The following is a 144,179-nucleotide window of genomic DNA, read 5'->3' as shown; positions in this document are numbered from 1 at the left end:
ATTCAAACTGAATTTCGGTCAATAGAAGAGCGCAAAAACAATTATCACTTCTCAGAAGTCAAAAATTCACGTCAACAGCAATAAAATCGTGTAGTCGTTGTTGTAGTGGGAACACTTGGTAACGACCACTGACTTGCCAACATTTGCCCCTCCCCACCCATAGAAAAAACTGAAATGATGTCCCTGGTTGTATCCGTATTTGTATTCTAGTGTTTTTTTTCTAGGAGCTTTGTGATAGCATTTTTATCGTAGCGTCTACTTAATGAAGCACTTCTTAAAGTTGTTAAGGAATGGTGTCAATAACTTGTGGCAATGCTCAGTGACTTTTAGCTGCGAGCTTTAGAGTGTCTTCTTGCATGAGCAATCCAGCTTCTCAACGAGCTTGCTTTGGCACACGGATGATTTTGGGGATACCTATGAGGAGCTGGAATAATGTATGTGGGATGGTACTATTTTAGATGTGCACAATTGCTTATTATTTTTTGTATATTGGCCATCATGGAGCATTGAGTAAAAAAATTCAAACCTTTATAAATCTATCACTATGATATATAGGCGATGACATCTCTCAAAAGTATCAATGGGTAGTGGGAATCGCTAGCCTAAGATTTACCAAATAACATTAAAGTAATTATTTATTCTTTATTATATTTTAATGAATACTTATAAAGAAAATTTATCACAGCAATTCGTAATTTGCATAAACAGTTATTTAATTTTTATAATAAAAAATACTGACGTGCTAAAATTATTGCAAATGGTTCATACAAATGTTATAAACCCGGATACAGATGTTATTACCAATTATGGTTCAGTCTACTGATCGAGAATTGGTCATTAACGTATAATAAATGTTTTTTTATATAAAAAAATATAATAAAGCTATTACGCACCTAAAAGTTGTTATTTATATATTTTTATATGGCATGGCTGTACATATTTTATATACACATACATACAATATGTGCATATGTATATAAAATATAATACAATGTATCATATTAATAGTCAATCTAAACGATGAATTTTAGGTCACGACCCACGGGCTAACAATTACTCGTATTATGTAATTAAGCGCATATTTAAACATTGCATTGTTGTAGGAAACATTTCAAGTATCATACATCGAGTCTATTGTTGTGTGTTGCGATGTAGCCTGTGGCAGAGAAAACGTATAACGAGATTACTGAAAGACTGAAAGACGTTTAAAACATGAAGAAATTATATATAATTATTTTTGAGCAGTTTAGAAATTGTAGTTTGAAGCAGTTGTATGTACTTATATATTGAAGTAACAATATAATCAATTTAAATTAGGTTTTTATAATAAACCAAAGATATTTTTTTCTCTGATTAGTGTCCATTTAGAATCACAGTTTTTATTATTCTTATATTTTTATACTGCTTTATTGTTCCATTTTTCTTCCTATTAAACTAACTTAGTTAGATTTATTTGATAACATGCTTAAAGCTGCCATCTATCGGATAAATCTTAAACTGAATAAAAAACACACATACATATATTTATTTTAATTTGCAATATATTATTATTAAAAAATCTAGATTAACTCGTTATTGTCTTATCATATTTTTTACCGATTTTGGATATCAAAATGTTTAATAAAATTGCCATAAGAGTAATTGTTTATTTTTATGTCTATTTATTACATAAAATAAATTTCAAACGTATCACATTTGTATATTTAGGTTTTTCAATATTTTTTTAATGGCTTATTTTAATATAAATCTATTTATTTATTTATTTTATTAATTTATTTAGTTAATACAGCTAATTTTTACACTAAACAAATTTAACTATAATACATAATATAAACAAAAAAATGCTTTTTATAGCGGGTTTCCTAAATGGAATGAAAACACACCTTCGTGCATTAAGAAATAAATTATAATAATAATTTATTTCTTAATGCTCAAAGGTGTTTCTTTATTCCATTTAGGAAACCCGCTAAATTTTTATTTTTGCTGATTATCCTAGGAATATTATTATACAAATTCACACCTCCGTACATTATTCCCCTGGCCGTACTCGTTTTCTTATACCTAACTATTCTTAACTTGTCTCTATTTCTAGTATTAAATCTATATACATCTTAATTTATTATTAAATCCTACTTATATTATATAAATACTAAAACATTTATCTTCTATATACAACTAATAAATATATTTTTATTTAAACTACTCTCATTGCCCTATTATTTAATTTTTGCAACATCATTTTATCTAATTTACTAAAAATATCTAATATTGTTGCACAATAATTAAAATGGGGCAATATAATACTATTGTAGATTATTTTTTTTGTGTTTATACTTAACATATTTTTCATTCTGGATAATATACCTATTTTTTATTATTATTTTTTAATATGTAATTACAATGTTCCTTAATATTTACCTTTTTATCTACAATTACACCTAATATTTTTATATTATCAGCTACTTCTATTAGTTATAACTATTTAAAAATAAAAAGCACTTATATTTAGATTATTTTTTATCCATATTTCTATTATATTTAATTCATTATTTAAATTATCTACAACTTCTTTAAGATTATTACCTATGTAATACATTAAAGTGTCGTCTGCAAACAAACGTATTTTATATTTTCTTATATTATTTACTTTATCATTAACATATAACATAAACAGCAATGGTCCCAATTTAAGCCCCTGTGGTACACCGTGAGATTTTTTTCGGGATACGTATTATTTATTTTACCTTTTTGCTTTTTTTATATAAGTAGTAAACGATCTTAAAATTATTTCACTTACAACGATTTTTTCTAATTTCTTCTGTCTTTTGTTTAGGAAGCTTTCTCCAAAATCCAATAACATACATGTTATATATATCTTAAAATATATCTTTATATATATATATATATACATATATATTATTAGCACAAAAATCTATAATTTAAAATAATACATATATAGTAACTACTGACGTCGTGAAAACAACCAAAATGTTTATAGACTTAAATGTAACATTTTTTTACCTTTTAAAGATCACTTGTTTCATATTTCTTGATAACATATATTTTTGTCGAAAATGAGTTATAATCTTTTAGTGTAGATAATTAGATAATTTAAACACTTATATCCCGCAAATCATTAACAATAAAAAAATACAGTATCCGTTTATAAAAAAATATTGAACTTTTACGATACTTAATTTACGGTTAGATACATAGAAGGTTGTTGTCATAAATGTATTTTGACATTTTAAAAGTGTTTGGGAGAATTTCAATAACAAATTTAGAGATCACGGAAACAATAAATAACTTTTAACAATGAAATAGAAATCTTAAAGACGACAATAGCGTCGTCCATGATAAGTGTTTCTCATTTTTCTTTAAGGATTCTTTCGATGCAAAATGACGACTTCTAATTTAATCTAGAAATTCTAAGCTTCCTTGCAAGCTATCATAAATGTTTTTTTGCTTAAAATATAATTTATACAAATATTTTTAAATTGTTTACAACCACTGCAATTTTAGAGACGAATAGTTGTTTTAAAAAATACAAATATTTCCTATTACTACTTGGGGAAGATTTCCTATTTCTAGGAATTACGATTAATAAATATTTCGTTACGACTTCCTTGATCATTTGCTGGATAACAAAAAATGACAATTCACGCAGTAATGACTAAAGGGTATAAAAACAATTATGCGCAGAGTATAATATATTATCTCGCGCGCGTCCTTTCCAAACAAAGAGTAATTTTTTGGCGGCACTTATGGGTGATGAACTTTTCAGAACGGATGTTCTTTCAGGTGGTTCGTGCAATATTTATAATTATTAACGCATTTTCCCCACTATTCTGTTTCCCCACTAATACTGTGTGTAACCTCACTTTTGCTCATTAGAATGCCTTCTAAAGTGTAACAAATTGTGCAAGGGTTGAAATCCCTACACTGTTATACTATATATACATACATATATTTTTTTAATATGTCTAAATTTCTCGAGAATTCTTGAGAAATTTGGATCAATTTCTCATTTCTTAATAAATAAGAAACATTATGAATATAATAAGTGAATTTTAACAAAAAGTGTTACATGCAACAAATCTGTAACATAGCAATTTATATATAAATACATTGTGTAGAGCGCCCAGAGTTGCACAATAACCACAAACAAAGTTAATAATAATTAACCAATCCAGCAGCCATAAAAAATTCAACCCTTTGTATAAGAAAAGACATGGTTGAAACAATATGTTCGACCTTGCATCAGTTCCCATGGTTGTTCGGACCTAGTGATGATCGTTATAAGTGTGTGCTTTCAATAAAACGCGATTGATTTTCAATTATCCTTTTTAGCGATTCGTCAAATCATTCTTAAACGATAAGATAAGCAGATAGAGCATCACAATAAAAACATCATTAAAATTGTTATGCATGTATTGATTCTAAAAATCACATGTATGCATTTATTTAACGTATGTCTAGAATGAAATCGAATATTAAAAGTCATTCTGTAGATTCGATCCAGTTGCTTAATTGATTTATTAGCCAAAATTACACATTGCAATGCATCGTAGAGTGCAGGCGAAGGGCGGGCAGCAAATTATTCGGGATAAGAAATCTATACAATTGACCCAAAGGTCATCAGAAGAAAAGGGCACAAGTGTATACTCGTATGTGTCGATTATTGAACTTTTCGAACTTGTTTCTCATAAATGATAAACTTCATTATTTACACACTTGAATATCATTGCAAACGATGCGGTAAACGGTTGCATAATTTTAAAGTGCGAAATCTCATTTTCGAACCTTGTGGGTCGAACGCACTTGTCAATTGAGTGGAGAATGGATAAGTATATTATTAACATCGATGTACGAAAGTAATACAGAGTGAGCAAAAAATATAACTTTTATGTATTTTTTCATATTCACTTATCTAACTTTACCTTCGTTAACATATATGTAAGCACATTTGACTAAAGTCAATGTTGAAAGAATATGGGTTTAGTTGATTTGCTAACAGTCAGTAGAAGCATCCGAAGAAACGTCTTTTAATTCGACGGTTACATTTGTCTTATTACACCGTGACGCAAAAGTTATTTCTCTATTTGTTTTCCTAATAGGTTATATTATTCATAAATGAATTAGGAGTGTATAAAATTACATCGCTTAAATGTATGCCTTTTTTCTTGATTTTGACATATTGTACTGTTATTTTTTTAAGCCAGACCCTCAAAAAAGTAAACAAATTAAGGACATTATAATCCACGGTTTTCAAAGTTAATTACATATGGAATGCGTTCAGTTTAAAGTTATACTGTGACTCTAGATAAATAAGAAGATAGCTCCATCTTGTTAATATCACTTTTAACGTAGTTGTGACACCAAAAAATATGGGCCAACATAAAAAATCTTTGATGAAGTTTAGATTTTCAACAACCCATAATCTTACTTATTAACGAAACCATTTGAATGAAAATTTATCTCAGTACTAGAAATTGTAAGGCTAGGAATGCAAATCAGTATGTAAAATTAGCTATATCGTGTGTCAATAGAGTGATAATTGAGTAGCTTCTGGTATGCCTGAGTGTTCTTAATCACTGATCTTTGAATTGTAGATGTAGTAATTGTTGCTACGTTTAAAATTCGTCTGTATTATATTTTATTTTAAATTATTAATTTATTTCTTTAAAGGTAAATTGTGAGAATTATCACACGTTTTATTATTGTGTATCGTTTCATAATAATCCTGGAATAAGTTTTCGTGAGAAATAATTTCACAATCAATGCAGAATAATCAGTCATGCAACAAGAAGCAATTACCCTTTTCTTAAAGCCATTTTTTTTCCATATCTTAATGCAAAAATTGTCGAAATGTCCACTTTCCTGCAGTCAGTTACCGCAGATATAACTATCTAACTCGGAAAATAAGATAAAATTGAAATCTTTAGTCACTAAAGATTTCAACTCATTATTACCACTAAAGTTTAGTGGTAATAATGAGTTAATATACAAGTTTTTCGAACAAAAAAAAAAACAGAATATTGGATAAGGTAATTCTTGAAGTTCTTTGAAATGGAAAGCAAAATTTTAGAACAAAGCAGATATGCTAATTAAATATGTTTGATATTATTAAAAACCTTGCGCCGTATTGTTATTCTTCACGTCTTATTTACATAATTTCTTTATGTTAAAATGGTTATAATGATGCTAATTGAAGACCTTATATGAAGAACAACCATTGCCATAAGAATACAAACTAACGTTCTACTTTGAATATATGTAAATACTTTATTAAATACGTTTGAAATATAAACAATAAATATTAAAAATCAATGGTGATTTTACAATATTTTTTCTTAACTTCAACTTTGTTTAAGAAAATGAGTTTGTTATAGTAAATAGCAGAAAAGTTTTAGATTATTTCAATCACAATGAACAAGCAAATAGATTTTGTCCTACAATACATGTGCTTTATAAAGTCTTTATGTAATTCATGAGAAAAAATACTAGTTCAAAAAACGTTTAAAAATTAAGATAACGCTATTATTGTGTTATAAGTTTTTTCTACATTTATTTACTTGTGTTTTTCTGGATATTTGAGATTAATTTTTATCTATCAGTATATTCTATCTTTACTTTTCAATTGTAATTAATTAATTGTCACGAAGACCACGTAACGGGGAAATTAAATGAGCTCAGCAGAAAACCATCTAGAATATGCCACGTCAAACACTTGATTTCGAGTCGAGTACTGATCGAATGCACAATATAGCACCTCATAAATGGCCGAGAGAGCAGATTTTACATCAACGCATTCGCCAACTTGTCTCCAGTTCATACCTACAAAATTTGCATAGATTCCGAGCAATATATTATATACAAATATTATGTTTTTGCTTTCATTTTGCGTAATACAATTGTTTTTGTCAATATAGGCAAAATACTCTTTGGTCTGCAGAATTGTAGAAACTGTGGAACCTTTCTTAGTTTTTGTGAATCTATGTATTTTCTACGTATGTATATATACATACGTAGAAAATCTTGCTGCTTCTGTAATACAAGTATGTATGTATTACAGACGCAGCAGCTTCACACTTTAGCCATAAACTTGCATTTATATTAATTTCTACTCCTCAAACCATTAAGGGTTATGGTATTATTAAGTTACTATTCAAATCGTATTTTATTCAGAGTCTCTTCTTAAAATATATATTTTGTATTTCATACATACATTTCAATATATTGATGTTTTTTTGGTTTAATTGACATACTGTGTCTGTTTACGTTGATGCTATAATTTAAAATTGAGCACATGGACCCTCAGTAAAGGACATTTTAAAGATAAATCCATTATTAGACCTTGCGTAATTTTGAAGTAGCAATACTCGGCGACAAACACAGATATTTGTCAACAGTTCAAACATTTTTTTACGTCATGACCGTGAACTTTTGTACCTTCCTCCCTGCGCGAATCATCGTTTTGGCATACCGCGAATTCGATTACGTATCTTATATAGCTGATGATTTAAAGATCAATGCCGTGTTTATCAAAAGTGCAAACAAAACCCAGAAGATGTTTGCACGGTGAGCAAAGTCAAACACACCTGGGCACGCATAGTGTTGAAAAGCCTTGGCGAAATTTGTCATCGATCATTTTGGCACCACTACATAGTCGGTGGAATGTATTGTAACATTGCGCTTGTAATAGCGAGCTTTGATGTATAATATTTATAAATAAGAATAAAAAACATACGTTTTATAAACAATTTAACATGTTTTTAATTTCATCAACTCTGTGTATAATATTAATCATTCATTCAGTATAAAAATGCTAAACCTAAATGAGTGCCGTCACTAGCTTTTAAATTATGCCACGTGTAACATTTTTTAGGAATAATAATACAAATAAAACGAAACAATAATTGTTTATAAATTTGTTTTGTATATATGTATGTATGCATATGTGAAATTGCACTTGTCTAGCCTAGTTTTTAAGAAGAATATGGATTATATCATCTAAATTAATAAAATCTTTAAAAATCTTGTCCTAATTATTTTACCTTGCTTATACTTATCTCATACGAAATAATTAAAAATATTTTAAGAACAACGTTAACTCAATTAATTTAATGTCATGTGTATGTAATATTTAATATATTATATAAAGCGGAATTGCAGTTTTAATGTTAAATTTACAAGCTTTGAATTTCACAGTTGTACTTGTACATCCTTAAATCTTTACTATACATAAGCATAGACATTTGCAGCCGATTTTTGTAAATATGCTCATTGATTATTAGTATGAGTCTTGCAAAATTATTAAAGTTCACGCTAATATATTTAAAACATATTCAGTAGTTATGCTACTTCCTTTTCCATTGATTTTTCCATGGATATATGATGCTAGCTGTTTATATTCTTGATACAAAAACACTGGGTCAGTTTTTGCTACACTATTACAAAAAACGGGGTCAAATGGACAAAACCGAGTGGTTAGTTTAAAAGCTTGTAACACACAGAGACTTCAGGCATTCATATGTAAATAAACAAGCAATCATTAGCGATACATACAAATTTATATAATATTAATCAAATGGCTTACTAGTGTGGTAACCCCTGTTTCTAGTGTTTATCTTACATATGCCGAAGATGTTCCACGATGACGCAAACTAGGATATTCTCTATTTAGTCATCGGTAATTTCAAGCTAATTAATTTTGAAAGGCAGTCGAACCATATACGACCCACATCACGGATAGGGATAATTTTTCATATTTCATGTTAGCGAACCTTTATTGGTCATCCGAGACCGGTATCATGTTACCTGGGCAAGAAATCTAAATTTGAACGACACAAACGACTTATATGGACAAGACCAGATTTCACGAAGGACGTAGTTTTTTTAGTTCGAAGATGTTCATTTCACAGTTTTAAAGGTATGCAGTTGTGAAACGCTCGTTTATTCAGTATCGATTTAAATAACAAGGTCTAATTCAGTTTTGCTAAAATTTAGTTTATTAGACACCACGGGATGTCTGATCGACTGCCACCCGCTGGGTTATAAGCTTTTATTTGACACATCATTTAACTTACGGTCGAATCGATTTGCAATATTGATCTGTTCAACATAATACTTCTCACACATTGTTGAACAATATTGAAATATTCTTTGAAACTCAGCTAAGTATATATTTTGTTGAAATATTTGTCTTTTAAGATGGGCGAAAGTAAGCCAGAAGTCGTTCTAGATTTAAAATATTGCGTTATAGTACTTTTATGTATTCATTAAATGCTGCAAACGTTGGCAAAGGAACGGACCATTTCTGGCTGAATTTTACAATCCTGTTTCTGCATCAATCAACAAACGAAATGATCGGGTTGATCCTAGCCAAAATTTAGTTACAAATTTGTGAAGTTCACAAGTTCACGAAACACTCGATTGTGTCTATACGTGTTTTGTCAAGCGCCACTTCATAATATGAGATGTGAAATAAATTAATGAATATGTTAATAGATAATAAACTCATTAACACATTACGTTATTTGATTAATGTTTTTTACGACAAATGTAAAGTGCCACTCAACAACAAAATTAATAAGCTCCATTAGTTTTTAGATATAAAAGATCAGATCCGTTATGTTAATTCTCATCATAAAACTTTCAAAAATTTCCCATTAAAAATATCAATCCGCTACCGGCTTTCTTCGTTTTTCGTAAGTCAACGTCTGATTTAGGTATTCCAATATGTCGGTTTACGACTTGGTTAACGGTGAAACGACGCCCATTGTTCGTAATCTGCTAACAAATCTCACTTACATCAGGACTGGTAATATAATTTGAATAAGTCGGTGCTTCCAATCATACGAGGATGACGGTGGCCAATTAAAGTCGATGGAAAATGACGAAACGGCGCTATCTAACCAGCTTGTAAACGTCCAAATGATGGTAAATAAATCCCTACTAATGGGGAAGTCAATAAAAAAACTTTCAAAATTGAAGACTAATTATGAATAAAATTAAACGTTTGCATTTTATTATGTCGCTTTACGAAACGACCGAGATAAATCATATGTCGTTGAATCGTTGGACAATATAAAGTGCGTTGTGTTTGTATCTAAAAGATATTGCAAAATCGTTTTTATATAAATAAATGTGTGATTAAATTACTCTATTATCAACATTCTTAAGAAGTGAAAAATATTAGTTTTTAAATAGTGTTTAAAATAGGAGTAGAAAGCTCAAGATTAATAATAAGAAGTTCGTTTTATAATGCTGGAAGGATGACCCAGACATCAGAGGTAGATTATATTTTCAGCTTTAATAGTAAATTAATAATCATTTTAAAGACCTTAAGTATACGATGAACAATCAAGATAAAAAACGAAGCTTCGAAGATGCTAACTTATGATAACTTTAAATATATTAATTTCAGGTAACTTGTTATTTGTAGGTCAAAGAATGCTTGAAAATAAGATTTTTCTCCAAATTCAATTTGCATTTCTATTAAATATTCAACAACAAATCGGTCTTATCTTAAACATCTTCATTTGAAAATCATATAATAATATAAATGTGTATGTGACATCTAAAATCAATATAAGACATATTCTTTATCATATTGTTTTTCACAGTTGTCATACACAATACACAGGATAAAGAATAAATATATCAAATCCAGACAAATAAAAGCAACCAATAAATAGTGTTAGATATACGTTTAGTGAAAATACTTTTTTAGAAGACTTTTCATCCTTCGTCACTGTGAAAAAATACAGATGAATGACATATTTTATTACCAAACCCATACATTAAATATAAAATTAACATTCCGTTAGTGGCGCTGTATCTGAGAGATCCACGCTCACATTTTGTTTGGTGGAGTCCTCCCCTCTTCTATCTTTCTACTTGAAAGAGTGCTACATGCCACTGTATTAGTTACCTCTGCGTGGTGCATGGTAACTTTGTTTAAGGCCGGTGGATCCTTGCCATCAAATAACTAATTTTTTTTTAATTATTTCGATTTTTTAATTTTCACATATATTTTTGTATTACGTAACCGCATTTATTTAGTGAAGTCATTTTGAATGTTGTACATTATTTTGGTACCGTATGTTAGTCTGGAGCCCACAAATCCTGTAAGAAATGAGTGAGATCAATCCGAGATTGGTAGTAGCGACGAAACCTCACGCAGGTTCTCCAACATATGAAAGCACTGCCGCCCTTGTTTAGAATTGAAAACAAGAAGACTGACTAAATATAATTGTAAATTATTTGGCCAATATTTGTGCTTGCAACATTGTTCTTTTGTTTGCTCTAATGACTGATTTGAGTTATTATTTTTTAATAAAAGTTTTATATTAATACATCTGATTTATTCTTTAACCTTTTCCCAAATGAAAGTGTACGTATTTGTCGGTCGTGGATCTCACAGATCCGTGCCACCATTGATAGAGGCGCCACTAACGGAGTGTTAATTTACAAAAAAAAACAAGAATACATGATAAAAGCAGATCTACTTGGTATGGTAATAACAATATTATTCTAACCAAACTAAGAACTACCTACTACTACACTCAAATACCCACCTCTTGAGATGTTCTTAATAGTACATATTTCCAGTTTTAATGGATAGAATCTATATATAGTCATTGTCAGTTTCAAACAAGCTATAATAATTTACTTATATTAAATGACACAATATTTAAAAAATGTATTGATCAGTCAAAAGAATCGCTATTCTCAAACATGCACCATTTAAGAAAGACGAATCAATAAAAGCATATAACGGGCTTATTCGGCGAAATCAGACCTATGAAATGCTTTTATCGAGTTCTGTCTACTGATTGTGATTTCTGAACAGTGTGTACTAAGTTTTGTGTGCTCTTTCATATATAATAGCTAAAATATGTAGAACCATCAGCAATTTAAAAGGATGTAATATGTTTTATTATTAAAAAAAAGTTCTCTTTCATTAATATGTTAAAGAATTAAACATTGATTTATTTACATTATGTCTTATTTTAGCAAAATATATGATGAAATATTTGGGTACGTTCCTGTTATTGGGAGTCAATTTTTTAATATTCTTTTTGATTTAGATTAGTTTTTTTACAAAATAAATGTAAAATTCTCTAAAAACACCAAATCAATCTCAATCAAATATAATATTATTGACATTTGTTTCCCATAACAGGAAAGTAGCAATATTTGAGGTTATGCTACGCATGTCCTTTATGCAAATATCGTTACTTATTTGTTATGAAATGTTTTTTTTAATTACAGAAATAATTAAAAATTCTATAAATATTCATTCACCTACCATTTAACAAAAGACAGTGATTCAGCAGTAGTTTTAAAAATAACTTATTTTCTTGCCAAAAACTTTAAAAAAAATGTGTAATAATTACATATTTTTTTTTAAATCCATTATCCTTACGATATTATAATAAAAAAACAGATTAAAACTATTTTGTCAGTTAATTTAAAGCTTTTAAATTTTACATACGTAATATCAAAAAATATTTAATAAATCATATGCTCAAAAGAAAAGTAAGTATCTGGTACTTATTTTAAATATTACAAGTGTAAAAATAAAACGAAATGTAAAAATATACAAAATTTACGTTTATTACGGCATAATTGTAATACAGAAACATAATACCATAAATAGAAATAAAAATAAGTAGTTAAAATAAAGTATCGTAGGTATAATATAAATAATACAGAAACAATTAAAATCAATACAGATTTTCATGAATGGAAAAATGGCATTTTACATATGGCATTCTATGAACATATGTAACTAACACAAATAAAAGAAATAAATTCGATTAAAAACATGTTTAATATCATATTATTAAGTATATCTAAACGAATAACAGTTAATTACTAAAATTACAGGCATCGAACGATCACAGAATAAATATGTTTATAATAAAAATTATGCTGCTTTACTTTTTATCATTTGAGATTTCGTTGAATCTTTTATTGCACGAAAATAAATTAACAATTTTCTAATTAAAGCAATATCAGATCATGCTTAAGTTTAAAAACAATAATAATAATAATGCAACAATATTATAACGAATGCAATTTTAATAAAATAGTCTACACTACATTAAACTTCAGTCTATATTGTCACGTTTAACAAATTTGTTGCTTACGAAAATGACAATTATTTTTAATTAAAATAAAGGTGGAATTATTACTTTGAAATTAAAAATACAATAATTTTTAAGGCATTCGTTTTAAAAACAAGAAATACAAGCTATTTAATATTATGTTATCATATTTATTTATACTTCTTCAGTCAACAATTTCAAGTAGTTTCATTAAAGAATATGTATCACAAGAGAGCAGTAAAAATTTATGAGTAAAAAAAGTATTAATGAATGAGGTTGTTAAACTTTTCTTTCCAAACTTTGATCTTCTTATTCATTATCCCTTTATAGTTATTCCTGTTGATGGCGTTATCGCTTTTATTATGTTTTTTACAATATTCTATATAAGTTACTTTATCGTCAAAAACTTCATAGAAGTCAGGATAAGGTAAATTGTCCATTACTGAACTATCATTTAAAGTAGGCGGCATTGTTAAAAGCACTGTCTGGTGTCTAACAAAATTTAAAAACATGGATGTCTCGGTGAACCATTCTAAAAAGTATTGTACGTGTTTTAAAGGATTATTTTTGATGAACTTCTCTTTCTGTAAGATAAAAATAAAATATAAACAAAACATTCATCAGCAATATATGTATATAAAATAAAATTTAAATACTTACATCCAAATTGATTTGATTAGTAGCAGAATTTATTGCTAAATATGTTTTATAATCTCCTAGGAATGTAGTGAAAAATCTCAAAAAAGACTCGGCCACTAAAATATTACTGGTTTTTTTGGAACGAACATTAGAATGAAGATCGGTTGTAGAAATCTGAGAGCCTATAAAAATAAAAATTATTAACATTTGCATAACAATTATTTTTGTAATTATTATTATTATAAAATATACCTAATTGTAAAGTAGTGCGAAGTGTTTTACTTAAATTTGGAGGGAGAATAGTTGCTTCATCGCCTTGCGACCGTATAATTTGTTCTTTAGCTGATTTCTTATTAAAAGATATATCAATAATCATACCCTGCAATTTTAAAATAATTTGAAGTATTTTCGGAAAAATAAATCTATAATATTAATAATATAAAATGCTACCTCATCAAAATTTGACTCTTCCAAATCGTCATATAAATCTTTAAGATGAGTGGTTTTACTTTTTGGATCGTTGTTTTTCTTATGCGGATTATTCGAAGTAGCTACTTGAGGACAAAACACTCCAGCTAATATCGGTATAGGAATATCGAAAATCATTTTTCTTAAGTTAGGTGGAATCGCCGTTACTAATGCGTGTTGCCAAAAAAATGGATATAATATCGACTGTAAGCCTTCAATGCACGCAGATAATTTACTGAAAATATACATTTGATTCATAAATAAATATAATACAACACATTTATAAACATATATAATTATGATATACCTTAGTTTATCTCCAACCAGGATAACTTTCCTTTCCAGTAGGAGAGTAGCAAAAACTTTCAACAGAACCTCTTCATGGAGTGTGTCAAAAAGTATTGATAAATTTTCATCTTCGAGACATGGCTCCATTGCTCTTTTTAATGTAATAATACCATTGCTCTCGATACTTTTTAAAGATTTTGGACTCGATTTTTTTTTAATTTTAAAATCAATATGATTATCGGACTGATATGAAGTAGAAGCGCCTGCGTTACTTCCATTCGGGCTTCTCTTTATTCCACTATCTTTTTTAGACACACTTTGACTGCTGTAAATCTTTTCTAAAGATTTCATCATCGATACGCCATTCTCACCCGATATTGTTCTAGGAAATTTCGACGATGAATCTGTACTTTTCCGCCTTTCCCTATAATTATTCTTTAATAAATCTTCTAAGCTCTCCGAAAGAGAGATCGAATCACTGCCACTTTTATCATCTTTATTCGAAAATTTCATCACATCGCCTAGGTTCAAAGAACTTCTATAAAACGATTTCTTGTCAAAGCCTTCAGAACGTTCGTCTTTGTCATTCCACTGTTTAAAAGATATACCGTAGCCAGGTTTTGGAAAACTTGTATTATACAATTGGTTCAGTATTGATTTTATGATGACGTCTGACGTACCGTGGTGAGATTCAATTTCTGTGAGTATCTAAAATTTTTACAGTAGCATATAAGAAAAATAATATGGATAAACGAAATTATATTGATTAAATAATTACTTTAAAATAAAACGCTGGCGCTTTATAGTTTGCTATTACGCAATAAGCAAGCGGCAAGCAAAATGGTGCACCGTCAGGTACAACTCGGCAACAATACGCATAGCTGCGCCTTCCTTCTTCGTTTGTCAATACAAACGAATAAAACTGAGCGTCTTCTGCTAATGTTTCACATCGAGACTTTCTATATACGCTATTATTTTGTATTCCGGATGAATTTTCATCGCATGATTCTGGAAAAACCAAAGTTTCAAATTGCGGTGGTAGAGTAGCCTGCAAAATATAATACATTAGAATAATACGAATATATTTAATATGAATGCAAGTGCTTATAAAACTTACAGTTTCAGGAAATACATTTTTAATGTAAGCTTTGCCAGTGCAAAAGTTCCATCCGACAACAGTGCAAATATCAAATAGTCGATTCTCCACACTTGCTACGTTTTGGTCAGTGCGTGGTATTTCAATTTTTTTCTTAACAACACCAGATTGCGCAGTATAGGGTCCTCTTTCGAAGAGCATTTTCATGTTTTGAACCTTTTCATTAGGAGGAAATATCCCATAGATTCTGCTCTCGTGATCTTGTACACCGTGTCTGTTTGGTAAATGACACGTTTTACGGGACACTCTCTTGACATATTCTTTACGTTTTTCAGTGAGACTGCGAGATAATTTTAAACTGGCTGTAACATATAATTAATTAATTTATATATTGTAAAAATGTAATCGATTACCCGTTTGCATACCTTCAGCCATCTCATGATTATCTTTGTTGGGCGACTTTAGTGAGACGTTTTCATAATTTTTGTACTCTTTCTCAAAATCCCTCTCGATCTTGTTAGTACTTTGCGCTGGACCATTTTCCACCGGAGATTGCGAATTGCATGCAGACACCGTCTCGTATATTTCGCCGAACAGACTAGCCAACTGAAAATAAATATTTAGATATAAATAAACATAATAACCTGAGTAAAATTTTATATTCATTGCATGCGGAAATGCAAATCGATCAAATGATTCACGCAAGAGAAGACAATGGGAAAAAATTATCACTTTTTAATTCTAAGATAAAACCATAAAAGTATTTTTCTATTTTGTGACAGGAAATAAATTATAATTATTATATAAAGACACCTTAGACAAAGTGGGAGACGCCGTACAAAATATATAGAATAAGACCTAAGAAAATGTGACATGACAATCTCAAGATTAAAAATGGCCTTAATAAAATTCCTAAGCGCCGTAATGTAATAATAAACAGAATATTTTAACACAAAGGAAAATATTTTTAGTATCTACTTAATATTGTACATTTTTTATTGCACCTATTATTCTATTATAAAACAACCTTTTCCCACGCGCCTTATATCCAAGCACCAGTTACTGTAAATAAATAGTTCGTTAAAAAAAATCGGAAAAGATTCACATATTTTTCCGATTTAATACATACAGCACAATACTAACAGCTCACCCAATACTAACACACTATAAAATAATGATTCCTTAGCACGGTGTAGTAGTTAGTACATTGCGGCATCGACAGGAAACACGACCACAAATTGTACACACACATATGTCAAAACTACGATTATAAATTCCATATTTCAGAACTCATTTACAATCGCAATTATTGCAACTCAAACGTCGAATTCGCCCGGCCAGATAAGTGGAAATCTGTTTATGTTCTACGCTTTGGCCGATAACGGTCGTTAAAAAAGCTTAGCCAGTTCAAATTGCGTGTACGACCTTAATTTTTTGACCTAGACCGTTCGCAAAGTGCGCCTTGTGTATTTCCGACACGCAAAACTCTAAAATCGGGTCGAGTGCAACCATTCGAATGTATGGCGATTCTTCTTTCGACTGCGATATAAAATTTTACGATTATCAAACGGAACGGATGACACGTCGCTTCCTAGGATAGACAAACACTGGCGAATTTGTAAATGCGATAAACGTATTGCACATAAGATAATCTAATAAAGGCGCAGTAGACAGGCAAATGGAACCATTAAAATTAGAACAAAAACTTTAAAAGTTTAATAAATAAAGAGCAATCAAAATGAAGTGAAACATTGTAATAAGTATGATATATGTCAATGTAATAAATCTGTTTTATTGATGTGCATATGTTACAATTAAGCATTAATTCCCGTCAATGCGTACATTGACTGGAAGTTTCAGTTAAAGCTTACAATACTTATAAAACTGTATTAGCACCATGTATATTTTTGATTTATTTTTTTAAACTTTCAATTTTTCAGATATCAACTTAATTATCTAATCATCAATATTTACTGTTTAATTTATTGATGCGAGCATTTCGACTCACAGACAGTAAACATCACTGTAGCATACTTCAAACTATCATTTGATTCGATTTTGACTAATTTCAGTATGAAAAACTACATATTTGTATATTTTAAAAATACTGTAATAAACATGATGAGATTTACCTATTATGCATAAATACAATAAAAAAAAACACCATCCATGTATGTTTATTTTCTAAATTTATTAATGAATTACTTTTGTTCATAGATATCTACGATTATAAAAAAAAGACATGAAATAATTTAATTTTAATTATCTGGGGTCCTTTCCCTATACGCATTGGACATCTGTTTTTTACTGGCAGCTCGTACGTCCATAAGGTCTGGACATTTTTTCTTAAGTTATTAAAATTATTAATATTATAAACAATAAAACGTATTTTAAACATTTTATTTATTGTGTAAATATCTCTATATATTATAATAAAAACAGAAATTAATAAAACTAGTCTAAAATAATAAACTAAAAAATATAAAAAAAATAAAAATATTATAGTAATAAATATATACTATTAATATTATAATTACATTTAACTTCTGATATTAATTTTGGCAAAATATTTCATATAATATAGAGGATAGTTTATTTTTAATTATATTTAATGATCATTAAATCATATGATTAAATATATTCATTCAGGATGGCTTGGGTTTCGGGCAACGCTAATTAGAAAAACTTTGGACTACAAAGGGTTAACTGATACTAGTTTTCTCTGGAACGTTTGGAACTTAAAGCACTGTTTGCTAATGATTCCGTGCAGTTGACACTGGCTATTATTTATTATTGTTACGCAATTTTAAGCATATGTTGTACTTGCAGTGTTTTAAATGGCCGTGTCAATTCCTAATCGAGTGGGAGGTTCGATTAATGATCCGTCTTTTCAGGGCGAAAGCAAAAACTGCTGCTTTCTATCAATGGCAACACGTTATTAACACAAAAATGTGTCATTAATTTAAAGAAAAAAATAAATGTAAAGCCATCATTTGTTACTGATGAACTAATTGTAAATATAAAAAAAATCGTTAGGATAAGTGTTAAAAAAGTTTTTAAAGCTTTCCAATTTGTCCGTGTGTGGGTATTACACACTACTTTGAACTAAGGACTGTAATACCAATAGAAACGATATCGGTAATACCGGTATTCGATCTTTGCTAATACCGGTATTACAGAAAAAAAAATTCTCAAATGAGTAATTTTATTTAACGAAAACGATATTTTCACAGTTGAGAACAACAAAAACAATTTCCATATTGTTGTTCCAAAAGAAGAAAGATTTGTAAATGAACGAAAGTGAAGAAATAAATGAGATATGAAAGGTTTTTGTACACAGTCGTCTTATTGATTTTTAATAGTACTCGTATACAACACAATATAGGATCAGCGTATGAAGTATTTTTAGAAGTACCTGAATATAAGGAAGGTTATTTAAAAGTTTTTTATTGTTTGAAACACGGAATATGCATAAACAGACTATGTTTGGTCATACATGTCTGCAACCTAATTCGAAATTATATTTTAAAAAAACACAAAGACGTCAATAGTTACATCTTTATTTAAAATGTTCTTTATTTAAAACTCTAAATTAATAATATTTGCTTTAGCTTACAAATATTATTAGCTAAATTTTAAATGATAGCTAAATTAATTTGTTATTTTTAAACTAGATCATTATATTATTTGTGATAATAAATAAAGTTTAATACGCCCTATAATAAGCGAACATGTGAACGAAAATGACCTCTATAGTCAACTTTCACATGCAATTATAAATGGTTATCGTTTAAATTACGCGCCGGTAAGAGATAAGCATTCGTCGTGAAGATAAGCTGCTCCTTAAGTACCTGTTGATTAAATATGATAAATTTCCGAGAATTTTGAAAGCCTTGGAACGAACAAATCCGCGGTTCAAATATTTAAAAATAATAAATATAGAGGTGTTTTAAATAGCATTGTTAATCAATTCCAAAGTAAATTACTTGAACATTATTTATCATTAGTTTTCAAATATCGTAGTCAATAAATACATTACTAATTAATGATTATAGAAGTTAAAAGGCAGAAATCTAATAGTCTAACAACTACAATTTCCATGACTGAACTAATCAATTTAATCGACCAGTCGAAAAGATGAATAATCGCTAAATTACTCATTCATAGTAATGTAGGGCGAGAAAAATCGATATCTGAGCAATGCTATAATAGCTTGTTTTTAAAATACTTTATCGCTTCACCCGCAACTGCATTCATTGTTTTAGCATCTAGCATCACACCGTTATTGCCACAACACACGAGCGCGATAAGCGATAGCTAACAGCGCATAATCACAATTTCTCTTTCGAAACCGCTATTCTATTTATGCATTTGTCGAAACTTTTGCGGATGGACGCAATTGCCGAAACTTGGTGTTAGCACACGCACAAAAGCAGCCAATTATTCGAGGACAATCGTTTGGACGCGTGGCCGACAAGTGCGACGAACCTCCGCGTGCAATAAAAGACTAAGATGTGCGCAGGAAAAGTAGCCTTCGTGAATGCTTTCTAACAACGGATCGCCGCCGGCTAGTTGTCGAGTCCGAGTTTGTGTACGTTAAAAGAATATAAAACGACCTGAACGACGCGTTGTAAATAAAGAAAAGTGCTAGGAACTTTCGTAATGGTAAACAATAACATCGAGTTGAAGAAAATGCGAAGTTCAGATAAAATTAGCACTAGTTTCGGCCACTTGAACTCGACTGAGAAACGAGCCGGCTGACATTTCGAATATCTTGGCACCAGTTCAAAATAAAATACTATTATACAATATGTATATAATGAGAACGCACACTATAACCATATGATGTATATATTGTAATTTTAAGGCATTCTGTCTACCTGTTAAAAACTTGCGAATGGAACATTATAGATATTAAATAAATAAAAAATCATTCTTCTGCGAATTTCTTGGTCGATATGTTTCGTCTTTGTGATAAAAATGGACGTAAAACGTGCAATAGTCGATAAAATATTTTTTTGAATTTAAGATGCTGCAGCGCGTACCTATAAATTATTATGTCAATTCAATGAAATTACAGAATTGATAAGACAATGAACGTAAAAAGGCTAACTGTTATCCAGTTGCATTTTTAAACTCATTATTAAAAAAACTAATCTTTAATGTTGTAGTTATTTTATGATCACATAACATACACAGAACATCGTTGGATGTGAAGTAGGGTTCTCAATTATTCGTATACTTCGTTTCATTTAATAGAGTCACTTTGAGACTTATCTCGTATTTCATAACGGTATTTCATTGGTGCGCTTGCGCCAAAAAAAGAAAATAATGATTCTAGGTCCCATAAGAAAAAAAGCATTTTATATATTTTTTACAGTCGTAATATAATTTTTTTAATGAATCTTAATAAGTTAAAATTTAAAAGGATGTGTGGTCATTTTTTAATATTTCATGCATTTTTCTCGCCAAATTCAAGAGGGTAACCCACGTCAAAAGCAATAAATCGTGCCGTCGCCGTCGCAATTCGCGGAATTCACGTCAAAAGCAATAAAATTGTGCCATCGCAGTGGAAACGCTCATTTATCTAAAGTGCATGTAACAATATTAACACTTACAATAATTGAGTATCTAAATAAGCACATCTAAACCGAATTTTGTCCAATAGGAAAGCGCAAAAAACAATTATCCCTTTTCAGAAGTCAAAAACAATAAAATCGTGCCGTTGCAGTGGGAACGCTTGTTACCAAGCGTTCCTATTGACTAAAATTCTGTTTGAATTTACTTTGATTAGTCCTTTTACATTAGAAGCCCATATTAATATCGGTAAGGATAGTTATCATATTTTTAAAACATAGTGTAATATCGAAGTGCAGACAAACTATGGAGCAATATCTGAGATGCGACGTCTGTCTGTACTTCTTCCGCTTATTTTTCTCTGAGAGATGAATTGGCTAAGTTTGTTTGTTGGACTTGAACTAATGAAAGTTCTAAAACTATAATAATTTTTAGAACTTTCACTGTGTTAGATTTGGGTGTGAACAGCAAATGTACGTTTCGCAACTGTCAGAAAAATTCAAAAACGTAATACGAACTTTACACAAATTTGCGACGCACACCTGTTTTTGAGATAAGCGTTGAACGACAATAAACGGTAGGCATTTGCAACATATTTTTCAAATTTCATTCGAGATAGATGAAACAAAATTATGGAAAGGCCCACATTTTATTATCGTTTAACGCTTATCTCAAAAACAGGTGTGCGTCGCAAATTTTTGTGAAGTTCATGTTATGTTTAATTATTTGTTGTTTCAAGATTTTATCAGTTCATTAATTCAATGGTGGTTTATTTATTTGATTTATATGCAAAACGTTGATACGGATCCGATCTTTATGTATAGCAAATTCGTTTCAAGAAATAGCTATTGTATATATAATAAATAAAGCATATTTCTTTTGACATTCACACTGATCAGTAATTCATACAACATTGTGCTATGCATATTTTATAAAATTGAAAAAGTAAAAAATGACTAATTAAAATAATTTTTATTAACCAATAATTATTTTTTAATTAAATAATATTTTTCAGGCAAATAATTAAATTTTTTATTAAATAAATTATTATCGGGAAAAACCGAGAACAAAATACGAATAATTGAGAGCCCTAGCCACGAGCTACCTATACACATGATAAAAAAACACAACAAACATTTATATGGTAACATAAAATTACACTAGTGAAATCAAGATTAATTTAGGGCCAGAATAATATCTGTGTTGTTATAGGAATTCAATCTTATCATTTTAAGCCAATAAGATATATATTTTTATCTGAATAGTATAAATAAGTAAAATTAAAGAATACTCTAATGTTAAAAAATAATATCTATACATACACTATCTAACAGATTATATTGAATCTTGTCATTAGATACAATTATTGTTTATGATTATACAAGACAAAACATTGAATCTCCTACAAAAAAAACGAATTTCAAATTTAAGATGCTTATTACGTGTTTCTATATACTATATATACAATTGGAAAAATCAATATTTGTATGATTAATTCATATTATATGCAATTTTTTTGTTATAAGAGCATCTATTGTATAAGACTAGAATTATAAAATATGATAAATTTAACAAAAATTCACACAGCAGTTCAAATGCAGACTTGTCCCAAGAAAAATATAAGAACTAGTTATCAAATGTAGATTTTTTATCTCGTGATCGTTTTGTTTGTCACTTAATAGTTTTCTTGTTTCTATGACGCCACTGGTTGTTATATCGATTGCAGTTATACTCCTTTAAGGTGGGTGCATTCTCACATACATACATACATAGTATATTATTCAAACGAATATATATGCATAAATTCAAACAAAATCATGATTATTTCACCCTTATATACATCTATGTTTTGATTGTATGGATCATTAATTTACGAAATATAAAAGATGGGCGAGGCGTATTATGAACACGTTTTGCATTATAACTCGCAGCAACTCTTGCATTACATATAAATAAACAACAGGCATATACATATTATAGAAAATACTCAAAACCTGTTTTCCGTGGCTATACGCCATTTTAAACCATAATATGAAGGTCGAGCGAAATTAACCTGAATCCTACAACAAAAAACACACAAACTACCTTATCGGCCCCCTCGTTTTTCGCTTCCATAATCACAGATGTATCCATTGTTATTAAATTCCACGGCGACAGAAGATAAGTGATTCGCGAAATCGCTTTGATATAAAATCCTGACTTAAACCGCCATGAGACGAGTGACACAGACTTGTCCGCGTGCAATCGCGCGAGGCTCCGGCGAAACACTGAGTCAAAGGTCCGTCAAAAAGCAGCTGCCTTTGAATTGAAAACCAAATTCAATGGCAAGCGGAACGACGATAACGACCAGCGAAATCCGATTGATTCGGTTAGATAATCGCGATCACGAGGCGAGCAATAAGAAGCGTATCGTGTAAGCCAAAACTAACCTGACAAAATAACAAACAAACGTTACAACATGTTTCTAAATTGTCGTCCATTGATCGTTGAAGGCAGACACACGTTAGCACTCGAAAAGTTTTCAAGAGTCACTGTCAGAACGAATTTGTCCGAAAAATTGTGCGAGGTCCAACGTGTGTATGTATGTAATGTAGGTTATTAACAAGCTTCTGATCTCTTGGAAATCCCAGCGGGAAAATTTATAAATACTTTGCAATACAACGATCAAGATTTTTTTATGTATCAATTTAATAATTAAATAATTAATGTTATAATTTAAAAAAATACATATTTTATCTCAGGCAATTAATTTAAGTGTACGTTTTTTTTGTATACAATAATAATGACTTATTCCTAGGTCCTACTATCCTCAATAAAATATTTTTAAAACAGTCATAAAAAAACATGATAAGACTGAGCCAAAATTAAATTATTTTTAGTCTGATTATTTAGCTGATTAACATTTTTGTTACATATCCAATAATGAGTACTCTTACACACACGTGACAATTTAAAAATATAAAAACCTATGTAAAATTATGATTTAGCTTGGAATTCAACAAGCGATACATAAACTAATCTTACATGATCAAATTATTTCAAAATGTAAATTTTGGTAATGATCTAATTATGATAAATCACCCGAGGTGAGTAACGAGCAAAATCGAATCTCGTGAGAAAAATCTTAGATAACAATACAATGGACGAGAGTGCTTTATCTGATATACTATTTTCAATTTAAATGTCGTTAACCCTTCACTAAATAAAATGATCAGCATCACCAGTCATACCCTTCTCCTCAAATCTGTATTATATTTTATTTACTCTTCCTTGTAACCTTGTTGTAAATTTACATTCGTAAGCCCAATGCGTTACAACGGGGAAGAACTGTACAAGTATTAACTACTAGACTGAAAGTTTGGGAATCAGTGACATCTACATATATTATTAATTATAAATTATTATGTGCGATATAATTTATAATCAATTTTAGTCACTGTAGCTAAGGCCGGTTTTATAATAAGGATGTGGCTATTTGCAACTATATATATTCGGTATAAGAATTGTCCATTTTGTGTGAAATACTCACATACACTAATTAATCATTGGTTGATTGACGATGTGGCAAGTCTAAAAAAAATATATATTTTTTAAATCAAGACGTATTTTAAGAGGTTTAAATAATATGCTGTGCTAAAATGTTTATGATACTCAATTTGACAGTTGCGAAACGTCCATTTGCCATTCAAACCCAGACCTAACCTAAACGATTATTCTAATGGAAGTTCAAAAAATATAATTAGTTGTATAACTTTTATTAGGTTCGGTTTGGGTTTAAACAGCATACAGACGTTTCGCAACTGTTACAGTGAAGTTACATTTTCAATAGTATTAACATAATTTTACTAAATAGGCCAGTTAAAATGTATCAAACAGTTGATTTATAATTCACTGCGCGGATGATCAAGTACACGTACGCTCGGAACAGTTTGGCCTTAACAGTTGATGTTTCGCACTACAATATTTTTTAAAACAAAATTCGCTAGTGGCGTACAGGATTTAACAAGGTGTGTTCATAACTATCAGTTAAAAATCACCACTTACGTGTAGGTTCAAATAGCCAACAATTCGTACTTACAATAAGTGCAAATAGACAATAATTCGTACCTACAAAAAGTGCAAATAACCACATATTTTTAATATTAGCGCAATTTTTTTAATAATAAAAAATTCGAGTGCCGCTGCCGGGGCTCGAACCCGCAACCTCATATTACTAGTCTGATACGTTACGGACTGCGCTATTCCGTCCCTGCATTTATGACATCCATTTTAAAATAGTTTCAGTTAAACTCAAAAACCCTGAAGAAATCCCTGGTCTTTTTGAACCAAATTTTACCTAAACGTATTTTTTTAGTTTCAAGCAAACTTTTTTTTTGTCAATTTCTGTATCGTTTCTTTTTGTTTATACTTATTGTACGCTTTCTTTCAAAATTAATAGTTGAAAAACTAGATTTTATTCGATTTAGCGTTAAGTGATATTTTATTTATATGGATAATCCGTTTTAAAATACCATAACATATGTTTAATACGGTCTATTATTTTACCTATTATCTATGTGTAATGAATGGTGTTATGTATTATTTAATATCCAATATTATAAAATTTTACAATGATTTTGGAATATTTAAATTAACGTAGATTTGTGATACTTACGTTGAACGGATTATTGCTAATATGTTACAGGAAGATTGCTCACATGAACATTGATTATAAATCGATCGCTCACAAGGCGATTGGATAGGAATATTCACACGGAAGAGGATAACATACACACGGATTAAGGAAAAGCGAGTTTTTTAGGGAAAGTTATTTCATTTTAATACACGTTCATTGCGTAAAAATTACTGATACATTCATGAGATGCTTATGAATTTTGCAAATTTTAAACACATAAAAAACTATGTATTTAATATTTTGTATCAATTTGTCTATGTTTACAAATAATTATAGCCTTCAATTGAATGTGTATTAGTTTCATTTTGTAGTGTACATATTTATTTTTTAAATATATGTATATTATTGAGGAAATAATAAAATTATTGAATATTTATTAATTTCTTATTTTTTTCACTTTGTGTCCTGTTAATATTGAAATAAATAACTTTCATTAAAAAAATTACCTTTCCTTAAACTGTGTGAGTGATGTTCCGTGAGATAAATATGTGTATGATATATATAATTTTTGTGTGTGCAATCTTTCTGTGACCAGTTGCTTTGTATACAAATATGGAATAAATGGAAATTCTTATAACTAATACTATAATTTTACACTAAAAATAAAAATAAAGAATTACACGCACGCGTGTTTTGTACTTCTACCATTTACGGTATAATCAAGAGTAAATATAATATATTTTACGTACAAAATAACAAAAAAATATAATTTTTATAGGAGCAAATGAACGTCTAAAAAATATTCTTTAAATCAGGGGGAATTTTAACCCTTTGAGGTGTATCGCCGTACATGTACGGCGGTCGATCTTTCGCTGTTTTGCGGTACTCCAGATAGTTATATATTTACATATAAGTATAACTAAATAAATAAAAAACATTATAATTATATAATATTTTTTTAAATATACTAACACCAATAAATAAAGAGTACGAAATAAATTAACATTACAAAAAATATTTTATACAAAAATATTAAAAGCCTTTGATATAAAAAAATCGAATAATATATAATAAATATGTAAAATAAATTTAAAAAAAATAATAACAGAAAAGTGTTAAAATAAATTATTAAAACATACTTATACAAAAAAGTATTAAAATAAATCAAAGCAAAAAACTAATAGATTTTTTTTATAATTTAGATAAATAAATAACAACAGAAATAATTAGGGAAATATACGTAAAATTGCCTAGGTGTTAATGTTTATAAATTAACTCACTAATCAAAGCGTTAAGTGATTAAAAAAATATTTAAAAGTTCTACGATTCTGCCAATATTTAACTTTTTCAATTTATCAAACGACAGATTTTCGCCATTGGTTGTTATCTCGATTGTACTTTAAAAATTAAAATATTAATAATTCTATGTTTCATTAGTTTTAATTCCATTTAATATATATGTATATGTAATAATATTTGTCTATATTATGTTTTTATTTGCATTCTGGCTGTATCAAAATTGGTGGTTGCAGTTTGATAAAACAAAAAACGAGATTATCCTTATAAAACAAATATCAATGAAAGAGTGTACTATATACATATGTATATAGGGATACGAAATTCAAATATAAAAATAAAATATACACCGATGATAACATTAATAACGGGGGGTTATACAATATGTTATTACAATACCAGAATATGTAACAGTAAAAATCATATGAGCAACACGAATTATTAAAAATGATCTTGGTGCATATTTTACTTGTGACGAATAAAATACAAATGTTTATTACGGTGATATTTATATGATAAGGTCCTAGTTACGACTAAGTCAATATTTAGCAGTTCCCGGTTAGTAATCAATGTATATATATATACACATTAACTAAAAGAAAAACCACATAACCATAATGACATTATTTATTAAACAATGTAAAGAACCATCAGGATATCTCAATGGAAAAACCAGCGTTATCAAAAGACAGCAGGAAGACGTGCAAACGATTGACCCATATGGGACTTTCTTATAAATAATTGGAATTGATGATACTACATGTGTTTTATAAAAAAACAAGTTCAATGACAACACCGGTTTCGATTGCAAGTGACCATATTGCGGGAAATCACCGTTGATTCCATTCATGTGTTGATGTGGTATTTTTTTCATCAATATATTAAAACCGCTATAAAATATGGTTCCATTGATTCAATATTCCATCAAAATAGCAGTACTTACACAAATACCAATATCAACTATATTATAGACATTTTCAATTGATAGATCGTTTAAACAGTTCACTCGGCTTACAAAAATATTTGTATGCAATAATGCCATTTTTTTCTTATAATAATAATAATGACGATAATAATCGACTTGCATCATACATCCTTCCATCAAGAAAGACACGCATTTTCGTCATTATGCCATTCGAATATCAAATCATTAGCCGCTTTTTTGCATCCTTGAAATAAGCGCGAGTTTTTGTATGATCCAAGATTGAAAAATGCATACATATCAGTTATTATATCACATTATTAAACGCGTCAATTAACGCTATTAGTCACAGCATATGTAAGTTCCGGTCGTTTAATAGCTATACTTTCTATGCGCACGTTAACACGTTGAAAGCCTTCCGTTAGAATCCATTTTCATATTACATAAAAAAAGTGTACTTACGTTCTGTTTGTCGATGTCAACCGGTGAGCCGCGTACCGCTTTGTTGGCCTGAGATCTATTGGAAGAGTTCAGATCGAGATGCTGCGGCCGCTTCATTCTCATTATGATGGCCGAAGATGGACTGAGCTTCTTCGCGTTATCTCGCAGCAATGGAGGTTTCTTAAACACAGCCGGACTCTCACCCTTTTCTTCCGCCTCATCTGCACTATCTTGGCAAAAATCGTAAATTTCGGCCATGTCAGAACTGGGGCTCGACCCCAGCAATTGTTCTTCGCTGCGTTTGCCATCTTGCCAGCCGGATATTACCTCCGAGGGCGTATCGTAAATGTAGCGATCCTAGACACGATTTAAAATAATACGTTAATTGGTTGAAAAAATATAGCTGACTGGTGTATTGTTCATTATAAACGAGTTTAGATTACAAGGTTAACAATCGGTTATGCAAAGATAATTTAATACGGGTATATTTTATACAAATCTTTGTTTCAAGCCTTTTGAAAGTTGATATTAACTAGGATAGAGAGCAATTAACTAATTAGAAACAGTTTGCAAACACGTATAAATATGAGTCATAAATTTGAAATCAATCAACTAAATCTACCATCGAGACATAGTCTGCAGAAGAGGACAATATAAGTTCAACAAAAACCAAAATGATCATTTTTTTCTTAAGCAAAGATTTTATTGCAAAAGGTCACGAGAAACGCATCACTTATTTGTTGAGATATTTGTAGCAATATACGTGAGGCTCGTCATCATTATCATGAATCATGAGTAGTTAATTAGCGCCAATGCACTTACACAAAAGTGAAGTGTTTTTTTTTACGGAAGAACACATTTCCAGTCTGATTTTTTTAGCTTTTGGCTATTTCCTAAATATAAAAAGCGACTCTGATTGACTTAAGAGCCCAAATTTAACGAACGCTTTTAATATCTGATTCTGAGCAAAATATTAAAAATACTGGACAAACATACATGCGTTCAGATTATTACTCATACACATTTTTGTATTACAATTCACTGAAAATTGCCATATAAACATTTTTAAATTGTAATTATGTACCCTGGTAGTTATTGTTTAACGCCATGCCATTGACAAGTCACTCGCTTTGGTTATATGGTTTTATTATATTATTAATGATATAAAATATATTTATTATTTAATAATTCTTCTATAAGAAAATAGGTCCAAATACAACATATCCAAAAATGAACTATGAAATAAATATATAAAATATTTAGTGATTTATAATGGAAGTTATACTCTAGGCGAATTCAATTTTTATAATTATTGTCACTTGCGTAAAACTAACTATCCTAAACCTTCAAGAATCAGAATGACTATATGAAGCGAGAATGATTAACATTGCTCCAAATTTAGTTAGGAGAACGCTAATAAAATAAGGGCCAATGGCAAGACATCCACAAAAAAGGCAAAAATAAAATAGCACAATCAAGAACTTCATGTACATATCTACAACTGACGGGAAAAGTCAAATTTCTAAATATTCGAATATATTCGTAAAATTATAAAAAATCATTAAATATAAAAAAGACGACCATTTATTTTAATTAAAATATTTTATTTTTAATAAAATGACAGAAAATGCGCAATCAAATAGAACTTAAAAATATTAGTTTAAACTTTTTAATATTTAAATTTTTTCACTGCTCGAACTAACACATTCTTAAAATAAAAAATACGTTCCCCGGCAAATTAAAATAAATATACAACGTTATCAATAAAGATAAATCCCCTATCCAACGCTAATTATAATAATTAACGCATCGTGCATGCGAATATGTATCAATTATCGTACAGCATACATACATTTTTGCTATTGGCCCAGATAAATTCTAAAACGCAACTAACAATAAATAGTTTATTCGCAACGAGTGCAAAAAACGCTAGAAATTAACCTTCCGCCAAAAAGAGGCTAAGTGCATGGTTCATTGAATGAAATTAATACATAGATAGATATAATACAATTAACCAATCAACACCGCTAGAGCCAGCAGCGTTCGCAGAGCATAACGGTCTCGGACAAGCGAACGCAATCTGACACTCATGGGAAATCGTTTCTAGTTTTTTAAGCTAAATAGCTGCTACGATCAGTGGCGTAGCTACCTCAATGCAGATTCATGCAAAGCATGAGGGTCCAGCTTGACAGAGGGCATATCAATATAAAAATACTAAAAGTTAAAATAGAACATTCACAATATAAATGAATGAAGGCATTGGGAATGCTCGGTAACGAGCGTTCCCAATGCGACGGCGATGGCTATTGCTTTTGTCGTGGATTTTGGACTTCTGAGAAAGGATACTTGTTTTTTGCGCCCTTCTATTAGACAAAATTCGGTTTTATATGTGCTTACTTAGATACCCAATTAATTTAAGTGGTAATATTGTTATATGCACGCTAGATAACTGAGCACTTCCACTGCGACGGCACAATTTTATTGCTTTTGACGCGAATTCCAAGTCTGCGAGCCCGCAGACGAAAAACCCGCAGAAATTGTGAGGAAAATATATTTTAATTTTATTAAAAAAAATATAAGTTATTCTAAATAAATTTACTAAATAAAATAATTTGTAAAGAAAATTTATATTTTTGCTCTAAAAATTATTCCATTAATATCGGGTGTAAATTGTTTATATACTTTTGTCTTTAGTGCTAATTTTAAATGATTATTTGCTTTATTATGTGAATATGTACAAACATGTAGTAAAAATCATTTCATCACATATTAAGAAAATCATGTAACTTTGCAATGGGACCCATAAATTTAAGCTACATCACTGGCTAAAACCATTGTTTAGTCTCACGGAGCCTCAGATATATTCCTGAGGTTTTTTAATTAAAAGTTAAATTAAAAAAACGATACTTACAGTCGTCGTAGATACTGCTTCCATTGACTTTTGTAATCTTCCAGGGCGACCGTCGAACAGATCGACGTTTTTGCTCTCCTCCCATCTTTTCAGAATGTCCTTGACTTTGAAGGCGTCTTTTTCGGTGCTCCTCATCCGGCCGACGGTCTTCGATCTGAAGTCGTTCCTCACGAACGGGCCGGAACGCTCGCGAAACTCGGTTTCGAATATGGCGCTCTTGGCGCAGTCGTTAGAAGATCTGCGCTTTCTGAACACATCTTCCAATTGTGTGCGCGAACGTGTCAGGACTCCCATTTCTCTCACGTCCGACGCGCGATCGTCATTATCTCGTCGCAATAACACGGGTTCATCATATATGTGCTCTTGTGATTTGCTTCGTTTCAACGAGCCGTATTGCCCCGTATCGTTGGGAATAAAAAACTGCGAATTGCTCACTTTAGACAACACCAAAATATCATCAGCCTTATTTTTGCACGTGCAATCCAAGTAGCATTTGAAGCTGTGGATATCCTTATTCTCGTTTAAGCCGCAAATTTTGCACTTGTTATCTTCTTGTTGGTCGAAATCGTTTAGATTAGTGGGCGCAAACGTCGAGAGTCTAACGCCGGAGTTTAAATTTTCATTGCTAGTCTTTCGCTTTTGCTCTTTGGATTCGTTGCAAGAGCAGCATATGTCCGCAAAGGACGGATCGTTCGGATTTGGACTTCCGAATTTCGAATACGAAAATCCAGCGCTCTTTCTGTTGTTCGAGCAGTTCAGCGAAGTGAGGCATTTGACGAAGGAGTTGGAAGGTTGGACTTCTTCGGAGGACGCCAGGCTACCGTCATTGGAGTTGAACACATGACTCTTATCTTTCAGATGCAGGTCTAAAATCTCGGTACACATGTAGTGAACCTCTTTCTTTTCATTGTTGTCTGGTTTCTTAGGCGGCGGCTGTTTCAAATGCGCCGTCGACGGATGCGTGTCGAACTTACCGAACGAATCGTCCGTCGATTGATCGTCGGCTATAGAAAATTTATCAATTCTAGGTGCGAGTATCTTCCCGCCGCTCTGGTGTTTCAACAGAGCGTTTTCGATTTTGTCCAATAATAGCTTAGACTCTTCCTTACTGCGGGGCGGTTTAGTCTTGTTCGACTTGTACCTGATGTCGTTGAGCGACTTTTTGGGAGATTCTGGTCTAGCCGCAGCGAAAGTTCTCGGCGGTTTTTTAGGAGGCGGTCCGACCGGTAAAGGCTGTTTTAGTACCTTTTTTAGCGTGTCTACGGAAACCACACCGGGCATTACTAAATCCTTATCTTTTAAAAATTCGTTAATTTCGTTATCGTTCGTCGGAGTGTTGTCGTCGCTCGAATCGAAAGATGCGTCGGGTGTTTTTTCTTCTACTGTGCTTTTCCTCGAAACGTCCACGATTTTAGGTGGCTCTGTATTAATCGACACTGATTTATTAACGTTTTCAACTTCTTCTAGTTCGTCGGATATTAGATTTTCACTCTCGGAGCTAACTCCGCTGTCGGAAAACAAAACGTCAGATTTGAAAAGCAAATCAGACTTTCCGAAATATCCACTCTTACCTTTGGGTTTGAGAACTTTTGCGTACATGTCGAGTATGTGCTGCGGTATCTGATCATTCTTCTTTATGTCGATGACCGCGGTGTTTTCTGAGATGTAATTAGATTTTGTTTCTGAGACGTCGCCCGAGGCGTAACTTTCATTGCCACCTTTCGACGGAGGAGTTTCGCGTCCAGATCTAGAAATACTGGTCGCGGCGGATTGAGTCGCGGAAAACGCCAGATCGTCCTCTTTCAACCTCTCTTCGATCATAGACCCCAGCCGCTTCAGTTTTTCTTTCGTCGTGTCGGTGCGGTCCGGCGGTTTGGACAGCTCCGGGCTTTTGGTGAGGCCGCTCTTGTGAGCATCTCGCATTTTTTCGCTCCTGTCGCACCTGAACGCCGGCGTTCTGTGCAATTTCTTCACCGGATCGCTGTGCTGCCGAGAAAGGCATCTCGCCGCTCGATTGGCGCAACTTTCATTTTCTTTCGTATTATCCGAGACACTCGATCGATCTGCGGAATTCGACGCTTCGTCGTCGGATTTGAACGACTTGTTCGACGTTTCCGCGACTTCCCCCGCGTTCTCTTTCAAGCGCTTCCTGTTGCCGAAATTGCAAGACGGTCCGAACTTTTCTTTGGCGCTAGCGTACTGATTGACGACGTTTCTGCTCCTGAGCTTGTCTAACTCTCGAGACTCGCCGTTGAATTTACACAACGGTGTTTTTAGCAATTTTTTAACGTTCGACTTTTCGGGGTTGAGCTGCCCCGCCGACTGCTCGTTCAGAACCTCGAACTGACTCCTGATGGCTTTGACTCTATTTTGATTCGCTTGCGTGGAAGACATCACATTTCGTCGGTTTTCGTCCATCAATCGAATACATTAGAAGCGAGCGCGTTTCGTATCTTCATTTTACCTGAAATTATACAAACGAAAATCGTTAATTAGCGATTTGTATACTTACAACCGCAGCGCGTAAACGTTCACATTTTCGCCGGCGAAATGTGCATAATTTATTTTGTTTCTAATTATTCTAATCGTAGAATCGTGATTCTGTAATACCGCACCGCTTACACTCCAATCATTATCCGCCATAACTGCTTTCGTATAGAAAATATGCGTATCGAACGTATCGAATTCGATAAGTTAAGTAACAATGCAATTACGAGCGATTTCAAATTTAACGCGCTATTATTTTCTTACGATGCCGGTCGGCTGTTAAGACTCATCGTGGATTTCGCGGTGATTACTCTCGAATCGATTTATCAATCGCACTTTGCTCACCGAGGGTCATCGCGAAGAGGTCCTTTCGTATTCCTGTCGCATCTCGGCGAGCACATACGACACTTTTCACGAGCGATAAGATCGCAACAGATAGACGTGCACATAGACGATTAAGAAACGAGCGTTTCGAAGCGGTCACGGTGAACGAGCGCAACGTCCTTGGACGTTTCCTCCGAGGGCCTGAGCGGAGAGCCACGGGGTCTCTCCTCTCGACGCAAACGACGGGAGCAGACTGTTTACTCGCGGTACAAGCGAGCGCGGATAACGGAATCGCAGCAGAGCGAGGGGCCAAGACCGCGCTCGAATCACTTTCCCAGTAAATGACGAATGACTGACTTATCAATAAAAAATTGAGGCATTTTAACAGTGAATGATAAACACATGTAAAGTATCAGTTATTAATTATTTATTTGTACTATAAATGCTGAACGAATTTTGATATGGCATGCAGAGCCGGCGAGAGCGAATCCGAGCCCTGGGAAAACAATGATTCCGGGCCTCATGGCAAAAATTAAATTCTATATATTTTTAACATCGTAATATAATTTGTTGCTTAAATAATAATAGGTACAAGTTAACCCTTGCTATGCTACAAATAAATATTAAAATTGCCACCGTTGCGACATATTTTCTGAAATCAAATTTCATGCGAAATATTTTAATTAGGCATTAAAAATATTAAATAATCTATTCATAGACTACATATAATTAGTCATGTTTTCTTCGCCATATAGTAAATTTCAAGTCCAGGTCAAAAGCAATAAAGGCGTTCATATTAAGACTTTTTATAACAATATTACGAGTGGCAATCGAATGAAGCCAATCTAAACCGAATTTTGCCCAATAGGAGAGCGCAAAAAACAATTATTCCTTCTCAAGTCAAACATCCACGTCAAAAGCAATAAAATCGTTCCGTCACCGTCGCAGTGGGAACGTTCGGTAACAAACGTTCCCACTGCGACGGCACGTTTTTATTGCTTTTGACGTGAATTTTTGACTTCTGAGAAGTGATAATTCTTTTTGCGCTCTCCTCTTGACCAAAATTCGGTTTGAAAATACTTTTATCAGTCCTCTTATATTAGAAGTCTATAATATCGGTAAAGATACCTATAATATTTTTAAAACACGAAGATAAGATTTTTTTCAAATTTTATTTGAGATAGTATAAACGAATATTTTACGATTAAAAACCCTATGTGGTACGTTGGATGCTTTGCGTGAAAGTTTCCAGGTCGCATTATATCACGTTTTAATAACATCAACTGTCCGACAAGAACATGCGATATAACGCCGTTGAATTTTTTTGTGGAGTTAGGCAAAGAATCGTGTCTACGTCGACAAACCCGAAACATTGTTTTGCCTAAAAACCAACATCTCCCTTTATAGTTCAATGATCTAGGCTCTTTTTCTTATTGAATCTTCAGTGGATTTAATTTGAAAAAAGTTTTTGTCCGGTAAAGGTTAAACCCAATGTGATTACATACCACCTACGTAAAAAAATGTAGGCGGAAAAACGTCACTATACCATATTTTAAAATTAGGCATAAAAAAAGATTAAGAGCCGCTGGGGAATATGTGTAAGGGCGATAAAATAATATAATAATTGCGTCAAGAATAATTTGACACTAGTTTGAAGGTTTCTTGATTTCCCAAAAAACATGCAGATATGTGCTGTATAGAGTTTTAAAATATTCGTTACTTTCAATATAAAACGATAAAATATTCGGATATTTGAAAGTTATGAAGAACCGAAAAATACACTTTAAATAATGAATGCAAATTCATACACACATAATTCTATGTTACATCAAAAATAAGCATTAAGACTATTTATTTTTAATTTAAAAATAAAGTGTTTCAAACATTAGTATGAATTTTAGTTACACATGTTGCCAAAAATAATTGAGCACGGTATGCTCAAAAAAATATGAGCATCATAAATTAATTTAGATAGAAATATAATTCAACCATATTCCTATTGATTTAAAATATACAAAAAAAAAATTTAGGCCTTTGAGGCCAATGCTGCACAATATTAACCGGGAAATATGAGTAATTTCTAGAATTTCAGCAATTACAAAGTGTTTTTCTTCATTATCAAGTTTATAGCCATGACATGCATTGACTAAGCGTAGACTTTGACTGTAACATATATCATACCTATTCTGAAAAAATGCAATTTAATTTCCAGAAGATATAAGAAAATGGCCTCACGATTGTTTGTTTACAGAAGAAAATAACAAGGTTAAAATGTTTAATCTTGTGCATTATAAAAAATAATGGCATTTAACTACAATAAATTATACAAATTATTAGACTTTATTATTATAAATTATTACAGTTATAGTTAGCACACGAGGCATTTAAAATATATATACATAAAGAACATACATTTAAAAAATATTATATCCACTAAATAAATAAACAATTTTGAATTTATATAATGTAAAATTTTATGCTGTAAGTTTTGTAAATCTCCATTAAATTTGTCCTCTGAAAATAATTTCACAACATCAATAACGTGGCAAGAGTTACTACTATTCGTGCAAAAAAATATTATAAATTATTTATTTTATCACGGGGGATCAATACAAGTGGGAAGAAATATGACGCAATTTCTATTCAAAGGCTGATTTATGAATTTATTTATTCCAGAAGTGAAAACATATTGCTATCAGAAAGAAATTCTATGGAGGAAAATTTAAATGAGCAATTTATAAAATAATCTATTTATAAATTAAACATTATTTCAAAACTATTCCAGAAATTTTGTAAGCGGTCACCTATCCAAATACTGACGATGCCCAATGCTGCTTAACTTCTGTCGTTCGCTACACTAACGAAACGCTAATGCGCAGTTTATATATTTTAATGCACACTACAAATAAAATGCTGCTCAATTTATGCATTTATTTATGCTCATTTCTTATTATTGTAATGCATAAACAATTACTGTTATGGAGAATAGTACTTATTTAAATACTAAATCTTTTAAAATAATTCCCTGTTAAATAACACCCAATTCCTATTACCATACCTTTAATCCTTAACACTAAGCACAAAATATTGACACCCTATCGTTTAGGTTGTGTATTTACTACATTATACTACCAGCACTTCCCATAGACCAAAGAGCTATAAAAAACATTTTCCTAATAATAGAGGTAGAAGGGGAAAAGAGCGTAGAACATTTTTAATATTTTCAGAAAATTTTATATTCGACATTTATAAATGAAAATTATGCTCAAGAGAACATAAATGGCATCATAAATGAGAACATAGTTTGACCAACCATTAGATTTGAAAAATATTACAAATAAAGATTTAACGGACTTTATAAACTGAAAACAATAATTCGACGAACAAGTAGAATTTTCAAAAAATAGTATTAAAAGTACCAAGCAATTAAACTAAAATTAGATACATTTTTAAAAATTCTACCAAAAAGATAATAAGTACGGATGGATGATGACATACTTTAATTGTTTGTTTAAGATGGAAGTTAAATTTTATTTGTATTATTAAATTAAAAATTAAAATTTGTATCATAAGATAAATTTAAAAAAATTAATTAAATTTATTAAACAAATAATTTTACATTTTGTATTTAGTTCAAATTACAGACTTAGAAAATTACCTATAAAGTTATAAAATCTTAGACATATTCAAGAAACCGTCCCCAATTCAAGCAGGTGTTCCACAATTATTTCCAGTATGTGAATGCAATTTTCCTTTCAGATTATACAAAAAAATAAAAAAGCAAATACAATACAAAAAAAACTAAGCTGCTCCATATAAATAAATTATTTGACCAGCTTAGGAGAAGTATTTGGCGCACAGTACTGTTTTTTTGAATATTTTATTCATTAATTTAATAATATTTTTATCCTTAACCATGTCATGAAAAAGAAAATGGTCATAAAATAAGATGACAAATAATTAAGATAGCTTTTATTAATAATATCTATTTACCGTCTTTAATTTAGTAATAGAAACATTGATTTAACATTAATGTTTAAAGAAAGTAGATTTTGAATAATACTAAGAGTAATGACTGTTGATTTTTAACACTCAATTAAAATACATTATACCTCTCTTTATTATGTAATAAAATTAAATTTATATGAAAATTATTCCACAATTATTATACATATGCTATGAAAATCTGATATCTCAAAAATAAAAATAAATAATCATAAAAAGCACAACTGAAAGCAATACTGTGAAACGTATAAAATAACTACATTTTGTTCGCGAAGCTGTCAGATTAAAATTTGCCTATAGAAGAGAATATAAAAATCTAGAAGATCTTTTATTTATTATTATTTTAGAATAAGTCATGCAGTGTTTGTCCTTCCGTTGAAGTTGATGATTATGGAATATTAGCCAATTTATACTTATAACCATCGATATTATAAAATAAGTGTATTATTTTATTATGAAAAATAAAATAATTTATCTACATCTGTATGTAATAATGGTAATTAAGGCATGCAAATGAAGTATTGGATTTACTAGAAAATTAAAGTGCTAGCGCACATGATTACACAAAAAAGGAAGTAATGCAACCACCGCGACTAAAAATATCTGTGATGATTTTGTAAGAACGCAAACTATGCACCAAAAAATATTCGCGTTAGAGACTTATTTATAAGTCCATCGTGACACATTGGTGAAACATGTAAAATCGTGACATCACAATAGTTGTGTATTTGTTTCGGATGTTTTCAGAAATTTTGGCAGTTTGCTTAGCATTTGGAAAAATTGTGGACAAATAATTGAAATTAGTTAATTAAATTTGTCTGTAAATGGAAAGACAAAACGAAACTTAGCTTTAAAATAGGTTTAAAAATTTAAATAAAGAAGTTCAGCAGCATTGTTTTGTTTTGAAAAAAATATATAAACTTGTGATCATTTTATCTGATATATGACAATACAAAATAAAATATTGCAAGTATGTTATCATTAGATAGTTTAAATAACATTTTTAAAGATTTTTTTATACATATAAAAAAATGTTTGGGAAATAATTTTCGTAGCCAATTAATTTCACAATTGTTCTTATTGAGAACGGAATATATCGTATAAACTAGGGAAAACCCTAACCAGATTTTGTGGTTTAGAATTAATGAAAATAAACTCACTGCAATGAGTAAGGGCATAAACGCGAACGAAACGGAAACGTCGTATAATAAAACATGAAAAATTCGAAAACGCAACAGGTGGTACGATAACAACGCGAATCCGGATATTTGTGTATTAAAAATGGCGATTCGGTAATTGGGCATTATATAGTGCGGCCATTTAGTAGCAGTTACCGTGAGAAACTTACCAAGCGACGTAAATAAACCAACGCAACTAACAAAACTAGAGTGACTGACAGCGAGTGCGGTTGACTGGAGTTGGCCGTAAGCAGTCAGACTGTTGAGCATATTTAAAGTACTGGCAATACTATAAAATAAAAAATAAATGAATTCATATATATTTAATTATAACATCATTATCAAAAAATATTATATGACGTAATAAAATATAAATTAAAATCAATAAATAACTATTTTAAAATATATTAATTTTATAAAATAGATATGTTCATATACTATGGTAATAATAATCATAGAAGATAGAAACAATTATATTATCACTGAATAATAAATTTAAAAAATAATCGTGGTAGTTTAATTACCATTTTAATAACTTTATAATATATTAGCCATTATGATGCATTGGGGACTCCATTCAAGTTACGATGTTCAGATTTATAATAAAAAAATAAAATATATACTAGAACATTTTTTTACGATATTATCTTAAGTTAAATAAATTGTTTTTCATCTGTACAAATAAATAACTATTTCAAGATAGGCACTTGTATCAACAAATTCTATCAAAATATCTTGATAACAATTATACAAAATAAAATGTATATTATTAGTGTTAAGAATATATTTGAGTATTTGTTCGTTCCTCCACTAAACATTTTGAAATGGATTTTATTTAATATATTTAATGGAGGCACATTTTGATTATGTTGGAATTATAAAAACTGCAAAAAATATGGTCACTTATTTCACTATTATTGGCCCTACCCTCATCGGCATTTAAAAATACTTTTATTGTAGTAAACGACCAGTTTTATTTTGAAATTTGGTTAGTATTAATAACATGGCCATTGTTATAATCCAGAGGCGTAGCTAAGGGGAAGGGGTATATAGATATCTCCAACCGTCAGACCAGAGGGCGCCAAAACGTTGTTGCGGAACTTTATTATTGACTTTTTAGACTATGATTCTCACAATCTTTAGAAAATTACAGAAGGCTAAAACAAAGTATTTTAGGATTTTTTGTTCAAGAAAGACAAGGAAGGACAAAATGGGTATAAAATAGGACAACATTTTTGAGGAAGATAATCCTCCTCAAAATGCCTGGATGCCTGGTTACCTTAGTTACAGCAAAACACGATATTAAAACTCTACCTAACCTAACTTTTTGAATGGGCGCTATTACGAGAAATCCCTCTGTGGACGAAGAACATTTTAAAAATCGTTGAATTTTCCCTGTCTCTCTGGATCTAATGACTCTATTGAACGAATATTTTCATAAGTAAAAAATATGTAGACTAGTGAAAAAACACAAGTAAATATAAACACATTAGAAGCATACATTTATACCAAATGCGACTTTTAAACGAGCTGTTTACAATTTTATGATTTTTTAAAACACGAACTGCATTAATAAAAAAAGTTAATTCTTGTGAAAAATATCAAAATGAATGTCATTTTAATTTCAATAATACATAATAAATATGATTGATTAAAATTCTATATGCTGTACGCCTAATATTTTATAATAAATGTTATAAAACATTTTTTTGATTATGAATCTTTATATGTCTTTTATTTTCCCATAAAAAAATGGGCACCATAAGTATGGTATGTATAGAAATAGTATAGACCGATCAGTTACAAGTACATTCGCTGATTATTGATTACGATAACAAAGACAATACATAATTTCATATAAAATATCTTATTCGGTGTATCAGGTTGAACCATTAGTCTCTGCGTTTTTTTCTTAAATTTTCAAAAAATTTATAACTTTTTATAAGTTACTGATAATTTCACTATTCTTTCGGTATTTTTAACAGTAATCTTATCAATGAACCAATTAAGTAACGGTATATTTTTTGTTTCGATATTTTCAACTCTAAGTCAACAGTGGCACTAGAAATCACATAATCTCAATTAGTCTATACTATTCTTTATGAGTTTAAACTCGGTAATATTGCAACAATAGCAGTTAAAACAGCTGTAGTGCAATACACAAGGATGCCATTAAATGTATAAAGTGTCGAATGCGGTTCTAAAAATTATTGACATTAAATATGTAAGTAAGGGCTTATGAGTTGTTAGTGAGGATGTTTGGGCTGTTATCAAAGCAGATCCGAATTTAAGGATACAGAAGCTAGCACAAAAACTCAACGAATCGCCTTTATCAGTTCACAGACATTTCACAGATCAGAAAGATTTATTTTTGATTCGGGTTGTTACTGAAGATGAAAAGTGGATTTTTTTCTTTAACAAGCGATGTAAAAGGAAGTGATTGGATGCCAATCAACCCTCAATTCTAAATGACCTAATGAACGTTCTAAAATTTTAATTAGATTTACAACTTTCATTAGGGCAACTTGGGTTTGGTTAATTCGTGTAGGTTAGGTTTGGGTTTGAACATCAAATGGACGTTTCGCAACTGGCAAATTGAGTTTCATAGACATTTTAGAGCACCATATAATTTCACTAGCGCCTATCAGTTAAATTATATTTTCGCTAGTAGAAATGTGTATTTATATATATGGTAAAAATGTATTTAGACTTAACTAGTGAAAATATAACTTCACTGAAAAATACAGAAACATACGACCATTTAATACATATTATTATTTAAATAATGAAATACATCAAATGTTAGATTATTAAAAAATCTAAAGACATCTTTAAATTTGTGTTTTTTTTAAATGTTCAGAAACTGAATATGGATCAACCATATAGGATGTTTTTGTAGAAGCATAGAACTTTTGTAGGTCATCGTTACAATATAACTTCAATGTAACATGCATACATCGCATGTAAATAAATAACGATAAGTATGTAAAAGTATATATTACTGCGTATGAAAAAGTTGAAATTATTTGTATAAATTTTATTGAAATGACATATTTTAAAAATAAAAAAAATATTTTTGGTATAGATTCGAGATTGTTTTCTCCAGATTTTCTTTGAGGGATAACCCGAGATTTTCTGGTTTAAAATCGGGGATGTCATTTCAGCTTTTATGAGGGGAGGGAGGGGAGGGCAAAAGTCGGCCAGCTTGTGATCGTTTTTTAAATATTTTAGTTTCATTGAAATTCATATTACTTCATTATATGACATGCATTTTTCTGGCCAAATTTAAGGGGGTAGAAATTCTCCCTCTTGAATTTGACCAGCTCCCTCCCACCTGCTCTTTTTCAAATTACATCCTTGCATTTTATTCGCACTTTAATAAACGTAAAGACTTATGGAACAACCTGATATTGGGTCTGTTTATTGTACACATGTATGGTTAACAGACGTCTGGATTATCTCCGACGCATTATCGCGTTTTGTTATCGATACTGACGTCCACGGTGTAAATTTGCACACAAAAAAAATTATAATTATAAATTTTAACAATCATTTCATTTGATATCATTGCTTACGTTCGCTTTTCATACGCTGCGAATATTGTAATCTGAGTTGAAAAGCACTTCAATTTTCCTTAATTTGGTGTCAGTTGCTTAGTAAACATGTAGAATAAGAGCGTTAACAGTGAAAAATCATGGAATTCATTATGATATTGAACAGTAATTAAAACTATATAAATTATATTCCTTTCACACAGTAAAAACTTAATAACTCATTCAATTTTGTGATTTTGATGGAATTTAACTTATTTACCATTGCTAAATGAGATGGCTTACTCCCAGTTTCCAGCTATACAGACTTTTTTCTTAAGTCTAGAAAATCTCATGTAATTTTCGCTATGCTTTTTGAAGATCGATTTAAAAAAAATAATTGTGCCTAAATATTCTAGTATAATAGATTTTTATATAATCAAAAAAGCTATAAAAAAAACAAAAATCAGAAAGGTTTTGATATCGATAAATACTTTTTTTTACAAAGATGTAACTTAAATACGTTTATAGAGAATTACGAATTATATGAAGATAGAATATGAAAAATTGGCTCATTATAAAAAATGACAATGTATATTTTCAATAAGGAAAGAACCAGATTAAATGTTGGCTCAATCAAATACATTTCTCTTAGCTTTCAGGTATTTACAGAGTTTAATCTATGCTAAATTTTAGATATCAATTCGTCATAGATCGTTTCTTATAAGAAACGTTTTATTCTGGAATCGATTTTTTACTATGGTAACCATTGGTGAATAAAACTATAAAATAAATGGTTATTCTTCACGCTTTATATCAAATAGCCTATTTCTTTATTGCGTATGTTTAGAATACAAGTGTAATTAGAATATTAAATGACAATTGCATCGTATGCGACAAAACGTTATCAGCTTCTTATCGCAAACTTGTTTGATTATACCATATTTTCTGTTTGAATCGTTTCGTCAAACAGTGAGACAGTCATGCAGTTCGCAATAAATATATTTTTTACTATTGTTAAAAAGCGCTTTTATTTTAAAATATAAATACACAAATATTATTTTTTCCCCTGAACAAAAACGAATAATAAAATATTAAAGCAAAACTTTTTAAGGCTTAAATATTGGTAATATAATATATACACGGAATGTATCTGAGAATCAGTTTTTGTTAATGAATAATGCTATCACTATTCGAGGAGTCAGCTATATAATTATTCTAAATTTCTAGTGAAATTTTACTAGAAGGCCCATTTTCGCTTGCGTGTTTATTTATTATCAGGGCTGCTGAACGAATAAATAATACAATAATTAAATTGAATGTATTATATTAACATCAAATTAGATAAAATTATATTATATATAAATTTACTTTTAAGTAAACAAATTATAGTTAAAATTATTTTAAAAAATTAATAAAAATATATAAATTTTCAAAACCGGTATTATTGCAATCCCATTTATGAATATTTCGTGTTTCAAACAAGTGTTTAAAAAATCTTTCTTGCATTCAGGTACTTTTAAAAATACTTCATACGTCGATCCTTTTTTCAAAAAATATTTTATTCATGCATTACATTGTCGAAATTAATATTTTTTAAAATGCGGGCGGTATCTCTTTCTTTTTTGGGAAAAATCTAGGAAGACATCTTTTATTGACGCTTCTAGGTTTCTCCTAAGTTTTAATACCAGGGGCCAGAGCACCACTAGCCAATTTATTCCAATAAAATATATTTCTATATTACTCATCACTTTTTGTTAGTTACGATTATCTGAAAGAACCTCAAAAAGCAACATATTTTTTTCTAAAAACAGATTTATGTGATTCATGATTGTGATATTTATATTTTTATTATTGCTTATTTAATATTTATTTTAAAATATCGCAATAATAATCATTTTCTAAAGATTTATATCTCGTATATTTATTTATTTTTATCCATGTTAAACGTTAATTATTTTTTTTAAATACGTAAATATATCTTGAAAAATCGTTAAAATATAAATAAAAAACCGATTGAGGTTGTTTAAAGTGATTACTTTAAGCTTATTTTTAATATTTAGTTGTCCCACCCATAGCTTTAATTACAGCGGCAGCCCTTTTTGGAATTCTGTCAACTAATGACTTGCAGGTGGACGGAGACAATTTTCTCCATTCCTAAAATCCTCCATACATAAAATATTTCTGTCAAATTATGCACTTGTAAAGAGTTACACATCATTTTAAGGGGTGCCTCATTATTATGGCCAGGGCTGTATATTGTTATTCTACTTTGATATCCTACATCGATAAAATTATCTCTTATAATAAGCATGATTTTATTCTTTGCTTCTGCTTTCAAGCAATATGAATATCGTCGTTTTTAACAAATAAAATGTATGGATTTGAAAAAATGATTTTTTTCCCGGTACTGTCGATATTTTATTTTGAAATACCGGTAGAATCGAAGGTCGGCTTTTGGCCCAGTACCGTTATTATCGGTATTGCAAACCTTAGTTTCGACCAGTGATGGACAACACAAAAAGGCTTGTGTTTTTGTTACTTTTCATTTTTCAATTCTGGGCGGAATGATTCTAAATTTGCAAGTGTTATCTGTGGGTAGTTTTTTGTGTTATTACATTTTGTAGTGTATTATCTTATCGTTATAACATATAAACATGTATGTCATCAAGTAATTTATGCATTGTAAATTTTTGAATAAACAAATTTATATTATACAATTTTATTTAAAAAATGAACACTGCTACTTTACTCATGTGATATCTTATTTAAGAGAGTAAAACAATGCATATTAAAAACCTAAAATAATTACAATGGCTGGACCAATACCTAACAATCTACATATACTTATGTATATTTTTTGGTGTTAGTTCTCAATAGAAAAATTAAATTTGCAGAAATTTCGTATCCACCAGCGTTTATGTCTGGTATTTTTTTCCAAATTTTCGGGTCCGCAGTTTTCGTTTCCGCGAATATCCGATCTCCTAAATTAAGAATCGTGTCTTTAAAAACCATTAAAATTATTTTAGTTTTTAATATAAAACGTTTTATAATTTAACAAAGCTACAATTTTTTATTTTTTGAATTATCGCCATTTTGAAACAATGTGGCTGATTAATATACTTGGCCAGATGTTTATTAAATCTATTTTTATACATAATTTCATATTTTCATGTCGATATGATTAAAACTACGCCATTTATTGTATCCTCAAAAATAGTTATATCTCATATTTTATTAATAATGATTTCATAAAACCAATATCAATTACAATTTATACAGTAGCTAAAAACTGTACTTTTTTAACTTTTAAAAAAGATAATTTGTATGTTAACAAAACACAATTTTATACTAATTGTTTGTTGTAAATAATAAAAAAGCAATTTCAACTATTTTTGATTATTTTATAAAGCATTATTTCTGAAATATCCAACTATATCATAGAAATTAAGCTTGTTATAGAAAAAACTAATGTTTTAGTTTTTTTACCTTTAGTAGAAATAAAGTCCTTTTTTTAATTGCTCCTCCATCTTATATGTGTATTTTCTCAAATAACGACCCTTTAATTTATAGTAGGGAGCATAATATGTTGTTTGAAAATTATCCATTTGTGCTCATTATAACTATAATTAAAATTGTGTATGTACCCTGTTTATTTGTATACATCTCCTATTTTTAAAAATAGATTTCGGTTTCGTGAAAATGTCGTTTTCGAAATAAAAAAATAATGTCGAGTAGTGGGGGTTAAAGCGATGAGCAAAATTCAAACAATGGCGTCCTTCTTTATTTTTAAACGCCGTTCGTCGAAAGGATTTGGCCGACGGTCGCAAGTTTGGCGTCCATGAACTTGAAAATCGGTTAATTTATTTTTGACGTAACTTTTATTGAAAGAGAACTTTTTAAAAGAAGTCTTTTAATGTGCTTTGTGTAAAATGATCGTTTCGAAGATAAGCCTCTCGCGACCGGCGCTTCGTTCGCGGCCGTCGTTGTCAGTGTCAGCCTGACAGCGGCCGCACGTGCACAGCTGGGTGGATGAGACTCGTCTGTTGGCGCCGATGTAAGTTGAAGTGGAGCCTCGCCGGTGGCAGTAGAGCCATGCCCGTTCACCAGAGAGATCTGCCATTGGGCATAATAGTCCTACAGAAGACCACCGACAAATGCTGCCCAAGAAGACGGGTCAACCGACAGCTCTGGTCAGTGCCCGCTTTGTCTACTTCGCCTACGATCGCATGACTCATCTCACACGCAAAACGACAAAACATTAAAGTCTACAGTCTCCACGTGTCATAGTCGCTTCGTTTTCATATTTACAAATTTGGCCATAATGCCATGAAGTGCGACTTGCTCGTTCGTCGCGCCCGCGCCATATAAAATTGCTTATGTTTCAAGGTCAAACTTCACTTCGTGACTAATAATCTTTATTCGTTGTTTTTGCATTTAGTTTCGTTGCAAAAATTTTCTTCATATTCATATTATACATAATATAACATAACGAATTTAAATGACATGTGGCGTTGTTTACATTCTGAAATTGGTGTTATTGTACTAAATTGATATTTGATACGTTTAATAATAATGTTTTAAACCAATGTTCTAGAATCAACGCTTTTTATAACATTTAATAAAATGAGTAATTAATTAATGCTATACATTGGTGACAGCTGATTAAACAAAACATCATTTGCTTTGGATTTGCACAATTTATAATAAGTAGTGTTTTATATTCGTACGAAAATTAATAAACTATTACAAGTATATTCTTACTTGTAATATGAAAGTAGCTAGCAAAATCACGTTTAAAGTGTTATTTTATAACCATTTGAAAATTTATTCAGGAATAAACTTGTTGAGTTCGCTCATATAAAGTAACAACATTTTAACATAACATTTAGCCATAAAAGTACAATATATAAGTCATTTAAACTCTTGGAAATCTTTACCAATCAATTGCAATAAAAAAATGAATTCCATGAAACGTATAATATTTTGACATAAAAAAGTGGACTCCGATTTTAACAATTTTATTAAGAGTATTTTTGCCAACATATAATTGATAACAGGGACGTCATTTCAGCTTTTACCAGGAGGGTAAAAGTTTCCCAGTCAGTGGTCGTTTTCTTAATATTTCCATTTCATGAAGATTTATAACGTTTCATTAAATGACATCCATTTTTAGAATTTAGAATCCACATCAAAGGCAATAAAATCATGCCGTAGCCGTCGCAATGGAAACGTTCAGCTATCAAGCGTTCATATTAAGAGTTTTTATAACAATATTACGACTTAAAGAAAGTGAGAATCGAATGAAGGACATCTAAACCGAATTTTGACCAATAGGAGAGCGCAAAAAACAGTTATTCCTGCTCAGAAGTCAAAAATCCGCGTCAAAAGCAATAAAATCGTGTTGTCGCCGTAGCAGTGGGAACGCTCGACAACTTTCGATATGCTTTGATCAATTCTCTCATATCATAAGTATATATCGAAGTGCAGACAAACTATGGAGCAGTATGTGAGATGCAACGTCTGTCTGTCTGTCTATTTTTCCCTGAGAGATGAGTTGGCTTAATTTATATTTTTAACTTGCCCTAATGAAATTTCATTAGGTTAGGTATGGGTTTGAACGGAAAGTGTACGTTTCGCAACTATCAAATATAGTTTCATAGACATTTGAGAGCAGCATATAATTTTACTAGCGCCCATCAGTAAAATGATATTTTCGCTAGTAGAAATATATATCTGCCGGTGAAAATGTATTTGCACTTCACTAGCAAAAATATAACTTTACTGAAAATGCACATTAACTGTAACATTTATACACCACATTTAAACAAATAATGTTAAATATGTAAATGTATATACATTATTACATATAGAACAGTTTTAATCATAATTTTACTAGCACCTGCCAGATAAATTTTCTACTGGTGAAAATGTATTTCGATATGATTTCACTGAAATGACGTATTTAAAAAAATATTTTCGCTTGCTTTAAAAATATTTTGAACTGCCCCCTCCTCTCCCCAAATGGCGTCCCTGATTGATAGCAATAAAAATAATGTCACCGATTTTCAAATTACAAAAAAAAGGATTTAAAATAATTATTATGTAAAAATGGCAAAAAATCATTAAGTAAAAATATATATAATATATCTTCAGTAAAATAATATATTTAAAATATATAACAATACATTAAAATAAATAAAAATAACAAATTTAATAATTATACTCGCAATAGAAAAAGCTTGTTTCATTAGTTTTATTTTGCCAGGTTATCTTAATTAATTATATGTACTAAATCTAAATTCATTCTTTTCCATTCTTGATTTAAGCTACATTAAATCTTAAAAAAGAATTGCTTTAGTTAGTCAGCGTTTATGGAAGCTTTTAAATCAGATTTGATTATTTTAAGCATCAAAAATTAACGCTCTTCAGCGCACATGAGTTCAGGAAAATTTTAAAAAGGGGTCGGAATCGGTCGATTTTTTACGACTCCAACTCCACAGCCCTGGTGAAAACCATTATTTTAGCAAAATATTTTTGATATTAAAACAATCGCTAGTTGATCGATTCTATTTATAAAGTGATCTGTAAGAATATTAGGAAATTTATAACAATCATTATGCTTATAAAAAAGTACATGTTATGATACAAAACTTGGCATTAGTCATATTTGATTAGACTATCGTATGAGTATAATATGAGACTAGACTTTGAAACTGTTAAATTCTATTTATTTGCAAACTAATGTGTAACTAATATATTTTATGTATATAATATATTCCTTATCATTTTTACACAACAAATCACCTAAAATATTGCAATATTTTCAGTTATCAAACGAGCATACTAGTTTTGACTTACTTCTCTTATATGTGCTATCATCTAACGAGGAAACCCATTTCTGTTGTGAAAAACGTACTTCATCAAAACTGTAGTTCTTTGACTCCGCCGGCTAACATTCACGTAGATCCTGGAAACAATGCTACTTGGTGTGATTGGGCACCTTTTGGTAAAACATTTTAAATACTATTATTTGTAATATAAATCAATAATATATAATTTGATATATTGAATAATCTCAGACGGCTCAGATGGCGATGCCACCACTCTCCTCGGCACTCTCGACTCTGCATTTCTTTTTTCGTACGCAATCGCTATGTTCATCTCGGGTAATATTAATTGTAATTTATCCATTATTATTGTTATAATAATATATTCATTTTACAGGTTTGATAGCTGAACGCGTGAATTTAAGATATTTCCTCTCGTTAGGAATGATAACCTCCGGTATATTTAGTTATATGTTCGGAATAGCCAGGAATTATGAAATACACACAATTGGCTATTTTATAATTGTTCAGGTATAAGTTTGTTCATGTAAATTTTAGTATTTGCATTAGGATTGTATTTTATATTAATTTTAATCAATTCTAGGCCGCTGCGGGAATCTGTCAAACTACTGGCTGGCCAGGAGTAGTGACCGTTGTGGGGAAGTGGTTCGGAAAAGGAAAACGTGGTCTGATATTCGGCGTTTGGAATTCACATACGTCGATAGGGAATATTTTAGGTAAATAAATAAGTACATATTGTTGGTTTTGAAAAAGCTCACAATTCAAAAATAGTAATTTTTAAGTTTTTCATATAAATTGCGAATTGTATATTATATTTATTTATTTTTATAGCCATTTCACACTGATATTCTGAGTAAGAGTGTTACATGTTATTTGTGACTCAAATGTTGTCATGGATCTTTGCTTCTAAGTTATAATGTAACTCAATACTTACATTTTTAGCCCAAAAATTAATTTTATTGTGAGTAGTATGATTATTATTATTTAGACAATATAATAATCATCATAGAATTTATATTGAACATTTATATTGTTGTCATGTTCAACAGGGAATGCATCTTCTTAATGATATATAAAAACCCGTGTTTTAATTTAACTATATACTAGCTGGAATGTAACGAGATTGAAGAGAATCCTTGTTCTTCAACCTCTTCAAAAAGAAGGATTAAAATCTGTTTTTTTGCTAATGTTTTTTTAATTAATTGAAAGGATAAGACAAGTGTGGTCAAGTTTTAATGGTGCAAAAGGCCAGATGGGGAATATCTTTTATTAATATATTGCGAGCAAAAGCCATTATTTACTTTTAATTTAAGATTATAATTCACTGAAACTTAATAGTGGTCTTTAAACGCCAGCTACTAATTAGTGAATCACCTGTTATTTCTCTTCACACGTAAGTATTTCTTTCTAAAAATAAATATAAGATACTCGGTTTACTAATAAATGAAGCTATACTCTATTTGCTTTAACACAGTCAGTTCGGGAGCTATAAAAAAAAATCAACAAGTGAATCACATTTAAGTGGTTAAATAAGTGGTAAAAAAGAGGGATGCAGTACACAACTATATGTTCCCAATAAAATTTAAATGCCTGCCAATTCCCCATAGAGTTGCTCATACATATTATTTATTCTAGTCAAGATTTTGATGTTATTTTATTATGTAAATTTTGAAATGTTTCTGAAAATTGTAATAGATTTTCTCCAAGCCGACAGATGTAAATGTGTTTCAGTTGCCATGTAGTATGGCAATGTTATAAATTTTCATGTATTAATACTATATTGAATACTCTGCAATGTTATAATAAAATATACTTTCAGGTACATTAATAGCAGCTCGATTCGTAGAGACTGACTGGTCATTGTCGTTCATCATACCTGGAGTAGTAATGGCATTTGTGGGATTCATCGTCTTTTTATTCATGGTTGAAGACCCAGCCGATGTTGGATTGGTTCCCCCTGATCATCCAACCGGAAGTGTCAACACAAATAGAGTAATTTTTATTCGTTTCAGTTACAATCGATATTAATTATTGTGATAAGCATGAATGTGGCTATATTATGTATTTAACCAAAATCATTAGAGCCTAACATCAAAAATATGTTATAAAGTATTGTTGGACTTATATATGTGCTTTTCTGCTTTTTTGTGTCTATACATTATTGACTTACTAATCATCTAATATTTGTTATCAAAACATTTAGAAAGATCTGTATCGAAGACTGGAATCTGGATGTGAACATTTATCAGACGATAATGAACAATCGGAGGCGGATGACAATACACAAGTATTGATCGGTGATCAGGTATGGATACATCTTAATTATCCATAATATAGAAATAAAAGTATCGAATCTAAGGAGCAAATATCGAGGGAGGGTTTGTCGTATTGCATTATTTCAATATTTGTCTGTGTAATGTTAAATGTATTTTCGACAAACGCATATAGATTATACTAACAAAAATGCACAAGCATAACACTAATAATACTAATATTCATACTATATTATTCATGTTTATTAATATATTACATAATATAACAAATCAAATAAATTTTTGTAGGAACACAGTGCATGCTATAGAAGCCATCGAATTTCTTCAGAATATGTAAGTAATTGCATGATAATATCTGCCACTGATTTCAACTTATAATATTAAATAGCTAATCTAGTCATAAAATTAAATCTGCCTTTATATATTTTCAAGATTTTATAAACGTTGTACTTGTACAGAAAGTATATTAAGTCTTAGTTTGATTTTATGTGATGTATTTGGGTATTAAATATGTCGTTTAAAAGGTTCAGTTAATATATGTAGTGTTAAGAGTATACATTACTATAATAATTTAGATTAAATTATCGAGAAGGTAAGAAATCAAAGCCATGAACTTGTTACATCTCTCAGTTAGTCTATATCAGACTTTCACTCTTTATGGTTTATATAATATGAAAAGAATGATAAAACTATTTTTTTGTGTTTGTTTTTAAAGTAAAATGGTTGCCTTTTCTGCGTAGATTTAAGGTATGGCTATTAAATACCCAGAATTCATATGTATGTGTAAGGTAATTGACAAAAGTTGAAATAAGATAGGAAGAAGAAGATTGTTCAAGAGATTGTATTCATCGAGATATAACAATAAAAATGTTTGAAAACAGATACATTAAAGTTTAGTGTCCATCAACGAATTTGGTGTCAATTGGTGGTGTAGTGCTAAATAAAACGTATCAGATTGCTGAATATTCTGCGGTTCGGTTACGGGCGAACGCAATTGCGTAACGCTAGCGATTTTTTACGCATATGAGAATTTTAAGTGTTTTACTAAAATAATTGTAGCAACTTCAGTTTATACCGGATTTAGATATTTTTATTTTTATTCACCCTCTACTGGAGAATCTGCAAATGTAAAGATCTGCTCCGAAAATCACAAGTTCCTTATTAACACTTTACCGACCGCTCACGCCATATGGAGTGCGAGCCTGCCGAACGTTAAATACCGCGCACGCCATATGGAGTGAGCGGTAGCTATGATTTCGTTATCAAATTAAAAATATATGCTTAGAGATTTTTTAAGATTTTTTTTTGAAAAAAATTAAATATAAGTATGAAGTTTCATTTGATATTGAAAAAAAATATTTAATTACTGTGCCTGGCCTTATTATTAGACACGTTTGTCTATATATTATAATTTGTTTATATATTATAATTTTTAAAGCAGAAATTCGTTTTTTTGCTATTTTAATATTTTTTATAGCATTAGTTATTGAAAAAGAACTAATTTAGTTGTGAGAAGTCATAAATTCTATGTTTTTAATTCAAAACAAAAATAAAAATATTTTTCACTATGCAATTCGGGACTATATTTAAAATATTTTGTATGTCCTTCTTTAGATTAAATAAGTGCCTGAATTTAATTTATAAACGTTGTTTAATTTTTGAAGGTTCAAAGTATGATTCTATTCCCGAATCACCTTCTCGATTAGCTCTCTTTTAGTGGTTATTTCGATTTTATCAATCTCTTCTTCAAATGCTCCCAAATATTCTCGACGGTATTTTTGTTTTGCAAGTATGCAAAATATCTTCCCAGTGTTATCAGTAAAAATGAACAACAAAATCATATATAATAAAGATATAGTTCAAATATAATTGAGCTGCCTTTGTATTTCTTTACTTATGTCTTATAATATAATCAGGTACTGTTTATCTATACAAATTCGAAAATCCATTTAAAAAATATATATTTATATCAAATATATTTTGTAAATTCTTTCTACTTTGCATTTTTTTAAGTACACTAACATTTTTTGTGAGTTAATCTATTAGATAGTACCGGTTTCCCGAATTTCTAAATTGACAGATTAGCGAGATTATATCGTATTTTTTCTGTCCTGTAATTTGGAAATTTCGACCGTTTATTTTATTGAGTGAATTTTATCTATCACGAGATAACACAGATTTACTGGAAGTGATTCTAAGAAGTGACTCTTTTTTTGAAATTGGGAATTTCTTTTGAGATAAGAAATAATATGATGCACTTAAAAAAATATGAATAATAATTCAGTTTAGCTAACGCTGTCGTGTAAATCGCATCTTGTTTTCGTGTGCTCGAGTGAATATTCTAAAAATAATAAAAAAATAAAATAAATAAAAGGAACTTTGTGCTGCAGTGATTCTTTAAAAATATTACGCTTACGCCTCTTTATAAAATATAGTGTCTATAAAAATATAAATACAGTGTATTTTATATAACAAAGTGTTAAAAATATAGTTTTTATTTAAATATAATTATAACCCAAATAAATAAATGGCAGAAGATAGTTTTGTAGAGGAAAATTACGCGGACAATGATTCAAATATTCCCAGTGATAACGAAAACTTTAGTGATAGTGATACAAGTTCGATTGTTCATGAAAGAAATCGTCCTCGAGTAATGATGCCTATTAGCGATGGAGAAGATACTGAGGATGATGATATTCCATTAGATTGGTGTGAAACTGATACACCTAGGCATAACCAGCCATTTGAAGGATTGTCGGGAGCAACTTTTGATGTTGATATCACGCGCCCTGAAGAAATCGCCGAAAAATTTATCGGTGATGACCTGTTCCGCATTATTGCAGAAGAAACAAATAGATACCGTGCTCAAACTTGGAATAAGTACAAACAAGAAGTTAAAAATATTATAAAAGAAAAAAATAAGAATATGTGGGGCTTACCGGATATTCTAAAAAAGGCTAAACTACGAATATTTGAAAGTAAATATAAGCGAAACGGGGAAATTTTATTACAATTGTGGAAAACAGTAAAGAGTAGAGATATTCGAATGATATCAACAATCCATAATACAAATATTGTAAACACTGAAAAAACTGACAGAAGAACTGGGCTGCGTATAAAAAAACCAATTTGTATAATTGATTACAATAAATACATGAAGGGAGTAGATCGGGCTGATCAATACCTTTCGTACTATCCAATATATCGTAAAACTAAAAAATGGACGAAAAAAGTGGCCATGTATTTATTTAACTGTGCATTATTCAATGCATTTACAGTTTATAGAAGTGTAAATTCAAACAGCAATATAAAGTTTTATGATTATTTAATGAAAATAGCAAAATATTGGATAGAGGAAAAAACACCAGAAACAGAAACACCAACAATTTCAGAAATGTCTGAAAATTCACAACCGACATCCACATTCGCCACTGCTCCCTCATTTCAAAGGCTTTCAGACAGTTTAAAACAACACCAATTAGTCAGGATATCATCTACTAATGAGCGTAAAAGAAGAAGATGCATAGTTTGTATCGCACATAAAATAAGAAAAGATTCTCTTTACATGTGCAAAGAATGTAAAGTAGCTTTACATGTTGGTGAATGTTTCTCCTCGTATCATTTGAAGAAACATTACTAGGTAAATAATAAAAATAACGTTTGTGAATTTTGAATTTTATTTTTTTGATAATTCGTATTGGTATTATTTTAGAATTAAATATTGTGAAAAGTGAATTACAAGGGAAAGACATTGAATAATAATAAAGTGTGTACCTGAAATATTCCGTATTAGTGTGAAGAAATTTATAATGGTGAGTGCACTTTAAACTTGCATTATATAAATAGTTATTGTGAAAAGTGATTTACACGTGAAAGATAATGTACAATATCTGTGTATGTGCCTGGAAGATTTCGCATTACGATGGAGCGAATTACAATGGTGAGTGAATATTTTATTGCAATTGAATTATATATCAGTAAACTCATATTAGTAAAAATGTCATTTCTCATTTTTGTAGATAATCATTTGCACAAAATATCACAATACGAAAAAAAAGTGTGCTTGAAAAAAGTTTTTTTAAATTTGAAAAAGTTTGAGAACCGCTGGATGACTCAATTTAAATTATTTTTATTTAAATTTTTAGGTTATTCATTTTTATAATTTTAAAATCAAGATAATCATTTTAAAAATCTAATAATAAGGAAATGTAATAATTAATTTTTATTTCCGGCGATCCACATGTTGAGAACCACCTAATAATGACTTAAATTGATGCATTGATACATTTTTAACATGTTTAGAAAAATTCAACTAAATATTCGGACCGTATCAAAAAATACATAAATTTAAATAAAAAAGGTAAAATTCGCGAAGATTTGTGAAAAGGTGCCGGTATTTAGCGTAAGTCTGGTAGTGAAACTGCCGGTCGGTAAAGTGTTAAAGTAAACTTAAAATTTAATTATTATTATTTATATACTTCATTAAAAAAAAAAAGAAAAGCTTATGTTAAAAAATAGGAATTATGCCATCAAATAGAATTAATTCCCAAGTCGAAATTTTAGGCAAAAATATATTTTTACGCATAAATACACGTATCAAGTTAGATAGCGACCCATTTATAAAAAAGTTTAGTATATATTCTCGAGAGATGTCACTAATGTAAATTTGTTTTCGAAGCACAGAATGGACTTTTAAAAACTTAAAATTCCATTGCCCGCCGATAACGCATAATCCAGAAAAACTGGAATATTTCGTGAACTGGCGATTAAGTGTTAATAGTCTTTGTATCCGCTTACCCAAGTTTTATAGTTTTATCACTGAAAAAATATTTTTATTTTTGGACACAATTCTTTTATATCCATTTTTTGAATCATTGATTGTGCAACGACATTCATTATTTTTAGTTTGAATATTTTCTGCCTATGTGACATCAACAGAATACAACTGTAACATAAAGTAACTGCTGACCTAGTCTAACTGACAAAAATATATTTATATTTTCGAATGTAAAGAGTGACACTATCACGAAAATTAAATCATAACATCTGTTTACATGGCCGCTAGTATAAAAACAATGCACTGGTTGATAAATGATACAGTATATACAGAAAAATATTCTTACACATATATGTAAATTTATAAATAATACTTATTGGATTATTTAATAGCCATAACTCATTTCCTCAGTTTATTGATGTGTCTAATGTTCCTTTTATTAATTAAAAAAAAAAAAACAGTTTTAACGTATCTATATTACTATTATTACAGAATGAACAGTCATCTAGCATAGATCCGGTTGTTACAGAGAAAACAACTCTTCTGCAAAATAATTCGCCAAATAAAAAAGCCGTTGGATTCATAGACGCTCTGAAGATTCCTGGCGTTATTGAGTTTTCGCTCTCATTATTTTTCGCCAAATTGGTGTCGTACACATTCCTATATTGGCTGCCGTTGTATATAAAAAATTCAAGTGAGTTAGATGCAAAAACGCCTCTCCAAAAATGCATTTTTGAGATATATGAATCATTTAAAGAGCCTGAAAAGCTTTACATTATGTTTATATAGTTAAATACAAAATTGATTGAGAGGTGCTTTTGCTTTCAATCTATATATAATCATGAAGTTATTTTTAAATTTACAATGAAATTTTAGCGGCATATGGTCCAAAAACATCTGCGGATCTTTCGACTCTCTTTGATGTTGGCGGCATTATCGGGGCGATTTTAGCTGGCGTTTTGTGCGATTGGAGCAGAATGCCCGCAACAACATGCTCGGTGATGTTGCTCTTGGCCGCTCCCATGGTAAGCTATTTTATTAAGGCGAAATATAATTGTATTATATATTATAATGTAACATAAATATTTTAGATGATGGTCTATGAGTGGTTCGGAACAATGAGCTTATCAATGAACGTATTCTTATTGATAGTAGTAGGATTATTAGTAAATGGACCTTATGCTTTAATAACAACAGCTATTAGCGCCGACTTAGGTATTTAGTTATTTTAATCTACCATTGATTATATATTATGTTATAATAATACTTTCATATTTTTATTTTATAGGTACTCATAGTTCTTTAGAAGGAAACTCGAAAGCTCTGGCTACAGTTACAGCCATTATCGACGGCACTGGGAGTATTGGTAAATTTTTATATAGATATACTTACATAGATAAGTGATTAATTTTATTAATATTTCTTTATATCATAGGTGCCGCAATTGGGCCAATGTTAGCTGCGTTAGTATCTTCAAAGGGTTGGGCCCAAGTATTTTATATGTTAATATTTTGTGATATATTAGCTCTCATTCTATTACTAAGGTATGATTTTATTGTTTATGATATTATTATTTTTAATTAAAAAAATATTACTTAATTATATTTCATTACAGATTGGTCGTGCAGGAATTATTAAGACATAGGTATTTACGTGATGGTCCTATAGAATAAAAACATATTATTTATATACATGTACATTTTGACCACAATTAAAATTAACAAAAAAAATAATGTAAATTTTGTATTTCAATAAAACTTCGAAACAGGTTTTTATATGTATAAAAGAAAATTAACAAAAATAGTTTTTGATAACCTGCAAGTGATATGTTGACGTTTTTTAATACATATTGACAAAATTGATGAAAAACGTGATAAGTATATTAAATATTTGGTTATGAGACATTGACTGATTTAATTTAAATTTGAAATATTAGATATTTTTTAAATATAGATGGAATACATATTATTTAACGTTTGCTTAAATAAAACCTGCTGATGCTTGTGTAATTTCATTTATAATAAATAACCAGTATTTTTACTTAAACTAAATGTAATACCATACATACTAAAAATTATTTTCGCTATTCAAAAAAATTATTAAACAAATACAATATTAAACCAAATTACGTATTATATAAATAATTATGTTTATTATAGCAATATAGATGTTACCGATTTAATGATCTTATCTTTGTTTTGCACGTTTTCTTTTTTATTTAATAGTTACGTTTTTTAGAATCAATATCAATAAAAAGATTGGTTATTATTTTTATTTGTTTCTGTTTCATATAATTTTTTTGGGACATGTCCGCATTTAAAGCAATGACAATATTAAAATGATTTAAAATATATTGTCACTCTGCATGTGTGCAATAGTAAAGAAGCTATTACAATTGTACATGTTTGATATTGATTCTATAGGATACGGAAACTGGATGTAAATATTCAATATGAATGTCTCAAAAATCGAGTAATATTGATATTATAGTTTCACTAAGAATTGTTATAGTTTAAATTGTATAATGTGACATGTTAGTGAAATCTGATTATATGTACATAATAATTATATATAAAATGTTTCAAAGTGCATTTAATTTCAATAAAAATATATATTATATTTGATCTCATCTTGTTATGTAATATTTATTGTTGATCCAAACTCGTGAGGTCTATATTCTATTATTTTCCTGCGTAATCATATGATAGTAGACCAATTAGTCTGCTCCCAATCATATCAAAAGTATTCGAAAAACTAATTCTTCAAAGATTGATACCAATACTGAAGCAAGAAAACCTCGGAGAGTATATTTAAAAAAATAATTAAGAATAAGCGTTTGACAAATAACATTATATTGTAGCATATACGTTAATGCGCTCGTCGATATGTAGTATTCGCAGAAACTTATTTGCATAGCGCACTTTATGCAATCAGAGAATAAATTACATCGTAATGAAGTTTAAATCATCACTCAAGAGAAATTCAGTTGAAACACAATCAAGTCCAATTGGTTAGCTATTTTTAAAATAAAAGAACAGGAAGATCAATTGGGAATTAGATTAGGCGATTTGGGCTTGACAGTCAATCACCACTTTAGCTTCGATCTTTGGATCTTAACCAGAGTTTAGTACTCCATGGACCAGCCAGGAGCTAGCTGAAGACTTGATACGACCAGAACTTTTACGACATGCGACAAAAAACATTATTTTTATTTAATTTACTTCAGTTTCAAGTTCCTTAAAAATACTATTATCTTTTATGTTTATTTCAAGTATCATGATAAAAAACAAAGCTGCTTTAGCAAATGTCTAAAGTGGTTTACTTATTTTACATCAGTGATTACATTATATAGAGATAACTGAAAATGATATGAGGCAGACAATGCCAAATACAAAGAACTGTAATTTTATTATTTATAATTGCTGAGAAAACAGTTTTTTCCTTAATATTAAAATTAAAATTTGATGTAAATATATTACAGGCTACTATTACAGGATCACTACTGCGATCGCAATTTAAATACTTTTTTTCTTATTTTATAAAAAACTAATTTCAGAAATAATATTTGCAAATAATTTGGGAAGGTATGATAAAATAATGTTGAGTTATATTTGTAGTTCAATTAAGAGACAAGTCGTGAATACCAGTCGAGAATATATCTTTGTTGAGAGTGCTTGTGATCAACGTCGCGCTCAAGGTGATCAACATTGTGAATATGATAATATTACATACTTAATTAAATAATATAATAAACAATAACATTCAATTTTTATGTAACGCAAAATATTTTAATTGATAAAACACGAGTAAAATATATAAAAGTTATTTGTCTTACCTAATCAGATATATTTTGTATAGATATTTTTTATAGATTATGTTATTTTTATAGACAGTTTTTCAGATCATGCTGATCTATCTAGGTCTTATTGCAATAGTTTTACTATTTTTATACTTCAAATGGGAAGCTGGCTATTTCGAAAAGAGGGGTGTAAAATGTCTTCCAAACAGTTACCCTGTAGTGGGCAACATGTTTAAGGTGTTGGTGCAGAAGGAACATTTCAAGGATATCGCAATCAAAGCATATAACTCTCATGCAGATCGAAAGTAAGTTTAATATAAAATTAAATATCTATATAATAATATTAATATAAATAAATATTCAATTTCTAGATATATCGGAGTGATGAATTTTAATAAACCATTGTTTATGATAAGAGATTTAGAACTTATCAAGAAGATTACAGTTAAAGATTTTGATCATTTTTTGAATCACCAACCCAGTATAGACGAAGAAGCAGATCCTTTATTTGGAAAAAATCTTTTTGCTTTAAGAGGTTTTTAATCAATCAATTATTTTATATGAAAATGGATTTTGGTATATTCATGTTTTTTTTGCAGATCAAAAATGGCGCGATATGAGACCTACGATGAGTCCTGCTTTTACGAGCTCGAAGATGAGAAGCATGTTTCAGTTTGTAGTAGAAATTAGTAAGCAAATGACCGACTTCTACGCGAGTAGCATGTCCGAGTCGGAAAACAAAGGTGAGAATTTATAAAAAAATATGTATGTGCTACTGTGTATTACATTTTATACTTACTATTATGTAGAACGAGGGCTTGTTGAAGTGGAAATGAAAGATGCTTTCACTAGATATACAAATGATGTGATTGCTACATGTGCTTTTGGTTTAAAAGTTAATTCTTTCCAAGATAAAGACAACGAGTTCTATAAGATGGGCAAAAAGTCTTCAACTTTTGCAGGACTTATTCTTTTAAAATTCTTTATGTTTATCGTTTGCCCGAAGATCATGAAAGTATGTCTAATCCACTGATAAAATAAATATATGCATTTGAAAGATCTTTATATTGCTACATTCGATTAACAGTTTTTTAAGATCACATTATTTCAAGAAGAATCCAGAAATTTTTTTCGACATATTGTTCTCAATACCATGAAAGAACGAGAAGAAAACAAGATTTTAAGACATGACATGATCCAGCTTCTCATGGAAGCTAGAAAAGGATCACTGAAATTCGAAACTAACGTCAAAGAGAACGAAGCTGGATTTGCGACAGTTACAGAATCTCAAGTTGGAAAGCAAACAGTGACACGAAGTACTGATATAAATTTAAGTAAAATTGTAGGTATATCATATAACCCATATTAAATTTCGAATTTATTAGAATGGGATGATGACGACATAGTAGCACAAGCTGTAGTTTTCTTCATTGCTGGATTTGAAACATCTTCTATTTTGCTGTGCTTCATTGCACACGAGCTTGCAATCAATCCTGAAATTCAAAAAAGGCTTCAAGAAGAAATAGACGAAGCCATTACCATTAACGGTGGTAATCTAAAGTATGATGATTTGGCCAACTTGAAGTACTTAGACATGGTTGTATCTGGTAAATCATATTTATATTTTAGTATTTAGTATGAGCTTAGTTTTATAATCATCACACTTCAATTTCATAGAAACATTAAGACTTTGGCCACCTGCAGTAGCTACTGATAGACAATGTGCAAAGCCTTATAAACTACCATCAGACGGTGTTAACGATGGATATACGGTAAAATAAATCTTCAATATATGCTTTTATATGTTTTTCAATATAAATTATTTTAGATTCAAACTGGAGAATTGATATGGATACCCATATTTCCTCTTCATCACGATCCACAATATTTTGAAAATCCCAAAGTGTTCGACCCAGAAAGATTCTCCGATGAAAACAAACATAAAATTAATCCAGCTGCTTATATGCCATTTGGAGTCGGACCTAGGAATTGCATAGGTGTGTAAATAAAAGTAATTTAGTTGTTATTACAATTATTTATAAATCATGTGATATTATTTTAGGTTCACGGTTTGCTTTGATGGAAGCTAAAGCTATTACATTTTACCTATTGTCAAAGTTTAACTTTGTTGAAACTGCGAAAACACAAAATCCTATCAAGCTGGCAACCAACACTTTTAATTTGCATTCTGAGAGAGGATTTTGGATTGGTTTACAACCCAGGAATTTATAAACACACCTACTTTTATTATACTTTTTATGTAAAAAAAAATTAATTCATACTACATATATTATTACGTCTTAAATAAACATTGTTAACATAACAGTTTGTTTTAAAAATATTGTAACTATTTAATAAAAGACCAAAATATTTTTTTTATTTTCCATAAAAAAATACAAACTTAATACTATGACATCGAATATTATTTAAAATTATTATAATCAAACTCGATTTGTAACAAAAGGACGTGCAATCAAAAATATTATACTTTTCGCCCCAAAAATTAGAGCCGCCGAGTCCTACCAACCCGCACATAGCATTTAAAGTCCTCCCCTAGCGTGTCATACGCTCACACAATTATTAAAATTCTTGCTTATTACGTAGCTTGCTTGATACGTAGGCGTTATCTACTATGGCGGTATTTACTATGACCGAAATTCAAAGATTTCGTTCGTTGAACGAAACCAAATGTTGGAAGGGCCGACTCTTTATTATCGTTTAACGCTTATCTCAAAAATAGGTATGCGTCGAAAATTTTGTAATGTTTGAGTTGCGTTTTTGTATTTGTCGTTTCAAGGTGCAAATATTTGATTTCCATCAGTTCAATAATTCGATCGCGGTAATTTATTTCCAGTTATTTAATTTATATACTTATTCAATCGCAGCTGATCTTAATTTTGGCGATTTGAAAAATTTATGGTTTTGATTTTTCGGCAATTGGTGAGGGAAACTCGGTGTCAATAGATCTATAAATATTTTCATTTTTAATATAATAATATATTATAACTAACGGATTAAAATTAACCGATACATAAAGCTTTTATGTATGCATACATATTACCGTCTATCATATCATATTATCTCTGTGATGAATTAAAATGATTTTTTTACTTAAAGTCAAAGAATAGACATATTAAACAAGTCGTGAATATATCTTTGCCGAGAGTGCTTGTGATCAACATTGCGTGCAAGGTTATCAATTTTGTGATTGTTGATAATATTACATACTCGCTTATATAATATTACATAATAACCAATAATACTCTCAGTTATTATATAATCTGAAATGTTGAAAATAAATAATAAAAATATAATAATTTTTGTATTTTTACATTATCTTGAAAAATATTATAAAGTTATTTGTACTATCTTTATATATTTTTAATTATATTTTATATATGTATATGCAATAAATATTGTTGGTTACCAATATATTTTTTATAGATCATGCTGATCTATCTTGGTTTATTTGCGGTAGTTTTACTATATTATTACCTTAAATGGAAAGCTGCCTATTTCGAAAGAAGGGGCATAAAAAGTCTTTCAAAAAGTTATCCTGTAGTGGGCAATATGATTAAGGTGTTGATGCAAAAAGAAAATTTCAAGGATATCGTTACCAGAGCCTACAATTCTTATGAAGATCGAAAGTACATTTAATATCAAATTATGTATTCATAGCAATATTATTTAAATGTACATAAATATATATTAAATAGATATATTGGAGTGATGAATTTCAATCGACCACTTTTAATGATACGAGATTTAGAAATTATCAAGAAGATCACCGTTAAAGATTTCGATCATTTTGTGAACCATCAACCCAGAATAGACGAAGATGTAGATCCTCTATTTGGAAAAAATCTTGCTGCTTTAAGAGGTATTTTGGTTATTAAATTATTTTATGATTCTTGGTGCAATTTTGTCACTGTTGCAGATCAAAAATGGCGAGATATGAGATCTACGCTCAGTCCGGCATTTACCAGCTCGAAGATGAAAAAAATGTTTCAGTTTGTGGTAGAAATCAGTAAGCAAATGACGGATTTTTACGCAAGCAGCATGTCTGAGCCGGAAAACAAAGGTGAGTATTTATAATAAAATATTTATGTGAGAAAGTGTACTAAATTTTATCCTTATTATTGTGCAGAACGAGGACTTGTTGAACTGGAAATGAAAGATGCTTTCACCAGATATACAAACGATGTTATTGCGACATGTGCTTTTGGACTAAATGTTAATTCTTTCCAAGAGAAAGATAACGAGTTCTATAAGATGGGGAAAAAATCTTCATCTTTCGCAGGACTTATTCTTTTAAAATTATTGATGTTTATCTTTTTTCCAAAGATGATGAAAGTATGTTTAATTCATTGATAAATTGAAAATATGCATTTAAGAGTTTCATTTTGCTACATTTGATTCACAGTTTTTTAAGTTCACATTATTTCAAGAGGAATCTAGGAATTTCTTTCGATATATAGTCCTCGATACGATGAAATTACGAGAAGAAAACAAAATTTTAAGACACGACATGATTCAGCTGCTAATGGAAGCTAGAAAAGGATCACTGAAATTTGAAACTAATGTCAAAGAGAACGAAGCTGGATTCGCAACAGTAGTAGAATCTCAAGTTGGAATGCAAACAGTGACAAGAAGTACTGATATAAATTTAAAAAAATTCTATATCATATTATAACCAATATTGAATTTCGAATTAATTAGAATGGGATGATGACGACATAATAGCACAAGCTATGGTATTCTTTCTTGCTGGGTTTGAATCATCTTCAATTTTGCTTTGCTTCATTGCACACGAACTGACAGTCAATCCTGAGATTCAAAAGAGGCTTCAAGAAGAAATAGACGAAGCTATTACGAATAATGGTGATAATCTAAAGTATGATGATTTGGCCAACTTGAAATACTTAGACATGGTTGTATCTGGTAAATCATATTTCTAATTTAGTATTTAGTATGAGTATAGTTTTATGGACACCACTCTTCAATTTTATAGAAACATTAAGGTTTTGGCCCCCTGCAGTAGTTACTGATAGACAATGTTCAAAGCCTTACAAGCTAGCATCAGATGGTTTTAACGATGGATATACGGTAAAATAAAATATCGCAGTGTTTTTATGTGTTTTTAAATACAAATCATTTTAGATTCAAACTGGAGAATTAATATGGATACCAATATTTCCTATTCATCACGATCCGCAATATTTTGAAAACCCTGAAGTGTTCGATCCAGAAAGATTCTCCGATGATAGCAAACATAAAATTAATCCAGCTGCTTATATGCCATTTGGAGTCGGACCTAGGAATTGCATAGGTGTGTAGCAGGTGCGTGCGGTGAGATACTTTCCATTTCGCTCGCTCGCGTGCTAAGTGACGAGAGTGAGTGAGAGATAAGAGCATGCGGTCCGCATGCTCTCATCTCTCATTCACTCTCGTCACTCAACACGTGAGCGAGCGAAAGGGAAAATATCTCACCGCACGTGCCTGGTGTGTAGATACAATGAATTTAGTTGATGATACTAGCGAACGTTATAAACTTAATTTAACAATAATGTGATACTGTTTTAGGTTCACGGTTTGCGTTGATGGAAGCTAAAGCTATTATATTTTACTTATTATCAAAGTTTAACTTTGTCGAAACAACTAAAACGCAAAATCCTATCAAGCTGGCTACCAACACTTTAAATTTGCATTCAGAAAAAGGATTTTGGGTTGGTTTACAACCCAGGAATTTATGAACAACTTCTTTGTATTTTTTTATTATTTTCATACAAAAAATAAAATTCTTATTATATTATAAAGTTTTAAATAAACATTGATGACACTACATATTGATTATGTAATTTTATTTATTTATATAAGAGCCTAAAATATTTATTCCAAAATATCCGATAAAAACACTAATGGGTTTTGATTGCAACATGAAAATATTTCTGTGCACGCTTAGGAGTTTCGATTCGTAAGCAACTACGACACATGTCGTTTGAGACTATGTCCGACCTCCTACCTGGGCTCTCGCGAGTGACAATTCAGTCAGTAACACCAGCGCGAAACTATTGATGTTATAAAATTATTAAGCTATTTAAATAGACAACAGTGGTGCTATATACATATTGGAGAATAGCCGACAGGTGGCGTACGAATCAGGCGTACAACATGAAAGTAACGCATAGACTTAATATCGTCAGCAAAATTAAAAGTGTGTTTAGCAGTAGCACAATACTTTCTCAGCAAAACTAAAAAAATCCACACAAATTCAACTGCAGTGACCTTCGTATTAGTCTATGTATATATCAACATACTGTAGTATATATACACATAAAAATGCAAATGTCCACATCCTACGTGAATTACGCCAACTTGAAATGTTTATGTCAGGCGAACCATATAATCTATTGTGCGTTCGATTAGCACTTCTTAAGTGCCCTCGAGTGCTGGACGTGATATATCCTAGGTAGATGATTTTATCCTGAGATCTTTTCATTGCTAAGAAAAAGCACGCCTTCTTTATGTTATGGAAGAGATCGGAACATCTGTCTGCTCTCGTTGAATTTCGTTAATTGTTTGATGATGTTAACGCAATTATAACAAAAGTTGCCAAAGTCAAGCAATTAATAATCCCAAAGCGTTCTGATAATTCATTAGCACTAAACGCGCTGCTTCACTGTTCACAAAATATTGCTGACGGTTTTGCGCAATATTATCGTTTTGTTTCTTTTCAGTCGCTTCCTTCTTCTTGTTCTTGGTATTCAGTACTGACAAAGAAACTGAGCTCTCAGGTACTCCTTTAAGAAATTTAAGACGGGCGTTCTTCTGGGCCTGATTTGATTTTCGATTTCATTTTGAAGGGTTGCGACTGCTCCTCTAAAACGTATTTTTAATCTAATTCTCAAGACGTAATCATTTCCTGATCTTTGTAAATGCACAAAAGTCAACCCTATTCATAAAAAGTGTGACAGATTGTGTTTAAATAATTTTAGACCTTCTCGAAATATATATATATATATATATATATATATATATATATATATATATATATATATATATATATATATTTCTTTGTTACAAAACTTTTTACTTTGGAAGACAAAAAGCACCGTATTCCCGTTGCACAATTCGACCTCAAAGATATCCATCAAGCAAATGTCACTTTCTAAAGGCGTATACTTATTTCAATGTTCTTAAAAGTAAGTGCCACGATTGGCTGGATGAACGCTGAATGATTGTGGTTATTCAGCAATCTTTGCAGCCCTGAATACATAACCGCTGGTCGTCAAGCAGAAAAACATCTCGTCCATGATAATCTGTCGCAATATGTAATATAATCTAATAAAATTCTCACTAGTTTCCACCTGCGTCTTACTGGCTGCGAAATTACATCTCAAAGGGATAGAATCCCGAAAAAATAATATAGCGTATTGTTTTCAAGCATTGTGACGCATTGGGGTAATCTGTTAGGTTACGATCGTTTTAATTTAATTTTTAATAAATAAATAAATATGATATCTAGAATATGGTTATTAGTTGCAGCAGTGTCAAAGTTTATAACGTAATCAAATTACGAATTTAACTAGCCTTAGCCTTAACTTTGCAGAGAGTGTTTGTTTTGTGAATCGTTCCAGGCTATCGTCATCTTCATTGTATATATTTTAATACATTGGGGTCCATTCACTCGTTTTTGCGTGATAGTAAAACATCTCGGTCAGTCTATTGAAGCGTTTAAGAGGGTTACAAATAATGTTACTTAAGCTTATAATAATATAGTGCAAACGTAAACAAGATTCAAATTTTTATAAAGCTATGGCAATTATTCATGTAGCGTGAAAACATGTCACCTTCCGTCAAAACATTCATGTAAATTCTGCAAAAATAGTGGACCGTAATATGTTAATATAATTTTTTTTACCTTTTATGTTACTATGTAACTGTAGCACACAAATTTTATCAGTTTTATATTAATTTTAACTGATAATTAATTTACCTATCATATATTTATTATTTGATTCGATAAATTACTTATAAATATAACATATGAAAATGTATATTGATAATATAAAAATATTCGTTATATAACTAAAGGTGATAAAAAAATATGAATTAATAATAATAAATAAATGAATGAAGAAGCTTTAAACCATAATAAATCGGAATTAAATTACAGGTCCGCAAATCGACTAGTCTTCGACGTAACTTAGCGAGCAGTGGTCGTTGTGAATCGTTCAAGGTTACCAACTCTTTGGGTGTATGTATTAGTTTAGTATTTATAAATAAAATCCTGTTCCATGTTTACACAATTAGCAAAATGACATTAATATCATTGTATCCATTAGATAGATTAGATAGAAATTTAATACATATTATATAAAGCTTCTAAAAATATACATTGCAATTTATATACCTACATAAAAATACTTTGTTTTATTAACAAAAAGACAATAATATCACTGTATCCATTAGATAGATTAGATAACAATTTAATACATATTATCACATATTATGTAAAGCTTCTAAAAATATACATTGCAATTTATATACGTGTCTACATAAAAATACTTTGTTTTACTTATTATTTTTAAATAATTAATGATTAAGATATTTGAAAAATATTAGTTAGAAATTTTGTTATAAATATAACAAAAATTTGATAACACTATTATTAAAAAAATACTGGAAATATTGTGATTTTTTAATATATAAATAAGTTTTTGTATTTTTTTCTCACTCACAAACATTTGGACTTTCTCTTTTTATGTAACACTTAGCTTTTCTGTAAATATATATTACGTTTATTTTGTATCCTCTTATGCTGATGGTATCCACGAGAATAATCTACCTTTTTTGACCTCTTATTTTTAAGAACAAGTTCTGTATCTACCTGCAAAAGTTAAGATCATTGTGCTTCCATCTATGGAATAAAAGTTTGTACTAAAAGCATAGCGTTTATTTCATTTAATTTGACCCATATTAACACTATTCTAACCCACGACAATTAAAGCTTAGATTGCTAATAAATTTATTTGTAAATATTAAATAAAAAAAAATAAAAAAATATTCTAGATACAACTTTTCATTTTACACATATTGAAAACCATCTATTGAATGATTTTAAAAGCTGCACAAGTATATGTTGAAAGTTTTGCCTATTTTTTATTATTTCTTTTAATCCAAAACATTGATCTAATTTAACCCACATTAGCTATGTTTGAGTTGTTATTAAATGTATGTGTAAATATTAAAGCAAATAGCAACAAATCTTAGATGTAAGTAAGCTAGGTTATAATATTGATTTTACACAACCTACAGATTGAAAACCATTGATAAAACACTTTCAAAAACTATATATACTAAGGCGAATCGAAAATTTTTACTATCTTTCATTATTACTCTTAAATTTGTGTTGCACGAAATATTAACAAATAATTATATTTTTTCTCTTGAATAGAGATTAAAACGTCTCTTTTAACTAATTTGGCCCACATAAATTATTTTCTAACCCACCGACGATGTTTTAGATGGTAATATTTTTTTTGTAAATACTATATCAAATAAAAATAAAACACAATTTAGTTGTAAGTTAATTAGGATTTCAATTTTGATTTTACACAGTCCCAAATATTACCATTGATAAATTAATTTAAAAGCTTTACCTATATTTTTATTAGTAGTTTTAATTCAAGAGTTATTATATATTTTCTTTTAATTTTGCGTTGCGTGAAATATTCGCAAAACTGCTTGTTGTCATGCAGTAGGTTGCGAAAAATTATGTATGTAACAAATCATGTCTTTGTTGTGAAAAAAGTGTTACGAGTTTAGTTTAACTATATAAAATAAGTACAGCAATATTTATTTATTATTATATAAAATAAGTTAACGGATATCAAGTTTGAGAATCATGTATCATTTGAAACAATTGACAGTCGCCTTGGAGTTGCTATCAAAAAATTGCTCTTTGCCATTTGTGCTCTCCCGTAGTTTAATCAATTTTAATTAAACCAATAAATTCAGACATTTTAAATTAGAGTAATAGTATTACGTGTGAATTTTACTATTTATATTATGTACAAGAAATATTATCATTATTTTTTTGCAGGTCATGTTTATTTATTTAGGAGTTATAGCAATAGTTTTAATATTATTCTATATAAAATGGGACGCTGGCTATTTCGAAAGAAGAGGAATCAAATGTTTGCCAAACTGTTACCCTATAGTAGGAAATATGTTTGAGGTTCTGCTACAAAGGATTCACTGCAAAGAGATCGCAACAAGAGCTTACAATTCTCATCCAAATCACAAGTGAGTTTATTACGATATGTGTAAACATGCTATGAAAATAAAATTAATTAAGTATTAAAATATCTGAAAATAAGGTACGTTGGACTGAAAAGTTTTAACAAGTTAGTGGTTATGATTAGAGATTTGGAACTACTTAAAAGTATTGCCATTAAAGATTTCGATCATTTTATGAACCATGTTGGTGGCATAGACGAACATGCAGATCCATTATTTGGAAGAAACCTATTTGTTATGCGAGGTATTTCATTATATATTTTTTTAATATGTATTAAAATACATTGATGATTAATACGCTTGGGTATTATTATATTATGAAGATCAAAAATGGCGCGATATGAGATCTACGCTGAGTCCTGCTTTCACCAGCTCGAAGATGAGAGGCATGTTTCAGTTGGTTGTGGAAATCAGTAAGCAAATGGTCGACTTTTACGAAAAAAGCATGTCTGATCCAGAAAACAAAGGTAAGAATTAATGAAAGATTATAACGATTAATAAATAAAATAATATTTTAATAATTGTGTAGAAAGAGGGCTAGTTGAAGTGGAAATGAAAGATGCTTTTACTAGATACACAAACGATGTGATTGCGACTTGTGCTTTTGGACTTAAGGTTAATTCTTTAGATGATAAAGAAAACGAGTTCTATAAGATGGGGAAAATGTCTTCAGACATCACTGGACTCACGCTTTTGAAATTCTCCATGTTTTACGCCATTCCGAGGATTATGAAAGTTTGTAAATCAAACATTATATATTATTACACGTACAATAAAATATATTTTTTACATTAAACTTACAGTTCTTCAACATCACTATATTTAAAGAAGAATCTAGAAGTTTTTTTCGCCATATTGTTCTCAGTACAATGAAAAGCAGGGAAGAAAATAAAATTTTAAGGCACGACATGATTCAATTGCTCATGGAAGCCAGGAAAGGATCTCTAGAGTACGAAGAAAATGATAAGGATAATGAAGCTGGATTTGCGACTGTTACAGAATCAAATGTCGGAAAGCAAACGGTTAAGCGAAGTACTAAATTAAATTTCAATAACTCTAAAATTATTTAAATATAAGCATGTAAACTGAAATAAAATAATATTTAATAGAGTGGGGTGATGATGATATTGTTGCACAAGCAGTGCTCTTTTTCATTGCTGGTTTCGAAACAACTGCTAACCTTCTCTGTTTTATTGCCCATGAACTGACAATAAATCCTAAAATTCAGAAAAAACTTCAAGAAGAGATAGATACATCCATTTTGAATAATAAAGGAGATTTGCATTACAATGATTTAGCAAATTTAAAATACTTGGATATGGTAGTATCAGGTAAGCTATTTTGCATTAATTATTTGTATTCTATTAATTCCGCCTAAATTATAATATCTTTAGAAACTTTGAGATTATGGCCACCACTAGTGGCTATCGACAGACAGTGTTCAAAAACATATAAACTACCATCAGACGGTTCTAACGACGGATGCACTGTATAAGTTCAATATTAGAGCTTAAATACATTTTGTCAAATTCTTCTAATGATTTTTTTTTTAAGATCAATGTTGGAGAAATGTTATGGATACCTATTTATCCCATTCAACGCGATGCAAAGTTTTTTGAAAACCCGGAAGAATTCGATCCAGAAAGATTCTCTGATGAAAACAAACATAAAATTAATCCAGCTGCATATATGCCATTTGGAATTGGACCTAGGAATTGTATCGGTGCGTAGATATTATATATTAAATTGTTTGTATGTTTTTATTTTTTATAAATAACATATAATATTGTTATAGGTTCAAGATTTGCTTTGATGGAAGCCAAGTCTGTTATATTTTACCTATTGTCAAAGTTTGATTTTGTCGAAACTGCAAAAACACAAAATCCCATTAAGCTAGCAACTAACACTTTTAATTTGCATTCAGAGAAAGGATTTTGGATTGGTTTAAAACCAAGGAATTCGTGAACCAAATAAATATTTTTTATACTTCTATTTTACGTATAATTGTTTTTATGAACTGTAGTACATACTATATTGAAACGACACATGCATTTAATATATTTTTAAGCAAATATTAAACTTTTTAAATTGCCCCTAGGACTAGGTTAAGGTAAGCTGGGTGCCGCACTGGGTAATAATAAATTCATAATTTATAAAATACAATTAATTATAAATATGTTACACTTATGTAAATGTATTATTAATACAGTTTATGTCGAAATATGTATATATTTATTTATCCCTCATCACTTAATTCCCTAAAAACGCAGTATATTGCAAAATATCATTTGTTAACAATGATATGTTTTATAATATTATATTTTGTGCATTACAAGATTATTTGATTGAGTGATTAAATATTTTAAGATTATTTATAAAGATTATTATTAAATATTTTTTTAATCTATTTTTTAAAGACGAAAATTTAATTTTAAAAATACAGCAGTTACATACAGCGGTATATAAAATATCGCTTGAACTTAAAAAAGGGTTTATCTTATCATTAACATAGAGAATATGATAAAACATATTAATGAAAATAAAATTACAATCCATATTTTCATTGTGTAACTCAAAAATTGTTCCACATCAATAGAGATCTACTTTTGTAAGAAGAGCAATATGTATTTGTGATAATAAAAAGATTGGAAGAATTTTAAATTGTTGCTGAGTCATTATTAAATAAAGCACTAGCATTCGTCAAATTCGTCAAATTGATTAGTCTGCTACTTGACTTCGCGGGGAGTGTTCGTTTTGAAAATTGTCATTCAAGGTTATCAACAATTTAAGTTGTATGTATTAGTTAATTTATAAATAAAATTATGCCCCATATTTACGCAATATGTAAAATAAAAACTATATAATCTTATAAATTTTAGATATCATTCTAATTTATTTATATACTAAATACACATTGAAATTTGAAAAATTTGCGTTAAGACTTTAAATAAATATAATATTAGTAAATGTGTATATTCACCATAATATTTTTCCACCTTTGCAAAGTGTCTAGTATTAATTTTTGTCGTGTTAAATCGTAATAAATTTTAATTATTTTATAAATCTTTGTTCTGTTAAAAGACAATAATTGATTTTATGTAATGATCTAAAAATATATTTGATTAGTTGATGGATGTTTATAATTAAAGTAGTGTATGTAAATAAATATATAGTTTAAATTCTAGTAATATTTCATTAACTGCGATTTTTAACTAATTTTATTATTTACAAGATTTAATTTCATTAGAAAATTATTATAAAATTTCATATTTTTTCAGGCCATGCTAATTTATTTGGGACTTATAGCTGTAGTTTTAATAATAATATATTTAAAATGGGACACTGATGATCTCAAAAGGAGAGGGATAGAAAGTATGCCAAACAGTTATCCTCTGGTAGGCAATATGTTAGAAGTGATACTACAAAAGATTCACTCCAAAGATATGGAAATAAGGGCTTACTACTCTCATCCGAATCACAAGTAAGTTTAATATGATATGCATTAAGTAATCCCGAAATGAATGTAGTTTTTCTTAATTAAACATAAAACACGTAAGTGTTAATTTTTCACCCTCCTACCACACGGTAATTTTTTTAATTCCATTAGTATAAAATGTTAGAAGCTTTCATTCAAAATATTATGATAACCCCCTTTTCTTATCATCTGAATTTTGAACTCTTTTCATTGAAGAAGCAAAGTCTGGAAAATACGTGGATGAGATAGTCCTTCAGCCGAGTTTCTTCATTTTATCGACAGTCAATTGAGAATGCCCAGTTTCATATTGTAGAACTATTTGACTTCTGTTGACAAGTGCAGGCCTAATTTTTATACTTCCTTGTGCAAACGCTCCCATAATACACACAAACTTATTTTATATACGGTGATTCCAGTTTTTTGTTACTTAACGTTTTGATAATCACTGTCCTCTATGACAATTGTTGTCCCACAATACTCATTTTTCATCTCTGGTTTTCAAATGATCGAGAAAAGGTCATTCGGCTTCAAGATCCAGAAGCTATTGAGATGTGACGCACCGAAATGTTTCTTCGCTCAATTAGCATGGGGCCCATACACATTGTCTCCAAGCCTTCCCAATCTTCTTAAGTGTCTATGCATTGTTGAATCGGGCTGGTTTAGTGTCGCAGTCAGCTGATGGATAGTTTATGTAGGATTTGCTTCCAATTCTGCATCATCGTGGTGTCGATTTTTTTAAACCATCTTTGATATTTATGGATATATAATTAATCATCTACCACTTTATATATGTTTTTATTTGCTGTAGATGCCTCATTTTTCAAATAAATTTATATAACATGCAATTTTGTATACATTGTTCATTTGGGAAAAAAAATCAGAATGTGTAGTATAGATGTGCCCTAAAACGCACTGAAGTACCGTCTGTTAAAACATGAATTAAAAAACCACATTCAATTTGGGATTAACTAATATATATAAATGAATTATAAAAATAAATGTATATTTAATTAAACTTGTAAAAACAACATTTGACAAAGGTACATTGGACTTAAAAGTTTTAATAAATCAGTGATTATGATAAGAGATATAGAACTTCTTAAAACTATTTCCATTAAAGACTTTGATCATTTTTTAAATCACGTTGACGGCATAGATGAACATGCAGATCCTTTATTTGGAAGAATTCTTTTTGTAATGCGAGGTATTATAATACAGGTGATAAATATATAAGTTCGGGTATTATTTTATTTTATTTGCAGATCAAAAATGGCGCGATATGAGATCTACGCTTAGTCCTGCTTTTACCAGCTCAAAGATGAGAACCATGTTTCAGTTGGTTGTGGAAATCAGTAAGCAAATGGTCGACTTTTACGAAAAAAGCATGTCTGAGCCAGAGAACAAAGGTAAGAATTAATGAAAGATTATAACGATAAATAAATTAAATTATATATTTAATAATTGCGTAGAAAGAGGGCTAGTTGAAGTGGAAATGAAAGATGCTTTTACTAGATACACAAACGATGTGATTGCGACTTGTGCTTTTGGACTTGAAGTCAATTCTTTAGAACATAAAGAAAACGAATTTTATAAGATGGGAAAAATATCTTCAAACATGACAGGACCAGTACAATTTAAGTTCTTAATGTTTTTCGCCATTCCGAAAATAATGAATGTCTGTGAATAGAAAAAAAAATATAAGCCCATAATAAAAAAAATATATCTACTAATTTAATTTTCAGTTTTTTAACATAACTATATTCACTGAGAAGTTCAGGAATTTTTTCCGTCATATCGTTCTCAGTACAATGAAAAATAGAGAAGAAAATAAAATTTTAAGGCACGATATGATTCAGTTGCTCATGGAAGCCAGGAAAGGATCGCTAGAGTACGAAGAAAATGATAAGGATAATGAAGCTGGATTTGCGACTGTTACAGAATCAAACGTCGGAAAGCAAACGGTTAAACGAAGTACTAAATTAATTTTCATTAACTATGTATTACTTTCAATATAATCATGTCAACTAAAATAAAATAATATTAAATAGAATGGGACGATGATGATATAATTGCACAAGCTGTGCTCTTTTTAATGGCTGGCTTTGAAACAACGGCTAATCTGCTCTGTTTCATTGCCCATGAACTGACAATAAATCCTGAAATTCAGAAAAAACTTCAGGAAGAGATAGATACAGCAATTGTAAATAACAATGGAAATTTACATTATAATGATTTGGCAAATTTGAAATACTTGGATATGGTAGTATCAGGTACTTTTCATTAGTTATTTATATTTTTATAATTATATTTAAATTATAATATTTTTAGAAACGTTGCGATTATGGCCACCTGTAGTGTCTAGCGATAGACAATGTTCAAAGCAATATAAACTAGCATCAGACGGTTTTAACAACGGATGCACTGTATAAGTCGAATATTGAGAGTATGAATACATTTTGCCAAATTGTTTTTATGTGATGATTTTTTTTATAGATTGAAGTTGGAGAAATGATATGGATACCCATTTATTCTATTCATCGCGATCCAAAATATTTCGAAAATCCAGAAGCATTCGATCCAGAAAGATTCTCCGATGAAAACAAACATAAAATTAACCCAGCGTCTTATATGCCGTTTGGAATTGGACCTAGGAATTGTATCGGTGCGTATTGCGTACTTAATGTATAAAATTTATTGTCAATAGCTCTTTAATTATATTTCAATATTGTTATAGGTTCAAGGTTTGCTTTGATGGAAACAAAGTCTGTTTTATTTTATCTATTGGCAAAGTTTGACTTTGTCGAAACTGCGAAAACACAAAATCCCATTAAGCTGGCTACTAATACTTTTAATTTGAATTCTGAGAACGGGTTTTGGATCGGTTTAAAGCCCAGGAATTTATAATTAAATATTTGTTAATACCATACTGTTTCAAATGTACGTATGATATATTTTTCTATTTGTATTAAAAAATAAAATGTCAAGACACGTATAATTGTCAATTATTTCACATTTTTTTTCCTAAATAAGTTTCTAATATCTAAAAACTCGTATTTAGTTGTTGAAAATGTTAGCTGGACGAACGGCTTGTAATTAAAGTTTTTTTTATATTATTTGATTGATTTAAGTTTTTCCAAAAGTTTTGTACAATCATTGGCTGCATTTATGTGCTAAATTACTGAGGGTTGAGCTGTTAACACTTCCACTTGAAAGAATTGAAAGTTTCCGATAGTCGCTATATAGTCTCTCTGTTCAGATTTGGCAGTGTGGTACAATTTTATAACTCCTGGGCTAGGCTAGACAAACAAAGACAGTCTTTCAGCCCTTTAGTTTGTCAAACTTGGGACGACTTTTCAAGTATTCTACAAAGGGATAATGTATATGTCCACGGAACTTTTCTGTGTGAATAATAATTCCATATTATACTGACCAGATAGAAAATATGTAATATGCTGTGCGAATGACAGTTGACGTTTAATAGCGATAGTAGCGTGAAGCGTACGGCTCGGCGTCGGTGCTGCCCCCAAGTGTCGATCGAGTGTAGTGTCGTTTGTTTGTAACGGTCGTTTACGCGTGGGCGTCATTTACAACGCTTTTACATTGCTCAATAAACAACTACCACGATGGAAAATTTTCCCAAGTCTTTTAACTACGTCGAGGTTGACGCTAAAACTTTTCGATGTAATATAAAGACGAACGAGGAAGCGGAGCACTGGATAAAAGAATACAGTGCGTTATCCAGAACAAGTTGGAATTGTAAGAGTATGATAAAAAACCCCACAAGATATATTTCACAGTAAGTACTCTAATTAAACTAATAATATAATATAAATAACAGTTGTTATATAGACAATTATTGTAGCATTAGGAAAGTATGTCATCATTCCCAAGGCTGGAAACTTGACCCTTCGAAAAGAAAGCATGGCAAATCAAAAAATTTGTTTTGCAAAGCTGAACTGGACGTTCTTGTCAAGAAGGTTACTTATAGCACAATGAGGAATGATAAATATCTGAAGGTAATTTCAATATGTTTTTTTCCTTTTGATATATAATTCATATTTATACATATGTACATATTTTATATGAATTCTGTTTTAATTTTAAGGACGGATATCGAACAATAATACAATTTATCGGAGACCATAGTCACCCTATAATAAACGCAGAGACGTTATCCTGTTTGCCTCCATCTGAAGAGATCAAAAATAAATTTTATGCTTATTTTGATACGGGATTAAAGGCTGGCGAGGCTATGAGACATCACGAAGCTCAACTGCTTTTAGAACACGATAATTGTTGCATTGAAATGGCAGATACATCAATAAACCCAAAAATGCATACTATTCTATATTTATGGGAAAAATGGAGAGATAATGCTTTGGGTCCACGTAACGACTGTCTCCAGGTAATTTATATTGAAAATTAATATGTTCGCAATGTTTCTATCAATTACTATGTATTTATTAATTACAGATTTTAAAAGAGAAGATACCACTACATGAAACAACTAGTAGCAGCAGCAGCAGCAGCAGCAGCATTAATGTTGCTCCATGTGACATATCCATTGTTGATGGGGATTTTAAATTCAATGAAAATAAAGAAATAATTTCAACTGATAATAACTTAAATGTAGACATTAATGAAAAATTAGACGATATTTTTTTTGGTCTTAAAAAAGATTGCATTGCATTAATGGGGGGGGTATTTGATCCAGATTTGGCCAAAAAACTTCAGGATGCTTTTAAAGTAGCGCTCAAAAAAGTAACTGCTGATCATAAAAATAGAATTAAACGTAATTCTGGTGCCAAAATTAAAGTTCAACCAACGGCCATTAGTAGGCGAAGGATAGGTTTAACCAGGGGCAACTCGGTTGTACCTTCAGGTCGCCCAGCACTTTCAAATATATTAAAAATAAAACGTTTAAAGCGGTTGCATAATTTAAGTTTTAATATTAAAAATAATAAGCCTAATGGAAAGTCACATGGAGCAGCACATTAATGTACGTATGTATGCATTTTTTTATTTTGTTTTTATATGTCCTGTCATTATCAGTTTTCTTTGCTGATTCTTTCTGATAATTATTATAGAATCAGCGGATAAAATAAAATAATTTAAAACATCAATTTTTTGATTTGTTTTATACTATCCTTATATTTCATCAATTCATTTCTTCAATCGTCTTTACAATCATCAGTGGTAAGTACACGTAGTCAAAAAATAAGTAGATGCTACATTTGCCAGAAACTGAACTAAAAATATGGATTACAATGTAAATATTGAAAATAATAATTGTAAGGAACATTCTCAAAATATATGTATTAAATTCATTGAATTAATTTATAACGAATGAATTGATTCATATACACCATAAACCAGTCGTGACATTTTAAATGGAGTCTTGGGAATACATTATATGGAGTAGTTTTTCGGAAGCGTTGTTATTAAAGTTGCTTACTTATAACAATGCTTAGGTGCTTAAAATAAAAAATTAAATAACCATTTTTACTGTATGTTGAGTCAAAATATCTATATGGGTCGAAAAAGACCAAAGGGAATAAACTATATAGTCGATTTGAGAGCCGGATGAATGTTAATGAAAATATGAACTTCTACTTGATAAGTTACGGAGGTAATAGAATATTTTCATAGCAGATGGTACTTTCTGCATAAAAGGTTGACTTAAAATAAATTAAACAGAGTTCCCATTATGCATAATATGAAGTACATATTGATAATAAACAACAATATTTTTTGGGTTCTTATTCATCCCTAAATTATAATTAACATTCCGTTAGTGAGAGATCCACGCTCGCACTTTGTTATAGTCACTCTACGAGTTTATGTTTGGTCAAGTCCTCCCCTCTTCTATCTTCCTACTTGGAAGAGTGCTACATGTCACTGCATTAGTTACCTTTGCGTGGTGCATGGTACGTTCGTTAAAGGCCGGTGGATCTTTGCCACCAAATAAGTAAAGTTTCTTAGCTATTTTAATTTTGACGTATTTTTGTATTACGTATGCGTATTTATTTGGTAAAGTCATTTTGAATGTTGTACATTATTTTGGTACTACATGTTGGACTGGATCCAACATATACTGTGAGAAATGAAGGAGATCAATCCGAGATTGGTAGTAGCGGCGAAACCTCATGCAGCATCCCCAACATAGGAAATAGCTGCCGCCCTTGTTTAGAATTGAATACGAGAAGACTGACTAAATATAATTGCAAATTATGTGACCAATATTTATGCCTGCAACATTGTTCCTTGTTTGCTCTAATGACTGATTTGAGAATCTAATTATTTCGTTTTCAAAATAATTTTTCAAATTTTTGTGCAAACGCTGCGCGCAGTTCGGTGCAATTAAATAAACAGTGAAATATGTTATTATCACAGCATTTTTCTTACAAAGTGTTAATTGAAGATGATTCAAAATAATGCAGCATTAAATTTATAGACATTATAATCAAAACTATAAATTATGAGTGTGCCAGTAAGTGTTTGGTTATATGAATAATATATCACGGTTATTCTAACAAAATTACTATCGACTTTCTAGGATCAAATATTAAACGACAAACAGCGGTGATTTGGCAATTAAATATATTTTCATTACTACAATACTAGTAATAATGAAAAATCTCGTATTAGTGTAAACAAAAAGTTATATTTTACCCACTATATAGTATCGTTTATAGTTAATTTTTAGAAGCAATGATAGATCTAATAACATTTACGTATGGCAAACAATTAAAATATGACATATTGCAACAATTTTGAAGAAGATGAAGAGATGTCAATCTATACGTTTAATCCTCTACAGTAACTTCCGTCAATTTTGTTCTTCGGTTGTCGTTTAAATTTAATTTATGGATTATATTAGTAGAAATAATGTGTTCAATATTTAACTCTTGATGAAGGTCTTATTGTTTTTAATTATTTTTCAGAAGCAATGATGGAACAATTTGACGACCTATATGGCTACAACGTAGAATTGGTATATATAAACAAAGAGTGAATCTTCTCATATTGAAGTCACTGTCAGCAAGTATTATCTTTTTATAAAGAATATACTACATAAATTTGATGTAACTGAATATCTTGAATTTGGCTATTCCGAAAGAGGAATGATGGCACAGAACAAAAATTGATTGAAAACCATGACGTGTACATATTTTGCCACTTCGGAATTAAAAATAAGCCACTCTTAGATATTTTGTCTATCGATTATTTCAGGTATGCAATCACATATTTATAATCATTGTAAAATGTCGTCGATTAGATACCATCCAAGAAACTACACAAATGTAAAATGTCGTGAAAGATAGTATCCCCTAATATGAATAGATAAAAAAATACGTTTTATTAGCATTTATATGTTTTGATCGAGATTAACCTCAATCTTCATACGTACTAAGTATATATTACATGTTCACGCTTAAAACGTACCTGGTCCAGTCAAATCTAACGTATATGTGCATTAAATCGGAAGCAATGATAATGTTTATGTATTATAAAAGGAAAAACTCACTTTTCGGCCTCGGAGCCCGCGACGGGAATCCAAAATTTGAAGATTTCATTACGAAGATTGTTTTATGATCGTTTATCTAGTTTAATCAATGTATTCTTTTAATCCTTGCACACATTATGTATATATTTCATTTTCATAGTTATAACATACCTAGTTAATTTGCAATCCGAATATTTATGTTCAGTTAAATCGAACAACGCGCATGGCGATTATTGTCGCGTAGCATAATTTTATTAATAAATAATAATTATTTAAAACTGTTGTCACGTTACTGTCGGCCATCTTGTTTTATATTTGAATGCTTATTTTTCATTGGTCGAAACAACAGAATGCATTACCGGTGCCTCGGAGAGCAATGAAGCAAATTCAATTTTTATTATTATAATTAAATTTATTTCCTTTGTTTATGTGTATTATTATATACATCGTTCATACAAAGCGATACGATTTAGGCCGGTTTCACACGTACCGGATGGATTCGCCAGGCACCGGGCCGGCGCCGTGTAGTGGGGATGGTGTGGTATGGGCTAGTACTAACCATTTCAGACGTGCCGGACGAATCCATCCGGCGCCGGCCCGACGCTGGCTGCCGGGTTGTCGCCGGCCGTGCTCACTACAACTGTCCGGCACCGGGTATCGGGTAGAGTGTAGTGGGGGTAAAACTCACACATGAACCGGGCCGTTGACAGTGATTGTGGTATCTTGTAATGAAATTATTAAATATATTCCCCATGTTTCTTCCCCCAGCAGAAGAAATATACCTCGAAATTTTAATTATATTAATAGAATCTCTTTTAATTATCTTAGTAGAATACATACAAAAATAAAATCCTACCGCGAAATGCGTGGAACGACTTATATGAAGCCGTTAATCCTAAATGACTGGCATCAGTTGACGGGGTATAGATCGGGTTGGGAAGAAACCGGCCACGTGTGAAGGGTTTGTAAACGGTGCCGGATGAATTCAGGTGTGAAACTACACTTACAGAGTAGAAAACAGAACGTATAATGTTTCATTTTAAAGTAAATGTGTCCGGAAGTGGCTTAGAACAATTATATAAAAAAGATTTTAATAAATGATTCAAAATCTTTTATTTTTCTCCCCAGAACTTACAACTTCATTACGTTGTAAACTTGTATAAAAAAATAATTTCATAGAATAAATGACATTTATTTTTATTTTCTCTTTTAAAATAATTTAATAAAATAGTGTTTGTTAGCTTCTGAAACAATTACAAAATTAAAAGAATAACTCCTGAATACCAAATAAAAAAGCAATAATATTTTTTGCAGATAGCCGAATGTCGTGATTTTGTAAAACACTTGTGTAACATTATATTTATCAGATTAAAATAGGGTAACTCTATTTAAGGCGCACTAGTTAAAACATATTCAGTCACGTAAACCATAATTATGTTAGCGCACGTCTTTATTTTGTTAAAATCATGGGGAATATCTCAAATAAGCAAAGAAAAGGTCAACATAATTGTATATATCATTAAATATGAAGATTTTTAATACTTATCTATTTATTCCTAGGTAGTGGCATATATATGGAATCGACACTATGGAAAATCGGATGTAATGGTGTTAACAGTAATAGCAGGAGTAGCACTGTACATATACTGCAGAAGAAAGGCAAAGTACTTCGAAAAAAGTGGAATTAAAAATCTTCCGACGTTCCCTATTGTTGGTAATATGTTAAAAGTAGTATTGCAACAAGAGAGCTTCTTGGGTGTTTTGGATCGAACTTATAAAGCATTTCCAGATCAAAAGTAAGTTATTGATAAATACATTATTTTAAGAAAACACAGTTCCTTTAATATACAAATATTGATTCAGATACATTGGCCACATGCAAATCAATTATCCACTGATAATGATAAAAGACCTTGAAGTATTAAGACAAGTTGGAATAAAGAACTTTGATCATTTCGTCAATCATCACTTTACAATTAGCGTAGAGTCTGATTCATTGTTTGGAAATCATCTTTTTGCATTAAAGGGTTAAATTAATAATATAATTTGTATACAAGTAAATGACATTTAGAATAATATTCGTTTTAGGTGATAAATGGCACGATATGCGAGCAACTTTGAGCCCTGCCTTCACCAGTTCCAAAATGAAGGATATGTTTGAGTTCATTGATGAGATTGGAAATCAGATGGTCGAATTCTATACAAAGAAAATGGAAGAAGATGAATGTAAAGGTATGTATTTGTATAAGTGACGAGCATAATATAAATATACCTTTTATTTATAAATTTTCAGAGAGAGGTCTTGTAGAAGTGGAATTGAAAGATGCATTCACTAGATACACGAATGATGTAATTGCTACTTCGGCTTTCGGTCTTAAAGTTAATTCTCTAGATGAACCAGATAACACGTTTTATGAAATGGGCAAGAAATCGACCAACTTTGGCGGCTTACGAACAATTAAATTTTTCTTGTTTTCTTCGTTTCCGCGTTTGATGAAGGTAAGATATTGCTATTATTTATAAGACAATACACAACTTTTAATTACATTATTTGTTGCAGTTGACCAATTTGAATATTTTCGATGAAACAGTTAAACAATTCTTTAGGAATCTTGTATTGGGTACAATGAAAAATAGAGAAGAACAAGGTATACTCAGGAATGATATGATAAATTTACTGATGGAAGCAAAGAAATGTTCATTGCTTCACGAAGATGACCAAGAAAGTCACGATGATGCTGGTTTTGCTACTATTCAGGAATCAGAAGTTGGCAAGAAAAAAGTTAAAAGAAGTAGGAATTTAGTTTCAAAATTTATTTCATAATAAATTTTCATGCAACATTAAAATATATTCAAAGATTGGTCCGACGATGATATTGTGGCGCAGGCGTTTCTATTTTTCCTTGCTGGTTTTGAGACTTCTGCAACTTTACTTTGCTTCATGGCGCATGAGCTCACAGTCAATCCTAATGTTCAAAAGAAGCTTCAGGAGGAAATAGACGAAGTTTTGGCTGAATCTGGAGACAACTTAGACTATAACGTACTCATGAAGATGAAATACATGGATATGGTTGTTTCTGGTAATTTATATTATTTATATTTATAAATCTGACATACTTTAATCCATTTATTTTACATCAGAAACACTGAGAATGTGGCCACCATTAGCTGGCTCAGATAGGGAATGTCTTAAACCTTTTAAACTTCCTCCTCCTGATGATTTAAGCGAAGGATATACAGTATGAGTTTTAATAATTATATACATATTTATTAGTGTATTAAATATTACATGTTTTTTCAGATTCAGCCGGGAGAAGGTATCTGGATCCCAATTTCTGGAATCCATCATGATCCTGCTTATTATCCTGACCCAGAAACGTTCGATCCTGAACGATTTTCCGATGACAACAAACACAAAATTGCCCCCATGACGTTCTTGCCATTTGGAATCGGGCCGAGAAACTGCATAGGTTTGTACATAGAAACTATTATACAATGATAATTTTTATATTTTGCTAGAGGAAAATGTCACATACATATCTACACAGTATTGAGTATATACATGTATTGTAACAAAACATGTGACATTTTTTATTGATTTAGGTTCTAGATTTGCTATGATGGAAGCCAAATCTGTAATATTCCATTTGCTGGCGAAGTTTGATTTTGTAGAAACGGCAAAGACCAGCAGGAAATTAACTTTGCCACCCACTGGTTTTAATTTAATTCCTAAAGGCGGTTTCTGGGTTGGACTTAAACCGAGAAATTTGTAGGAATAAGTTTATAAGTTCTTTGGAGCGAAATAATATTTTTAATAAATAAATACGCAAATACACCTTTGTAAGAAATTAAATCGATTTTAAATCATGTTCCATTGCAGATTTCCATTGACCGTAAGGTATTTATATTATCTAAATTTATAACATAATATTAGTTTAGCTTGTGAAAAAGTGTTTCTATATGCACTAAGCTGTTCGAGATGTATTAGATCAGTGAACGTCACATCTTCTAATTTTTACACACATACATTTGCACGTGCTAGAGCCGAGTCACGAGAATAAAGTCGTAAACGTCGCACGAAAACACGATTGAGTGTTGTTTTTGTTTCTATTTGCGCTGCAATAACAGTTATAATTGGAGAATCTGCAGCGTATCAGCATACTTTGGAAAGCTTAGCAGAGATCGATAAAAAATTTACACGTATGATATATTATTTAAAAAATGAAATTAAAAACATTTCAAAAATTAACAAAATATTTTTGTTATATAGTGATACAAATTACACACATCTAATAGGTATAAATTCACATAAATAGAACATATATTTACAGAAAATTTACATAGAAAATATACATATTTTAAAATACAATTAATTACATTTAAAAAACAAAATTCAAAATAAAATCATGGTTAAGTTGGAAGAAAAAATACTAATTTTTTAAGTCAGTTTTCATTGGTTTTGTTCCAGCAATACTATCACTTTCTAATAATGTAGAAGGAGAAGATTGGTGGTTTATTTTCAATTTTTAAGTGTACTAAATCCAAAGACAGCTTGCTGTTAACTGATACATTAAAAATTCGCACTGCACTAGTGCATCGGCATTTTTTTTGTGAATGCGAGGGAGAAGCGATACATTCTCGCTTCTCTTGTTGAAGCGGCAATGCTTATTTCTAGGGTTTTTGTGTGTGTCACATCCAGTTATAATAAATATTTCGGCCCATTTCGCATAAAATAAATAAATAAATAATATGTATATATGTATATGTAATATATAATATTTTTTTATTTATTAACACAGTAACTGGTTGTCAACTCATACAGTATCATTGTGTAAGTTCCAGCGTCTGTGTGTTTTGGATAAAAAGTGAAAAATGTGACGCTCACTGTATTAGATGTGCATTAATATGTTAATGTTTAGTTTAACCCTTTGCACTCGTATTTTTTTTTTGGTTGGGGTAGCGCCAGCTCGTATTTAATTTCGAGACTTTTTTTATGTTCAATTTTTGGAAGTAAAAATGAAATAAAACATGTTTTGATTAATCTTTTTACAAATTAAAATTAATACAGCGAAAGATTGATAGTTTGTCAGTATTTTAGTTAAAAAAAATTAATTAAATATTTAAAATATATTATAATTTAAATACTTTAATCGGAAAATAACTTTTTTTATTGTACTTTTTTAAATAATTTGTAAAACGTTAACCATGAAACTTAGAAAAGAATAATTTATTAAAATGTGTTCACGAAGAATTGTACTTACTATTCACCAAAAATAAATGACATAGTATTAGGTATACATAGTATAGGAAGGTAAATGTAATGATGTTTTTAGATGATTTTTCGTCCATCGCAATCAAATGCGCGGTAAAACAAATAAATGAATTATTTAAAAAAACAGCTGAGTGCTGTAGCGGCAGGGGTTTATAACCATTAAGAAATTTGTAAATAGCTAGATGTCATATGAATTCTGAATAATTAAAATATTGGACTGTTTGTATTTTTTTTGCACCTATCGTTTATTATCTTGCGCAATGCGCTTATTATCTTGCGCATCGCGCTCGTTCTATAGCATTTAGCGCTCATAACATCGATCAACAATTTGCGTTCATACAAAAAAATAATGGTTACAATAAAATTTAATCTAGATTAAAATTACAAAGAGCACAAGTTTTTTACTTGTTGTTTTTTTTTCTTAGTAAAACCTTAGTTTTTAGTTTTTTTAATTGTTGTTTTTTCTTGGTAAATAGTTAATATATTCCCATTAACAAGTTTTAGACTTTATAGAAAATCAGATTACAATAAACGTATTATAAAAAATAAAAAAATATACTGTTAGTTAAATAAAACATATATCAACATATAATAACGTTTAAAAACACATTTAATACGAAAAATTGTTATGCACCTTACAATAAATAAAACACAAACAATATGCACATCAGCACATATGTTTTAAGCAAAAGGATACATTTTGACGATATAACCAATGATTTTTAAAAGCAAAATTTTAAACTTTTGACGCTAAGTTGCCGATAATGAAATTCCAAATAAATTAAAGCGAAGGTCCATATATAAAGGAGAATCTAGATTAGGAAATATACCCCTTGGACAATAACCCCCCGTCAAAACCCCCCTGGACATTGACCCCCCGTGCTAATAACCCCCTGACAATTAACCCACCATGCAAATAATCCCCCTGACAATTAACCCCCGCCACGTATAAAGATAATACAGATATTACTTAACACGTCTCGTGACGCTCTATTATACTTAATAAAACATATACTGACGCCATTACCAAAGTTTAGCTGTTTATACATACATATGTATCTAGCCTAATAATATTTTTTATTTTTTTTAATACTCTTTATAACAATTTTGCTCGCACCGGTCACCGGTACAAAATATACAATACGTATATTTTCCTCGTAAATGTGTTAGTTTTATTGATATTTTAAAAATTCTGTATTTTGCTGAATGAAATAAATTAGTATTGATACTGATTATTCGTATTAAACATTATTTTATTAAAATAATGACCATTTATTATAAATAATAACAACTTATATAAAATACTTATCTCTATACGTGGCGGGGGTTAATCGTCAGGGGGGTTATTTACACGGGGGGTTAATTTTCAGGGGGCTATTTGTCAGGGGGTTATTTGCACAGGGGATTATTTGTACAGGGGGTTAATGTCCAGGGGAGTTTTGATGGGAGATATATCTATCCAGGGGGTATTTGTCCTGCGTTTACATGCACTTAGGATAGGAATATTTAAAATACGAAAAAGAAGGCCAAATTAAATTAGATATTTTTTAATATATTCACTGTCTATGGCAGAGGTCAGAAAATTACGGTCAAATCCAGCCCTCTGCTTATTTTAATCCGGGCTACAAGTAATTGTTAGATTTTACGTATAAAAAAATCAAAGTATGTGCTATAATAGAGCGGCCAACCGTCGAGTTAAGGAGCTAGCTAGGTATCACATTATAAGGTGCTCCTATTGCTTTGTATTTCACCGTGACGTTATGCACTTTAAATTTGAAAGCATCTTCAGTGCCCACGTAACGCCTTTTGCAATACATTTGAATATTTGAGAGAAATGATAAAGCTCATTTTAATTTTGCTTTCTGGCCCGCTGAGCTTAAAATATTTACAATCTGGTCCTTCACAAAAAAGGTTTGCCGACCCCTGGTCTATGGTGTTACACGAGCAAAATAACCTTGTCTATATTCTTCAGTCATATGTTTTACAGAGAGACATTCAAAGCGCGTCATGGCGATTTTACAACTTTATATTTAGATTGTCTCGTATAACCGGAATGTCGTAGTCCTTAAGGCGTTGAACTGATATCCTAGAGACTATCGGTTCAGGTCCCCGCAGCAAACTAAACATTTTAATATTAAGAATACGCTTTTATTAAAATTAAGCCCTAACTGCTAAGCGACATCTATTGATTGTAAGCTGTAATTATAGTTAATATATAATAGATATCACTAATTTACAAACTGTGTTTTAAATTTTAAGTGTTGATTATGTTGTGCATAAACGACTTTTACCAATAGTTTTTCAATGACGCATATTTGAGTCATCCACCTTTAGAGTGCTAAATATGGATAAATTTATATAAGTGTAATACAATCCTAAAACTCACTGAAAAAAATATGTTTTACAAGACTTTTAACCCTTTCACCGCGGATGACTTCTATAGGTGTCATCAAGAAAATCGCCAGTACTCATTAGACATTTAAAGGTGGCGTAAGCATTTGAGCCTAATAAAATGGCTTTTTAGTATAATTTAAGGCTGTAAATCAATTATTTGAACCATAATATTTTTAAAAATATGGCATGAATAGGTGCCCCCACATATTAACAAATTTCGAAATGGCGCTCAAAAATATCAGCTGTGGTGATAATATAAATGCAATTGGGACCAGGCCCCACCTAATTTTTTCGTACATAAAAACAAATAGGTGGGGCTGGTAAAGTTTTATTATATTTTGTGAAAATGATCAAATTTTATATTTAGACAAATATTCTACAAGTTTTTTGTATGTATTTGCCCATTTGAGGCAGAAATGATAAATATTACATTGTTTTTTTTGTGGGGATCTGTTTTGGATTGGTAGGCGTTTTTACACCTAGAGCGAACCAGCGTAGTTTGGCCTCGTGGCTTTATTTTTGAACTTTAAATACTTGTACCAGATTTAAAATTGGTAAAAATAGTCTTAGCATAAACGCATACTATTACTGTCACAGTAATAATATCACGGTTATTATCGAATTCATCGTCACGTCCTTAAAAAATCAATATTATATCGTCATTCGTAATTATATGGATAATTTTTAAAAGAAAATCAATATATGTATTTATAAATAATTAACACAGATTACTAATTCTGTTTTACATAATTTAGCTATTTACTAGCTCGAAAATATATTAAATGTGTCGAGACTAATATTATCGTTTGAGTTGAGTACCCAGGTCGATAGTTGTCAATCGCTCATTTTATTAGTGCGAGCGAGTAAGCGAGCTCTGCTAGCATAACGGCATCTCGCTCTTTTTTCCGTCTTAAAAATTTTATTTTTATTTCATAACAGACACACAATATAAAGTAATAATTATGCACAATTAGAGCATATGATCCCGTTTCATCCCATATCATAAAAATATAGATGCCCTTAGAAGGAAAAAATCAGTTGTAAGGCAATAATTGACAACCTAAATCTGTCAAGTCTAGCGCGATGCCGTCCTAACAGCGCGCGCTTTGACCATGTTCCGATGAAAAATTTTACAATAAACTTACACTTGTAAATTTAAGATTATTGAGTTATTTGCATAAGTTAAAAATTCAATATTACTGAAATGTGTTTAACAGAAGTCTTTTTACTATTAATAACATTAAATTTTCAAAATTTGCTTGAACACAAAGCCAATAAATGCATTCAAAGTTTTGTCGACATATTGTCGACGTTCGAGTACAACGCTTGAAATACGATGTCGACACATAGTCGACTTACGAGCGCAAAGGGTTAATATATGATAAGTTATTTATTAATACAATTGAATTAAATTAAATAATATCAACATAGATACATGAAAATTCATTTATTTATAAGTGAAACAAGATTTTTTTTATATTTATTAAAATTACAAGAAAATATTGAAAATAATACTTAGTATATACATACATACTTATATAAATAATTTGAAAAAATAAATTGTCATCTTTACATTTTTATAAATTTTATAGAAAAACACAGAGTACTATGATTACACATGTTATTAGAATATTATCCCGTTTGTTACTATATAAAAACATGTATTTTATAAGTTTACATGTATAAGCTAATTAAAAAAAATACTGTTTATACATTCATATCCTAACTATCAAGGTATTCAACAAGCTTGCTAATTGTAGTTACCGGATTGATAGCACTGATTGGTGTGATTGCAAATACTAAAATTAATTCAAGGCGTACCTTGCAGTCGATTCAGTGATTTTAATCCTTGATACAAATATTTGTTTACACCAGTAATCATCTTCTGAACATATTAGGAATCACAAGTCTAAACTAGCTGATGTGTTTTACTGTTAAATGTCTCGAATTATTAGATGTCCTCAAAACCTATATTATTATGTAAATCCAAAAAATATTGATATATTCATAAGTCGTGTTATATATTAATTCATAAAAATATCTATTTATTGTTTTAAAAATTAATAGTTATATCTATGAAATTATTAAATTGCTAAGCTATTGAGATTTTTGTATGGATTTGAAAAAATTGTCTTGATTTAAATTATTTGACAACAAAAAATATCACACGAAGCTATGTAAGAGCATGGTAAATGTCATAAAAGTAGTATCATAGTTTTTTGTTTAATATTATCTTCATCACGAATGAGGCATTAAAAATGTTTGGTTTAGTATTAAGAAACAATAAAATTGACTATTCTAAAAAAGTACATGTTACAGTGGAAATAATAAATGCTTTTACAAGGTACGCTTATGATGTAATTGCTACTTTTTTATTATTTTTTTCTTAAAAGAAAAAGACTGAATCTTAACCCTTACCGAAAATTTTTTTTTCTTATTGAATCCACTGTGGTCCATTTTATTAATTTTATATCATTTATTACAGGTACTCCTTGTCCCCGTTCTAGATGTTGGGACCACTACCTGAAAAAAAACCACCCAAGAATGTAATGACAAAAAACGAATGTTTCGCTCTATCCTTTTAAATAGTATTTATTTAACTGTTCACTATTGTAATTCACACAACACCAATGGTTCTCAACAAGAATTTATTGTTGTTTTTTATAACACTAAATATATTTATGTATGTACATTACAATTTCTTACATGTTTGTATAATTGACGTTTGGTTATATTTGTCCATCGTATAATATTTCTCGAAGCAATCTTTCATATGAAGACGTTGGATTACATTTTGGATTACGTTTTTAAACATCTCATTTGTTTTTCTTTCACCGGCTTTTTAACATAATATAAGAAATTACTATATGTGAATATTACTCATTTGATAAACAACCGTCATATTAAAACTTTTTATAACATATTACGACGTACAGTAAGTGAGAATCGAATGCAGCACATCTAAACTGAATTTTTACCAATAGGAGAGCGCAAAAAACAATTATCCCTTCTCAGAAATAAAAATTGTTTTTGAGCCCTCCTATTGATCAAAATTCGGTTTAAATACACTTTGACCAATACTATCATGTCAGAAGTCCGTAGTAATATCGCTAAAGATATCTATCTGAGATTTTTTGAACTTTACCAAATAAAAATTCTAAAACTATTATTAGTTTTAGAATTTTCATTAGGTTAGGTTTGGGTTTGAACAGAAAATGGACGTTTCGCAACTGTCAAATAGAGCTTCATCGACATTTAAGAGCAGAAGATAATATTTCGACTTTTGTATGCGGGCCAAATTTTTCTAGTTACGCCACTAATTCCACATTTCACGGTTCAAACCATTCATTGCTTAAACTATGAGCTAAGTGACCTTCGCAATATCAACATATGTACATACACATAAAAATACAAATGTCGCATACTACGTGAATTACGCTAGCTTAATAGCTATCGCCGAAAACATGTTTATATCTGGCGAGCTCATCGAGGAGGTATATAATCGAATTCATATTTGATATATAGAAAATGGCTATTAGTTAAAGTAACGTCAATATTTATAACGTAGTCAAATCGCGAAATTAACCAGCCATAACTTTTCAGTTTGTTTTGTGAACCGTTCAAGGATACCGTCATATTCATTGTATTGTTGTACATTATATTGTTGTGAGACCATCGCCCTTCGTATGAGTTTTCGTCAGCAATTAGGTCAGCAGTGATTACCTCGTTTGATGCTTTTAGCTGTTTTTAAAATATATTGTTACATCACGAAGTAGCAGGACGAAAAGTATGACACGCGTGAGCCGGAAGAATGGCTAAGTAGGGGGACAGGGTCATGGTCAGAGGGTGGTATGGTGGAATAGACTGGCGCTCATCATAGAAGACTGACGTCATTTCGGCACTGAGTCTTGATCGAACTAAAAAAGAAGAGATTCGACGAAAATTCATTTAAAAATATATTTATTTTCGTGTAATTATAAGTATAATATATATAAAAAATAAAATAGTTATTTTAGATAAAAGTTTTTTTAGTGTCTTCGACGTAACTTCGTGAGGAGTGCTCGCTTTGTAAATCGTTCAAGGTAATCAGCTCTTTGGCTGTTATGTATTAGTTTATTTATAAATAAAATCCTGCTTTATGTTTACACAATATCCAAAATGATTAAAAAATAATTAAATTTATTTTTTCACCTATAAAGCTTTTTAACATTTAAAGATATACATTGCATACAGTCAAATGTATTATATTTTTTACCAAGCATTCGCGTCCTAATTTTACTATAACGCTGGCCCGACAGTAATCGAGACTAACGTCATCATTATATTGTATCAAATTCGTTCAAGCGATTTTCAACCATTTTTATAATTTCCATGGCGTCGCATTTTCCTAATACAAATAGCAAACAAGTTTGAAAATTTGTAATTTGGACTTTTGTATTTTAGACTTTACCTAATCATTACTCATGTTTATATTTTGAACAAATTTATGGAAATTAAAATCATTACTATATTTTTAATATTGATCAATGATAAGTATATCGAACGTATATCCGTATCGTGTGTTTTAGAGCTAGTAGGGGCGTAGACCCAATGAATAATGATGAAATGGATAACTTTCGTACTGACTGTGTTAACGCAAATAGAGTATATCGTATTACTTTTATTTTCTATCATCGTCTAGCATTGTTCGCAATACTACGGCTTCCATTTTCGTGGTGCTGACGATTTATATTTAAATTTTGTAAACCTTTTTTGATCTCTGATGTTGAACGACAGGTTCTGTATCTACTTACAAAACCGAAGCTTATTGTACTGCCACCTATTGAATAAATATTTGTACCAAATAAAAAAAATTACGACTTTATTATTTTCCTTAAATATTAAATTATCTGCATAATCTAATTTCAGCCATATTAGCACTATTCTCACCCACCGACAACTAAAGTTTAGATTGATAATAAATTTCTTTGTAAATTAAAAAAATAAAATAAAAAACATTTTAGATCAGCTTAGTGACTATAAGGGGTGTGACCTCGCAGTCAGTAAGATGCAGGTGGAAACTTGTCAGAAATGTATTAGATTAAATTACATATATTGTGACAGACTATGATGGGCGAGATCGTTACTCTCTGAATGGTGGTGGAAAAGCTGGCTCAGGGATGATGTCAGTGGAAGATCCTTAGAGTTCTGATTGGTATAGCGGTGGTTAATCCCTCTCTGCTGCGGTGCTCGTATGGTGGAGTCCCTCTCAGAATGTGAGCCTCCATGACCGTATGTTGTCCGCGGGCGAACGAGCATATGTCTGCCATCTCCTCATTGGAGACCAGCCCTGCCCTCTCCTCATGCAACGATCATCCAGCCAAACGTTGCAATCGCTTCTTAGAACAACGAAATATGTATACGTCTTTAGATAGTGACATTTGCTTGATGGATATCTCCGAGGTCGAATTGTGCAACGGGAATGTTGTAGCCTCACGGTGATATATTGTTTCCCGTGACCGTTTCGTAACAAAGAAATATTCATTCAGTGCACCGGAGAATCCTTGCGTGCTATTTATGGGGAACCCAAATTATTACTAGTTGTAACGAGGGACTTTGTGTGATCAAATCGATGCAAATCGAAAGTTTTTACTATGCTTTCATTATTACTCATTATTTATTTTAATTTCGCGTTGCGCGAAATATTAGCAAAAAAAAGTAATTCTACGTTGCGTGAAATACTTAAAAACTGCCTGTTGTCATCAAAAATTACGTGATTATGTAACATATAACAAAAAGTGTTCTACAGTTGAGTATAATTAAATCGTTCTCAGTGCAAATTGCCTTATTTTATAAAATACAACAATATTTTCGAGCAATTTTTATACATATTGATAATTGTGTAATATATTATTTAATGGGAATAATACTAGTAAAATATATCATATACATTTAATATAACTTTATTTCATGCCTAGCAATATTTTTTAATTATTATATAAAATAAGTTTGAGAATCATTGCACGGTATCATTTGAAACAATTGACAGTCACCTTGGAGTTGCATGCTATAAAAAATGCTCTTAGACTTAGCTCCCCTGAAGCTTAATCAATTTTAATTAAACCAATTAATGCAGGCATTTTAAATTAGAGTAATATTTTTACTTGTGAATTTTACTATTTATATTATGTACGAGAAATATTATCATTATTATAGTTTTTTCAGGTCATGTTTATTTGCTTAGGAGTTATAGCGATAGTTTTAATATTATTCTATATAAAATGGGATGCTGGTTATTTCGAAAGAAAAGGAGTAAAATGTTTGCCTAACAGTTTCCCCATAGTAGGAAATATGTTTGAGGTTCTGCTACAAAGGATTCACTGCAAAGATATCGAAACAAGGGTTTACAATTCTCATTCGAATCACAAGTGAGTTCAATACGATATTTATGAACTTGCTATGAAAATGAAATTAATTAAAATGTGTGAAAACCAGGTACGTTGGATTTAGATGTTTTAATACGCCAGTGCTTATGATTAAAGATTTGGAACTTCTTAAAAATGTTGCCATTAAAGACTTCGATCATTTTATGAACCACGCTGGTGGCATAGACGAGTACGCAGATCCTTTATTTGGAAGAATTTTATTTGTTATGCGAGGTATTTAATAATATATTTTGTTTGCTTTTTAAGCTTGGGTTTTATTTTATATAATTTGCAGATCAAAAATGGCGCGATATGAGATCTACGATGAGTCCTGCTTTCACCAGCTCAAAGATGAGAGGCATGTTTGATTTGGTTGTGGTAATCAGTAAACAAATGGTCGACTTTTACGAAAAAAGCACGTCTGAGCCAGAAAATAAAGGTAAGAATTAATGAAAGATTATTACAATAAATAAATAAAATATTATTTTTAATAATTGTGTAGAAAGAGGGCTAGTTGAAGTGGAAATGAAAGATGCTTTTACTAGATACACAAACGATGTGATTGCGACTTGTGCTTTTGGACTTGAAGTCAATTCCTTAGACGATAAAGAAAACGAGTTCTATAAGATGGGAAAAATGTCCGCAAACGTCACAGGAATTACACTTTTAAAATTCTTCTTGTTTTTCGCCATTCCAGAGATTATGAAAGTTTGTGAATCAAAACTTATATACACGTACAATAAAATATTTTTTTCTATTAAACTTACAGTTCTTTAAAATCACCATATTTAAAGAAGAATCTAGGAATTTTTTCCGTCACATCGTTCTCAGAACGATGAAAAATAGAGAAGAAAATAAAACTTTAAGAAACGACATGATTCAATTGCTTATGGAAGCCAGAAAAGGATCTCTAGAGTACGAAGAAAATGATAAGGAAAATGATGCTGGATTTGCGACAGTTACAGAATCAAATATCGGAAAGCAAGCGGTCAAACAAAGTACTAAATTAGATTACAATAGATCTGCATTAAATTTAATTTCATACTGTAAACTAAAATAAAATAATATTAAATAGAATGGGATGATGATGATATAATTGCACAAGCTGTACTCTTTTTTATGGCTGGGTTTGAAACAACGGCTAATCTGCTCTGTTTCATCGCCCATGAACTAACAATAAATCCTGAAATCCAGAAAAAACTACAGAAAGAGATAGATACTGCAATTTTAAATAATAACAGAAATTTGCATTATAATGATTTGGCAAACTTGAAATACTTGGATATGGTAGTATCAGGTAAGCTATTTTGCATCTATTATTCATATTCTATAATTCCGTCTAAATTATAAACTTTTTAGAAACTTTGAGATTATGGCCACCTGTAGTGGCTGTCGACAGAAAATGTTCAAAAGCATATAAACTACCATCAGACGGTTCTAACGACGGATGCACTGTATAATATGTTCAATGTTAAGAGCTTAAAAACATTTTGTCAAATTTCTCTAATGTAATTATTTTTTTAGGTTAATGTTGGAGAAGCGCTATGGATACCCATTTATTCCATTCATCATGATCCAAAGTACTTCGAAAACCCAAAAGTATTTGATCCAGAAAGATTCTCCGATGAAAATAAACATAAAATCAATCCAGCTGCTTATATTCCATTTGGAGTTGGACCCAGGAATTGTATCGGTGCGAATATATTAAATATTAGATTTTTAACAACTATTTATTGGTAATTTAATTTAATATTGTTGTAGGTTCAAGATTTGCTTTGATGGAGGCCAAGTCTGTTGTATTTCATCTATTGGCAAAGTTTGACTTTGTTGAAACTGCGAAAACACAAAATCCCATTAAACTGGCAACTAACACTTTTAATATGAATTCTGAGAAAGGATTTTGGATCGGTTTAAAGCCCAGAAATTTATAAACCAAATATATATATATTTTTAACAAATATAAAGCTTTTTAAATTGATCCTAGGTAAAGCTGGGTGACACGCTAGTATTTTATGTAATTTTAAATTTATAATTACATAAAATACGTTAGACCATAATTATATAAAATACAATTAAGACTAAATATAAAATACGTTACATCTATGTAAATATATTAATAATGTAGTTTATATCAAAATATGTATATATCTATTTATCCCACATCATTTCATTTATTAAAAACTTTTGAAAACAATGATAAATTGTTAACAATGACATAATTTGTTTTATACTATTGGTCTTTGTACATTACAAGATTATCTGACTGGGTAAAGATTATTCGACCGAGTGATAAAATAGTTTTAAATTATCAATTAAGATTATTAATTAATAATAAAATCTATTTTTAAAATAAGATGAAACAATTTAATAAGCAGTTCATCTACTTAAAAAATCTGCTTTCTGCTTTCTAGATCTAAGTTTTGCTTATACCAGACCGAATATGGGAAGTATTATATATTTTTAATTGCTGTAAAAAATAGTAAAGGTTTGACTGATTTTGTAATGCATATAAAATGTATGAATGTAAGTACGTATGTTAAATTTGAATACTCATTTTACCATTTCACATCATAGCAAAACGAGTCGATGAACACAAATATTCCGAAAATTCAGCGAATCACTAAAACTCATTGCATTAACAGCGCTTATCGCTAATTTGCTAATTTAATCAGTTTTTATTAAATACATATTTCACCGTGTTGGTGCAATGTTAGAGATCTAAGCTTAGAACTCAATAGATTAGAACGTTAAATTACAGCAGCAGAATCCAAGCTTATCATAAAAAATACGCCATTACTATAAATATCAACCCGAGATAAAGATATAATTCATTAAATAAAATGATATTAAATATGATACACATTTAATAAATATTATAAAAATCAAATAACATATAAAATTATTTGATTCATAATTTAATACTGCGTATTTCATATCATATCTATAAAATCAATCAGAGATATGCCAATGCAATGAAAAACTTTTGATTAATTTATGGAAGCAGTCCAATTTGCTTAAGAGACACTTAGAAATTACTTAAAATATTCTATGGAACTTACTTACCATCCGAACTTGTTTGAATTTTATTAAAAAAATCTGTACTGCATAAATGACATTTATTTTTATTTTCTCTTTTAAAATATTCCCAGTTCAGGTTAACTTCTGAGACAATTACATAATTAAAAACATAACTCTTGAATACCGAATAAAATATCAAAAAATATTTTTGTAGATAGCCGAATGTGTTATTTTTTTGTAAAACACTTGTATTGCGTTATATTTAACAGATTAAAATTAGATAGCCCTATTTAAGGCGCACTAGATAAAACATGTTATTCAGTTACGACAACTGTCATCATGTTAGCGTACGTCTTAATTTTGTTAAAATCATGGGGAATATCTCAAATAAGCAAAGAAAAGGTAATCATAACTTGTACATATCATTAAATATGTTGATTTTTAAACCATATATTTTTATTCCTAGGTAGTGGATTATATATGGAATCGGCACTATGGAAAATCGGATGTATTAGTGTTAACAGTAATAGCAGGAGCAGCACTGTACATATATTGCAGAAGACAGGCAAAGTACTTTGAAAAAAGAGGTATAAAAAGTCTTCCAACGTTCCCAATTGTTGGTAATATGTTAAAAGTAATATTACAACAAGAGAGCTTCTTGGATGTCGTGGACCGAACTTATAAAGCATTTCCAGATCAAAAGTGAGCTATTGATAAATATATAATTTTAAGAAAATACAGTTCCTTTAATATACAAATATTGATTCAGATATATTGGCCACATGCAAATCAATTATCCACTGATAATGATAAAAGACCTTGAAGTATTAAGACAAGTTGGAATAAAGAACTTTGATCATTTCGTCAATCATCTCTTTACAATTAGCGAAGAGTCTGATTCATTGTTTGGAAATCATCTTTTCGCATTAAAGGGTTAATTTAAAAATAAAATATGAATAAATGTAAATGACATTTAGAATGTTTTTTACTTCAGATGATAAATGGCATGATATGCGAGCAACTTTAAGTCCTGCCTTTACTAGTTCAAAAATGAAGAATATGTTTGAGTTCATTGATGAGATTGGAAATCAGATGGTCGACTTCTATACAAAGAAAATGGAAGAAGATGAATGTAAAGGTATGTATTTGTATAAGTGACGAACATAATATAAATATACCTTTTATTTATAAATTTTCAGAGAGAGGTCTTGTAGAAGTGGAATTGAAAGATGCATTTACTAGATACACTAATGATGTAATTGCGACTTCGGCTTTCGGTCTTAAAGTTAATTCTTTAGATGAACCAGATAACAATTTTTATGAAATGGGCAAGAAATCGACCGACTTTGGCGGCTTACAAACAGTTAAATTTTTCTTGTTTTCTTCGTTTCCGCGTTTGATGAAGGTAAGATATTCCTATCATTTATATGACAATACACAACTTTTATTACATTATTTTTTCAGTTGACTAAATTGAAGGTTATCGATGAAACAATTAAACAATTCTTTAGAAATCTTGTATTGGGTACAATGAAAAATAGAGAAAAACAAGGTATACTCAGGAATGATATGATAAACTTACTGATGGAAGCAAAAAAAGGTTCATTGCTTCACGAAGATGACCAAGAAAGTCACGATGATGCTGGTTTTGCTACTGTTCAAGAATCAGAAGTTGGCAAGAAAAAAGTTAAAAGAAGTAGGAATTCAGTTTCTAAAATTATTTCAATATAAATTCTCACGCTACATTAAAATATATTTAAAGATTGGTCCGACGATGATATTGTGGCGCAGGCGCTTCTATTTTTCCTTGCTGGTTTTGAGACTTCTTCAACTTTACTTTGCTTCATGGCGCATGAGCTCACAGTCAATCCTGATGTTCAAAAGAAGCTACAGGAGGAAATAGACGAAGTTTTGGCTGAATCTGGAGACAACTTAGACTATAACGTTCTCATGAAGATGAAATACATGGATATGGTTGTTTCTGGTAATTTACATTATTAATATTTATATTTATGAATTTGACATATTTTAATGTATTTATTTTTCTTCAGAAACACTAAGAATGTGGCCACCATTAGCTGCCACAGATAGGGAATGTATTAAACCTTTTAAACTTCCTCCTTCTGATGATTTAAGCGCAGGATATACAGTATGAATTTTAATAATTATATGCATTTTTATTAGTTTATTAAATATTAAATGTTTGTTTTCATTAGATTCAGCCGGGAGAAGGTATCTGGATACCAATTTACGGCATCCATCATGATCCCGCTTATTACCCTGACCCGGAAACGTTTGATCCTGAACGATTTTCTGATGAAAACAAACACAAAATTGACGCCATGACTTTTTTGCCATTTGGAGTCGGGCCGAGAAACTGCATAGGTTTGTACATATAAACTATAATGAAATTATTTATATATTTGCTAAAGGATAAAGTCACATACATATCTACACAGTATTGGGTATATACATGTATTGTAACCAAGTACTGACATTTTTTATTTATTTAGGTTCTAGGTTTGCTCTGATGGAAGCCAAATCTGTAATATTCCATTTGTTGGCGAAGTTCGATTTTGTGGAAACTGCAAAGACCAGCAGAAAATTAACTTTACTACCCACTGGTTTCAATTTAATTCCTAAAGGCGGTTTTTGGGTCGGACTAAAACCAAGAGATTTGTAGGAATAAGTTTATAAGTTCTAAGAAATAATATTTTTAATAAATAAATACACAATAAGAAAATAAATGGATTTTCAATCATGTTCCATTGCAGGTTTCCAGTTACCGCAAGATATTTATATTCGCTAAACTTATAACATAATATTATTTTAAATAGTGAGAAAGTATTTCTATTGGCACTAAGATAATCATTTGAGGCATAGCATCTAGTTTAATGATTTAATATATTTTTCTAATATTGAATTTAAACTATGCATAACAACAACGTATCAATGCATTGTCTCTTATCTGATAAGTTATTTATCAATACAATTAAATTAAATTAAATAATATCAATAGATATATAATTAATGTAGAAAATTCATTGTTTTATATTAGTGAAAGAAGTATTTTTTTAAAAATCAAAAAGCTGCGCAGGGGCGCGCCAGACACTCGGGAGACTCGGCGCCTGCGTGCGTATGCACCCATTTAAAACCATATGAAGTACAGTCGCCGGTGACTAGTCAGTGCGTAATAGGCATTAGTGTGATCAGAAAACAACTCGCTAAATTGACTAGTCTTCCACATAACTTCGTGAGGAGTGTTCGCTTTGAATCGTTCAAGGTTACCGACAATTATGGTAGTGCCTCTTTGTTATTTATAAATTAAATGCTGTCCTTTTATACAAAATATGTAAAATAACAATTGTATCACCTAATAAATTTAAGATCTGATTATGTTTTATATTTAAAAATCATTTCGTAACAAAGAACATATGGAATATACAGTTTATCGTCGATCATTGAGTTAACTGCTCATTTTAAAGGTTATGTTGACTGTTTTGTTATTATTTACGTCAACTTGACGTTAACCTAAACATTTTAAAACCGTAATGGAAAATAAAGGATCAGAAAGAAAGGCAATTGTAAATATTTTCAGATTTATGAAAAAAATACGTATTAGTACACATAATATCTTTGAAAATCATTATTCTAATATTTGGGTAATTTCTCAAAAATAAACATTATTATTGTAAAAGTACTGTTATAGTAAAACCTAACTGGTATTAAAGATAAGAGTTGTAAAACATAATACAGACAAGCAATTATAGTTTGGCAATGGGTACAATTACAGTTTGCCATCTACGATATCTAGCTCGATGGGATAACAATAATATTTTTGGTTATCACTAAAATAATATTCAGTTCTATAAATCTTATATACATAATATTCAGTTCTATAAATCTTATATACATCTTACTTTTGTTAAAATGAAATATTGGTAACCATGCTTATATTTATCATTAAATATGAATATGTTTTTTATTTCTAGTTGCTGGAATATATATCGAATCGACAATATGGAATATCGGATGTTTTATTGCTCATTTTACTAATCGGAGGAGTAGCACTGTACATATATTGCAGAAGACAGGCAAAGTACTTTGAAAAAAGAGGAATAAAAAGTCTTCCAACGTTCCCAATTGTCGGTAATATGTTAAAAATGATGATACAGAAAGAGAGTTTCTTAAACCTTGTGAACCGTACTTACAATGCATTTCCTGACGAAAAGTTAGTTAATAAATAAAATAGACTTAAAAAAACTGTCCTTTTAATATATGAAAATAATGAATCAGGTACGTCGGACACATGCAAATCAATTATCCATTGATAATGATAAAAGATCTTGAAGTACTGAAACAAGTTGGAATAAAGAACTTCGATCATTTCGTCAATCATCTATTCACACTCAGCAAAGAGACTGATTCGTTGTTTGGAAATAATCTATTATCATTAAAAGGTCAAATTAATAATAAAATATGAATATATGTCAATAAAATTTAGAATGTCTTTTACTTCAGATGATAAATGGCACGATATGCGAGCAACTTTAAGTCCTGCCTTTACTAGTTCCAAAATGAAGAATATGTTCGAGTTAATTGATGACATTGGAAAACAGATGGTGAATTTTTATTTTACTAAAATGAAAGAAGATGTATGTAAAGGTATGTATATTATGAATGACATATGAACATAATGTAAATATAATCTTATTAATAAATTTTCAGAAAGAGGTCTTGTAGAAGTGGAATTGAAAGATGCGTTCACAAGATACGCAAATGATGTAATTGCGACTGCAGCTTTCGGTCTTAAAGTTAATTCTTTAGACGAACCAGATAACTTATTTTATAAAATGGGTAGAAAAACGTTCAACTTTGGTGGCTTTCAAATTGTAAAGTTGTTCTTGTCTTTTTCGTTTCCGCGTTTAATGAAGGTAAGCTATTGCTATTGAATACGAGACAACATACAACTTTTTATTTTATGATTTTTTAGTTGACCAAGATGAAGGTATTTGATCAAACACTTTTAAACTTCTTCAGAAATTTAGTATTGGGTACAATGAAAAATAGAGAGGAACAAGGCATAATCAGGAATGATATGATAAACTTACTGATGGAAGCTAAGAAAGGTTCATTGCTTCACGAAGATGACCAAGAAAGTCGTAATGATGCTGGTTTTGCTACTGTTCAAGAATCAGAAATTGGCAAGAAAAAAGTTAAAAGAAGTAAACATTTTAGTTTTGTATATGATTTTAACATAAATTCTCATGCAACATTAAAATATATGTAAAGATTGGTCCGACGATGATATTGTGGCGCAGGCGCTTCTATTTTTTCTTGCTGGCTTTGACACTTCTTCAACTGTACTTTGCTTAGTAGCGCATAGTCTCACAGTGAATCCAGATATTCAAAAGAAGCTTCAAGAAGAAATAGCTGAAGTTCTGGTCAAAACTAGAGACAACTTAGACTATAACGTTCTCATGAAGATGAAATACATGGATATGGTTGTTTCTGGTAATATATAATATATATATAAATATATATTGTTATAGATTTGTATTCATTTAATGCATTTATTTTATATCAGAAACACTGAGAATGTGGCCACCACAAACTGCCACAGATAGGGAATGTATTAAACCTTTTAAACTTCCACCTTCTGGTGATTTAAGCGAGGGATATACAGTATGTATTTCGATAATGATGTAAAAATATATTAGTATAATAAATATTTTGCATATTTTTTTAGATTCAACCGGGAGAAGGAATTTGGATACCAATATATGGCATCCATCACGATCCCGCATATTATCCTAATCCGGAAAAGTTCGATCCTGAACGATTTTCCGATGAAAACAAACACAAAATTGACGCCATGACATACTTGCCATTTGGACTCGGGCCCAGAAGCTGCATTGGTATGTATATATTTGTAATAATGCTTAGTCCATTTAATGACGCTAATTTTTGTTTATTAGGTTCCAGGTTTGCTCTGATGGAAGTCAAATCTATAATTTTTCATTTGTTGGCGAAATTCGATTTCGTGGAAACGGCTAAGACTAACAGAGAATTAACTTTTCTTCCAGGTAATTTAGATTTCGTTCCTAAAGGTGGATTTTGGATTGGTCTTAAGCCGAGAGATTTGTAGATATATATTTGTAAATAAATATTTTTTAATTTTTTTAATTAAATATGATTTTTATTTAATAAATATGCGTACAAAATCAATCTAGTTTAATTACAGATTCCCATTTATCGCGATACTGGATTATAGTATTATAAATGTAATATTCACTAACCTTAGCTTGAAAGAAAGCGCAATAAATTTGTTGGGTTCAACAACTAAACCACTTCCCTATTCACTTGAAGGGATTAACGTATAATATTGACTGTTAAATCGTTTTAACAATTGAAGAAAAATGGGTTTCTTCATTAAAATGAAGCACCGTGGGAAACCACTAACCGGATCAAGGTGGGAGCTGAAAATCAGAAGAGATTAATTATCCGTCACCTTGAAAAGAGATAAAAACACATAAAATAAATTTCACGAAGCAAATAAAGCACGATTGGACTGTAGCTATGGAAGCGGTATATTAAAGAAAAATAATACACAACTTTGTTTTAGAGTTGGTCGATTTTTGGTGTTTAGATATTCCAGACTAAGAATTGTTTAAAAAAACAGGCAAATATATTCGGTATTCGAATATTCGGAATAGTCTCTTCTTATAACCATCCATTAATAAGTTTATTGTTATTGTATGATAAACAAATATTATATAATGCAATTACGTGCAATATGTATTTAATTCAGTTTTTCACAGTATGGCGAAATCGTATACATCAACATTAACCTTGATTTTTTTTATCATAGAGTTTATCTAATCTGATTAGTATATGACTGTACCGTGAAATAACATAATTATTGTCAAAAATTGTTTTCCGGTAAAATAATGATATAAATATTATGTAAAGAAGAAAATAGTAGTTCATAAATTACGAAGTTAGGTCGTTGTTCATCGAAATAAATAGTTGAGAACATGAATACTAAAACAGTGATTTTATTTTGTTTTAATCATTAATGTGACATTGTTGTATTATAATTATTTCATATTTTGACAAATTTTCAATTACAAAGCAAGATAATAGTATCGAATATCTACAGGAATGTAAAAGTTTGTTATGATTTGTAAGTAGTGTAACAACTAATTGCCAATTTGCTGTTAGCTATTGTATAAAATACCAGTGATAATCTAATAAATATAATACGTACTGGTAAAACATAGTGGCCTATTCGTATGTGAGAAAAAATACATTTACAACATAGAAATTAATAATTTAAAATGGTTGAGATAAGACTATTAATATTGGTAAAATAAATCATATTTTTACATTACATAACCTTAATTGCAACCGAATTTTGTATGTAATTTATTAATATTTATTGTTTTTAATGTGCAAGGTACAAAGTAAAGCTATTATGGCCTGCACAACTATTAAAAAAAAACAAATAAAATAAATACTATACGTTAGTTCAACTATAGAATATTAGGTGATTTTATATCTTTTGACGTAGTAGAGATTTATAGAATAATTATTTATAATCGATAGCATCGCGTATCAGCAACCAAAGAATATGTATGTCACAACCCATAGCAGTGCATGTAGCCAGGGACGTTAATTTGGGAGAGAGGCAGGTGGAGGCATTTGCCTTTGAAAAAATCAAAAGTTACGTGTCGGTAACATCTTTAAAATGAGTAATGAAAAAAATTGTTGCCATTTACAGCAATCGGGAGAATCATAAAAGCTGAGAAAATGAGCCCTGTATTCCTTAACGGACAAGTACAAGTTTCAAGAACATCTTCTTTCACGTCATTCAATCACACCATCGTCTCCGAAGGTTGGATTGAAATCTGGACTGAGCCAAGTTTGGCGTAAGAAGCAAAGCAGCTGCTTTATCAGTCAGTGCTTGGTGTAACTCCGGTTGGTGCGAGTATTAAAGATGTTAGTCGGTAATTTATATATGCGCTTATATACGCTTAGTCGAGATGGACGAGGTTACTTTGCTCTCAGTTCCTCTCGACTCATGCACCAATTGCGATGATTTGAAAGCGGACTAATGTTTATTTCTATCTTTTCTCTTATTAGAATCGTAGAGTGACTGCACTTATGTCTGCCTTTTCAAAGCAAAATTATTATTTTGTGATTGTAAAGGCACCGAACGGGCGGAGTTAATGCATTTAGAGATGCAAATCCCTGCTAATCTTCGATTGACACGTACAAATGTACTCGTCGACATAGTACATGTCGGCGTAAAGCCTAATAGCGTTTTTGTTTATTGCGCTTTTAACGTGTTTTTATGACAAGTGCTTTCTCATGGTCAATGCGCTTTTATAATAAGTGCATTTTAACTGACCGAGTAGTTTCCACATTTCCTACTAATGTTTATAAATATATTGTAAGGAAGAGATAATCACATCTAAAAGCAAACTAAAATCATCATTAAGAGCAATTGTTTGAATTTAAGAAAAAAACTTTAGGCGCACGTTTTAAGAACTGGTTTTTAGTTTAATAGTATTGCGAGTTAATCTTTTAATCATTTAACCTTCAAATACTCATTATTTGTCAAAATTACATATTTTCTGAGAAGCATATCATTCTTATTAGTGAGCGGTAAAATCCTAATACTAAAAGTGTATCGCACAGCTATTTATTTTCAAGTTAAAATTGTAAATGGGTGCATTCATTATTCTTAGAATATATATTATATATAAAGGCAATTCAGATGAACAAAAGAGATAAGGGTTAAAATACTGCAATTTTATGGAAGTCGCAAATCTGGTAACAAAAAAATCATGTTATTTCCGTACAAGATAGAAAATAAGTTAAATTATTATTACCGAAATATCAGTATTTCCGAAACTCAAAAGCGGTATTTCGAGATTAAAAAATTGACCCGAAAACCAGGATATTTAATATTCTTTAAAAAAGTTGCGTTGACCCAGAAATTCACAGCAGACTGTAAAAAGCGTTCCATTCGCTAGTTTTAATAAACAAGCAGAAATATAAATTTAGCACCTCAGATAGTATTAGGATAAACAGAACATTTTACCGTTGAATTAAAATAAAATATAATATGCTATATGCGTATTTCTTCTACTTAATATCTTATATATAATTGTTCTAAACCGTTTTAATAATTGCATTACCGTAATTTTATTTAATACTGATCCAAACCAAATTCCAATACGACACTGGCAAACCGCAAATTCGCAAAGATAAACAAACAGCTGCTCTCCAGCGATACAGACCGGCTTGGAACAAAATGGTAGTATAACTGGTCGCATCACTAAACTTAACGGTATTCAGTGATCAGCTTAAGCTTCCATCGTTCGGTTGTTATTTGACTCGTAGAGAGAACCATTTGCGAAAATGGTAAGTCAATATCGTTCAAAACAGTGTATAATTGTGTATTATGATCCCTAATATTTACATACACTAATGATATTAATAACTGACCTCGGTTTTAATTAAAATGAGTACACATAAACACTAACTGATGTTTTTTTCAATGTTAAATGTTGCGAATGACCAGATGTCCTCATGACCTAAATTTGTATGCAAATCTAAAAAAATATATAAATATTCACATTACTACAATTTGAAGATAAGTGTTATATATTAATTCACGATAAATATCTGGTTATTAATTTTAAAATCTTCTATAATATATAAAATATATAAAAGTATTAAATCTCTTATCTATTGAATTAATATATTTATATTTTTTTCTAACAAAACATGAAAAAACCATTGTGTTTCAACTTTCATTTAACTTTAATTTGATAATATAATATAAAAAAACCATTAAATATATTTTAGATCTACAACAAAAATATTTATCACATGTTAAATAACATAAATGTAATTCCAATATATTTGTTGTGTGAATTTACTCATATGTATATTTTATAAATTATAACATAAATACAAAGTATTATGTAAAAGTGATAATTAAAATGTTAAAAACAGATGGATATGTTAATTTATGTACCATTATATTTAATACATATTTGCCATAAATAATATGTGTATGTATTTAGCTTCCATAAAAAGTGCACTCAACGTGTTTTTCATTTAATGATTCTAAATATTCTAGTCGTACTTTAAGCAGTGCTAGTATGTTCATTTGAAAGTGATTAATCTAGTAGTTATTTCAACTTATTTTCGACAAAAGTCTTAGTTAAAATGTTCTTGCCTTGTGGGTGAAGTGGCCGGGAGCATGTGGGATTAGTGGTGAAGTGGCCCGGAGCACGTGGGATTAGTGCTCTGCTACTTATTTTTAGGGCAAAGCATGACCCCAAGCTTTACCACCACTGTATACCACGATATTAAAATGAGTATTAAATTATAATATATTATAATTTAATACTTTTTTTCAGGATTACACTCCAAATTTTTGGGATTATTTTCTCTTGTTCCTCATAATATTGGGAATTTTATACAAATATTTGAGCTGGAATGTTAATGCTTTACAAAGAAAAAAGCTTAAAGCACTACCGACCTATCCGATCGTTGGTAACGTTGGCGAAACAGTCCTAAAGAAAATGCACTTGAGAGATATATTAAAACAAGCTTATTTAGCATTTCCTGAAGAAAAGTAAGTATTGATATATTGTATTAATAAATAAATACAAAATATTAATGAATCACGTTCAATTTAAGATATATAGCTTTTTACCAATTTCAAAGTCCATTTATTTTATTGAGAGACATTGAAACTATTAAACAAATCACAATCAAAGATTTTGATCATTTTCAAGATCATTCAAACTCACTTGACGATGATTCGTTTTTTAGTAAAAATTTGTTGAACCTTTCAGGTGAATATACTATTTACTTTGTATTTTTAATAATAGATAGCCATTATTATTGTAATATTATTTTAGGTAAAAAATGGCATGCAATGCGTACAACGTTAAGTCCCGTTTTCACCAGTTCGAAGATAAAAAATATGTTTGTTTTAATGAGCGAATGCGGAGAGCTTATGACTAAGTTTTATCTAGAGAAAATAAAAGAGCTGCCTAATAAAAGTAAAATATAAAATAAATTTATTGTTATCTATAAAATTAATTAAAAATCTATAAATCAAGATTTAGGATATATAGAAGTAGATATGAAGGATGCGTACACTAGACACACAAACGATATAATAGCATCGTGCGCATTTGGAATAAAAATTAATTCGTTTACTGATGATAAAAACACCTTTTATACATTGGGAAAAGAAATCACGACGTTTACTGCCTTTCAAATGTTAAAAATTATGGTTCTAGCAGCATTTCCTAAATTAGCTAAAGTATATATACTATGAGTTGTAATATTAATGTACTCTACTATATATAACATACTTTTAATATTAATTATAGATAGTTAAACCCAACTTATTCAGTCCTAAAGCTACAAACTTCTTCAGAAACCTAGTCATTGATCAAATGGATCAAAGGAGGAACAATAATATTATTCGGCAAGACATGATCCATCTTTTAATGGAAGCCAAAAAAGGTTCATTGCAACACGAAATATCCAATGAAACGAGTACTGAATTTTCATCTGTTGAAGAATCTAACATTGGAAAATCTAATATAAAAATACGTATGAATATGTACCTTTAATTATTCGATATCTGAATAGATATTTTCATTAATCTTTTATTTCGTAGACTGGACTGATGATGATCTAATCGCGCAAGTGACTCTGTTCTTCTTTGCTGGCTTTGAAACATCTTCAACTGTCCTTTGTTTCATGTCACATGAATTGGCACTAAATCCTGAAATACAGAAAAAATTACAGAATGAAATTGATGATGCGTTGATTGAAAATAATGGAAACGTTTCTTATAATGTAATACAAGGCATGAAATACATGGATATGGTCGTTTCAGGTACTGTACATATATTATATATAATATTTTTATTGAATTAAATTTATCAATTTAATATACTATAATTATTAGAAACATTGAGAAAATGGCCACCTGCTATTTTAACTGATAGAAAATGTGTGAAACCTTATTCACTTCCGGCAACCAAATCTAATGGTAAACCACACAACGTAAGTAAATTTTTACTCATCTTAGTCATAATTATTGTATGTATGTCAGTCAGTCTATGATATATTTCAAAGCAATCGTTCATTCAGAATAATTAAACGCTTAGTAAGACCATTTCTGGTAATACAAATAAACTCTTAGCGGCTCAAAGCCGCCAGCTTCAGAGGAATGTCTACTTACGAGGATGATATTTGACTATACCGAGAGACTGACGTCGTTAAATGCTTTGTTTTCTCTATGTGGGTCGGACGTCTATCTCACATAGACAAAACCTGCAAGGCGATTAATTTTTAATAAATTTGGGGGTAGACTGCGTTAATTACATTGGTTATTGATAAAAAAGAAGTACCGGAGAGTTCTTTCAGGGGATCAGTTAGATTTCAATTTGTGTGAACCTGGAGACGATAACCATGGTTATTTGTTTGTTGGGTTGTAGTTCGGTTGTGCAGGGTGTTGTTTAAAAATGTGTTGTTGTTAACCATTAAATTAAGCTTAAAGAACTTTGAACAGATATTTTAACAAATCCTACCGAAACATGTTCCGGTTGTAGCAAAATGTCGGCCCTACTACACCACTGGTTAATTAATCAGATCTAACTGATGCAATGTAAACTAGTACAAAGCGAGATAGAGGACAATCTTGGACGAGGCCAAGGCACACATTAGACTATAGCACTAGGATTTTAATTATGGTTCATAATCCTATTTTAGTTGAAAGTTGACGATGCAGTATGGATACCGATAGCAGCAATACACCATGACCCGAATTATTATTCAAATCCTGAGGTGTTCGATCCAGAGAGGTTTTCAAATGAAAATAAAGATAATATAACACCATTTTCATACATGCCATTTGGAGTCGGACCGAGAAACTGCATTGGTAAACTATTTTTATTTAATTAATCTGATATGAGTACTATATAATATTACTATTTTTTGCTACAAAGATAAGATAATTGTAACACAATAATTTCAGCTGTTGATTTCTTGTTATTCAAAAAGTTTTTTTATATTTTATTTACTAACTAACAACTAAAAATATATATTGATATTTTAAGGAGCATCGTATTAATTAATAATAATTGCATATTTGTACAATGTTTTTTTTATCTAGGTAGCCCATGGCAAGTAGTGGCAGGTGAAACAGGATCATACATATTATTATGTGTTAATATAGCGATATTTAAGTTATATCCGTTGTTTCATCATATATTACTGATTAGAATTTGGGTTCAAGTATAAATTTCTTGTTCGTTCTTATTTTTTATATACCATAACAATTATTAATATTTCGGCAGATTCAATTTGAGATGATTTTGAATAATTTTATCCCCTTCTAGAATCCTTAATTGTATGTCTCCGTTAGTTATACTATGTATATTTGTAACTAATCATTTTAAAAGCAATGTTTTGCTTATGTTATCAATGAAATGTGTTATCAATGATAAGAATAAATATTTAACAATTATCATTCACTTGGTTTAATCGATTTATATTATAGATAATATAATCATATTTTCTTTTCTGACTTAAAACAAATTAAAAAGCATTAGCAGCTTGCACGAATTTATGATCTAAAAGGATCGAGCTTTATAAAATTAGTGTGCAAATTCTAGGGCTGGTTTTGTCGTCTCAGACACTATCTTTGTAAAATTCGTATACCTAGACAGAGTTGCCCTCGAGATCCACCAAAACCCTACTGTTAATTTTGTAGGGCCCTTGGAACCCTTTGTGTAAAAGAAACAAGGGACAAAACAACTTGCATGTGTCGTTTCCATGAATCAGTCCTTAACGTTTGTAATCGTTGCAATAAATCAAGAAAATTCATAAAAAATACTATGGCCTATTAAGACGCACATGTTGGATCCTATGTTTTCTTCTGGCAATCCATGTTTCGGTTTTTTGGCCCTTAATTATTTTTTTGCTGATTACTTAGACGAATAAGAACTAAAAATATTTTTTTTTATTACTTTATTTCATCTTGTGGAAGTTCATTACAAAAATCATTTAATTCAATTTTCGTGTACATTTTTGATCAACAAATAATTTTGAGTTCAGAAATATTGATGTCTTTAAAGTGTCTTGTTTGAAGCTTAAATTGAATAGCCGACCTCCTCCCATAGTTGTACGATTTTTGTTGTTGATTACTATTTTTCTTCCAGTTTTTTAATAAATATAAATTTTATATATCTTAAACAAATTAATAGTAGCATTTTTAAGCCTGTTTTTTTTTAACTTGTTTCATTCTGGTGAAGAACTTTAGATTTTCAACGCAATTTTTATTTGCAGGAAAACTATAGTTGCGTCCAATTCAGATAACACTTTACTTAAATATATCATCAGAAAAATAAATTCATAGTTTTCCATATGTTTTTTAATTGATCTTGCTTCGTTTCTCTCATCAGATTTTATGAAATTCAACATAGTTTTATCTAAACTTTTAATGACATCGTAATAATGTAATTTTAAAACTATAATTAATGTAAGATGTTTTGAGAATCTGCTGGGATTCAATGATTTTAACGTAATTATAGATTAGTTATGTTTTCTAATTATGTTTAGTTTTAATTTTATAGTTATGTTTCATCAAAAATTCCAGCAATTAAGATTATGACCAAAAAGTATGTAAACATCCTGAACAGTTGTAAAAAATTAGGCAATCTCTGGAATACCTTCAATAAAATCTTTTATAGCTAGATGAAGATTGTGATTATAGCAATGAATATATTCTGCTGTTGGTTGTATTTGCTTAATTTGTTTTTTTACTTCATAAATATGTCCACTGATGCACCATCGAAACCCATGCCGAAACACTTTTTGATCTGCAGCTTAATTTTCATTTCATCTATCAAAACATTTATTATTCCCATTGTGGTATGATCACTTAATTCATAGAAACCAAGGAAATCCTTGCAAATATCGATATCAGTCGGTTTCGACGAATAACGAAATATTTCAAATAGTCATTTTTTTTGATAAATCTTGTGTTATGTCTGCAATAATCGAAAAAAAGGAATTTTATTGAAGTCTTCAACTATATTTGTTTGTAACTTGGAGGTACAGCAGTCTATTAATTCGTTTTGAATTTGAGGGCTTAAATATTTAATACATCCTTTGGATTTCTGTAGAACTTCGATGGGCCACTATTTTTGATTGATCGGGGGGCTTCATCCCACCTTGCCTCCGTCAAGCTACACTTCGAGCTCCTATGTCCCCCGATTTAGCTTTCGTATAATCAAAGCAAATGCACAACACTTGATATGATTGCCTCACAAAATTTATAAATAACCTACTAACTATCACTAACAAGTAAAGGCAGTTGCATTGATCTTCTTATATTTTCTTTTGATGTAAATTATAAATATAAAAGTGAAGAAGGCACTTATCTAACGATGGTTCTAATAAACGAGTAGCTCTTAACCTAGTCCTAATTGGATGGTAAGTTTGAAAATAATCAAATATTGTCAAAAGGAGGTATTCCCTCTTACTCCTCCTACATATGAGACTTATGAAAACAAGATTTATGATACAGCTGAAATCATTTTGTTATTCTATAAGTAAAAATATTATAATTTAATATATTTGATTTTAGCCTCTCGCTTTGCACTTATGGAAGTCAAATCAATTATATTCCATCTTTTGGCAAAGTTTGATTTTGTACAAACGTCGAAAACATTATGTCCACTAGTGCTCGATAAGACAACCTTCACGCTGATACCAAAAGGAGGATTTCAGATCGGTTTGAAGCCAAGAAGTCAATACTTTTAATTAAAATAATTACCAAATTATATAACAATTTTTAGCATAAATAAATATATTTTTATAACTGAAAATGTGATACATTTAAACAATTAAGAAATAAAAAAACCCATTTTATATTGCTATATCTTTTATTGGCTTATATATAATATATTATGTGTGTATAAAAACAGATGTATAAGAAAATGTTTATTATAATAAATAACATCACCAAAAGTCTAGTTTGGCCACATATAAAAGTAAGTATCCTGCCAGTGCGGCATATATTGCAAAATTGGATTGCAAATGATGCTCATCAACGGAACGCGAGCAGACAGACATTTCAAAAGGCGGTTGATGTAATGGGAGCTGTGCCTCTGGTACATCGGCGATCTCAAAAGATAAAGTATCATCGACAACTTTCTGCGATAAATCTCTAATCGTTGATCGAAAGATAACGATTCAAGCTCTTCGCTATACAAGCGTAAACTAGCCAAATCTAAGCCTAAGGACAACAACCATTGTTTCCATGCTTCCGGACCGAAGCAAGCGACTGAACCGAGATGAATCAAAGGTTTGATAATATACAAAGTTTCGGCCAACTTTTTCTTTTGAACGTCGCCTCCGCTAATATTGTTTGCAATTGATTCACTATGAACGTTGGTAATCGGTTTCCAATTCCTCAATGGGATGGGTGGTGCCGCCTCGATTCTTCTGATCACTCTTCCGCTTCTCTTCAATGTAAATCCTTCGTTTCTTACTTCTTCTGGATTGTTATCTTTGTTCATATTCGGTCTTTGCAGCTGCGACATCGGAGGCTGCAGCACAGGGGTCTCGTTGTATTTATAAACGAGGATAAGATTCGACATGCATCTGACGATCTGTATAACCGTAGCTGCACTCCATTTACCTCTGTTTCCCCATTTCCCTCTGGACGCCAGTTCCATGAATACTTCGCAATAATGCAGAATAGTAAGCCATAGCTTCAGTCTGTCCTTGGCCGTGTTTCTAAGGCAATCTACCTCATTGTGCGCCTTCCTTATTAAAATGTCGTTATATAGAGAGAATAGATTTGATACCGAGTATATAAACTCAGAAAATATAGGCGAATTGTTGACTTTGCCTGCAACGAAATACGAAAGCCATTTCACCATCGTCTCGACTTCGGTCGCTCGACCGGGATTTTGCATCACCCATTTTTTGTATGCGTTCAACACATTATTTGCATACGTTTTTGAGTCCATTTTGTTCGACTGTAAATAATATATATTTTACTAACAATTGATTAAGTATTACAATGAAATCTAAGCCAAATAACTTACTTGATTGATAGACTGGTAATAAAATATACTATTTCATAACAGGAAAACCTTGAGAATACATTAACTCGTATAAGAGTTAATATTTGCTTTGGGAATGAAGTCACGGTTAGTATGTGGTTATATCTAATAATTGTATATTAAACTATATAAAGTATTATTAAAAGACTAACGTTTAATTTACATGTTTAAAACTACCGTTTCCAAAAGTCATTCGGGTAAATAACTCGGATGTAATAAAAATGACACCGACGCGACTTTTGACACCGTCGTTATAACGGGTTTCCTCGTTACTTCGAGATATATTTTGGCAACAAGACTAAATTTAATGACCATCAAATGTTTTTCATTTTATTATTACATTCAATTTTTATTTGTATTAGATATTTTCTATTTGCTATTGTTACTAAAAATAAATTTGACTTCCGTCAGTAACAAAAATCCAAGTGACTAATTTGTGCTCCAACAAATTAATTGATTATTAAAAGCTTAGTCCCTACCAAAGAGATCGAGAGCATCGCAATAAAATGCTTAATATATTGATATATTAACTGTGGGCGTCCATTTACATATATTTATTTAGGTTTTATTATGGCCAAAACATGGCGGCACTCTGGTAACACTGACTGACATAAGGATTTAGAAGATTTGGGATATTAATTTTTACCACTTTAATTTGGGATTCCTTAGTAAGTAATTAAAATCGAGCTAAAAAATTGGTGACAGTGGCGGGATCAACTGCGAACAACAGGAAAAGCCAGCATCTCGGAACAATAGCAGATCAAGACAGGGCAATAGATTAATAGGGATAAGAGCAAGCGTAGGACCAATATAAGGTTTAGTTAAGCAATCTATAATGGTCGAGTAAGAGAATTTACAGTCAGGTAATTCTGTTTAGCTGTCTCGAGCTCATTCACTTACGACTCTTCGCAAACATTATTAACATATTTATAAATTATGTATAAGTTTACGTAATATAATTAATCTTTAGCGACGGCTGGTAACGGGTGGCAATTAAACAGAGATTGAGCCACTGTAGTAGTATTTTATTAAAAAGTATATGCTTTACATGGTTTTTACAATATATAGGTGACCAGTGCACGAGGCAGCACCGACCATTTTAAGTCCGCCAAAATTCGCCAAGAGAATGTTCATGTTACGTTGCTGTTACCAGAATGCTGCCAAGTTTTGCCAATACTAAAACTTAAATTAATACACATTTAAATTGGTCCCCACAAATCTATGTTTTTTAAATATAATATAAACTATTCTTTACTTGCATATGTGTGTTTTCTTTGTTTTTAATCCTGAAGTAGCTAGAGTACACTAAAAATCGGTGGCAGCGGTGAAATGTTGACATAAAAATAAATTGAGTTTTAGTTTGATTTATTATAAAATCTGTTAAAAAAATTGAGCTTTATTTAATATTTACTGGTAACAAAATATTAAACAGCACTTTATACAATACAATTACAACCGGTGGTGTAGTTCTAAAAAAAAAGTACCGGAAAATTACTCCCCTTTAGGAAATCAATATTTCAGTGTATGTGAACCGGGAGACGATTATCTTAATTATTTTATTTGTTGTGCTGTAGTTGGGTTGTTCAGTGTTTCTATTTAAAAATGTGCTGTTGGTCACTATTCAATGCAGCTCAAATAAATTTTAACATATTATAATGATAATACATACCAACACAAGTCAAGAGACACAGCACACACGCGTTTGAAGATCCGCGATCCTAATAATCATCGAGAAATATTTTTTCTTGAAATACTCTCCAACATACGGGGTGGTTATACAGCTTACTCACACGACGGTGTATATAAGACGGAATAAAACCAAACTAGACACATTAGACTATTACTTCCCACCATGCACTTCTTTAGCCACAAACTTACGCCTCCCCTCTGTTGAGCATCATCTCCAGAAAAGTCTCTCGAAAACAAATATAGAAAACTTCAAGAAGGACATATCGACTCAAACAAAAATTTGCTGTCGAAGCGACCACATACAACTTTTATGCTTTAAATATTTTAACAAATTGTACTGGAACGACGTTCCGGTGCATTCTAGCTCCACTACACCACTGATTACAAACCAACCGAAACGCAACAAACATAATAACCAGGGTAGTCGTATTTGGATTCACATAAACTGAAATCTCATTGATTATCCTAAATGAGATAGCTTTTCGGTACCTTTTTATACAGAAGTACACCACTGCCTGTGATACTTACCCTCTTAAGGAAGTCTTTTTAAAGGAGCTTCGATGGATAATAAAAGTCAACATGCATACATTTATTTATACGATATATTGAAAAAAATTGGGATTATTCGCTTAAGTGACAGGTTTTTTAATTTTCGTTAAAAATTATTTGGTAAAACTGTGGTTAACCCTATACATATTTAAAAAGCATTGATTTGTTTAATATAAGTTTGTAATAAATACTTGTAATAAAATATTTATTTAAGAATACAAAAAATTTACTATTTTCAAAAAATCCAACAAATTACTTATAAACCTTAATTTTATTTAAATATTTTGGGTTATATTATAAAGATTTTTTTATTATTTATCATATGGAGCTTTTAATTGCCTTTAAATAATATAATATGCATATATAGTATTGAAATCGGGTAATGCCTGTTTATTAGTCAGAATATATAATAATAAATATAATTTCTTTAAAAACTATATCAACATTTTAAGTTTACCATACTAATTTATTTATTCAATTATATAAACAGTATAAAAATATAAATTAAATTTGATAGTAAATAGTCGTATTGATCATGGTTTTTGGACCAAATTAAAAAATATATTATGGTGGCTAAGTCTTATCTCGCTTTGGCCAACGCTCAGGCGGTTGACGTTTAAACTTTCTGCTGTTTCGTATCTTATTAATCGTACGGTCTACAACTTAGCTATATATGGTATTGTAAATGGTGAATTAACTAATTATTTTTGATTTACCTTTCAGATCAATTCGATAGGATGTTCGAACGATTCAAAGAGCACGCTAGAAAGATGGAGGAGGATATCAAACTGATGGAAAAAGATTTTGATTTGAAATTGAAACCGATATTTTCGGTTGTACGGTACGACGTATCGGAGTCTTCCGTTAAGTATTTTAAAGATCTCACTGCAGAACTCGAAGCGGCCAATAACAATGTGGTAGATATGATAGATAAAATGAAAGATATAAACGACGCCATGGAACACGAGTACAACAACAACACGGATAGTCTTAAAGTTATGATTGACGAATTAGCAAGTATAGAAAATCACTTAGAGAACTTTGGCTATGTTAAAGATAATATCTCCATAATGAGCATCAACGGTAATAATAGAAGTAACGATTCAGAGTATAATAAAAGTAGCGAATCTGAGTATAGTTCGGCAGACGGTAACTTATAAACATGCTTATTTATTCATATAGTTACATAGTTAACTTAATATATTTACAACCCTCATCAACGCCTTTCTTTGATTCACAAATTTATGGATTTATAGGGAATTTTAATGTAATAATTATTTTATAGTATAAATAAAAAAGTTTATTTAGTTACAATAATAATACATTAATTAATATTTAATAATATAAATGGAAATGCTAATAATAAATTTATATTAAGTTTAAAAAAAAGTGAACATTCCGAATGTGAAATCTTTTTTTAACTATGCTCTTCCTAGTGGTATTATAAAACTTAGGTCATCCCCCAATGTTCCCCAATCGGCGCGGTTTAGCTGGAACACTATAACCCAGCTGAGGATTCCGATTATCCATATCAATGCACCAATTCCGGACCAAATCACATCTGTAATGTCATTCAAATATCGTGTTATTCTTAATATTATTATAATATATTTTTAATAAATGAAATTTTACATACATTTTTTAATTTGTTTTTGTTCTTCATATGGAGGTTTGCGGAAAGCTTCCGAAAAAAACCAAAAGGCATTAACAGCCCAAACGAACGGCAATAGAAGAAATCCAACTGAAATGATATAAAATACACCAGTGACATTCGCTTGAGACTTACAATGCGCTATAAATATAAAAAGTATATAATATTTTAATTGTTGAGAACTTATGAATGTAAGTTACTATGAGACAAATAATGGTTGTATAAAGGTGGGTGTATCTTTACCTTTGAAATAAAATCGACACAAATAGAGTTTTTGATCGTTTGGGACTCGATTTAAGTCCATTTTTAATCAATTTAATGCTCAAATGAGATGAAATAACTTTGATATGTGACTAACGTTACAATAAAACGGGAAACGTCAAAATGACAGTAAGCAACGGCGGAGAGCGCTTTGGTCTTAACACATATAATATCGTCCATACATTATTTATTTTTATATATATTTCAATTAGTGCATTTTAACGAATGGTGAAGAGTCGACAAATAGGTACAACTTGTGTCATATAAGTTAAATTAGCTTTAGTGAAGCTTCAGGATGGCCAACCAAAGTAATTTTAGTAAAAATCTTATATATAATGTAAAGCCGAAGCGAAGGACAAGGGCAGATGCCCCGTGCGAAGATTGAAGGCAGCGGCAAAACAAAGCTGGTAATAATCCTTATTCAAACAAAATATTTGTATTATTATTTTATTTTGAAAATATTTAGAAAATATATTAAAAAAACCAGTATGCGAAACTATTTAAAATGTTCTCCGTTTTGGCGTGCATTTTTGTAAATAAAGTCGAGTATTTTTTTTACTAAATATTCTTTTTCTAAGAAATATTTATATAATTCCACAATAAGTTTAGTGTTACTGTTAATCTCATAGTGTTTGCTTATTGGTGTTTTGATGGCTTATGTGTTATTTATTTTCTAGTTATATCATTGAGTAAATATTTATGTACAACACTTTTTTTTTCTGAATAAAAGACTTTTCAGTGGTTATGAATAAAGTTTACTCACTATGATATAATTCAATTCGTTTGATTTTTTTTTGTTTTGTCTTGTATTGTAATATTTATTATTTTACTTAACCATATAATTAATTTTTGATGCCGTGAAACTTTATCAATAGCATTTAAGAAATTTCACTTAATGGATGTACTCTCTAACTGTGAAAAAAAAGGGGAGGGGGGACAAATACAAATTTTCCGGCAATATATAATCTGTATTATTATTAAATATTACATATTTCAAGCTATACATATTTGATTGCAAAAATTCGATACATTTCTTGTTGTGCAACAAAAATAAATCGATTTTGTCTCAGAAAAAATAAAATGATTTAAAAATATAAGTTTTATAAATTTTTTTTATGATTTTAACATTTAAATTTTAGTAAACTTTTTTTATTTCATAATATTAGCTTTTAGTGATAAAATAAAAATATTAGTCAGCTTAGCTTACACTTTAGTTTTTTAATAACACTTTATTTGTTAAATATATTTATAAATAATATGTGAGCAAAATATGATTATCTAAAAAAAATTTTATTATTAAATTTTTTTACATTACATAGTCACTCAACAGATGGTGTTAGTTCAATTTTAATTGTTAACTATTAAATATATATATTAATAAATTAGTTGGTTTTTTTTTCTACAAAATATTTTGCTCTATTATCACTATTTTTTACTTCATTAAACTTTTTTTTAGGTAAGTATTTACTTTTCTTAATCGGAATGTCTACATAAGTGTACTCAATATTTTTTTTTATTTTGTTCAAACATCTTTAACCCAACAATAGTTTAGTGTATAAACGCCATCTTATATATAATTGTTCTAAGCCTTATTATAAATACAAATAAATCCAATCAAACGTATGTATCATGTTTTCTCCGAAAAACGCATAGAAATTTTCAACCGATCTTAAAAAAATACAAATTAAGCCATTCCAGGCATTAATTAATAATTAAGATTTTTTTGGATGCAAAATGGTATATTTTTTCCAGTCCTTAGCGGGAATTGCATCTCTGGACAATGTTTTAAAGACTCTTGATTGGTCCATTAAAGCATGCGTGGTACGTTTGGTTTCGTTGCTCTCTCGAATTTTAATTACGATTCGTTTTTGCACACAACGGCCGCGGCCATGTTGATTTTTCCACTGAAACAAATTAACGGCGGCCATTTTTAGGTTTCGCTTCGGTAAAGATAATCGCGAGCGGACGTTGTGCAATTTCTTTGCTCAGTTTTCTCGGAAAAACGTCCGAGAAAAATTCTAAACTTGCTCGCATCGACTGCATCGTGGATTTTTTCCTTGAACAATGCGTACTAAGGATGCAAACAATAATTACCGAGAGCGGAAACTATTCTCTCACGATGCTTTTGTACTGACACATTATGCGCACTATTTGTTAAAAGTCTTAGTGAGGATACAATTTCTATGGTAAAACAAAAGTATCGGTTTTGAATGCAATCACAGGTTTCATCCGAGACAAACAAGCCTGTGTCAACTGCATGGACGAATTTACACAACTGCTTTTGAAGGAAATGCCTGTGATGACCGTCACTATCCCACGATGAATGAGAACATCAGTCATTCTAAACATTTACTTTTTTTAATGATATTTTTCTATAGATTTTCTATAGTAAATTTAAGGTATTTAGTTATAAAGTTCCGAAGCTGCTGATGACTACTGGTGTATTTCATTGCGGTCACTAATATGAGAAACATACACCATTAGCAGAAACAATAAAATAATTAATTTATTTCACTTTAATTTCATGTACGTATGTTATTTTTGATATAGTAAGAGAAAATTTATAGTCGATAATAATTTTAATTACAGTTGTAAGTCGAAGCATTTTTGCAGAATCGAGAGTAGAAAATACTAATAACTCCTGACCATTTGATTCTACTTCAGTTTTATTAAGTAAAGTATAGTTTGTTTAGTAAAATAAGTCTCTTAATTCATCTGCTGAATCCTAATCCCTGATATGTTAGTTAACATTTATTTTCTGTTTTGCTTTGTATACGTGATCTTTGTATTAGCTACTTATTTCGTATTTAGTCAATTGCATCTGCTATAAATAATGATTTTTTGACAGTAAAACAAAGCTTTCTCTATAAATTAATATTATATTATTTATGACATATTTATATTTACTCGGTTTAAAATTAATTAGTATTTTTCTATGAAATCTTGTTATTTAGAAGATTTATTTAGGTAACATTGCAATTTCTAAGACAAAAATAATTTTAAATTAAATTTACTATGTACATATTGAATCCATTTTAAGTAATTTTTTAGGCTCTATACTACAATTATGATTTTTTGAGGTAAAAAAACATTTTTTTTTCATAAAATTCGCTACCAAAAAATTGTTTATAAGAAAAACTGACATCAGTTTATATTATATACATGAATCAATATAGTATATATGTGTTATGTTTTTGCAATTATATGTATATAAATAAAATAATATATACATATTTCGTGCATTAAGAAATATATTAAAATAATAAAGTCATTTTTATATTCTGTTCATGTTTATATTATGTTATATGTATGTTTTGGTTAAATTGATTCAGTGTATAAACAATTAGCTTTTTACGCTAAACAAATAAATAAAATGGATTTAGGTACCTTATTAGGTGCAAATGGGAAACAATAACGATGTTTTTAAATAATTATATATAATAATATGATAAAAATTGGTATCTGAAATTTTCTTAAATTAGACATGTATAATATTTAAGTATTATTTCATTGCATATATTATACCAATTCTTTCTTCTTATACTTCTAATTATTATAAAGATTTATTAATATATATTTTAAATAAAAAGTAGTGATCCACATTTGACAAAACCAGAGGATAGGATACATAAATAACAAGATCCAGGAAAATGTTTATGATCGTTTCCATGCTATACAAACAATTCGTCAATGTTTACTATAACAAGCTAACACTAATTTCACAAGCAAATAAACCCTCATAAGTTCCAAATTTTCGACAGATCACAGCGGTCTCGTTTCCAAGTGTGATACTGTGATTTGTCAGCGAGATAATAAGTTGTGTTTTTCGTACCAAAATAATTACATAGAAAAGTAATGAAAGAGTACGCGATGGTTCCTCCTCAACCCCATTTAGGGCCAAGTCCCGCCCTCCGACAGCCATTTTGGGCATGTCTGTTGAAAACGGGAGATCTCTAGATTAATTTGGACAGACAGTGGCGTCCGCAAACACAGGTGAACTAATAAATAATTTTGATATGAATAAAATATTTATAAAAATACAGCATAACAATAGTATACATTCCAAATTATTGTATATGTTAGAATTTTGATAATAATAATAATAAAATATTCAGATTAGACATAATTTTCAAATACCAAAGATTTACTATATGAGCAATGGCAGTATTTCAATGCTCTTCATTTTATAGATGAGAAAACTTAAGATGTCATTTTTTTACTTTTTTTTTATACATGTTATCTACGTGTAATAGTAGTATATTTTAAAGATTTTCTATATATAATATGTACGACCTATCTTAATTTTAATTAAGCATTACAATATTCATAAATATCGCTGAAAATCATGGTTGATTGAAATTATTATATAAAATAATTCTATATTAATCACGAATTACAATCTTCCATACAATATAAAAAAATGAAAAATACCAAGTTTCGAATGGGATCCGAGCCCTGGTCTTTCGGGTATTAACTCATCGACTGTGAGCAATGTTTAAGTGAAAAATTTAATTAAAATTCAAGTGTCAAAAATGTGTATGTGTCTTGCTATTTATATTTACTGAACGTACGTGCACGCGCGTTTTGTTGATTTGGGTGATTACCTTAATAATCATAAATGGCACTGATGATAAATAGCCAAATACATATTTGCGTTGTGATTGCTTAACCCTTTCATTAATTTTTTGCAGTTTTTACTGATGAGTCTGAATATTCAAAGCAATTACTATGTTTAATACAAAACAATATAGCACAAATATGTATGTATCAATCGAAAGAGTCGAAAGAAAGTTATGTATTATTATGGTTGTGTCATTTTTTTGTATTTCTACACTAACTTTGAGCTGATTATTCAAACTATTTTTTTTCAGAAATATTGGTTTCAGATAGCATATCGCATATATATATATATAATTGAAAATAAACCAAGTATGTTTTAAACGTGAACGTGTAATATAATCCTTAGTATGTATGAGGATTGAAAGTTAATGTCGATCAAATCGGCGCTGTCACAGTGGGAACGCTATATATTATATATCAGCCAACGGACAGTTTATAAATGTATAGTTTCTTGTTGGTCATAAATGTCGGCAACTTAAGTCGAAATCACCCTCTGCTACAATACAAACTATATCATTACTACTACATATGTGTAATTTAATTTTTCTCATATAAATTGGAAATTGATGAGACAAGAAGCCTACTTTGATTGAGCTTCAGTTATTGTGAATGTGGCTTTTTAGTTATTGGTTACAATCATGCAAGTGTTTTTTAAAAAAATATATCAAAATATATTTTTAATCCACCCATGCGCTTTTCCGAGTATCACTGTTTTTTGTCCTTCGGGCCGGAGCACGTTTTGCATTGTTTCGCGTACTCCCCTTAGTGGACAAAAAGTATAATTAGCCAGTGGCGGGCGGGTCGTTAATGTGCGCGGGGGCACGTCCCCGGCAAGGAATCCTGCCCGGGGCCCCTCCGCCACTGGCTTTTTACCATCGTTCCTCGGCTCGCACCAAATGCTTTGCATGGCGGAATTTCGACATAAGGGCGGAACCGTTTGGCCATAGACAGCCATATCAACCCTCGAATAACATCCAATATACGTGATACATACAATCACATTAACTAATTATATATAAATCCTATGGGATCAAATTTAATGTATATATAATAATAATAAAATAATAATAAAAAAGCAGATGAATGAGCTCTCGGAAATTACACGAATTATCAAAAAAAATCAGCGGTTTTCTACCTTTATAATGCAATGAAAATGGCCTTTAATTCACCTGTTCATGTAGTATTACCATTATCTATGGAAAAACTACAATCCAGTATCCATTCTTTATTGCGAATAAAGCAAAACAGGAAAACACTACGCTGTAAACCATTCATAAGTACGTTTACTGATATATAAATTTAAATATAATATATAGTAATGTAAAAATATATTTTATTCTATCTACGTAAAGAAATGTAATACCATGCTCTGCAAATTGACGGACGTGTCTTAGAATCCCTTCATATCCCCGTAGATCAGGTTTTCCTAATTTTTTCGAGGTTATAAAAAATGTTTGAATAGCAATACAACAACATTTAATTATAACGTAATAACGATGACCTAATAATTATTATTTTCTGATGTAAAACTATTGTGCATTATTATTTTTGTATAAAATAATTGGCAAACCACTATGTAGTATGTATCTTTATCTAAACAGGTGACGACACCTTAAAAAAAATATATCAATATTAAATCTATTGTATGTAAAAAAACAAACTGGCAAAATTTATTAGACGGACTTTAAGCAGTCTTTTTAAAATACAACTATATTTTAAAGTGATAAATAAAATTTAGAGTTTAATTAATCATTATTTTTTTTGCTAATTCTGTGTGCTAAACGAAAAGCCGGATTATTTAAAAATCATATTGCTATAATTTAAAAGCTATGTTTTATTGCGAATGAGACTTAATGTTTGATATTTCGGCAGAGATCATGAATTCGATTTTCAATACCGGTATTACCGAAAGAAAAAAACAGCCAATACCGGTATAGACATTATTAGTATTATTTTAATTAATTAAAGCAATAAATTAATTTAAACAATCTTCCTTACATTCATGTACTTCTAAAAATACTTTATACGCTGATCCTTTATTATGTTATCTACGAGTACCAATAAAAAACTTTTTGTTCCATTACTCTATTCACTCTCATTTATTCATTACATTGTCAAAAAATATATGTTACTATATAGAATATATTCAGACGCACAAAAAAGATCCACTGAAAGCAATACTAACAAATGTGTAATTTCATAAATTTGGTTGCAGAACTGTCAAAAAGTATACTTAGGACCAATAAACAGATAATGTCCTTTCAGTAAAGTTAAAAAATACAGAGCCAGGTGATTTACAAATTAAATATAGATACGATGAACACTAGTGGAAAAAATGCTAAAGTCGGTCCTGAAATTTTTATATTTTATTTTAATTTTAATTAGCGAGTTATATAATATAATCATAAATAACATATATATTTTATACATATGTGTTTTATTGACATTTATGCGTATACTTTAAAAATTCCAGATACAGCAATAAATGCTAAAACAGAATTTCGTTTTTCTTCAAAAATATGAACGAGAAGCTTCAAAGTGTTATATTACAGACCCGATCAAATTTCCTTTATTCACAATAATGGTCATTGAATGATAAGAACGACATAGGTAACGTTCTCTTCATTTGTTTTTTATACTAATTCGTAGCTAGTAACGCATATTATATTGAATATAGATAAAACTAATTTATGTGTTTATATAATACATATATGTAGTAGCTCCATGAATTATTATAATATATATCTAAGTATATAATAATATGGCAAATAATTTATTCACAATATTTATATTCATTCAATGATTAATATATCATAAATCATATTATCGTTTGTGTCCCCGAAGGGTTATCGGTACCACCCATTACTTGCAAAGGACCACATTGCTGTCATATCCCGGTGATATAATTGTTTGGTCGACGTTCGTGTTCGGACGGTAACGGCACCCTCCTGTGATGGACGTGTGGGCAGACAGAAATAATTATTTTTACAAATATTTATTGCCGCATAAATGCCTTTACCTTAACGATTTTCATCCTTGACAGGAACAAACAAAAATGATATCGTTTTTATATTAACGATAAACGCTTTTAAGGCAATATTGTAAATATAATTTTCCCGTTCCTCGAATCAAATAATACAAACGCCAACGAGAGTTATTTATGTCTTACTTTTGTATTGAGTGTTTTTTTTTGCACAAATTGCTTATTTGGCACAATAGTTTTCATACAAATTTGACAGTGTTTGTCAAACAAAGCGACATTCTCAGTAGTTTTTCACCGTTCTTAATTTAGCGACCGCAAATTGTTTTTGTCGTCTGACGATTGTCCTAAAGCAGTGGTCGGCAAACTTATTGGCCGAAGAGCCAAAAATGTACATTACAACGATTCAAAATAGTTCTGAGAGCCAAATCTGTTTTTTAATTTAGTAAACCTTTAATATAATTTTAGACCTTCATTAAATTACGGGTACACTGAATAAAACTTGATTTCACACTTAATAAAGATTTATTCGTTGATAAAATATGATATGAAAGTAAGGTATCCATAAATTTAAACCATGACAATGACTGACAAACACTTAATGCGAACAATGTCCTTGCATCTCCTTGGAAAGTTTCAATAAGTTAGGTTTATATGTTGTTGTTCTTAATTTTAGGCATGATTCCAAGTTCTTGTCAATAAGACGACTTCTCAGTTTACTCTTGATAAAGTTCATGCTTGAAAAGGATTATTCCCATGTATATTTAGAACCAAAAATGGAGAGAACAGCAAACGCAAGTTTTTCAGCTGATCGTAAGAGTCAGGAATACTATTCCAGACGTTGAAAATGATCATGTCTTCATTCTCCAGGTCTTTCAAAGCAGACCACTTATGTTGTGAACTAAGATCACATTCGTTCTTCTCCATATTTCCAAATCAATACAGAAACGTTGAAATTTGGAGCTCCATATTTCCTTGTTTTTTAAATCCTGCAATTGTATTTCAAAGTTACCAATGTCAATGCCAACAGGATAAAATTTCAACTCACTTATTGTAGCATTAAGTGGATTTTTGACGAATGAAACCTGCTGAGAAATGCTTCCCTCATATTAAAAATTATTGTTTTGATACGGTGTTTGTCAATAGAGAAATTATTTTCCTGGCGATGCTTCAGCAGGCTCGGAAAGTGAAACAAGGTTGGTCTTTCAAAATCTTAAGTTAAAAGGGATAATTTGTTTTCGAATGAAATGACTTTTTCTAACATCGAAAAAATTGTGTTTCCTTTCCCTTGTAGTTTACGGTTAAGCTGATTTAAATGAGACATAACGTTTACCATGAAATGAAAGGTTTGGATCCACTGATTGTCTGTAAATTCTGGATAGTGAACACCCTTCTCAGGGAGAAATGCTTCAATTTCTGGCAATAGGGATGCGAAACGTTTTAAAGCGTACCCTCTTGATAACCATTGAACCTTGTTATGAAGCGAAAGATCAGCATACTCACTCTCCATTTCAACTAAAAATTCTTTGAATTGACGATGATTAAGAGCTTTAGCTACAATGGAGTTGATAATCGTGATCACTAATCCCATAACTTTACTAATTTCTTCCGGTAATGTCTGTGCAAAAAAGCGCTTCTTGGTGAATAATGCAATGATAAACCAATATCTCGTGATTCATTTTTTCTTTCAAAATGGCAACAGACCCTTTTCTGACGCCGGTCATACTTTTGGCCCCGTCTGTAACCGCTAAATACGCAGATTGACAGCTGTCATGCTACTACGCTGCGTTGCGCCCCTACCGGACGAAACAGGTACTACGTCAACGCTCACGCACACATTCAACGTTACATGGAAAGGACACTCGACCAGAATTAGCGCCCTGGCCCGTGGATATTTGTGCCAGAGCCGCACTCAAGGAGCCAAAGAGCCGCATGCGGCTCCGGAGCCGCACTTTGCCGACCCCTGTCCTAAAGCATCCTTTTGAAATATACTTCAGGGATAATATATTTTGTTTGATAATTAATTTATTATTATAAATTAATTATTTATGCTTCAGTGTAAATAATCGATAATATATATTGTTTGATATATTTCTAAGACATCAGATATTAAATTTGTGGAATAATCGTATGCGCAATTTTCATTATTAATCTGGTCACCGGATTATTGCAGCTTTATATATAATATCATACAATTATTGAATCAATAAAAGCAATACCAAAATTGTATATATAATTATCATGTAGAAATATTAATATTGAATTAAATTATAATATGAATCATAAATATTCTTGTATGTAATAATTTTTGCTGGAAAATTTAATATCAAAATAATATAATTTAATTTTTTTGCTATTGTTCGAATGAAAAAATCGAATATCCACGGTATAAAAAACAGACAAATCAGCTTATAATTACCATATAAATTCAATGCTAGTGCGCTAGGTCTAACCTGGTAACCCAAAGGCCGCAGGTTCGAGCCACGAGAGCAGACTTGAATTTTTATTTTAAAATAAAATATGCCTCTATTTAAAAAAAATCGGCCATGTTTATATATTGATTATAAATATACATATATACAATATAGATAAAACAAAAAGAATTAGGCAAAAATCGTCACCTGCCCCCCCCCCCCCATGAAGTAAGATTTGAATAAAATACGTTAAAATCAAATTTTGTTTAACTGGAGAGTACAAATAAAATTGTACCGAGCAATAAAATATAACCATCGATGCCGATGGTACTATTTTCGACTTACAAATAGTGAGGATTAGACTAAATTCACAATAGCTGAAATCTAATAGAAGAGCGCAAATGATAATTATCGCTTCTAAGAAGTTAAAAATTCACGACTAAAGCAATATATCGTAATGGGAACGATTAGTAACTGACGACATGAATTTATTGCTCTTGACGTGAATGTTTGCCTTCTGAGGAGTGATAATTATTTTTTGCATTATTTTTGGGACAACAATGTATAAGATATATTGTTATAGATTGTTATTTATCCGAATTATTATTTATTTACTATTATTTAATTTATGTTAAATAATATAAACTGTTACTTTGATGATCATGCACTTAATTTATTGTGACTGTTATTGTGTACTTATCTGCTTAATTAATTTGTCATTAGTCGTAAAAGATTTTATGCTTGACGTTAAATGTTTAATACTCTTTAACTTAATGTTATTATTTAACAACACATCTTTTATGAACAATTTTCATTAACAAAATTAAAAATATTTACAAAAAAGTGTCTCCTGAAAATTTGTCAGCATTGTTAATAAAGCATCATATCAGTTGTTAATTTTATTTAATGAAAAGAACTGGAATTAAATAAAAATATATTAACTGAAAACATCTAACTACAATGAGCTAAAATAAACCACATAGCATTTTGTTCTTATTGTAAATTTAACAATTATGAAACTAGCTACTACTTACTCTACATATGTTTAATGAAAAACGTCGGTATCCAATTTATTGGTATTGTTTTTTCATATTGAATATTTTAATAAAACTGCAATACTATATTTTATTGAGAATTAATTATAAAACTATAATTTACTATTTTTCAAACCCCTGGTTTAGATAACCAGATGGCAGAGAAGACAAATCGAAAGACTCAGTGTATGTCGAAGGAGAAATAGAATAGCTGACATTCCCTACATGCGTTTACAGACATTCTGAGCAAACTTCGGTCGAGACTGAACGAACGCTCTTGTATCGCTGTCCTTGACTCTTTTTTGCAAATGTTGAACTTTTATCATCGATTAGTTTTCAATAAAAGAAAAAAATCACTTTACGACCACGAGGCTTTTAGAATAGTTTGGATGTGTGGTCCTCGCGAGGACAACGCACGCCTCCTTCCAAATGGATTCATTTAATAGACATTTATCTCCCGCATGACAAAACGTCCAAAAATTATACGGAATCATTGTTTTTTTACTTAATGTTATAGGTTGTTCAATATTGGGAGTCGTCGTGTCCCTTACCTGTGTTTTCTCGGAACGGTTTATCTAATGCAAACGAGATACGACGGTGACTAAATAGACATATCAGTAGTGTGTTGTACCTGTACCTGTTTTTAAAAATGAAAGAAAAAATGTTACCATTGAAATATTTGTGAGCCGAGATAAAATCAGTCGTAAATCTCAGTCTCGGTGGCTTTTGTGGCTTAGCAGGACTCCAATAGCTTCATTTCTGTGCGAGTCCTTCTTATGATCAATAACGGTCACGTGACACGCACAAGGACATAAATTTATATATTTTTTAATTTATATAATAAAACGCCCTTTGTGTGTGTTTTTGATATTTTTTAATGGAAATTATCAAAGATATTTTTATCAACGTTACCATTTTCATTTAACGTGGGAATAACACATATGTATATTTATTATTTTCGTTGATAATTTTATTTTATTTCTGTTGATAATTAAATATCTATGTTTGTATATGAATATTAGATTTGTCTTAATGTGATGATAATCTGAGCATAAGAATGTATCTCGACGTCAATTTAAACAATCAAAATCCAGCAAATATTGAATGATCACGTGACTGTTTGTCCCTATTTATATGAGATTGAAACAACTTTTTTCAGACGCTTCTTAAGTACAAAGTTTAACTAATATAAAATATATTTTTTATTGCTAACTTTCGTTGCGTAAGACCAATGCATTATAACGGGTTTTTGAAGTTCCGAAAGCGAGACAAAAAAAATTATGTCGAGAATCGAGAATCGCGACTATTTTTGCCTATCGGTAAAATCGTTTGTTTACCTATCGAAAAAATATTTTTTCTGAATATTTGTTTATAAATATTAAATGAATATTTGAAAAATATATTTTTTTGTTATATTTATTTATTATTTATAACAAATACCAAAAAAATAAAATTTCAATTATATATACAAAACAGGATATTGCTGCACAAAATAGTTTTTTAGAATGACATTTAGACAGGACATTAAGGGACAATTCAGCTAGTATATTTATAATTTTTGTAGTGAATTTTCCTACTATCAAGTATTGTCACTCGCTTTCCGTTGATGTTGACTAAATTGTGAGCAAAAATTTATAGAAAATATTTAGATTTTAAGTCCATTTTCATTAAAGTTATTTCGTCGATTACATTTATTATTTTTTCCGAATAAATATTCTGGATCTTTTATTAATTCTTCTTCGATTGTCAAAGTAGTATTATGAAATCATCATCAGTACTCACTTTATTATTTATTTCTATGCAGGAACTAGCTTGATGTTATTTTAATTATTTATTACGATATTCCTCCGTGAGATTAAGAACACAGAAAAATATAATCTGTAGTGTTCGATAGAAATTATAATAATATAATATTTTTTAGTTCCAATCTCTCAGACACGATAAAAATTAAAAAAAAAACATTAGTATTCGAACCTAGGTCTTTCATGTTTATAATCTGCTGGTTACCGATAATCTTTTATATTGATTTTAAACGACATTGTCTTAATCATAATAACTGTTGTAACTAGTATCTGTTAAAAGATCAATAAAAATTCATAAAAAATAGTACAAATTTTTCTAATAAAAATTACACCTGTTTTCTGGGTAAGAAAAATGAAGAACTGTTGTTACTTAAGGGCTTTTTTAATTCATTTTAAATCTTATATTTTATAAACTTATGTTTTTGGAATCTGAATGAAAAATATTTATTTTATTTCAATGGTAATGTGAGTTTTTAAATTATCAAGTCTTATGTATTTATATTACATTATATAGCTGCTTTTTATCCTATATCCATCTATCTACACATAATTGTATTTTTTGTATAATACACAATTACAGGTCAATTTGCAAATTTAAAAAAAAATATAATATTTTTGCGATTCTATGTGTATAAAAATATAATAATAATAACACAATATTATGCAATATAATGTCATACATAATAAAACAAGATTATAACTCATATTATGACTAATAAAATAATCCTGTTCTTGCATAACACATAAAAGTATGATTATACAACACTCCTTGGGCGATAAAGAAAATCTGTCCTGCAGCACCTTTGAGTGTTTTCCGTACTGTGTATACAATGAACTTTTTTTTAAAAAGAAAAAGTAAAATGGAGTGTAAAGACGAGGCGAAATGTTTTATGGCCGGATTAGGAAACGTTTAGTTTGTGCCCTTTGTGACGTTAAATATGAAATACGAGCGAGCTTTGTGAGAGCTTTCAATGGCGGAAAGCTGAGGCCGATACACATTCGACGACCGTGACGAAAAGCTTCACACTCGAATACCTCTGCAACAGTTTGCCAAAGGAGGATTTTTCATATTAACTAATTCGCTTTTATGCACATGCATGCATTGTCATTCTAAGCAGGGGTAGAACAACTTTTTATATAGAGCAGATGTACGAAGCTCAAACAAAAAAAAACTCACACACACAAGTTGAATTAATACAATTGTTAAGATATGCACCATTAATTGAATAATGGGTTTAATGGGTTTAGATCTTGTACCTCAGTCTTTGTTATATTTTTCTTTATTATAATTGAATCTTTCTAGGAGTATTTTTCAATGTTTTCTATACATAGTAAGAGTTATAAACAGATCGCCAGCGATTACCATTTATTCGCTATGCAATGTTACTAGAATTTCATCATTGTATTGCCGAAAATTGATTTATTCTCATCTAATTGATTTTTAATAAAAAAGGTTTTACCGTTAAAATGTAATCTTTAAAACAAATTAGATGATTAAAGTCAATTAGAGCTTGGAAGACTATAATTGGATGATAGTTTTCAAATAAATAAGTTTGCTTCATAATCGACTATATAAAAATAGAAAGCTCTATTCCGTTTTAAGGCTTTAAATTGTTTTTAATCAATGCTATTTTTTTAAATAAGCAAGGACTTATTTATACTTCTATAAATTAATAAAAGTTTTTTCAGAAGGATCAAAAACTTGTTGTGATAGTCAGTCAGTTGCATTATGCAAAATTAAACTTACACTAGAATATAATAAATAAAATATCTATAAACATTTGTGGTTTCGATTGAATTATATTCATATTATTAAAAAGTACATTATGTGTATTAATGCATAGCTAAATGGCAACCAAGTGATTACAAAGTTTAAACACTTTTATTAATATTCAATTTTGTCTTTTAGTAACGATAGCAACGATTTATTTTTCATTGAAATTTAGTAACGATAGCGATCTTAAAATAACTCGGTATTAATATTATTGATATACTGTGCTTCTAGATATTATTAGTTTACATTAATCAAATTGAATGGTAAGTCATGCGTGTCGTTATCATTAGAATAACTATCTTTCGTTTTGTAAATTGTTCTTTATTAGCGAATACTCTATACTCTTAACTTGTATATAGACTATTCGTTTAATTTAGAACTTTGATACTATGTTTTGAAGGTTTGTACATAGATATATAAGTTGCAAACACATTTGTGTATGCAACTTATTGGATAACCATAGAACTACATATATATTATAGCACTTTCATATATTGAAAATCATACGAAAAAATGATTCCTACTACCTTCACAATATTCTTCTAAAAAAAATTGCAGCAGGTGTTCTGTAAAAATATAATATTGCTAGTGTTTTTTCACAAGCTTATATTTAAAACAGGATATTTTTGACAAGTATAATATTGATTTTTTAGCATTTGTTATAAATTTTAAATAAATAAACTATTAAACTTATAATAAAACGATATTATTAAATAAATAAAATATTCTCATTTGTTTTGTGAGGGTATAAATCACCTGCACAATAAATTTAAATGTAATTTTAAGACCATTTCTAATAAATAAAAAATCAACTCATCTCGAAGTAAGGTCTAATAATGATTTTTTTATTGTGAGACGATAATCACTCTTAATCACCCATAAGTTCCGAAAAAACTACCATTTTGTAGAAATATCGCACAATAGACAATGCGTATTACTCTACCCAAAATACTATTGTTTTTATATATTTATTAAAGATTGTCGAAAATGGGCATCTGGACGTCTCACATTTAAGGCGTAAACACGTTATTTGGGTGTGTCCAAAAAGCGATGCAATTGGCCCGCCAACATCTTCATCTGCGATACGACAAAGCTGTTTCGCACCAGCAATATAAAAATACGACACTTTGTTACAGGCAAACAGACAGAGAGAGGGGGGTAGATGGAGGAAGACGCTCCAGAGACTTAACCCCAAGCAGTCACAGCACGAGACACATCAGCGGATCGTCCAGCATCATCACAAAAACACAACCGATGATGCCACTGCCATTTCGACTCCACCACCAGTGGCACCCAAGGCTGCTTATAGCTAACCCGGGCCCTGGTAAAACAATGATTCCGGGCCTAATTACAAAAATAATATTTTATATATTTTTCCGTTATTTCTATGCTTTTTCCTTAATAAAAACCTAAATTTACTGTTACTAATTTACATTTATAATATTTTATAAACGTTCAAAATGTAATAAAGTCAACAATATTTGGCAAACAAATTTAACACAAACGGACCACGTCAAAAAACTACAATCTGTTCCTTTGAATAATAATGTTTATTGTGAAAGTACTACATAGAAAGTGGGTGCTTTTGAAGGCAATGTTCCGCTTCTTTAATTTATTGTATGTATTGTATAAAATAGGCTGAAAGAACTTATATCTGAAATACATCAGTAAATACATCTTAAAAAACTGTACTTTAGTTCAGATTCATTATTTGAGGTCGGTTTTTACTTTTTTTATAAATATATTCTTGTTATGATTTTTCAGAGTCGGGCTTCTTAAGAAGAACGGGATCCGGGAATTTGTCCCCTCTCCCTCCCCTCCCTCGAGGTAGGCCTGGTGGCACCTACATTTCCATGTATGTGATAATTAGTACATGAAAGAAAAATAAACTGTAACCAGCTTTTCCAGCGTCTATTTTGGCTTCATTCACACCCCTTCGTCCTCAAAACATTATAGGTAAAGTAAATATGAATTTATCGTTGTACTGTTGATTATTCAGTTGGCGATGTACTGATGTAGAAATAATTATTGTTCTAAGAACAGTTTAAGAACCGCAGTGTCGTTCGATTCGCTCGGTCGTCGCGTGACATATTCCCATCGATGTTCGCTCTCAACTTAGTCCATCGAATGCGATTGGAATGCGCACGCTGAGTAGTTGGTTCTACGGTCGTAAACGCGAAACGCCCCGCAAGGGTCGCGCCACTGTTCATTCAAAGTTTGCAAATTGAAAAAAGACGCCCATCAATCTCCCGGTTTCCGACCCCTGTCCGTTTTTGAAACACCTTTGTCGCCCTTCGCGCGCATCACCGGAACACATTTGTCAAGGAGCGGCTTATGTCACTTTTCCTATTGTGCACGTATGATCCGCGATTCGAACCGAAAGGTGATTCTGATGGATAAGCTCGCTGTGGAATAAAAGAAAGTAAATACACAAAGATAAACATCCATATTTGTGGACACAATACGCCCGGCTCCCTTGCTTTGCATTGATAAAGGCGTTTTTTCTTGGCTTTTAAATATTCGGCACTTTTTTTATATTTTGTATAATACATTATTACAAGAATGTGCATTGAGGGTTTCAATTTTGGGAGATTAAATTTTATTACAGCCACAAATATATTTATACAACGTCAAAAGCAAATAACTGAAAATAATTATATGGACTGTCTTTCATAATACATAACGAGATATTTAAATAAAAATTGTTTATTTTCATATTAAGGAAATATTTAATATCTATTCTAGTCTTTTCATATTCTTCTCACGAGCATTTTATCTGTTCATCGTTTATAATATCTGACATATTAAAGGCGATGTTATATTATACATATATATTCCTGATATGTCTAAGAATAATATGGGGAAGTTATTTATATATATTTTTCAATTTTTTTTTCAGTGACAGTAAAGTCATCTAATTTTCTAGAGATGCTATTTTTATGATTAGATACTTATAAATATATTTTAGACATATCTTTTCAATTTATTTTTGTGTCGAGACAAACTAAGCTACGTATTCCTTTGGTACGGATGTGTGCATACACACTTGTGAATGAGACAAGTTATAGATATTACATTTTAATGGTTAAAAAGTTACTCCAACTTAGGGGTGAATACCCAGAAAACAACCACTGACTAGCAAACTTTTGCCCTCCTCCCCTGGACATAGATAAAATGCCATCTGTGATTCTTAAATCTGACATCCTTCAAAGAAAATCTAAATCCATCCCGAAAATATTCTTAAAAATATATCATAATGGAATACATATTCACCGGTAGATATACTACATATAAATATAATTTTACCAGCGAAAATTTAATTTATCTAGCAGGTGCTAGTAAAATCATATGATTTCAACTTTTGTATATATAATAATATATAATTTACACACTTATCATTATTTATTTACACGCGATGTATAAATGTTATAGTGAATGTATATTTTTCAGTGAAATTATATTTACGCCAGTGTAGTCCAAATACATTTTTAACAGTGTATATATTATTTTTATTAGTCAAAAAAATCGTCAATTACGAAACGTCCGTTTTCTGTTCAAACCAAAACCTATCCTTGTGAAAGTTCTAAAAATAATTATAGTTTTAGAACTTTTATTAGTCTAAAATATTTCCCTCAGGGGAAAATAAGCGGAAGAAGTACAGACAGACGTTGCTTTTCACATATTGTTCCATAAATTGTCTGCACTTCGATATCTACTATGTTTTATAAATATGATAGCTATCCTTACCGACATTACTACGGACTTCTGATAAGAGAGTATTGGTTAAAGTATATTCAAACCGAATTTTGGTCAATAGGAGGGCGCAAAAACAATTATCACTTCTCAGAAGGCAAAAATTCACGTCAAATGCAATAAAATCGTGTCGACGCCGTCGCTGTGGGAACGCTCGGTAACGAGCGTTCCCACTGCGACGGCGTTGGCACGATTTTATTGCATTTGACGTGAATTTTTGACTTCTGAGAAGGGATAATTGTTTTTTGCGCTCTCCTCTTGGTCAAAATTTGGTTTAGAGCTTCATCCGATTCCCATTTATTAATAGTCGTAAAAAGTCTTAATATTCTCACTAATTGTAAGTCGTAATCTTGCTATAAAATGTTTTAATATAAACACTAGATTACCGAGCGTTATTACTGCGACGGCACGATTTTATTGCTTTTGCCGGAAATACTGAACAGAGACGTCATTTGAGGGAGGTGGAGCAGGTGGGGGTCGTTTTCTGTGTAAAAAAAGTTAAAAATTATTTACTCGGTTCGATCATGTGATAAAAAAGCAATTAGAACAGATTTTACTGTTTACATGGCTTTGTTCAGACAGTGTTTCAAAGTAAATTAAGTTACTGTTATTTATACTCAGATAGTCACAATTTCAGTTTAATTTCTAAAGCCGTTGCTATTTAAAACATTCAATTCATTAACTGATTTTCAGTTCATTTAAATTAACTGTAATATACACTAAAAATGTTAAATCAGTCATTTAAAGTCAAATTTAAGTGAAAGTTTTTCTTTTGAGTTTATAACTAAATCACTTGACTACAGTAAATAACTCAGTGTCTTCGTAGTTAATTTTCTAGAGGACTTAGAAACTTGAATCTACTAGTCCTTTTGATTATTATTTAATTAATTTTGTTAAAGTCGATGTCTTTAATATTGTCCATTTTTTACGTCGCTTTATTAAAGTATTTAGAATCGTGTCTTTTTGCATCATCGTCTACTAGTTTCGCTAAACTTTTTCTTATCGATAACATGTGAAAGTTAAGCAAAATCTAGTTAATGTTTTTTTTTGTTTACACAAATTTGTAAAAATACTTTCTCTTTAGTAAAACAAGGGAAGTCAGATCTTTGGTAATATTAAATTCGTTGTCAGTTCCTCGAAGGTATTTGAATCGTATCTGTAATAGCAGTGCTTTTATAAAATGCTATGTAAGTATATGTATGTTTTTTAGGCAAGATTATTTGTGCTACCCTTCCCAAACATATTTTAATAAATTCATACAGTTCTGCTTTGCTTAGAAATTAAATTTGCAATAACATAAATTGCCTTTACTTATGAATGAGAAGTCATTTTTCGAAATAGTTGTTGTTGGAACGTAAGGTTTTTATAAAGCACATTCATAACAGTTCATTAAGTTTTAAAATAAATGAAATTAATGCCTCTAAAAATTAATTTTGATAGTTTTTATTTTTTTCACGAAGCGCTTTTTTGTCAATAATTTTGTCTTTTTATTTTACCAGTTTTATTAAAAGATACCATATCCATGCTAAAAATAATGCTTTTTTAAATCCTATTATTATTAATTTAATTTTAAACGATATCTATATGCGGACCGCGGGTTACGGGTCCGACACCCCTGCACAAAAGTTTTGAACGTATAGTAAAAAATACACCCTGAGTATTCAATGTATTCTTGCAGACTTAAATTTAGTGTATTGTATATTAATTGAAGAAGCCATTTCTAATCTTATATTATATGATACTGTACATACACTCTCGGGTTTCGCGATCACTTGTGCGTTGATATTCTTTGAATCTCATACACTATACAAATATATTGATTATTATTAAATATAATTTAATAAAATATATATTGATATACAATTATATAGCCTTACTAATCTTTGAGAAATTTCAGATCAATAATATTCTTGTAGTTAACGCAAAAATATGTGTATCGTACGCGTCAGATTTTTTCACGCACGGTAGAAGATGGTCCAGTCATCGCCTTCTCCTTGATCTTTCCGATCAATGGACCTCTGTGCGTGCGTGTGTTTTGCAAATATTTCTATTCGAAACGGACGTGAATAGACGAATTTTGAGGTCGTCGCATACACAATGCCACCGACGATCCTCAAAAATTATTGTAAATGCAACTGAGGAAAAATGGAGACGGATAGGAAACGATTCCATTCTTCGAGTGCATTGTGCGCTCGCAAAAACGACCGAGGCACGTCTTCTCTCCAAATCGGACATAGAATAGACACGCATAATGCCTTTGATGCTCGCTCAGTGTGGTTGAATTATCTGAACGTTGGCTATAAATCACGATAGATGAAATAAAAAAAGAAGTATACAATGGCTGAATTGAAAAAATCACTCTTACTAGAAAAATAGTATAAGAGACCATTTTTATTTCAATACAGAGCACGGATAATTTAAAAAAATAAATTCAAGTCAAATTTATGTACTTATACAATAATGTATTTAAGAGTTCTCAAATCTTAGTTAAGTAAAAAATATTTACATGTGTTTCGGGTATAAAAATAGTGATAAGGTGTTTAAGGGGAATATTAGACAATTAATGTACAAGGTCACATTGATGTCAATAACAAACTAGATATAAGGAATAAAATTAATCCGAATGCAATTTCTCTTATGGGCGTATACAAAATCAGTGTTTTCTTGTAAGAAAAAAAGTGCTATAGATCATATCTATTTACATAAATATTAAGTTCTTGCCAACTATCTAGCTTATTGTATTTAAGACAAATGTTCATAGTAAATTCCAAAAAAAATTTTGTATGATTATCGTCCGATAAATCTTCTCGATTCCTTTCTTTGCTGTTTGTATCTATGGCGGAATGTTGTACTCTGAGTAACCACAGAACAATATACTTAGGATCGTAAAGTCTCAAAGGTGGTCTGATATGTTTGATGAACAAAATTCTGAAATTGTCTAAGTCTGTAACGAAGCTCTTATTGGGGGGTGGCAATTAGATTCATCTGCCTTTACATTAACTTGATTTTTTTAGAGTCCGTATCAAATACGACAGTTTTTCTAGGTATGTCTTTTCGAGCATTTATATTTTATTTAGTTGCAATATGATTGACAAACTTAAAATTTCCATTCCAAATATCAATTAAGTGTTTATAAATTTAGGCCAATGTTTTTGATCAATGCGCCAACTCAAAATATTTTTCAACTTTGTATAAAATGTATTTAGGTTAATGGAAAGATCCTTTCATGAATATTTTTTGTAAAGTTAAACTCCACGAAAGCGAAGATCACGTACAGCAGCAATAGTGCATTTATAATGGGGCGTATAATATTTATTCAAAAATATGTTATAATTTGCTTTGTACAGGTCCATGTCGTGGTCCTAATCCTGATATTTTTTGGAGAGGTCCGAGGTCCAATAAATAATCATGATCATGCATTGCTACTTTAAAATGAAAAAAATTCAGCAGCTCAAACCCAAGTAATTCTGCATATAAATTCAACTCCTTACTATTAATTGCCGAAGTATGTTATATGACATAAAGTTTAGCAGTAAATGATTTTAATCTATTTATTCCACAATGTCAATTTTTTTCACTCCACTTTTACACCCTAAATCACGAGAGAAAGCAAATATTTTTTTGTCACCGCATAGGAGTAAGGAATTAAATATTCCTTTAGTCGTTACTTTTCAAAGTCCAAAAATAAATTTATCAGTGAATTCATTCCAGCAACTTTTAGATTTCAGAACGTATGACAAAATAACAGTGTATTAAAATTTGAGGTGATCTTTACTATGATATATTAAATATATGATACATCAATTGATTCATTTTAAATGAATTTGTGATAAATATTAATAGTATTTACTATAATGTTTATCATGAATCGATTAGCACATTAAATATATTTATCTAACAGAATTTTTTTATAGATTTAAAATTAAAATTGATATGAAAATATTGCTCTTATTGTATGTTTTCGATCTTTATTATTATCGTAAATCTTCCATTGAAACATATCAGACCTTACTTATTTATAATATAGCTTACAATAAATGTCATGTCTATGTCGATGTGTCGATTTAGTTTATGGATCGTCGCATCACACTTTGCAGCACTTGTCACTTGTTGTCTATTTTTTCATAACAGCATTAAAGTTGCGTACATTTAATTTAATTTTTTATTTTATAAGTGTTAAGTTGTAGAAAACTAATCTACCATTGAAATACCTCAATTTTTCGTAAAAAATGTAATATCTCAACGACTTGACATCACAAGATTGATCATATTCATGATGTCTGTCTGCTGAAAATCGCTCTCCCACGTGTGCGTATATTGTTAACATTGTGTCAGAGTCAAATATTTTTGTGTAGAGCGAGAGGAAATACAAGTTATAAGTGTCTATACCTGTACACAGAGTTCAATTTGCTGCCGGTTTTACACGTTTTTTGCGCTCTACGATGCAGTTGAGCAGTCATGTGGCTCCTCCGGGCGAGCTGGTGTGTCCTCAGGAAGGAGACGTCCAAATGCGGACCTGCTAAATGATGATGCCAATTGCATACTAATCGACGTCGACATTTGGGAGACATCTCATACCCATACACACTGCAATATGCTTGTGTGTTCACATACGAGCATTCCGCCTCATATTCTCTACTCGGGACGTGCGATTGACCGAATGGTCCGAATGGTCAAAGGACATAAATCGATAATGTGTCGTATACAATAATTAATATCTTATTTGTGTTGGCTTTGTGTGCTAATATTATATATAATGCAATATTTATAAAAAGCTCTATATAGCTTAATGTAAAAAACAATTGGTTTTTAGTTCAATTTATGTAATCTTTATTATAAAATGAAGCAATAATATTAAATAAATTAACAATAGATTTTTTTTGTATTATAAATAGAAGCTATATTACATTATAGTAATGTGATACAAAAAATCAAATATTGCATCATCACACTCTATGGAGATGTTTTAATGTAGCTATTGATGACATCTATCATTTTCAAATTATTTAAATACCACATACTAACAGCACAATTTGCATAAATATAGGCTTAAATGTTACGTTTTTTGTCGTCTTTAAAGCACTAGAATACTACAATTATATGATAATTGACTTTTGTGTTGTACAGAACTTTTTACGGTTTTTTCTGTTTAATTACTCTATAGAGAACCTCACAATTTATATATAAATAAAAATTAATTAAGTTATTTAGTAAATATTGTCAAAAAAGTAATCTGTATAATTTATATATGTTACATTAAAATAATATTTTCACTAACATTTCAGTGATAATATAATAACAGCTAATATCTAAATATATTTTCGTTAGTATATATCGATGTATTGAAATTTTATACTAGCGAAGATATAATTTAGTATAATATATATACAACACAAGTGAAATTATATGCTGCTCTAAAATGTCTATAAAACTCCATTTGCTGTTCAATCAAAATTTAACCTAAACGAAATAACTAAACCCAACTTGAATCAATGAAAG

At 30.1% G+C, this 144,179-nt stretch overlaps 12 protein-coding genes and 1 long non-coding RNA gene across 32 annotated transcripts; 9 read left to right on the top strand and 4 right to left on the bottom strand.

Moving 5' to 3' along the window:
* Window positions 1-12,600: 12,600 nt before the first annotated feature.
* On the bottom strand, window positions 12,601-39,581 carry LOC148239076 (uncharacterized). 2 transcript variants are annotated; one of them, XM_088205117.1, is made up of 11 exons: window positions 39,536-39,581; window positions 31,372-33,835; window positions 28,482-28,817; window positions 16,035-16,215; window positions 15,631-15,971; window positions 15,292-15,561; window positions 14,533-15,221; window positions 14,208-14,460; window positions 14,010-14,136; window positions 13,779-13,939; window positions 12,601-13,702 (listed from the first exon to the last, which is right to left on the bottom strand). In XM_088205117.1, the coding sequence occupies exons 2-11, from the start codon at window positions 33,787-33,789 to the stop codon at window positions 13,382-13,384; spliced, it is 5,097 nt and encodes a 1,698-aa protein (XP_088061243.1). In that variant the 5' UTR covers window positions 33,790-33,835; window positions 39,536-39,581; the 3' UTR covers window positions 12,601-13,381. The 2 variants fall into 2 exon arrangements, with proteins under 2 accessions (XP_088061243.1, XP_088061252.1); XM_088205126.1 differs by lacking the exon at window positions 39,536-39,581 and adding an exon at window positions 34,204-34,518.
* Window positions 39,582-46,886: 7,305 nt separating this feature from the next.
* On the top strand, window positions 46,887-59,425 carry MFS16 (major facilitator superfamily transporter 16). Of its 4 annotated transcripts, XM_088182400.1 has the most exons (14): window positions 46,887-47,088; window positions 49,726-49,904; window positions 49,978-50,064; window positions 50,123-50,256; window positions 50,330-50,462; window positions 51,566-51,738; window positions 51,950-52,051; window positions 52,308-52,352; window positions 57,289-57,490; window positions 57,673-57,821; window positions 57,888-58,011; window positions 58,085-58,162; window positions 58,232-58,340; window positions 58,412-59,425. In XM_088182400.1, the coding sequence occupies exons 1-14, from the start codon at window positions 46,928-46,930 to the stop codon at window positions 58,467-58,469; spliced, it is 1,734 nt and encodes a 577-aa protein (XP_088038526.1). In that variant the 5' UTR covers window positions 46,887-46,927; the 3' UTR covers window positions 58,470-59,425. The 4 variants fall into 4 exon arrangements, with proteins under 4 accessions (XP_088038526.1, XP_088038536.1, XP_088038544.1 ...); XM_088182410.1 differs by lacking the exon at window positions 52,308-52,352; XM_088182418.1 differs by lacking the exons at window positions 51,950-52,051; window positions 52,308-52,352.
* A 1,016-nt stretch (window positions 59,426-60,441) lies between these two features.
* On the top strand, window positions 60,442-62,967 carry LOC148239074 (cytochrome P450 9e2-like). Of its 5 annotated transcripts, none has more exons than XM_088182529.1 (10): window positions 60,442-60,493; window positions 60,698-60,900; window positions 60,967-61,130; window positions 61,195-61,338; window positions 61,405-61,610; window positions 61,683-61,911; window positions 61,981-62,202; window positions 62,273-62,367; window positions 62,424-62,592; window positions 62,658-62,967. In XM_088182529.1, exons 2-10 carry the CDS (start codon window positions 60,701-60,703, stop codon window positions 62,825-62,827), a joined length of 1,599 nt encoding a protein of 532 aa, XP_088038655.1. In that variant the 5' UTR covers window positions 60,442-60,493; window positions 60,698-60,700; the 3' UTR covers window positions 62,828-62,967. The 5 variants fall into 5 exon arrangements, with proteins under 5 accessions (XP_088038655.1, XP_088038639.1, XP_088038647.1 ...); XM_088182513.1 differs by having other exon boundaries at window positions 60,690-60,900; XM_088182521.1 differs by having other exon boundaries at window positions 60,686-60,900.
* A 753-nt stretch (window positions 62,968-63,720) lies between these two features.
* On the top strand, window positions 63,721-66,439 carry LOC148239073 (cytochrome P450 9e2-like). The gene is made up of 10 exons (XM_088182602.1): window positions 63,721-63,787; window positions 64,040-64,242; window positions 64,312-64,475; window positions 64,533-64,676; window positions 64,743-64,948; window positions 65,019-65,247; window positions 65,315-65,536; window positions 65,607-65,701; window positions 65,756-65,924; window positions 66,179-66,439. The coding sequence occupies exons 2-10, from the start codon at window positions 64,043-64,045 to the stop codon at window positions 66,346-66,348; spliced, it is 1,599 nt and encodes a 532-aa protein (XP_088038728.1). The 5' UTR covers window positions 63,721-63,787; window positions 64,040-64,042; the 3' UTR covers window positions 66,349-66,439.
* Window positions 66,440-68,791: 2,352 nt separating this feature from the next.
* Window positions 68,792-73,118, top strand: LOC148239072 (cytochrome P450 9e2-like). Its single transcript, XM_088182573.1, has 10 exons — window positions 68,792-68,852; window positions 70,701-70,903; window positions 70,978-71,141; window positions 71,221-71,364; window positions 71,427-71,632; window positions 71,701-71,929; window positions 72,007-72,228; window positions 72,292-72,386; window positions 72,452-72,620; window positions 72,693-73,118. Exons 2-10 carry the CDS (start codon window positions 70,704-70,706, stop codon window positions 72,860-72,862), a joined length of 1,599 nt encoding a protein of 532 aa, XP_088038699.1. The 5' UTR covers window positions 68,792-68,852; window positions 70,701-70,703; the 3' UTR covers window positions 72,863-73,118.
* A 438-nt stretch (window positions 73,119-73,556) lies between these two features.
* On the top strand, window positions 73,557-77,872 carry LOC148239071 (cytochrome P450 9e2-like). The gene is made up of 11 exons (XM_088182587.1): window positions 73,557-73,689; window positions 74,176-74,378; window positions 75,413-75,576; window positions 75,635-75,778; window positions 75,842-76,047; window positions 76,115-76,343; window positions 76,421-76,642; window positions 76,701-76,795; window positions 76,866-77,034; window positions 77,107-77,309; window positions 77,806-77,872. Exons 2-10 carry the CDS (start codon window positions 74,179-74,181, stop codon window positions 77,274-77,276), a joined length of 1,599 nt encoding a protein of 532 aa, XP_088038713.1. The 5' UTR covers window positions 73,557-73,689; window positions 74,176-74,178; the 3' UTR covers window positions 77,277-77,309; window positions 77,806-77,872.
* LOC148239070 (uncharacterized) lies at window positions 77,324-77,892 on the bottom strand. Its single transcript, XR_015809042.1, has 2 exons — window positions 77,803-77,892; window positions 77,324-77,734 (listed from the first exon to the last, which is right to left on the bottom strand). It is a non-coding gene; the product is annotated as an uncharacterized LOC148239070 (long non-coding RNA).
* LOC148239069 (cytochrome P450 9e2-like) lies at window positions 77,629-92,216 on the top strand. 11 transcript variants are annotated; one of them, XM_088182486.1, is made up of 14 exons: window positions 77,629-78,168; window positions 78,235-78,388; window positions 78,478-78,777; window positions 78,846-79,379; window positions 81,317-81,605; window positions 83,440-83,675; window positions 83,743-83,906; window positions 83,968-84,111; window positions 84,173-84,378; window positions 84,440-84,671; window positions 84,738-84,959; window positions 85,021-85,118; window positions 85,181-85,349; window positions 85,483-85,732. In XM_088182486.1, the coding sequence occupies exons 6-14, from the start codon at window positions 83,485-83,487 to the stop codon at window positions 85,650-85,652; spliced, it is 1,596 nt and encodes a 531-aa protein (XP_088038612.1). In that variant the 5' UTR covers window positions 77,629-78,168; window positions 78,235-78,388; window positions 78,478-78,777; window positions 78,846-79,379; window positions 81,317-81,605; window positions 83,440-83,484; the 3' UTR covers window positions 85,653-85,732. The 11 variants fall into 11 exon arrangements, 9 of the variants coding, with proteins under 9 accessions (XP_088038612.1, XP_088038605.1, XP_088038598.1 ...); XM_088182479.1 differs by having other exon boundaries at window positions 77,667-78,168; window positions 78,846-79,375; XM_088182472.1 differs by having other exon boundaries at window positions 77,734-78,168; window positions 78,846-79,371.
* A 1,123-nt stretch (window positions 92,217-93,339) lies between these two features.
* On the top strand, window positions 93,340-105,153 carry LOC148239068 (uncharacterized). The gene is made up of 30 exons (XM_088181262.1): window positions 93,340-93,515; window positions 93,578-93,627; window positions 95,750-95,952; window positions 96,020-96,183; window positions 96,245-96,388; window positions 96,452-96,657; window positions 96,719-96,947; window positions 97,025-97,246; window positions 97,309-97,403; window positions 97,474-97,642; window positions 97,711-97,872; window positions 99,263-99,369; window positions 99,434-99,669; window positions 99,737-99,900; window positions 99,962-100,105; window positions 100,167-100,372; window positions 100,432-100,663; window positions 100,730-100,951; window positions 101,019-101,116; window positions 101,184-101,352; window positions 101,481-101,647; window positions 102,960-103,198; window positions 103,264-103,427; window positions 103,489-103,632; window positions 103,696-103,901; window positions 103,961-104,192; window positions 104,260-104,481; window positions 104,555-104,652; window positions 104,717-104,885; window positions 104,946-105,153. Exons 3-30 carry the CDS (start codon window positions 95,753-95,755, stop codon window positions 105,113-105,115), a joined length of 4,980 nt encoding a protein of 1,659 aa, XP_088037388.1. The 5' UTR covers window positions 93,340-93,515; window positions 93,578-93,627; window positions 95,750-95,752; the 3' UTR covers window positions 105,116-105,153.
* A 2,822-nt stretch (window positions 105,154-107,975) lies between these two features.
* LOC148239067 (cytochrome P450 9e2-like) lies at window positions 107,976-114,951 on the top strand. The gene is made up of 10 exons (XM_088182558.1): window positions 107,976-108,399; window positions 109,407-109,624; window positions 109,690-109,847; window positions 109,914-110,057; window positions 110,118-110,323; window positions 110,394-110,619; window positions 110,687-110,908; window positions 110,981-111,078; window positions 111,787-111,955; window positions 114,668-114,951. Exons 1-10 carry the CDS (start codon window positions 108,397-108,399, stop codon window positions 114,841-114,843), a joined length of 1,620 nt encoding a protein of 539 aa, XP_088038684.1. The 5' UTR covers window positions 107,976-108,396; the 3' UTR covers window positions 114,844-114,951.
* Pex16 (peroxisomal biogenesis factor 16) lies at window positions 114,947-116,453 on the bottom strand. 2 transcript variants are annotated; one of them, XM_088182628.1, is made up of 3 exons: window positions 116,306-116,453; window positions 116,136-116,221; window positions 114,947-116,066 (listed from the first exon to the last, which is right to left on the bottom strand). In XM_088182628.1, the coding sequence occupies exon 3, from the start codon at window positions 116,055-116,057 to the stop codon at window positions 115,053-115,055; it is 1,005 nt and encodes a 334-aa protein (XP_088038754.1). In that variant the 5' UTR covers window positions 116,058-116,066; window positions 116,136-116,221; window positions 116,306-116,453; the 3' UTR covers window positions 114,947-115,052. The 2 variants fall into 2 exon arrangements, with proteins under 2 accessions (XP_088038754.1, XP_088038743.1); XM_088182617.1 differs by having other exon boundaries at window positions 116,136-116,258; window positions 116,331-116,429.
* A 2,510-nt stretch (window positions 116,454-118,963) lies between these two features.
* On the top strand, window positions 118,964-119,559 carry LOC148239065 (uncharacterized). The gene is made up of 2 exons (XM_088186321.1): window positions 118,964-119,040; window positions 119,115-119,559. The coding sequence occupies exon 2, from the start codon at window positions 119,129-119,131 to the stop codon at window positions 119,549-119,551; it is 423 nt and encodes a 140-aa protein (XP_088042447.1). The 5' UTR covers window positions 118,964-119,040; window positions 119,115-119,128; the 3' UTR covers window positions 119,552-119,559.
* Window positions 119,560-119,676: 117 nt separating this feature from the next.
* Window positions 119,677-120,462, bottom strand: pen-2 (presenilin enhancer, gamma-secretase subunit). Its single transcript, XM_088186332.1, has 3 exons — window positions 120,286-120,462; window positions 120,028-120,132; window positions 119,677-119,952 (listed from the first exon to the last, which is right to left on the bottom strand). The coding sequence occupies exons 1-3, from the start codon at window positions 120,344-120,346 to the stop codon at window positions 119,813-119,815; spliced, it is 306 nt and encodes a 101-aa protein (XP_088042458.1). The 5' UTR covers window positions 120,347-120,462; the 3' UTR covers window positions 119,677-119,812.
* Between the last annotated feature and the right edge of the window lie 23,717 nt (window positions 120,463-144,179).

The sequence above is a fragment of the Plectrocnemia conspersa genome, unplaced genomic scaffold (assembly GCF_051122295.1).
Source record: "Plectrocnemia conspersa isolate PC_06_02 unplaced genomic scaffold, ASM5112229v1 ptg000001l, whole genome shotgun sequence".
NCBI lineage: Eukaryota > Metazoa > Arthropoda > Insecta > Trichoptera > Polycentropodidae > Plectrocnemia > Plectrocnemia conspersa.
This window is presented reverse-complemented; position numbering and strand designations above follow the sequence as displayed.

Coding starts and splice junctions, on each gene's coding strand:
- LOC148239065 (XM_088186321.1), top strand. CDS start 119,129: ATGTTCGAACGATTCAAAGAGCACGCTAGAAAGATGGAGGAGGATATC.
- LOC148239074 (XM_088182529.1), top strand. CDS start 60,701: ATGCTGATCTATCTAGGTCTTATTGCAATAGTTTTACTATTTTTATAC. Junction 60,901..60,966: donor AACTCTCATGCAGATCGAAA/GTAAGTTTAATA, acceptor TTCAATTTCTAG/ATATATCGGAGTGATGAATT. Junction 62,368..62,423: donor GTGTTAACGATGGATATACG/GTAAAATAAATC, acceptor AAATTATTTTAG/ATTCAAACTGGAGAATTGAT.
- Pex16 (XM_088182628.1), bottom strand. CDS start 116,057: ATGGACTCAAAAACGTATGCAAATAATGTGTTGAACGCATACAAAAAA.
- LOC148239072 (XM_088182573.1), top strand. CDS start 70,704: ATGTTTATTTATTTAGGAGTTATAGCAATAGTTTTAATATTATTCTAT. Junction 71,633..71,700: donor CCATTCCGAGGATTATGAAA/GTTTGTAAATCA, acceptor TTAAACTTACAG/TTCTTCAACATCACTATATT. Junction 72,387..72,451: donor GTTCTAACGACGGATGCACT/GTATAAGTTCAA, acceptor TTTTTTTTTAAG/ATCAATGTTGGAGAAATGTT.
- LOC148239069 (XM_088182438.1), top strand. CDS start 79,342: ATGGAAAGTCACATGGAGCAGCACATTAATGTAC. Junction 84,112..84,172: donor GGAAGAAGATGAATGTAAAG/GTATGTATTTGT, acceptor ATAAATTTTCAG/AGAGAGGTCTTGTAGAAGTG. Junction 84,960..85,020: donor CATGGATATGGTTGTTTCTG/GTAATTTATATT, acceptor ATTTTACATCAG/AAACACTGAGAATGTGGCCA.
- LOC148239068 (XM_088181262.1), top strand. CDS start 95,753: ATGTTTATTTGCTTAGGAGTTATAGCGATAGTTTTAATATTATTCTAT. Junction 101,117..101,183: donor ATTTAAGCGCAGGATATACA/GTATGAATTTTA, acceptor TGTTTTCATTAG/ATTCAGCCGGGAGAAGGTAT. Junction 101,648..102,959: donor GACTAAAACCAAGAGATTTG/TAGGAATAAGTT, acceptor TTTTATTTCTAG/TTGCTGGAATATATATCGAA.
- LOC148239073 (XM_088182602.1), top strand. CDS start 64,043: ATGCTGATCTATCTTGGTTTATTTGCGGTAGTTTTACTATATTATTAC. Junction 64,949..65,018: donor TTTTTCCAAAGATGATGAAA/GTATGTTTAATT, acceptor TTTGATTCACAG/TTTTTTAAGTTCACATTATT. Junction 65,248..65,314: donor AATGCAAACAGTGACAAGAA/GTACTGATATAA, acceptor CGAATTAATTAG/AATGGGATGATGACGACATA.
- pen-2 (XM_088186332.1), bottom strand. CDS start 120,346: ATGGACTTAAATCGAGTCCCAAACGATCAAAAACTCTATTTGTGTCGA. Junction 120,133..120,285: donor GTGTCGATTTTATTTCAAAG/GTAAAGATACAC, acceptor ATATCATTTCAG/TTGGATTTCTTCTATTGCCG. Junction 119,953..120,027: donor ACAAAAACAAATTAAAAAAT/GTATGTAAAATT, acceptor ATGACATTACAG/ATGTGATTTGGTCCGGAATT.
- LOC148239076 (XM_088205117.1), bottom strand. CDS start 33,789: ATGGACGAAAACCGACGAAATGTGATGTCTTCCACGCAAGCGAATCAA. Junction 15,222..15,291: donor CGCCAGCGTTTTATTTTAAA/GTAATTATTTAA, acceptor TAAAAATTTTAG/ATACTCACAGAAATTGAATC. Junction 13,940..14,009: donor TCGCACTACTTTACAATTAG/GTATATTTTATA, acceptor TTATTTTTATAG/GCTCTCAGATTTCTACAACC.
- MFS16 (XM_088182400.1), top strand. CDS start 46,928: ATGAGACTCGTCTGTTGGCGCCGATGTAAGTTGAAGTGGAGCCTCGCC. Junction 50,463..51,565: donor GTCGATAGGGAATATTTTAG/GTAAATAAATAA, acceptor ATATACTTTCAG/GTACATTAATAGCAGCTCGA. Junction 58,012..58,084: donor AGCTATTAGCGCCGACTTAG/GTATTTAGTTAT, acceptor TTTATTTTATAG/GTACTCATAGTTCTTTAGAA.
- LOC148239067 (XM_088182558.1), top strand. Junction 109,625..109,689: donor TTAGCATTTCCTGAAGAAAA/GTAAGTATTGAT, acceptor GTTCAATTTAAG/ATATATAGCTTTTTACCAAT. Junction 110,324..110,393: donor CATTTCCTAAATTAGCTAAA/GTATATATACTA, acceptor TATTAATTATAG/ATAGTTAAACCCAACTTATT.
- LOC148239071 (XM_088182587.1), top strand. CDS start 74,179: ATGCTAATTTATTTGGGACTTATAGCTGTAGTTTTAATAATAATATAT. Junction 74,379..75,412: donor TACTCTCATCCGAATCACAA/GTAAGTTTAATA, acceptor CATTTGACAAAG/GTACATTGGACTTAAAAGTT. Junction 76,344..76,420: donor AAAGCAAACGGTTAAACGAA/GTACTAAATTAA, acceptor AATATTAAATAG/AATGGGACGATGATGATATA.